Here is a 144,179-nt window from a genome sequence, read left to right as displayed (position 1 = left end):
AACTTTGCTCGCCTCCTGCTACCTGGGAGTTGGTTAATGGTTAGTTTCTAATTGCCCCACCTCATGCCGCCTGGTGCGAGGTTGGTTCTCTGTGACTCAGAGATTCCAGAAGTTCACAGAGAGACACTCCCCACATCCCAACATGACCCAAGACATGCAGGCCAGCAAGCAAGGGGAAAGAGAGCCTCCCTCTCTCCCTGCCAATCAATATTTTGGGGGAAATGAACCAGAGTCCTATTGCTAAAATAGAAGACTAGGAAAAGGGAAAAATGAACTCTGTCACGCTGAATATTTAAAAACAGATGTCATTTTCCAAGATGGATGGATACACCCCATGACTGTACATACATACATAAATAAATAAATAAATAAATAAATATGTTGCAGTCCTTCTAAATTTCTAATATTTTGAAATGCAAATGTCATCCTGCATGCATTCACAACAGTAAAACATTAAGATAGAATTACTTTTTAAAAAGAAGGCAGTTCAGAATGTTAAATACAGCCTAAGGATGTAGCTGAGCTGGTAGAACACCTGCCTACTATGCTCCAGCCCTGGGTTTGATCCCCAGCACTGCATAACACAGGATAAAGGTGTGCTCAGCATCTGGGAGGTGGCAGCAGGAAGATTAGAAGTTCAAGGTCATCTTTGCTCTACAGTGAGTCAGTCTGAGGCCAGCCTAGGTTACGTAAGACATGTCTCAAAAAAAAATTTAAAAAGAGAAAGAAAAAATGAAACAGAAAGGGTAGCTGTTCGCATATATAAACACAAAATTTATGTGCACAGTTATATAGGCTTTACAGTGGTGTAGGGGCTGGGGAGATGACTTGGTGGTAAAGTGATTGCTGCACAGAATGAGGAGCTCAGATTCCCAACACACATCAAAACCCAGTGTGAGCAGGGCATTGGTGGCGCACACCTTTAATCCCAGCACTCGGGAGGCAGAGGCAGGCGGCTCTCTGTGAGTTTGAGGCCACACTGGTCTATAGAGCTTGTTCCAGGACAAGTTCCAAAACAATACAGAGAAACCCTGTCTCAGAAACAAAACAACAAAAAAACAGTATGTCAATGCACTTCTGTAACCCCAGCCTTGGAGGTCAGGGGAGATGGGTCCCTTGGATCCCTTGGGGTTCTGGCAATCCAGTCTAGATCCAGGTTCAGTGAGAGATCCTACCCCCCCACAAAAAAAAAAAACATCAGATGGAGGACAAGTGAAGAAGATACCTGATGTCAGCCTGAGGCATACACAAGCGCATGAACCCACACAGCCATGTGCACCCACATGTACACAAATAGCAAATAAGTAAATTTTTAAAAAAGTTATTAGCTACCCTATTATTATTGTCATATTGGGGAGACTGGTGATCTACTAATAGCAATAGCAACAGAATTAATTACTAAATGGTAATGGTAGACTGCTCTGGGGGGCTCTACATACTGCCTCCTTTAACTCAAATGCACAGCCCTGGAAGGGGAGTTTCATTACTCACTTCATTTGACAGATGAGGAACTTTCCAGAACAGGCCTGTCTTGAACATTCCAGGAAGGAGCACATAAAGTCAGGCCTCAGGTTCTAGTATGACTGATTTTAGCTATAGCACCGTACCATCTCCTGGAATGGGGCTTATGTGTCCACTCATTCAAACCTCTCCTCCGTGTCTTTGTGAAAACTCTATGCTATCCACTTAAGGGACAAAATGCTCTCTGCCCTCAGCAAACCTTTGGTCTGCAGCTCAATAACAACATTATCTTTTAAATTGCCATGCAGATAACAATTTTATTCATAATTAGCCTCAAGCTGGAGTCTACCCAAATGTCCCACAAAGGATGTGATTAAAAACAAACTGACTGGCACATACTTAGGGAATGCAGCCCACTCGTTAGCTGAAAAAACAAACTACAAATACATGCAGCAGCTTGGATGGGTCTCAAAAGGAAGGATGCTCTCACTTTGTCCTCATAAGGTACCATACTGAGTGATGCCATTTGGGACAACATTGTAGAGCTGGGGAGCAAAGTGTTGGCTGTCAGGGCTAGGGAGAAGAGGACCAGTGGCTGGAAGAGTCGCTGGTGAGTCTAGAAGGGATATAGAAGATCTGGGCTTTGGTTTAAAAGTTGCTGCGAAAGTCTATAGTAAAGTTGCATAGAACTACACATGCGTACACATGGAACATACAGAAAGCACATATAAAACAAGTCATCAACTAAAGTCAGTCTCCTAGTTGCAGCGGATCTGTCGCCTTTTTGGGCCTCTGTGGGCACTGAATGTATGTAGTGCACATACAAACAAGCAGGCACACATGCAACAGATAATTAAAATTCAGCAGACTGAAATTATATTTAAAATTAATCATAATTATACTAGCATTCTTATTTATGAGAGGCTGTTTAGCCCTGCCAATTGCTGCAACTTCTCAGCTAAGGCTGTTGCTCTGAAAAAGCCAAGATTTCATCACTGTTTGGCAGAAGTTGATTGAGATTACCACAGCTGATGTGTGAGTTAATTTGTTACTGTCCTACTAGACTGTCAAGTAGTAGTCCTTCAATAATGAGTAATGAAATCTAAATCCTGAACAAACAACGCTAGGAAAGCATTCTATCACACAGCTACATTTCCAGCCTTTGGGGTTTTGGTTGTATGGTACTGGTTAGCTTAAACTCTTTGTAGACCAGCCTGGTCTTGAACTCTGAGACCCTGCCTTTGCCTCTGAAGAGCTAGTACTAAAGGGATACACCATCATACCTGGCCATCCCTTGGTTTTTTGAGACAAGTCTTACTACCTTGTCTCAGACTGGGCTTGAACTTGGCATGTAGCCCATCCAGGCTGGCCTCCAAAAATGATCTACTTACCTCTGCCTCAGGAGTGCTGGATTAGAGGTGTGCACCATTATGTCCAGATAGAGTTTGTCTTTTGTTTGTCCATTTGCTGCTTAAAGTGTAGCATTTTTTATTAATTATACCTTCTCTAAATTATGCCTTACCTATACTTCTGACCCATGCATTCAAATAAACAGCAGCCCCTTCTATTCCTGTTCTATTTCTTCCTGAATAATCATCCATTTATTTTTTGTTTGTCTTACTATGCAGCCCTGGTTGTCCTGGAACTTGCTGGTGGAACAAGCTGGCCTTGAACTCACAGAGATCTGCCTACTTCTGCCTCCCAAGAGCTGGGATTATAAACACACCATCACATTGGTTCGGACTTTTAAATAACATACCACCCACAATCCTGATTCAAAGGCCAAAACTGCAGAAAACAAAGGTAGCACTGGCTGGTGAAGTTCACTAAAAGTAACCAAAGATTTTTCTTGCTTTGACCCTGTTCTTACTAAATACTGCGGTTGCCTTGGTCTCTCTTGTTTTGGGGGGATTTCTTTTCCATTTTGCGTTGTTTTGCATTTCTTGGGGGGAGGGTGTTGGGGAACAGTTCAGGGATAGAACCCAGGCCCCCACACATGCTGGGAAGCACTCTAGCCCCAGGCAACCCCAGCCCCACAGCTTCCTTCTTCCTGTACCTCATCTTGTGAAATACAAGATGCCAGGGATTTCAAAACACTTTATTTAAGAGATTCTGAGACATGAGGAGGGGAGAAAGCATGCTCTATACCCTCTGGGTTGAGAAACTGTAACTTCATTTCTTAAAAGGACAGCGTCCTCGCATATGCCATAAAAAAACAAATATTTCCCTGGATGATGATATAATCCCACCATTCAAAACACAGGATCCAAACAAAGGCTTCTCCCCCCATGCAAAGGCACTGTAGGAGCTGCATGGGGGAATGAAGAGACTGTGTGCCTGCTGCATTCAAAGATGAGCTCATGGGAAAATTCCCAGTGACCAGCACTTGGGTGACCCTGTGCAGGCAGAGCGCAGCGATCTGAGTCACTGGTGGATGATCCATCACAAGGCATAGGATGGGGTTCCTGTGAGGGACCATCAGCCACTTCCTGTCTGTAACCAATCCAGGAAGGCTTGGCTGAGTCATGCACTTGGCAGAATCAACTGCTTCTCACCGCCCTTTCAGTCTTCCTTAGCTGAGTCACAGGCAAGCTATGTGGAGAAATCAGGAGCAGCAGAATGCTCTGGGCCACAGGATACTGAGAGGCAGAACTTCCGAGATCCAGATAGGTCCTGTTGCTGTGACAACAGATAATGCAGAGAAGAGAGTGGTGACAGTGAGTCCCAGACTTAGTAATGAGGTTCCTAAAGCCCCAGATGAAAGGTTTGGGGCCCCAGGCAAGAAATAACAGGCATCAGCCTCATGGGGAAATCAACCCATGACTAATAACAGATGTCAAAAGGCTCTTAGACATCATGCAGTCCAGAATGGGACAGAATTCTGTTTGCTTTCATGAATCTATGACCTGTACTTTGCATTCTTGTCTTAGTTAGGGTTTACTGTTGCTGTGAAGAGACACCATGACCACAGAAACTCTTACAAAGAAAACATTTAACTGAGGTGGTGGTGGCTTACACTTTCAGAGGTTCAGTCCATTATCATCACGGCGGGAACATGGAAGTAGATTGGGTGGCTGACAAATCACAGCCATCCTTCCATCTCCCCTCCACCCCCCATGCTGGGGTTACTCTCATACATGCATGCATCCATGCTCATTGTTATGCTCGTGTTGTTTTAAAGACATAAGCCTTATTGGATTAAGGCCCAACTTAACGACCTCATTTTAATTTAATTACCTTTGTAAAGACTCCATCTCCAAATAAGGTCACCTTTGGGGTTAATTCCAAAGTATGCCCCACAGGCTCATCTTTTGAATCCTTGTTCTCCAGTGGGTTGCAGTGTTTTGTAAGAACATGCAACCTTTAGGAGATGGGGACTGGCTGGTGGATGTAGATCACAAGAGCAGGCCTTTGAGGGTTCTAATCCCCTAATTATGATTTTGCTCTCCTCTGATTGTCAGAGAGTGCACTACTTGAGTGGGATTAGGAGGTGTGGCCTTGTTAGAGGAAGAGTGTCACGGGGGAGGGGGGAGTAGGGGGGGTTGGGGTTTCAAAATCCCAAGCCAGACCTAATGTCTCTCTTGTCCTGGTGCCTGTGGATCCAGATGTAGAACTCTCAGCTACTTCGCCAGCACCATCTCTGCCTCCATGCCTCCATACTTCCTGCCATGATGATAATTCGCTAAACCTCTGAACTGTAAGCAAGCCCCAATTAAATGCTTTCTTGTATTAGTGTTGCTGTAGTGTCTCTTCACAGCAGTGGAACACTAAGACAGTGTCATTCCTCAGGAACTGTCCAACTTGTTTCTTGACATGGAGTGTCTCACTGGCCTGGAACTCACCCACAAGGCAAGGCTGGCTGGCCAGAAAGCCTCAGAGGTCTTCCTGTGTCCACCTCCCGAGCACTGGGATTGCAAGTATGTGCCACCTTTGTAAATGGGCACTGGAGAAGAAGCTCTGGTTCCCCAACTTGTGCTGCAAGCACTTCCTAACCCTCATATTTACAGCAATTATGGTCATCTATATCCTCCGTATAAAGTGGAAGGTACAGGGACACCATAAATCCAACATTGGTCACCAAGAAAACACCTTGCAATCTTTTCTTCCCTTATACATTGAAGACATAGTCATACACTAAGAAGATGAAGACATTTTCTTATTCTGTATTTTACTGAGAATCTGTCTGATCAAACTTAACCTCAGGCCTAGTCTCCAGATCTGAAATCCTGTCTGCTCCATACGACCTGCTGCTCACTGAAGAGCTGATATGAAGTCTTTTCCACATATCCTCCAGCATTCATGGGACAAGAAACAAGTCAGGTGGAAACCAGCTCAAGCACAGATCTCTGGAGCCTAAGCAGACCTATTTCAGTGTACTGGCTGCAATCCATAAATGTGATGTGTTCTTCAGGGTTCAATTAACCTTGGTGTTCTAATATAATAATGAGCCAACCAGGGTGACAGCCTCCACCAGAGAGCCAAAGGAAGGGACAGGGAGACTCACTTCTGCAGGATTCAATGTGACATGAAGAATATTCATCATCTCAGCACCTGCCTCCACTGGCCAGCTGCCAAATCAGGTCAGCTGTAGCTGCCTGTTCCACAAATTGAGGGCTCTTTGTGCCTCTTCACAACACACTTACCTGTGGTGCTCATGGCTTCACATCTGTCTCCTCTGCTGTTCACACTTATCTGAGGCCAGGGCTCTTGTCTATGCTGCATTCTCAGTTCTCCAGATTCATGCCTGTCATCTCGACTCGTACAGAAGTCTACCTAAGTCCTGAATAAATAAATAAATAAATAAATAAATAAATAAATAAATAAATCCCTCTCCCACTTTCACACCCACCCCTGTGATCTCTTCCTTTTTGTAATTCTTCTTCCCCCTTGAGCTTGCTATAGTTCACTTGAACTTAACTTTAAATATATACATGCATGTCTAAAGTGTGGGACAGAGAGCACACAACAATTGCCTTATAAACACCCATAGGTGACACCAACAAGCCACTTCCCACTAGCTAGAGAAGGCCCCTGGGGCTATTTGGAGTATTAGTATTCCAGTGACCTTTAATTTGAAAAACCCCAGCAGACCCCAAGAGTTTGGAGCCTGTCGGGGGGAAGGCCCTTGCCCCCAAGAGACGAGACCAGACCACTGGATGCAAGTGCAAGAGGTTATTTATTGTTTACACACAGGTACCTATGGATGCCTCAGTCTTTCAGGAGACTGAGAGAGCGTGCCTGGTTAAAGCATATGCAGTTTATATAAGGTTGGTGTGGCAAGAAGGCTTACAGAAGCAGAAGCATGGTTACAGGGATTTCATTGTTTCATCTAAATGTAGCAGTTGTAGTTAACCAAGGACAGTTGGTTATTTGGGTTGGGCACAAAGAATACAAAGAATTCAGTTATGACTATCTCAGCATCCTGGATACTGTCCTGCTGACCTTGCTTTAGTCCAAGCTGCAGACCACAGATATCTGGTTGGCGTCAGATGAGAGCAGCACCTGGTTCCCTCCTGTACTTTTCTCACAACTTGACCTTGGCAATTAATGAGAGCAGCTCAAGCAGGCAATAAGCATAGTGGGGGTCTTTCAAATTGAACATTCTTATTTTTTAACTAAAGGTTTTATATTCACTGATTCATTTAGTGTGAACAATAACTTTATTTAGAGACTCTGGGCTTAGAATGTTGAACATCTTGTTCAAGGTCACACAGTTAGAGGGGACTGAACCAGGAGTGGAGTTCAAATATATCTGAATGGGAGCCTGTGTTTAAACAGCTTTGTGCTACCTGCTTGGAAGAGGCTTTGAGAGAACTCTTGGCTTCCAAGTCCTTCTCCAAGCACTGCTTCCATGCTGCTCACCCTGCTATTCAGCAGCCACCTCTGAAGCCTGACTTGTTGCCTCTTGGCTCCCATGCTCCCAGATAGCTGCCTTTAGAGTCCTTCAGCTAACTATGGATCACCCAAAGCACCAGGAAATAAATTAACATGCAAATGGCTTTTTCCGCCCACCATCCTGGCTTTATCTGAGATGTGAGAAATGAAGCTAACCTTTAGTTTGGTGGCTCAGAAATTTCACTGGCCCTGATGTTTGTAGAAAAACTCAAATGCATTTTCTCTTGGCACTTGAAACTAGGTTGCAGATGGTAGAAGTGGATGAATACTAATTACTTTTAGTCAAGGACATTTCAAGGTCATCTTTTCTTTTCCCCACATTCTCAGTCTTCTGTTTCTGAATTCAACTTTCTCTGAGCCTACAAAACAGCTAATAGATGAGCAAAATATACAGTCAGGGACAGTTGATAAGATTTTTCTTTTCTCCTCTTATTTATTTGACAATTATTTACTAGATGCTTGCTACCCCAGGCTAGATGCTGAAGGAGTGATAAATCTCGCTTCTCCCCTCAAGGTGTTCAAGTCTAGTGAGAGAATTGGAAAGAATCAAATGCTGTTACCAATGATGGCACAATCACAACACTGAAACTCCTATTAGATATAGGAGCAAAGGGTCCAGCGAATGCACTCATAGGGTCTAATGAAGATGTGGATTAGAAAGTTCTTGCTGGTACCATGACAGTGAATGTATCAGGGTACTACCTGGGTAAAGAGGAAATGGGGATCTTGTCAGACATGGGTAGCACCATGTACATAGATGTTACAAGTGATGATAAGAACAGGAACATCCACACAGGCCAGAAATGGCAACACATGCCTGCAATCCCAGCGCTAGGGAAGCAAAGGCAGAAGCAGACACATAAATTTGAAGCCAGCTGGGTCTATATAGTGAGACCCACTTTAAAGAAAAAAGAAGGGGGGGAGGAGGAAGGGGATGGAGGGAAGAAAGGAGGGAGAGAAAGAGAGAAAAAAGCCCTATCCCTAAAGCAGTGTTCTGTGCTTTGAGGTTGGGAGGCAGGTGAGGGCCAGAGTCCCTCCTCCCAGGACATGGGGAGCTGAGCTTAGGGGGATTACCAAGAAACCCAAGAAACATAGGAAGCCACTAAGGGCTTTAAACATTGAGATGACACAATCAGCTATCTCAAAAACCACACTCCAGGTTCATCAAGTATTTAAGTACCTAACTCCACTTTTAATATGAAATAGAAAGTAGGTAGTAATCTCTCTACCTACTGAGAAGCAACTTGTCACAGGTCATAACATCAGAGAGATAACACAGGATTCTTGCTCCATATTTTTACATCTTTTAACATCTATATATCTTTAAGAATTTTTACCCAAAGGCCAAAACAGAAGGATGTGAAACAGAGAACTGAATCTTGAACACCTAAGGAAGCATCTCTCTTCATTTCAGGGCCTTAGCCAGTTTCTCTTATCTGAAACCATAACTTAGGCTTTTGGAAATAAATCTATCACTACATATACTGTGATCTCATCACACCTTCCTGTTGTTTCCCCATCCAGATGTGCACTGAAAGGTCTCAAGATTCCAAGCCAGGTGTGCGCTAAAAAAAAAAAAATCTCAAGTTCCCAAGCCAGATGTGCACTGAAAAGTTGCGGGATCCCAAGAATTCAGCAAGCTATGATAAAAGAGAACCCGCAAAGCCCTCACCAGATTCTCATGACAAAGATGGCACTATTCTGCCCAGGTAGTGGAACCACTCTCCATCGTGTTGGATATGTAATTTAGAAGATGTGGATAGGACAGCCAAGGCGACACAGAGAAACCCGGTCTCAAAGAAACAAAACAAACAAAAAGATGGAGATGGGAGTAGAATGAAACCTATCTTCTATTGAAAGATTTACCCTATCAGTAACTATCACTGTCACGGCTACCAGAATAAAGATTTGTTTTAAACCCAGCTTGTTGTGTAAATGTTCTACTCATTAAAATAATTCATAAACAAATAAAATGTGCTAGATGGTGGTGGGACACACCTTTAGTCCCAGCACTCAGGAGGCAGAGGCAGGCAGATCTTTGAGTTTGAGGCCAGCCTGGTCTATAGAGAGAGATCCAGGACAGCCAGGGCTCCACAGAGAAGCCCTGTGCCCCTTCTCAAAGAATTAAAAATAAATAATGAAGTAAAAGTATATATAAAAAAAAAAGTCAGGACATTGGAGATGTCCCAGTCAGTAAAGACCTTGACTGCAAGCACAAGGACCTGACTTCAAACCATAGAACCCACTTTTAAAAAGCCAGGCAAGATGGCACATGCATATAATCAGGGCTGGCAAAAAAAAAAAAAATCTCTTGGTGTCTACTACCCCCCAACCAACCTGCCTACTATGTAAGCTCCAGGAAATGAGAGACCCTGACTCAAAAAATACAAGGTGGACAGCTCCTAAGTGTGGTGACACTTTGTGCACTAACAAATAAAGCTTCCCTGGAGATCAGAGTGCAGAGCTAACCACTAGTTAACCATAAAGGCCAGGCAGTGGTGGTGCACACCTTCAATCCCAGCACTTGGGATCTCATGCCTTTCATCTCAGTACTTGGAAAGCACACAGCTTTAATCCCAGCACCAGAGAGGAGGAAACTGGAAGTGATATGGCTGGGTGGAGAGAGGAATATAAGGCACAAAGAGACAGGAGCTCATCGCCTTTCAGGCTGATGAGTTGTCAAGGTAAGAAATGGCTGTGGTTTTCTCCTTGTCTCCCTGATCTTTCAGCCTTTTCCCCTATATCTGACTCTGGGTTTTTATTATTAAGACCAATTAAATTTACTCTACACCTGAAGAACAACCCCAAGGTTGTCCTCTGGCTTCCATATATATGTAAACACAAACCTATGTGCATGCACACACACACACACACACACACACACTCACACACACACTGTAAGAGTCACTTTAGATTTTAGACATTCTGACCTGCATCTGATGTCCAGGTATAATAGCTCAGTGAGTGGCTGGACACACAGTTCACTTAACATCTGCCCCTAATGGATGGTGAGTCTTCCCATCTCCTATTTATCCTCCCATTTCTTAACATTCAAGCCCTTTGCAGCTTCTACATGTAAGGGCTTTCCTATGGCTAAGGGAATGGTCACTGTACTGTTAGCAGGACCTTACCACACAGAAAATAGTCAAATGGACCAGAAATCTAAAAGGAAGAATGGCTGATTTTTGGTTTGGAAGGTTTGTCTTTTGTCTTTGTTTTTATTTTTGTTTTCAAATACAAAAGGCATTGACCGCACTGGCTTTGAAAACAAAATCCTTCTGACTCCAGTTTTGAAGTGCTGGGATTACAGGCCTGTACCACCATGCCCAACTACAATTTAGTAGAACTTCTGACACTTTTCCCCACAAAGAGTAAATGGTTCTACAGTTTGTTTTTATATATGTTCCAGAAAATACATGTAAGAGACAATACATCCATGCTGCAAATAAGTAAGGAGAATCTCGCTGCAAAGATGAGCACTTTAGATCCAGGGAAGATGACACAGTAGGAAAATACTAGCTGCATAAGCATGGTGACTGTGTTCTGATCTCTAGCTCCCATGGAAAACACTGGGAAGCAAAGACATGCACATACTAGGGGCTCTTGGACCAGCCAGTCTATCCAACCAATGAGCACAAGTTTCAGTGAAAAATCTGCTTCAAAAAAATAAAATGGACAGCAATAAAGAAATAGACCTAGATCTTTAACTTTATATGAGTCACACACACCTTTACACACACAGTATATACCATATACATACATACAGAAAGATAGATGATAGATAGATATAGATACATAGATTAGATGCTAGAAAATGAATAGAATATATTTGTATATCTCAGGTGATTGATAGATAGATAGATGAATGGATAGAACATATTTGCATATATCTATGTTTTTCCAAAGAGGGCTGTCCTAATTCACTTTTCTGGGCTGAGATAAAACATGATAACCAAAAGCAAATTGAGGAAAAAAGCATTTATTTTATCTAACACACTCCATCTCTGACAAAAGTCAGAGCAGGAACTCAACATAGGAATAGAAGCAGAACCCATGGATAAATGCTGTTTACTGGGTCGTCCCCCTTGGCTTGTTCAACATGCTCTCTTATATAACTCAGGACTCCTTGCTCAGAAGTGGACTGCCCACAGTAGGCTGGACCCTTCCACATCAATCAAGAAAAAGCCCACAGACTTGCCTCCTGACCAATTTAGTGGAAGCATTTTCTCAACCGAGGTTCCCTCTTGCCTGATGGCCCTAGCTTGTATCACGTTGACTCAAAAACTAGCCACCACAGGGCTAATTAGACTCTATTGTGGTTTAATAAGGATCGGGAAAGACAGATAGGCTGAATAGATGTTTATTCAGGGAGAAATAACTTACAACATAGACAGATGAACACCAGCAGGTTCCTGGTCCCAAGGATGCCTCCGGATGCTCTCTGTCCCAGTCCAGCAAGCAAGAGAGCGCTCTGGGGTCCCTTCCCCAGACTTAGTTCCCCCAGACCTAGTTCCACCCCTGTCCTCACCCCCAATGGGCGTGGTCAGTGCCACAGGTTCAGACAAAGTGAATACCTCACTACAAGACTCAAGAAGGCATAGCGTAAATATGTGCAATGGGGAAACAAAACCTTGAGCAGGCTATCAGAATTATCACCAATGAAAGGCAGATAGGCACCATGCACCTTCAGATGTGAGTCCCTCAGAGACATATTACTTATATAATACTCAACCTAGGACGCTTAAACAAAGCCTAATCATGAGACAGATAAGACCAAGCTCAAACTGGTAAACATTTAGAAAAATAACCAGCCTGTGCTCTTCAAAATTGTCCATATTTTTAAAAGCAAAGAAATCCTAAGGCACTGTGCTAAATTGATAATAAATATTAACACAAAATAAGAGCACAATATGTATCCTGAACCTATACTACCAGGGAGTGAAATAAGAGTTTCTCTAATGTAAATCTTCCAGTTGTACTGTCATAGACATACCTACCATTTATTTGATTTTCTTTGCCCAGAATTTAACATGGCTTCATTTCCACCCTCATATTAGAAAGAAAATTGGAGACCATTTTTTGCAAACTTCCCCATGTTCTTTCCTAGCTGATCATAGACTAGGAAAAAACATATTGTTTCCAATATATAGATAGTCCCAAGTAGAAGGAAGGAGAGACTTTATTTACCTCCAAATGTAATATTTTGCCATGTTTGCCAATTCTGACTTTAGACAAAACACGAGAGTCCTTTTCCCCCCAGACAGTCCCCTGCAGAGAACAGAGGACAGACTAACAAACATCTAACAGTTACTCATGCAGGAAGAGGACGCACTAGGCTAAGAACATGTTTTCCCAAAGCAGCCTAAAATGACAGCCAGCCATCCGGAATGGAGACTGGTGAAGCCACAGTTTCCAGTCCAGTATTATATTTAATTGCAGACTTCAGCATTTTGTTCATTCCAGGGAAACATCATTAAGCTCACCAAGCAGTTCCCATGGTCCACTCAGTATGGCCTGTCTGGTTTTTAGGACCAGTGGCAAAGAAGTTCACCAGCTGCCCCGGTACATTGTCCCATCACGAGGCAGGGCCTGCATGCATTGCCTTACTTTTCTTTCCAGTTATAAAATGAAATCTAGATCTCTTTACACTTTCACTCTTATTCCCCCAACCTTTACCCCTCCTGTGATAACAGAATTAGTATTGGGGTCTGTTTCCTTTCAGACTTTTACATGCACATAATCACATAACACATTTCTCATTCCCCTGGGCTAAGGAAGGGGAAGTGTTTGCTGTGTAAGCATGAGGACCTCATAATGGGTGACTACATAAAAAGCCAGAAGAAAACTATATAAAAAGGCAGTTCAGGCTGTAACCTGAGCTGGGTCAGGCAGAAACAAATGGATTCATTGAGATCACTGGCCAGCCAGTCTAGCTGAAATGACAAACTCCAGGTTCACTGAGAGACCCTGTCTAAAGAAAAGGTAAAGACATCCTGACATCCACATCGGGTGTCCATATGTACACACACACACTTTCTATGATCGTTTTCAGAGCCCTCGTTCATATTTTTCCATACTTTCACAGTAAGAGACTCTGCCCTGTCCCACCCACCCTTCTATCATTTCAATGGTCCCTCTCAGACTCATGTTTGTTTGTTTTGTTTTTCTTTCTTTCTTTGTTTGTTTTGTTTTTTGTTGTTGTTTGTTTGTTTTTAGCTGTGTCTACCTCCAGCTCTGTCAAGACCTGCCCTTGGACTTCTAGAATCAGTTTTCTGAATGCACCAAGACCTAAGAGTGCTGGAAAGATTAGGAACCCAGCTCCTGCTCTCCAGTTGATTCAGTACTACTCAAGCCCCCAAAGGGATCAGACAGCTGTCAAGGCTTTATCTGAACACACACCCTGACTTGCCTCTTCTGCCATCATGTTCTGCGTCCCTTTGCTTTCCTAGGTTGTCTCAGGAAGTCTTCCATAATAACCACAGAAATTCTCACAGAAGGTGTGTCTGGGGAGATGACCCAAGATGTGTAATATTCCTTGGTACAGAACATACAGGGCATGCTGTGATTTACAGAACAGGTATCCTATAAATTGTTTGCTTGTTTCTGACTCTGCCCACCCTAGAGCATGCTGGGCACACATCTGCACACAGTCCTCTATAAAAGAGTCCTTAATTGCACCCCCATCTTGGCCACTATAATGAGTTGTATGGTCAAGTCATGTCTGGCTTTCTGCTGTCATAGTTTCAAAATAAGAATGTAAACACTGTTGTAAGGAACCCACTACCTTTATTAGCTACGGTGACGATAAATGACTCAGTGCACTCTGTTTATTTTTCCTGGAGTTAAGATCAAAAAGTCCAACCCACACAACTTCCCAAACCACCCAGGTCTCAGATTCCTGGGTAATCAATGGTTATCACGAACTCTAGACTCAACAGACGAGATTCTGCAAGGGTGGGTTGGAATATATGTTCTGGTATACAAGTGCATGTTTGTGGGTATGTGTGAAAGCCAGAGGACAACTCCTAGGGCATCATCCATTGTGTTCCTTTTTTGTAATTTATGACAGGATTTCTTGCTGACATAGGGCTCACCAGCTAAGCTAGGCTGGCTAGCCCATGAGTCCCAGAGATGGGCTGTCTCCTCCCCAATACTAGGATTATGAGCACACACCGCCATACCTAGTTTTAAAAGGGGGCAGGGCTGGGGTCCTAGAGAAGAAAATCAGGCCTCATGCTTGTAGGGCAGTCACCAATTTAGCCATCTCCCAGGCCCTATAAATGTTCAATATTTATTTTTGAAGTGAGGAGTGGAGATATGTAGAAACTGGGAAACCTCTGACAACGATGGTTTCTTTGTCTGTCTATCTGCTTCTGTCTTACCACCAGATTTCCTGCCCACGGGTCTCTTGACACAGGATCTAATGCAGTTATTGACTTTGTACTTCCCTCCCTGTGGGTAGATAAATGTGAGACGCCTTCTCTGACTATAGATTTCCACTCACTGAATAGTTTCTAAATGAAGTTTCAGGATTACGACAGCTTTGCCTGCATTAAATGTACCTGGGAGGAGCAGCGCCTCACTGCTGGAGCTTTCCTTTCCAGGGCAATGAATGCAGCCTCCCACTTACAACACACAGAGTCACATGAGAAGAGGTGTGACTATTGCCGTCCCTGACTCACATGGCAACATATCTGAGAGACACATTGTGAGAAGGCCTTACAAATCTGATGGCAATGCTATAACCCTGGGCCCAGCTGGGGACAGATAGAGACAGAATTCCCTCTGGGAATTATGCACAACTTTTTTCCTTTTCCGATCAGAGATGATAAAGACTGAAATAGGTTGACTGACCTGCATGTCTCATGGTCTCCTCGGGTTCATCCCTTCCTATCATAGACAAAAAAGGTTCAATTAGTCCCTGAGACTGCATATATATCCTCTGGTTTAAGAGAAATTGGATCAAGCCATCCAGGAAAAGAAGAATTAAATTCTCTCCAGAAAAGTATTATAGGTGTGAGTGTATGTGGTGTTCATGTGTGCATGTTCATGTGTGTGTTAATGTGTGTGTTTCTGTGTGTATGTTCATGTGTGTGTTATGTGTATGTCCAGGTATGTATGTTCATGTGTATGTGTTCATGTATGTGTTTGTGTGTATGTTTGTGTATGTGTTCGCATGTGCATGTGTTTATGGTGTTTGTTTATGTGTATGTCCGTGTGTGTATGTTCATGTCTGTGTGTTTATTTGTATGTTCATGTGTTCATGCTTGTGTGTTCATGTGTGTGTGTGTGTATATATTCATGTGTGCATGTTCATGTATATGTTCATGTGTGTATGTTTATGTGTATGTTCACATGCATGTGTTCATGCTCATGTGTTCATGAATGTGTGTGTTTATGTGTGTACACACAGAAGCCAGAGGACAACCCTGAGTACCATCGATATAATAAGGCCTCCACCACCTTTGACCTGAAGCTCACCAGTTGGGCTACACTGGATGACAGTAATCCCCCGATCCTCTTTTCTCTGCCTCCTTAGTCCTGAGTTATAAGCACTTGCAACCCATGCCCAGCACTTTCATATTGGTTCTGGAGATCACACTCAGGCCTTTGTACTTACCAGAGAAGCGCTTTACAGACTGAGCGTCCTTCCCCAGCCCCAGCCCCAGCCTCCAGCATCGAAGCCTTGGTACTGATAATAGGAAACAAACTGAGTTCAAAGGTCACCCATAGACTTGAGCTCTTGAATTCAGAAAATAGTCTGAGATTGAGTCATGATGAGGGGTAGTAAAAGACCAGCAATTTTTCTAAGTTTACATGGCTCACTCCAAACCAGCTCATTACTAGCAAGTCAGAGGCTACAGCCTGCTTCCCTTAATCCTGTCCTGGGGCTCTTTCCACTAAAACACCACAGCCAATGTTATTAGAAACACAGAGAGCACAGGAAGACAACAGAATAAATGTCAAGGCCGCCCTGCCATCCTTGACAACACCTTCTTTAATTATGCTGCTGCTGCTGATTGACTACTGTGGTCAGATTTTTAAACCTGGAGACCCTGCAGAAGCAGGGACACTGTCACACTGTGTTAGCATCAGGAACATCATTAGCATGGCTGATGTAAAGAACACAGTGTTCTCTACTCCAAATGTACATCCCAATGGCTCAGGGCAAGGCCTGTCCCATCAGCACCACTGGAACAGACTTGGCAGGAACTAGGACACACATGTGCCTCTGCCTTCAGGTGTCAGACTGCGGAAACAATGGAGAACTTTACGTTTCTCCATGAGTCTCATGCTACAACAAGGAACAGCCCAGGACCTGGTGCCAGCCAGAGCGGTAGAGTGTCACCCAGAAAGAGATTTCACAGTCCTGCCAACTTCTCAGAACACCTTGCAAGAAAATAGGAACCATGATCATGATGGGTCCATATAGACAGAACCACACTTGACCTCTAGACCTCTGTTGAGGCCTACATCTCATATCAGAACTCCAGGTTGATATGGACATCAAGGGTCATTTTATTCGCTCTTCTTCCCAGCATTGTCATAGTGAATAAGTTTATTCTCTCTGCCTTATCGTTTGAAGATGAATGGCTGAGCCCAGGCTGGCGGGCCTAACAACTGTTAGACAGTAACAGTTCTGGTAGCTATTATATGTTTGACTTGGCCAAGTTCTGGATGCTAAACAACTTAAGAATTACTCTTTGGAGGCTGGGGGGGTGGTTTAGTAGGTAAAATGTTCACTGTACAAGCCTGAGGGGCTGAGTTCAATCTTGCCTCACACCTAAAAGGCAGGGATGAGGTACATGCCTGCAATCCCAGTTGCTGGGGAAACAAAAATAGGACAACACAGCTGTACCACAAACTTCCTTCACCACCCCCCGTCTCCCCTCACCAGGCTGGGCAACACTTCATTTCCTTTCTCTTCTCTACACCAATAGTCAAGATGGAAGAATGCAGAGAACTCCCACTCACACGACAAAGCATCCCTCACCAGCTGGCTAACACTACCACTTAGGGTACCATATCCTGCTGTCCATGGTGGCAAGACTACTGACCTTAACAAAATGTGTACCTCACTGGATAACTAGCACTTCCAACAGCAACTGCCTAATGTTGCTTTCTAAGACCACCTTGGTCTTCTTTAAGAGACAGTAAATTTCTTTTCTGGCTTTCAATAGTGGCCCCAGTTTCAAACCTAAAGTTTGAAACTCTTTCAAAAGACGAAAGAGTCTACTGTTTTTAAGTACCTAACAGATGTAAATGTTCATACTATAAAAGATCCTGAGAAACTTCCTGAGAAGGACCTCTAGCTGAGGAGCTCTGGTAGTTAGTGGCTGCTGGGGGGGATGAGGAGTCGATTTCTTCAGGAGTAAGCTGTTCATGATTCTGTAAATAACCCCACACCCTGAACATACAAACAACTCTAACTAAACTCAGTGGATTATAAAACAAACAAACAAAGACATGAAGTTAGGAAGAGAAGAAACCTTTTGAGTAGAAGAAGAGTCAAATCCCCAAGGGAGTGGGACAGAGATAAAAGGGGAATAGTCAAGAATGTCATCAAAATATATTAGATACATGTATGAAAATAATACACAAAATTATTTTACAATACCAATGGCTGATGTTAAAATGGCCAACTTCTGCAAAATTAAATTACCTTCGTTGATAGTATACAGGAAGTTCTGTGTTTCATCATCAACACTATATAAACCAGGGGTAGTGGGGCATGCAGAATCAGGTTCAAGGTCATCCAACATAGTGACTTGTAAGGCAGCCAAGGGTGCATGGGACCCTACCTCTACAACAACAACAGTAATCAATAAATAAGCCAAAACAAAAGGACATTTTCTTCATCTCAGTAGAGTCTTCTCTTCAAGGATTGCTTTTCTGAAAACTTTTGGACTAATCAAATCAGATTCAGAAAAGCAAGGAAGACATTGGCTTCATCTCCCCTGGTAGCTATAGTCACACGGTTTGTTTACTGATATACCTGTGATAATCTATATGATCAGAAGCAACATTTTTTTAAGCCCCTGAGCCTAAGTTTTGTCATATCCTAGATACAACAGGCTTGAGCAAGGGAGACAATTGGCTCATAAAGTTACAGGGAAGGTGGTACATGGTGTTCTGAGACCGAAATATCTAGAGAGCAGCCAAATATTTATTATTATTATTTTTAATTCCTTAGAATCACTCCTTCCAACTCAGGAAAGTCAAGGCAAGGTCATGTGAGATACCCAGAGTAAGAAGGGGACCTTGGGATTCGTCTAGAAAGTGACACATAACAGTAGTGAGTTGGAAGGCCTGGATAGGAGGAGAGGGAAGTGACCAGAAACCAATCTTTTACTGCATGGAGAGCTGAACTCTTGAACCAACTGGTTGTGTTTGCCTTTGTTTTGCCTTGGCCTGGGCTAGCCAAAAAGCTGTGGGCTGATGGATGTCCCTGCCTATTTCCTCCCTATTGTTTTTATACAGCTACATTTTAGAGAGCTAATTGTTGGAGTCCTTGTCTCTCTTCCCTACAAGAAGAGGGCTTTGTTATGTAGTTAAAATCAGCCTGCCTGAGAGATGAAGTCTTCTCATTTGGGGTCATGATCGGGCTCAAAAAAGAAAGAAAAGAAAAGAAATACTGCTTCTTTGTAAATTCACTGACAATGTTTCCTCCTGGGAGCTGAACTGAAGTTGTCCACCCAACACAAATGTTGGTCACCATGATGTGTGCCAGCATACAAACACCATGTCCCAAGGTCTTCTCTAGAAACGCACAGAAGGAGATCTTAGGATGGAGAAGGGGAGAAGAGAAAGGAGAGACAGAGGGAGGAGTTGGGGGTTGCTCTGAAAGAGATTGTCCTTGGGGGGGGGCTTATTAAGATATCTGATGCCACAGGTAGACAGAGAGCACCATGCTTTAACAAACACAGCAGTTTTGACAACTTCCATTACATGAGTAAAGCCAATGTTCCCCATGGTGTGTCTCTACGATTGCCCCAGCTTCCTATCTACTGTGGGACCTGTTTCCAAGTCTGTGCAACCAGATGGGCATCAGCCTTTGGGTGTTATCTGCAAACTGTTCCCTTCCCAGGAGTTGGCACTCAGCTCACAAAACTGACATGTTTCTCTGATCTGCTGTTGAAACTGATTGTTCTAGGATTAAAGGATTGTGTTCTGTGGTTTTCATTTGAACACAATCTGCTTCAGACTTTCCTTTGAGAAAAACTGCCACGGTTTCTTCATTAAAGTACCATGGCAAGCTATTTATTTTTTTAAGTCCCCCTGAGATGGTGCAATGTTCTGGGAAGTAGTCCAATATCAGGTCAATGTGTGGAATGGATACAGCAAGCTCCTTGTCCCATTTCCCTGTCCAAAATCATTTGGTATGGACTGAAGATGTTGCTCAGTAAGTAGACTCCTTGATTAGCATCCATGAAGGCCTGAGTTCGAGTCTCTACACAACATGAGTCTAGTGTGATTGGCTCATGCCTGTAACTCTTGCACTTGGAGGTGCAAACAGGAGGCTCAGAAGCTCAAGGTCATCTTCAATTAGTGAGTTGAAGGCCAGTGTGTGCTACCTGAGACACAGTCTGGAAAAAAAAAGTAACATATTATCCTTGGACAACCGGCAGATCTGACTGATACTAAACTAATGAGAATACTATGGGCTTAGGGTTACTAGTGCTGTAGGGAAACACCATAACCAAAGCAACTTGAGGAGGAAAGGGTTTATTTGGCTTACACTTCCACATTGCTGTTCATCATTGAAGGAAGTCAGGACAGGAACTCAAGCAGAGCTGGAACTGAGGGCAAGTATTGAGAAGAGGCCGTGGATGGGTGCTGCTTACTGGCTTGCTTCACACGGCTTGTACAGTCTGCTATCTTATAGAACCCAGGACCACCACCCAGGGGTGGCAGCACTCAAAATGGGCAGAACCCTCCCCCATCAATCACTAATTATGAAAATGTCCTACAGCCAGATAATATGGAAGCATTTTCTCAATTAAGGTTCCTTTCTTCCAGATAACTCTAGCTTGTGTTAAGATGACAAAAAATAAAAGAAAACAGAAAAAGAAAAAAAGAAAAGAAAACCAGACAGCACAGGTATTAGAGTTGACCCTAGTCAAAAGGTGGGAAGCAATTGCATATTTACTCTTAAAAAAAAAAAAGAAAGAAAGATTTTGAGCAACCTTGGGTCTAGCCTGGTAGACAAACACTATGGAAAAGCAACCCTCTGGAGCCAAAGAGGAGGCTGAAGGGATTGCACCAGGAATCTATGATAAACAGTCGTGGAGTTTGGAGCAGTCTCCTCATTAGCCAATACCAGTTGTTGTTCATAGCAGAGTACAGCTTCTAACTTATGGTGGGATAGGATACTGTTTCCAGGAAAGTTGTTCAACAAAAAGGGAGAGATCCAGAGCTGTCATTCAGTGACAGCTACATACATCTAGCCTTAGTTTCTCATCAGCAAAGTGGGGGAGTTGCATTAACAAATCTTGATGGTTTCATTTCCAGCCATCTGGATGGACTAAGGAACTCCTATTCTGAATGTGTACACCTTGTTACAAGTTGTACTTTTCTTCAAGCACTCTTTGTGATGATAAGCACAACACTAAACTCCTGTGGATGTCTCTAATTCTATTCTTCAAAGTCACATAGAAAAAGTACCACCTCTTTGTATGTAAAATTAAGTAAGAGATTACAAAATAAATAACTTCTCCATGTTAAATTGCCCTAAGTAGCTAAATCTTATATGCATATTTGAGAGAAGTTCACCATCTTGTCTTTCTTGAAGTACAAGCATCAATTTTAAAGACTTGTTTTAACTATAATATACAAACCAAGTAAATGTATCAGGCACCCCCAAAACAGAGTGGATTCTTGTTTCTACTCTCATCCATTTGGGGGGAGGGTCATGTAGTCCAGGATGACCTTAAATTTCTGATCCTCTGGTTTCTGCCTTCTAGGTGCTAGGGAGGGCTATAGGAACAAGTCACCATGTCTGGTTTTATGAGGTTCTAGGGATCAAACCCATTCCAGACAAACACTCTACCAAATGACCATATCCCCAAGCCCTCTCTGGCCTCTTGCAAAAGTCCCTACTACTTAGCACAATCGTGGACAATAGAGGATCTTCACAAACCCTGAATAAGTGACTAAACCAATATTCCTATGGCCTGTGATGGGCAGACACCTTGGTCTTCACTGAAGTTTCTTCCCCTGTGTCTGCCATGCAGAGTTTACTCACAGTCCTCCAGTGTGAATGACTATCTGCTCTGCTTTCCATACCTGGGACCTGGAACGGCACAAGCAGCTGAAAGAGACCCCCTTTCCCCTTCACAGCTGAGGACCAGTGGAGGAGGAAGAGTCAGAAAGGTCCCAGCAGAAGCCTTGGTCTTACCAGGAACCTCAAAGAACACAACTGTGGCCAGTTGATAGAATTCATAAGACAGCACTCGCAGACCAGCTTGCATAGAGTGACTGTGTCTCTGTCTCAGAGCTAGCATGTCTTTCAAGCTATATCACTTTCTGTTTCTCTCTATATACTTGTCAATCTTGAGTAATTTCATCCAGTGATACATTATGGGATTTAATAACATAATGAGGAAAGTCTTGGATTCCCTTATCCCAAATCTTGGAGCTATACCAAAGATGCTAAATTTGTTGTCTGAAGAACCAGCTGCAAAGAACTGACCAACCAAGTCAGCTTCCTTTCTAATCATCCAGAAGTTTTGTACAAAGTATCAACATGTGTCAGACAAAAGGCCTTTGGTTTTTTGTGTTTTTATTTTCTATTTGTAGAGCTGCTAGGCAGTGAACCCTAACGCTTCACAGAGTAGACAAGCTCTGAGCTATGTTCCCCCACCATTGATGATGTGCCTTTTTAAAGAGACCTACTTTTTATTCTCCTTTAATGAGACTGAAGTTTTGCTTTCTTCACACAACTGTCTTGGTTGTTGACTTGACCTTTTGCAGTGAATCAGCTAGATACCTGCTTTTGACAAGGATTTGCCAAATCTCTGCACATTTTCTACCTCTCATTCTTGGCACAATAATTTGCATGTTGCAGGTGTCTGGGGACACCTCCAGAATCCCGCTAGAATAGCTAACATTCACTCTTCTAGGCTGGGTAGTAACTGATTCTGCTAGGTGTGTGTGTGGGGGGGGGTGCTTTTGTTTTTGTTTGAGACAATGTCTCACTATGTGACCCAGGCTACCTTAGGTCTATCTAACTAGCCAGCCTCAGCCTCTCTTGTGATGACATTTCAGAGGTTTTCACCACACTTTAATGTTCTGTTGTTGTTGTTGTTTTTAAGATTTACTGTGTGTGTCTGTGTGTGTGTGTGTGTGTGTGTGTGTGTGTGTTATCTACATGTATATATGTGCACCACCTGTATATAGTGACCTTTGAGTTCAGAAAAAAGTGTCAGAGCCCCTGGAACTAGAATTATAGGTGGCAAAGAACCACCCTGTGAGAACTAGGAATTAAACCATGTGTCCTCTAGAAGAGCAGCAAGTTCTTAGCAGCTTAGCCATTTCTCCAGCTTATTGTTGTTGCTCTAAACAACTGTTTTAAGGGCATTTTGGTGAGACTATTTTTATACCATCAGGCCACCTCAACATCCAAGAGTGTCATAACAGTTAAGCACAGAAGGAAAATAAGAGAGGATCAAAACAAAACTGAAGCAGCTGTTTTCTCTCCGAGATGTGACCATGTGCCCCAGCCAGGCCTGTTGAAGTCAAGAATACACCTTAAAAACTCTGATGGTGGAAGCAGAAATTTGGGGAATCAGAGAGTCACAGAGCTGATTTGGGTGCCACTTTAGCAAGGAACAAATACAAGTCCACAGTGACATGATTAATTTCTAACAAATAGAAAGATGAGAAGACTTCCTTTAAGAAGAACTTCAAGCAATAAATGTAAAAAAAGGAAAAGGAAACAGAAATCACTCAAAATGCTACAATCAGAAGGTCCCTCCTTCCGACTGCAGGAGTTTAGCTAACAGACACTAAAATTAGAGGGTGAGACTTCAAGGAGGATAGGATACTTGGGTATTCTTAAAGAAGTCTCCTCTAAAATACTGATGCATAACTATAGTGGTTTTAAAATATGTCTACAGAGACAGGGTGGTGGACATCCTTAATCCCAGCACTGAGAAAGTGAAGGCCACAGCATTTGGAGTTTCAAGGCCAGCTTTAACTACATAGTAAGTGTGAAGCTAGCCTGAGCTACAAGAAACCCAGTCTCAAAAAAAAAAAAAAAAAAAAAAAAAGGTGAATAAAATACATGCAGAAATTTCTTTGCTACTGCCGTTTCAGCCTTCGGAAGGTAGAATTGTTTTCTCCTTGACAATAAGCTGAACTACTTAAGACTCATTTGTTAAAAAAATTGAAGATCGGAGGGAAAATATGTTCTTTACAATAGCAGAAAGAAAGAAAGAAAGAAAGAAAGAAAGAAAGAAAGAAAGAAAGAAAGGGTAAAAAATAATCATAGTTCACATCAACCGTGAGGAGTTTGTCCCCCCCAAAAGGTGAGGATACTCTTATACAGATGAACCCTTGAAATACATCCTAGAAAACCCAAGCTCTGCCTGGAGGTGTCAGAGAGGAGAAAACACAGGAAATGGAAGGCAAACCTGAGCAAACCCTTTAACTTTGCTTGCTCGTAGTGTCTTCTCTATCACTAGGTTGAGCAGTCAAGTGGCTAAGCTTACATGAGCCTGCTTCCACAGATAGCACTCTGGTGAGCCAGTCAGACCACAATTGCTTAAGGTGTTTTTCTGGAACATAGAAGCTATTTCTGTCTACCTCATGCTGTTGAAATCATCTGTCCTTTGTTTAATTCTGTAAAAGTGTCCCATGGATGACCTTCTGCTGATAGCAAACCAAAACTGCATCCACGTTGTACACTAATGCTGACAGTTTCTGGACAGCCATCTCTTGAAGCTTGATTCCATGGGCCACCAACTACCTGACTTCCCTGCCTGCAGTCACCTCTCCTCATGCCTCAGAAAACTATTTATTCACCCCATCAATGCTCCTCCAAGCAGATAGGGTGGCTGCTTTCCATCGCCACATTCTTTCCCACCTCAAGAAGAGATTCTTTCTCCTTTGCAAGGCTCATTGTATCAATGGTTGGCATATTGTGAGGGGTCAAACATACTTGGGTTTGTAACACACTAGAACACTGAGAACAGGGTACCTGATCTCTGAGGTTACATGAGTGTGATGAATTATACCTCCTTTATGAAAATGTCTTGGTCACTCGATGCTGACAGACGTCTCCACAGCACCCACAACAGAAAGCCTGTTGCTAATGAATAAGCAGCTCAGCTCCCACTCCTGTGGTCTGGTGACTCGTCAAGCTGGCTAGCTGGCTGTGATCTGCCTAGAAATATACCAGCCAGTCAGACCTGGAATTTACCACCAGATATGGCCAGGCCAAATAAAGCAGGATCACAAATTCCACGTAGTTTCAACTGACATCTATCAGGGGATGATTGTCTACCAAAAGCAGTTGGCACATATGATTAAGTTCTTAATTATCATTACAGTACCACCCTCTGCAGAGAGATACCCAAGAGCCTTTCATTCATAAGACTCAGTCCTCTCTATAAGTCCAAAAACTAACTTTTATATTCCTTCTGCCTTGGTCTCTGTCTCTGTCTGTCTCTGTCTCTGTCTCTCTCACTAGGGGAGTGGGGGGCTTGTACTTTGAATCAGAGGTGTCTCTGATTCAGCGACATTTCAGTGGAGATTAAAATGAAGCATTGAAGGAGGTCCTTGGATATCCAGGGAGAAGTTCAGGGCAGAAGGAATTGGAGTACAAAGACCCTGAACTCTGGTTAAGGCAGAGTTGGCAAGAGCAGAGCAGTAAAGAAGGGTGAGAGGAATGAGATACACGGCCACAAGAAATAAATTCACACAGAGGTATAGTGGATAAATAAGAATCTGGGAAAACAAATAGACTGATGGATGTTTATTCCATTAGTGGACTCAGGAAGGCCAGGTAAATTAGCCTGTGGCCTCTATGCTGAGCAAGAAACTGAGCAAGGCTCTTCATCAAGCAATATCAGATTCTAGATAATTCTGGCTATTATGTTAATCACAATATATACAACAATGAAAAAACTACTTGGACACAGGTTTAAACCAATAGAAAGTCCTTACTAGCCAGCCAGCAACGACATTGGGTGTTCAGTATCCTAGTATAGCCCTGGGCCTTACTTGTGAGCTTTTAAGCATGTCCTGGGTTGACATACTTCAGTTAACAAGAACAGGTAACCAAAGGTGGAACTATAGAAGCCAAAAAGCAAGGTCAGTACATTGGGACTTTCCAGAACTATGAATTTTATAGATCAGGTCTTTGTTTTTGTTTAGGTGCTGCCTACATGCTAAGTTTCAGAACCCGAATAGTATTTCCATCGTGGAGTCAGTTGTGCTAAGGTCTGGTGGTCCATTAAGGTCTGAGGGCCTGTTGACACAGAGGGAGAAGGAGTAGACAGGAGATTAAGGTGTGGTGACACATAGCCTAGAATCCCAGCACTCAAGAGGACTGTCATGAGTTTGACTTTAGCCTTGGTTACATAGTCAGTTTTAGGCCAGCCTAGGTTACAATGTGAGATCCTATCTAAAAATAAAATTAAAATAAAAGTCTATATATAGAAATATGTCTGGTCCAGGGAGCAGATGGTAAGGTCTTAGATCTGTGGTTTTTCAATCTGTGTTTGTGACTCCTTTGGAGGGGGTCAAATGACCTAGTCACAGAGGGCACCTAAGACCATTGGACAATGCAGACATTTACATTACAATTCATAACAGTAGCAAAAGCACAGTTATAAAGTACTAATGCAAATAATTTATGGCTGATGGCCACACAGCATGATTAGAGAGTCACAGCATTAGGAAAGTTGAGAATTACCGTCTTAGATGAAGGCAATAACCTTGGAATTAGGGAAGTGGTTACACATAGGCCATATTTTTGTTTGTTCGTTCGATTTGGTTTTTTTTGAAAAGGTTTTGTGAATCCTAGGCTGGTCTCAAACTTGGTGTGTAATTGAAGATGACCTTGAATTCTTCCTACCTCTATACCCTGGTTGCTGGGACTCCAGGCCGGTATCATAAATCCTGACCTAATTTAGGTAACTGTAAAGATTAATTGTCAACCAGACAGAATCTAGTGTAACCTGAGAGCTGAGCCTCCAGGACATGCCTGTAGTGGTTATATTGATTACATGCATTAATTGCTATGGGCACAGCCATTCTTTGAACAGGAGATCCTGGACTATATATAAAGAAGAAAATGTGAATGGAGCGGTAAGCATGCATTCATTTCTTCCTTCTCTGCTTTCTGAACATTGATATGGTGTGCCCAGTCTGCTTCAAGCTCCTATGGCCCTTTACTTTCCTTGAGCAATGAGCTGGAATAAACCCTTCCCCCTTAAGTTGCTTTTGTCAGGGTATTTGATCACAGCCACAGGAAAAGCAATGAAGACAACAACCTTGATGAACTTGGAGCAGAACTTAAAACTGAGACATTGAAGAATATTTCCAAATTCCTGGCCACTGACTGAAGCAGAGTTGATGGATTCTCAGTGGAGGTTGATTATTTATGCAGAAGACTCACATTTCAGTAAAAAGAAATATATAAATTACTATGTTAATATAACAATATAATATGATGTAATAAAATGTCTAGTATTTCATTTTCTTCAAGTCCCCTGAATTTTCAACCTTTTCAGTCATGATTATGCTTTTGTGAAACCCAGGGGATATCTCCCCAGGAAACTGAAAACTATTCAAAAAATAATTTTTAAAGACAGATTAAAGAAAAAGACTAGAACTGAGATTCCATCTTACACCTGTCAGAATGGCTAAGGTCAAAAATACAAGCTCATGCTGGAGAGGCTGTGGAGCAAGCAGGACACTCCTCCTTTGCTGATGGGAGTGTGAACTTATACAGCCACTTTGGAAATCAATAAGGCTGTTTCTCAGAAAACTGGGAATCAATCTACCTCAAGACCCAACTATACCAATCTTGGGCATATACCCAAAGGATGCTCAATCATACCACAAGGACACTTCCTCAACTATGTTCATAACAGCTTTATTTGTAATAGTCAGAAACTGCAAACAACCTAGATGTCCGTCATCTGGAGAATAGACAAAGGAAATATGGTATATTTATATAATGGAGTATTACTCATTTGTTAAAAACAATGACATCATGGAATTTGCTCACAAATGCATGAAATTAGAAAAGGTCATCCTGAGTGAGGTGACCCAAACCCAGAAAGACTAACATTGTATGTGATTACTTATAGGTGGATATTAGCCACGTAAGAAAGGATAACCATGCTACAATCTATACCAGGCTTTTCCTTCTGGGCCATCAACCAGCTCCCAAATCATGACTTGGAGACTTCTTAGTAGTTATGAATGCTCAGCTAGAGTTTCGGTTTTGTTGTTGTTGTGTTTTGTTGTGCTTTTTTGTTTGTTTTTTGCTAGTTCTTTTAACTTAAATTAACCTGTTTCTCTTTTTCTCCATTTTGCCTCAGGGGTTTTTGCCTGCTTTCAGTATACCATACTTCCACTGTTGTTGTATCTGCTGGCTATGGCTGCCTGGCCCTGCATATTCCTCATTCACTCCTCCTCTTCTCTCAATACTCTCTATTTTGCCTCAATTTCTCTCTGCCTGCCAGCCTCACCTATTCCTCTGCCTAGCTATAGGCTATTCAGCTCTTTATTAGACCAATAAGGTACCTAGGCAGGCAAGATGAAACAGATGTAACACATCTTTTCATAATTACACATACTTGTGGTGGGGAGGGGACACAACACAACACATGAATCTCACTATGAAGGGCAAATAGAATAGACATCACAGTTGGACTGAGGGAGAGGTCTGGGGGGGGCATGGAAACAGAAGGGATCATGTGGGGGAGGATGAAGGAAGAGAGTACTGAGAAAGACAACTGGAATCGGGTATCTCTGGGATGAGCTAGAAACCTAGTGCAATGGAAACTGCCAGGAATCTATGAGGGTGACTCTAGCTAAGACTCTTAGCAATGGGGGATGCAGAGTCTGAACCAGCCACTTCCTCAGTGTAGAGATTGGGACTCCAACCCAGCCAATAAACTGACCTACAATTTGTCCTACCTAAAAAATATACTGGGACAAAGATGGTAGAGAAATTATGGGAGTGGCCAATCAATAACTGGTCCAGCTTGAGACTCATATGATGAGAGGGAGCCCACTCCTGACAATGCCTGGAGGGCCAGGGCCCAGAGTCTGAACAGCCCAGAGACCTAGGACAGAACCAAATATGACTGGCAAAAGAGAAAAAAAGAGTTAGCGAAATGATTGCTAAAAAATATTGTGCTATACTCATAGATGGTTGCCTAGCCCAACTGTCATCGGAGATTCTTCACCCAATAACTGATGGAAACAGATGCAGATACGGATGGTCAAACATTTGGCAGACCTTGGGAAATTCCATGGAAGAGAGTTGGGGCAGGGGGAGTATTATGGGATCCAGAGGGTCAAGGACACCAGGGGAAAACATACAGAACCACTAACCTGGGCTCATGGGGTTCACAGAGACTGAACTGCCACCCAGAGAACTTGCATGGGACTGACCTGGGCCCTCTGCACAGGTGTTGCAGTTGTGTGGCTTGGTCTTCTTGTGGGGATCCTGGCAGAGGAACTGGGGTTTGTCTCTGATTCTACTGCTTGCTCTTGGAACACTTTCCTCCTGCTGAATTGCCTTGCCCAGCCTTGATAGAAGAGGAGGTGCCTGGTCTTGCTGCAACTTGATATCCCATGGCTGGTTGATATACAAGGAAGGCCTGCCCTTTTCTGAAGGGAAGGGAAAGGGAATGGATTGGGGAGAGGGAAATGTGTGGAGAGGAGGGAGGGAGGAGAAACTGTGATGGGGCTGGGAAAAGTAAATTAATTAATTAATATTTTTTAAAAAATATAAAAAGACTAGAAGAATAATAGCATGTGCCTATTGTCTTAAAATGCCTAGGTATGGGGATTCCTCAAGAGTTCAGGAAGAACTTAAACCTAGAGAGACTGTCCTGAGGGACTGGAAGATGATTTTATGCTTTGGGTTATTACAGCTTTCTCTCTTCCAGAAAAGCATCTCTGACCACTTGACTTCAAGATGCTCATGATAAGGAAACAGACTCTGGAGGAGAGGGATGAGGTCAGGCGGTGTGGAAAGAAGAGGAACATTGACTGACCTTGCAAGAAGCTGTGTCCACACAGTGATGACCTCCTCTCATGGAAGGCTGTGCCCTTGTGGGCAAGAAGGTCATCTTTCACATTAGATCCTACCTCTACCCCGGCTGCACACAACACCTTACATTCATTTATTCATTTACAAGAGAATCTGATGGGTGTTTAGCAAGTGTGTGTGTGTGTGTGTGTGTGAGAGAGAGAGAGAGAGAGAGAGAGAGAGAGAGAGAGAGAGAGAGAGAGATGTGTGTGCATACTTGTGTTGTGAGGAAGGGAACAGAGATTGGCATCAGGTGTCCTCCCTAGGCTTCACCTTATTTTTTAGTATGGGATCTGTCATTAAACCTGGAGCTTACTGGTTGGCTAGACTGACTGGCTGTTGGATTCTGGGGATCCATCTGTCTCTGCCTGCAGGTGTTGGGGATATAGACTGCTACTGCTGTCCAGGCTCTGATATGGACACTGGAGGTCCAAACTCCAGTTCTCATGCTTGCACAACAAGCATGTTAGCAAATAAGTTATCTCTCCAACCCAGAGTTTGTTTCTGTTGTTTTGTTTTTTAACTTTATGTATGTCTTAGGAAAAAAAGAAAGAAAGAAAACTGAAGAAAAGAAAAAAGAAAGAAAAGAAAAATTTACTGAAAAAATTTGTCTGGGTATTGTTGTGTATTCCTACAATCCCAACACTTGGGTGGAGGTAGGAGGATCACAAGTTTGAGACCAGCCAAGGCCACATAAGGAAACAGTCCCCCTGCCAAAAGGTTTGCATACAGTCCTGGTACCATTGCCCTTCTTAAGGTGCTTAGTACACCCATCTCCTCTCAAACTTCCTTATGCTCTTGTGGGGAGCTTTGCAAGATGTTCTGTTTGTTAGGGTTTTCATAATGTGTTAAGAAGTTCACTTTAAATCCATCTTGTTAACATATTTTAAAGTGCACAATATGGGGCTGGAGAGATGGCTCAGTGGTTAAGCACACTGACTGCTCTTACAGAGAACCCAGGTTCTATTCCAAACATCCACATGGTAGTTAACAACCAACTCCAACCCCAGTTCCTGGAAATCCAAAATGTCTTCTGATCTTTTCAGGTTCCGGTACACATGTGGTACACAGACATACACTCAGACATGCACACACACACACACACACACACACACACACACACACACACACACACACAGTACACAATACTGTACCATTGACTTCAGAGATATCTTACACAGCAGATCTCTAGAACTTTTTGTCTTCTATAATAGAAACTTCATTCAATTTCCATAGCTCCCTCCCCCCCCCCCAGCTCCTAGCTATCACCATTCTGTTATATGAACCAATATTCTATGACTGTCTAGATACCTTATATAGGTGAATACACTCCACTCTCCCTTACCTATAATGCTCATTCTGGACCAGTGATTCTCTACCAGTCTCTCTCAGAATCACACAGGACATTGCAAGCCTCTCTCCAACACAGAATGCTTTGGATCTTCACATTATAAATCTCGATAGGGAGGTGACTCAGTGGGTAAGGGTGCTTGCTACACAAGCCTGAAGACCTGAGTTCAAATCCCCAGCCCCACATTTTAAAAAGGCAGAGAGCTTGGCCACATGCACCCTGTAATCCCAACACTGTACAGAGCAAAGACAGGAGGCTCACTGAGGCTTGGCAGTTGCTACCCTACCGCCAGGTTCAATAAGAGGCCCTGGCTCAAGGAAATAAGGCAGATCCTCTGACCTCTGTGCACATGGCCCTAATACCACACAAACTCACACACATAAATAAATACACAAATATATAAATAAATAAATCTCCTGGAGTGAGATCTTGCTAGGCAACTGTGTTGTGCAACTCTGATGACAAGTGACTGAATTCAAACCGATGAGTTGTGGCATCTAACCACTCAGACATAATCCAATTTGGCTGGGATCCCAGCAGAGAGGTCAAAAGGGCTGACAAGTGGGGATTGGCATAGTCAGGGTTGTCCCCAAGCAAGGCCCCATTAGCTATGGGGTAAAGCACATTGTTCAAAGGACAAGGCACACACAACACCAGGGCCAAATGAACAATGAATATTCTCACTCCCAAAGGCAGAAACAAGTGTCCATGTCCAGTAGCTTTGGCTGACAGAATAAGATGTGAAGGCTTCAGTGAGTGAGTCAGATGGAGTAAGAGTGTGGAGTAAGCATGTGGCTGCCTAGAAACGTTCATTGCAAGGGAAGTGATGTCAGATCTGTCTGTCTTTACTGAGAACTGAGTCTAGATGGCTCAGACCAAGTGCTTCCTGCCCCAAGCTTAGGAGAAACATCAGGCAAGATTAGTGCCTCACTGGGCTTCAGCCTCCCTTTCGGCTCCTCACCAAACACAGCTAAGACTGTCTTTACTTGGAGTTGTTTAGTGAACCGTACTGGAAAACTAGGTCAGCTAATTAAGGTAACAGGGAGCATTGACTAGATCAATGTGTGTTCGTGGGGTTTTTAATCATATCAGACTATTGTTTGCCCTTTAATATTTTAATTGGCATGTATTCATAGTATATGGTCCTGGGTTGCACAAGGACATTTGCATCTAAATATATATATATATATATACACACACACACACACACACACACACACACACACACACACACACTTTGAGCATATTTCTCCCCTTACCCCACTTGCCCTCCCATTTTAAAGCTGTCACCTTCCCATTAGTTTGCTGTGTTTCCATAGACAGTGTAGTGGCTAGTGTTGTCAAATTGTTGGAATCTAGACTCACTTAGGATGTGATAGTCTGGGCATGTCTATTAAGGAGTATCTTTGTTATATGGGAAGATTCATTTTAATTGTGGGAGGGACCATTCCCTGGGCAAGGGATGCTAGATTAAATAAAATGGAGAAAGCAAAGTGAGCAAGCATCTGACTCTGGCTCTTGACTACAGATACAATGTGACTAGCTCCTCCAGGTCTGATGGACTGTGTCCTGGTTTGCTTTCTATTGCTATGAGAAAACACCATGATCAAAAACAAGGGAGGAAAGGGTTTATTTCAGATTAAGCGAGTTTAAAGGGAATCAGAACTCAAAACAGGAAGCAGGTGGGGGGGGCAGTTGATGCAGAGACCATAGAGGATTGTTGCTTACTGACTTGTCCCTCAAGGCTCCCTCAGCTGGCTTTCTACATAATCCAGAATCACCAGCCCAGAGGTGACACTACCACCATTAGGCTGGACCTTCCCACATCAATCATTAAAAAAATATGCCACACACTTGCCTGCCTAGGATCCACAAGCTGGAGAAAACATTCAATGTCTGGGGTTGACTTGATTACTTAAAATGATTTTATTCAGCTGCATCTATTTTTATGCAAATAACAAACTTTGGTCTTTATGGCTGAAAAAAAATCCATTGTGTCTTATAAGCCATATCTTCTTTATCCATAGCTCTGGAGGTTATTATTTATTTATTTTTATTTTTGCCAGACTCTCACTATGTAGTCCAGGCTGGCCTCAGATTCATGATCCTCCTTCCTCAGACTCCTAAGTGCTGTGATTACAGGTATATCCACCACATTTAGCTTTTTAAAATTTATGTTAACCGTCATCCAATCAGGGAAAGAAGCATGCTAGAGATAAAACTTAGGGCCTTGCAGAAACAAAGCAAATGCTCTATCCATAGCCCTAGTAGTCTTATCCCAGAAGATAATCTGCAAAGCTCTATCTATCCCCTATACCCAACAACCAATGAGCAGCTTGGGAGTCAGATAGACTGGAAGTCTACAGCTCTCTGTCCCATTGCAGTTTCTAATTGCTCCAGGAGCCACTTCAGCATGGAGATTCCCCTGGGCTGTTTGTTCTCTTTGCTAGGGTTATTAGAGTGGAAAGGATTTGGGCATCAGGGCAACTTCTGTGTATGTAAGGTTTAAACTGGATATGCATTCTCATCCAGCCTTCAACTTTCTTCAATCTGTAGAGATGAAGATCTTGACTCTTGGGAGTTAAACAAACAAAAACAAGCTCTTAACTTTTGGCTGTCAATAAGGACAGAGAAGTGGTTGAAGTTTGAAAGTAATTTGAGGAAAGAGGGGCACAGGCATGCTGACAGAGCATGTGTAGGAGCCAGAGGATAACTTGGTAGGAGATGGTTTTCTTTCACCGTGTAGGTCATCAAGCTTGTTGGGAAATATCAGTAGTACAGCTCTTACCCAACACCTGTGAATTCCTAAATTCAACCTCTAGCTCTAGGACAGGGAGTGGAGGGGCTGAGATGACTAGAGTAAAGTACTTGCTGTACTCTGTTACCAACCTGAGTTCAGATTCCCAGCACCCACTGAAGCTGAGTCTCAGTGCTCCTGTGGTGAGATGGGGGAAGGGGATGGCGGAGAACCAGGAATCCTCTGGTCCTGGGCTAGCTAACCTAGCATAGTCAGCAGCAATCAAGGAACTTTGTCTCTGGCAAGGTGGAAGGCAAGGATCAGCACCTGGAGTTATCAGCTGACCCCTCCAGGTGGGCACACACACCTGCACACACAGAAACATGGGCTTTTTTGTTTAATGGAGTCTAGCCTAGGTGTGGTACTGTACGCCTATAATCCCAACACTCAGGAGACTGAGGCAGGAAGATCAGAAGTTTGATGCCAGCCTAGGCTATGTATATATTATATTATTATTCTGTCAAAAAGGGAAAAAAAACCACCAACAAAAGTCTATTAATTTAAAATTAACATATTTTATTAGTTCTGAAATGTACAAACTTGACAATCTGTTGTGTCCTGTTTAAAGGAAGGTGACACATGGTTCTTCGAGGAGCTGGCAAGTGCACTGGCCATAAATATCAATAAAAGACACTTTGTGGCCTGGCAAGATGACTGACTCATCAAGTAAAGGCACTGACAAGTCTGACGACCTGGATTCAACCTCTGGAGGCTGAAGAGATGACTCCTGCCAAGTCTTCCTCTACACCTGTGCACTCCTGCACACTCACACATGCACTCACTCACACTAATTGTTAAAAAAAAAAAATACTGACACTTGTGCCCACAAAAGGCCCAGAAATGAGTTTCGTCGGTATATCTCAACCAGGTTTTTATTGTTCTAGCAACTGCAAAATATACAAATTTCTGAAAGGCATATCCTGTTTAAAAGCTTGCATAGCTTCTTTTCCAGGTCCTTGAGAGAGACAATTACACGGAACATGAAGAAGTCATCAATCACACATTGAAAGGCTCCAAACCAATGAACAATTAAACCCAATCTGTACAGCTTTCTATTTTTAGGCTCCCTTATACATATTAAATAAATAAATAGCACATCTGCTATCAAAATAATAAAAAAATAAATTTCAAGTATTACAAATGAAAATATCATTGGTGTGGTTCCAACAGTTTTTCTTCTCCCCCATAAATGAAGGGTGTTGGCCATGGTTGAAGGGAATGGGAGACATTCACCCCCAAAACAAATATGCAAAGTTAAAAATATTGGTCCCTATTTTATTTTGTTGTTTTGGATGGGAGTGTGTAAGTTCTGTGAGTGACTGCCACCCCATCCATCCAGTCGCTGTGTTTCAGGTCAAGCTGTGTTCCGCCCCTTTCGTGATCTCCTTCACAAGATGTGAAGCTTTCGGTTGATGTGCTGACTTAAGTTAGACACAGGTGACCACGCCTACCTGTCTCAGCCTTGAGAGTCTCTACGTTCTAAGAGTTGGTTCTGTAACTAGAGTGTAGATGTGCTCCAAGGGGACACCTAAAAAACTTGTGCAAAGCCACACTACCAGATATGGTGGCTCAAGCTTATAACCCCAATGCTGGGTTTGGGAAGCTGAGACAGGAGGACCGCAATAAGTTTGAGGCTAGCTTGGGTCCTGTTAAGGTCCTATCCACCCCCCCCCCAACTTGCAGGTGCCCTGCATATACCCTTGTCAAGACTCAAGTCACTAAGAGGGAACAGTCCCAGTCTTATGTACATAGTCCTCTCTCTGGTGACCATAGATTTAAGGGGGAGTGGGCCGGACTGAGAATGTGAGTGGTTAGCTGTGAAAATCAGAGTGACTTTAAAGCATCCAAAACTCATCCTTGTGTCACCCCAGGACCTGTCTCCTGAGCCGGGGAGCATAGGAGATGGCAGAAAGGAAAGTGACCTTCAGTGCCAGCTGCGGGGCATCCTTTTAAGGGCTCATAGGATGTCCTCTCCTCCCCCAGAACTTGAGTGGATAAACGGGGAGAAACAGGCAGACAAAAACAATAGGTAGTTATGTCAGCACTGCTTTCAGGCCATGCCAAAAAAAAAAAAAAAAAAAAAAAAGTCACAGACATCATGAAACCAACAAGGACAGTTTTCTACTCTTGGGAACTCCTTGGGATGCCCAGAAAGGTAGTATCAGGCATATAGCAGATACTAGGCCAAAACGGAGACAGCTCTAGGAGCAAGCAGCCTGGAACAAGCTTACTTGGGCTTCTTGGGAAATGTGAGTCAAGTGTGAAGAAGGGTGAAGTGTGAAGTTGAAGGCTCTGAGCCTCCCCATCTCACAAACACTCCAGCTCCTCTCATTCAGCAGCTCTGCGCTTCCAAGGGCCAACACCCTGCCATCTAAGTTCCTGAAATGGGGTGTGACTTTTGGTCACACTTCTGCCCAAAAAAGAAGATGAAAAAGGTGAAGAAAGGAAGTGGGAGGGGAGGGGGAAAGAGGAAGAAAGGAAGGAAAGTGCAAATCAGCCAGCCACAGGATTAGCTCGGGTGCCTCCAGGCCCAGGTTGGAGAACAGAAGACCTAAGGGCCCCTGGGATGAGGAGGCCCCAGTTATTTATCAGCAAAATGCTTCCTTCCACTGAGGCAAACAGTGTGTCCCCTAACTTGAGACCTAGAAGGGATGTGGACAGGTGGAGGAGCCAGGGCATGCCATTGCTCAGCTGACCAGTGGGCCTCAGCTCAGGAACTCCTCAAAAGGAGAGAACCACCACACCCAACGCAGCAAGCATCCAAGTCCCCTATCTGTAAGGCCTCTTCCCAAGCCAAGATGTAAAAGCCACAAGAGTATTTGAGCATCCCTGAGCCTCTGGCAACTGGGGTCTAACTCACTCTGAATTCCAAGATTATCTGCCAATCTTGTCTTCCAGCTATCAACATGCCAGGCCAGGATCCAAAGAAACAAAACAGAACAGCATGGTGGCATCCAGTACCCCCAGTTAGGGGCCTGATCTCATCTCCTATAGAACTACAGTCCTCCCCATGCTTCAGAAGGGTCTGTGAGGTCAGACACCCTGGAAGTCCCAGGAGAACAAAGGGTGGGGAGATCTGCAGCTTTGCCACGGGAAGCTGGAGTCTGTAGAACTTCCTAGTTGTCTCTGCCACCCCAACATCTCAGTGGGTGCTACTACTCTTCAACCAGCAGACCTCCACTGTCCCCCAGTCCAGAAGTACTTAGGATCACTTGGCCTCAGGTAGATGAGTGGGCACGAGGCAGGCTGTAGGAATGGAATGGAACCCATATTTCAGCTTCAGTGCTTCTGGGAAGACTCGGCGCCACTCCGTGGGCTCTTCATGTTCTGTTTCCAAAAGAGAGGAAGGGGGAGTCAGGACCCGAAGCCGGCTACTTCTCAGGCTGGAGGCTCAAGACCATGCCACAAGACACTTCCTCCCGCCATTCCCCCAAAGAACAAACCCCTGGCAGAAGATGATCACAGAACATGGGGAAGAGCTCAAGTATGTCTGAGAACATGACAGAAAACACCCTGGGTTACAGCTTAGATTCCAGCCAGAAGGGCATGGACAGCGGCAGGCACGTGACTGCTGCTCCAAGCTCAGACAATGCTACTTAGAGAGGACAAAGGCCTTGAGGCACAGATAGGAAAGTCATGCACCCTCTCCTTTAGCAACTGAAGACCACTCTCTGTGTCACACAGCCCTCTCACGTTGGCCACAGCCAGGTCAAGATCAGCTGGGACTGTCTGAGACAGCAGAGCACCTCTCTGGAATCAGCTAACAGAGCCTTGCACTCAGCTACAGGGGATCCCAATCTGGCCACATTGTCCCAAAGAATGCAAGAGACAAGTGGGATGCTTGGCCATACAATGGAGGCCCAGTAGTGGCTGTGCCATTAAAGTCTGCCACATCTTGACCCATGTACCCCTTAGGAATAAGTCTCACAAAGCATTAGCTGATATCAAGGTCCCTTTTAAATAAAATGCTAAGTCACTTGACTTGAATACTGGCCCGCAGGCATCTCTCCCTAAAACCCCCCCACATCTAAGCCTTCAAAATAAGAAATACCCAATAAAAGTATTCTGTGTGGGCCCTCAAACTCCAGGGACAGGATCATGGAGAGATGGATTTCAGGCAGACAGGAGCCTAACTGTGGATGTTTAGAGAAGCGACACTTAGTTCTGGGCTGCGCTGCAGTCACCACTCACATCTACCTGAGACTTGGGAATCCAGGCAGCAGCGCCCGTGTGAAATAGGGTCCCTTCTGGTAGTGCCCCAGCCACGTAGTGGGATCAAAGAGGGGAGCGTGTGTACTCCTGCCACATGCCAGGCCCAAGGCCTCCAGCATTCATACATGAAGACAAAGTAACAGTGACAGTGGCAAGCCACATGGTGAACAGTGTCCACATTATGCCCTCAGGGGGCCTGGCTCAGAACACACAGATGGATGGAACAGGACGCCACATCAATGACACTGCTTGAAAGACCACCCAGCACTGACACGTGAGCGACAGACTCCACAATGGCCAACCTGTCCACAAGCCACAGTGCCCTGTGGCTGAAAGCCATGATTCAGACGCAGGAGGAAACAGAGGGACATGCACCAGCTCAATTACCTTTCCCAGGTTAGTAAGGAGAAAACTTTGAAAAAATGTGACAGACAGTTCGTCTTTCAAGCATAGTGGGGGAGGAAAAAAAAAAAAAAAAAAAGAAGACAGGTTGGAAAAGGAGAAAGCAAAGCCGATCTTAGTATTTTCTGTTTGGTTTTGAGATAAGGTCTCATTTAGCCCAGGTTGGCCTCAAACACTCTATGTAGAGTAGACAACCTTGATTTTCTGGTTGGTCCTGCCTCCTCCTGAGTGTTGGGATTACAGATGCATTACACCATGCCTGCTTTTTGCAGTGCTGGGGAATCAAACTCAGGGCCTCTTGCATGCTAGGCAAACCCTCTACCAACTGAGCTACACTGCCAGCCTGAGTGGTATCTTCATCTTAGTGTGCATCTGTAACTTCAAAATGAAAGATGCAGTGAGAATGGCCGGTGGTCCCTGGATCCCAAGCATAGCAACAGCACCCAGGACAGAGAGCAGCGTCTGGGTATCATTCAGTTTTACCAGAAGACCAGGAACAGGCCTCTGAGCGCTCCAGCTGCTCTGAGAAGTTAAAATCCAATGGCATAGAGCAGAGGGAACAAAGGACCACCTAAATGCACTTAAAGCTGGAGACACCAGAAGTGGTGGCACACTACTCATCACCCATCAGGCCCCTCCTAGGTGCTAGATATTTGTCATGAGTTATATACATATTTTCATTATCTAAGCAATCTCCCATTTAGAGATGCGGAAGTCCAAGTCTCATAACTGGTTTAACTTCCCTAATGTCCCTAACACTGTGGCAGAGTTGGTTTGGTCTGGATTTTAAAATAAATTCTGGAAGCCAGGTAAGTTAGTACATGCATACCTCTAATCCAAACACTCAGAGGGTGGGTGAGATAGGAGGACTGCTTTGAGTTTGAGGTCTCTGGTACACAGTAAGTTCCAGACTAGATAAGATGACTAAGATGATACTATTTCAGTAAAACAATAATTGACTAATAGTTTTGGTCACAGGATCGGGTTGGGCTAGATTCTGGGTCTCTGGAATAGAATCTGCCCATAGCAGGAATGATGAGTCTATAGTATACATTTTTGCTTAACTAAAGGAATTCCAGACAAAAGTACTATTAGATTCACATCGGGAATAGACAAGCTGAGCCACAAGTTCCAACCCAAAGGTTCTACAAGGAGAACCCTTGGTCCTCAAGCAGTCTACAATAGACACTGGATGGTGAGCATACTATCCCTTTCTGGAGAGGGGAAATTAACAGCCAGGCCTGCCCTGTGCCTCAGGTAGCAGCTGCAAGGGAAACTGTGGGAATTAACCCACAGACCAGCAGCTACTTGTGTACCCTCAGGCTCCAAGAATCAGAGACAGAAAAACAGTACCTGGACTTTTCCAAGCAGCTAGCAGGGAGGAAGACACTAGCTGTCTGGGGCATATGAGAAGTCTGTCTGAGGCTGGCCCCCACTGCCTACCAGTTGGTGGGTGGGCGGGTCACTTGACCTTATTTGTTAAACAGGATGAGGATTGCTCTGTGCATCTCTTATTTAAGGGCCACAAACACAAAGGATAGGCCATTCCATTCACAACTCTCCTATTTCTCAAGCTTGGGTCTGTGGATACAGTGGAGTGAGATCCCCATGTACAGTCTCTATATGGATGTCTCTAGAGACTGTCCCTTGTTGGGACTGACAGGCACACCTCCAGGCCATCAAGATAGACCCCCATGTTTTGTTATTAGGCTCTGGATAAATATTGCTTTCAAAATGAAAGTATGCTCCTCTGGGAGTGCAAAGCAAGCACCAGTTTCAGTCACCATCAAAATCTGACTCCCAACAGGGAAACCTGACATTATGAGAAGCCCCAGTCTATGACCATTATTAAAGACATAACCTAGAGCCCTAAGAGGGAGTGGAGAGTAATACTCTATGAATGATGGTGTTGAAGTGTGCTGAACATCGTTAGTTTTTTCACAACACATCCCCTTTCTCTTCTCTATAAAGTTTGGAAATTTTCTCCTCCCCTCTCTTTCTCTTCTATGGACAGCCTCACACTCTACCCAAACAAACTGTTCTCATCCTAAATACTTCATCAGGCAGGAGACAAACTGGCAAACAAGCAAGAGTGAATGCGAGCAGTAGCATTATCAAGGAGGAAATACTTACAGACAGGCTTTCCCTAGCAAAGGCTGCAGGGAGACAAGGTAAGGAGAGAAAAAAGTCAGTCAGGAGGCCAGATGGCAGCTGGTGAAATGAGCCCCACACACCTCCCATGTCTGACCCAGCCTGTCCTAGTAAATTCGGAGGCATCTGTGAAGTGGGGAATAAGGCTGGGCTATTGCCAGTGCCCTCCATGACCTAGCTTAATCTCCTCAGGCCTCTGCAACAGAGGACTCCCACTATGCACCAGGATAGAGTGGCATGGTGATGCAATTTTAGTTCTGCTTGGCTGTAACAGAAAACTCTCAGACCTGAAGGAGTGTCTACTGTCTTCTCACCCAGTCCTGTGCCCATTCCTAATCTTACACCTGCCAAGCCGGGCAGTGCACTTGGGAGGTGGGAGGAGGAAGATCGGGAGTTCCAAGTCTTCCTCAACTACATAGTGAGTTTGAGGTGAGCTCTAAGCATCATGAGACCTTGTCCTCACTCCACAAAACAGCAAAATCCTGCACTGGGGAGGCAGAGATAGGACACAACCATAAGTTGGAGTCTACATAAAAAGACAGCATGAACTATATACTAAGAATCTGTGGAGAAAGGGGGGGGGGAGATCTACACTCAGATTAGTGGCAGGGCTACAATCAGTGTCAGGTCTCCTGGCTCTCAGCAAATCTGTCATCTTACTGGGCCCAACCCTCACTTTGTGCCAGAACCCAAGTTACATGTACTGCACAAATCACCTTGTAGGAGCCACTCTTGGCAGGGTATACTCTCCAATTCCACAGATTAGGAAACGGAGGCATGGGCTGGTTAAATGAGCTTTGGAGGCCTCAACCTCTCCATATCACATTCCAGGCCTCAGAAAGCTAAAGGGAAGCTGGGGGGGGGGGGAGGGGTTTCCCACAGAAGCACTAGTAGGCAGCAGACACAGCCAGAGTTGGTCTAGCACAGAGATGAAATTCAGCCAGGCATCAGGGTAAGGCCTATTATTTCATGTTTACAGAGGTTCTTAGCTATCTTTGAAGAACTGGTTTTCTGAAAACAAATTGGAATGCTCAATAGCCTAATTCTTCCAGCCTTTGATCTTTCAAGCTAGAGAAGTAGCGAATCTTGCTGGGTGCTGTTCATTTTTACTCTGCTAATATAACTGCTACGTGAAAAAGTGGCTATTCTGGCTGCCTGGTCCTGTGCATGTATGTATACTTGTACGTGCACACACACACACACACACATCCATGTATAGGGATGCAGATGAATACAGCATCACATGCAAGGACGTTAAAGGACAGTCTAGGGTGTCAATCTCTGGGAGCCTTCCACCTTACATTTAAAGGAGGTCTCTTACTGTCCTGGAATTTCACCACAAAGGCCAGGCTAGTTGGCCTGTCAGGCTCTAGGGATCTACCTATTTCTGCTTCCCACAACACCATCAGTGAGTGATTTTACAGACATGCCCCTCCATACTCGGCTTTCTGCATGGGTCCTGGAGATCTGAACTTGGGTCTCCACAGTTGATGGAAAGAGCTGCCTCTCCAGCTCTGACTGATTCTAAGGGGAAGGGCTATGCTGGTTCTGGACAGGGGACAGGCTCTTCTGTGAGAAGACCTCAGCTCTTTTCTGTCACAGAGGTGATAACAAAGGAGTTAGCGATGGAGTAGGGAGATATGGGTCCCCAGGTAGGTACAGACTCCTGAACTGGGAATTGCTAGAGTACAGACTAGTCTAGAGGTACTATTCACCAATGTGCACAAGGACTGGGACATTTTACCATTTCTCCTGTTCTGCCTGATTCTGCTCAATAAAGAACAAACACCATAACCTGAGAAAGGACAGAGTCACTGTTGACAATGAAAGATCTTCAGAGAGGGCATCTCATGTTCTGCCCAATGCGCATACACACTATACACCCACGAATACTGTCTACTGCACATCACACATTCGGCCCTCCCTAAACACAGGCACACATCCTCACTTGCAAATACAAATGCAGCCCCAGATCTGGGGATATCTCCCCAGTGCACTCTTCCCTGTAGGAGGTAATTAAGGCAGAATCACTGACTTGTCCAGGCAGCTGTGTGGGCACTTCCGGGGGCAGGCAGCTGGGCAGGGCAGCAGAAGTGGAAGCCACATGCTCCTCAAAGCTGTTGATGCGAGGCTTTTTGGTGGGCTCAGGGCTGGCTAGTGGGGTGACACTATTGCGTCTCATGAGTGGGTTAGGTCCCTTCTTTGCATCCTAAGCAGACAAAGACAAAAGAGAAAAGGCGACAGTTACAAGGAGGGAGGTAGAAAAGCCACACACACACTCCTCTTGTGATTTGTAAGGGACACCCACGTGAGTGGCCTTGACCCTGAGCTGTTGCTGGCACAGAGCTTCTCGCTATGTGCAAAACAGGGGAGGGAAAAAATAATTACGACCACAGTAGAGAGGAGGGTCAGAGAACAGAACCTTTCTCCCAGCCACCCCACCCACAGAGGGCCCAGGAGAGATGGTTGGCTCTAAGATCACAGATGAGGGAGGGGAAGGTGTCAGGGCCAACTCCCTTCCATCTGGGTCTGCAGCACTCACAAGCACCCATGAAATACACTCACTGTGCTCCCCCAAACACTTCCCAGCCTCAATCTAGGAATAAGAGCATGAGACCAAAGGTGCAGGAAACAGACAGTGGTCTGTCAGCCTGGATGTCAACCTTGCCTATAAAAAAAATGACAAGACAGGAGAGTAGGCTCCTGGGGTTCAGTGCATGACCCAGCATCTCAACATCCAGGGCAGCTTCAGCCCCAACACTCAACAAGGAAGTATTCTGAGGCCCTTGGAGCCCATCTCACATTGGGACTATCCTCATCCAGCTAAATAAGCACATCGTCCAGATGCTCTGTTTCAGAGGGGTGGGGCCAGGAGACAGGGCGAGGCAGCCCAGGGACACAGTCCTCTTCCATTGTAGTCCACAGTGCAAGCTGGGCAGTAAACTGGCTGACACCCCTTGGACCCTTCCTACCAAAGTCTGACGGCCAAGCTTCTTGGGAATGGGGAAGTCACCTGTTTTGCGGACTCCACAGACAGAAAGTCAAGTTCGGTGTAAGAGGAAGGTCTGACTACACTGGCAATGTGTTGTATTTTGACAGCCTGCATAAAGCAAATTTAAACCCACTTTCACAACATAGACCTGGACAGATATGCAATCTGCCCAGTAAGGGATTCAACATGACCATACACCCCCTCCCAGGCAAAATCTCAGACCTCCCTGATGTGGAGTACTGTAACAGCTAGGTGCTGAGTCTCCTGAAGACCATTCCTCGAGGCCCTTGGGATTCCATGCTCTAGCCCTGCTTCCTATCTCAAACCTTTGCTAACTACAAGCTTAAGTGCATGGCGATGGTACTGCTGACTGGCCAATTCTGAGCCAGCCTCCTGGTGCTTTTGAGAAGGCATAGCTTTGTTCCTGAAGTGGAAACAGCTACTGTGCTAGGGCAGTGTTTGAGAGAAGTAACTCCATTTAATTCGCTCTTCCCAGTCAAGTAGAAATGGGGTGGGGGGGAGGCCATGGGCAGAAAGAAAAGAAACAAATCCCATGAAGCCACAGGAAAAACAGGCTAGGAACAGAGGTGTGGAGCATGGTAGCTGGCCAGTGGGCACCAAAGAAACTCAGTGAGAACCCTCCAGAAGAAAACCAGACATGGGAGTTCCCAAGGGTCCCATGCATCTGAGCCTAACTCACCTCTGATCTCTCCCGGTGTGTGCTCACTGATTCTACATTCAAGTAGATGGACTCCATGCGGCACCCTGGAGGTGAAAGATGAAGAAAATGGTTTCCATTAGTTAAAGAAATCGACCTCATCGGCAGCCCCATAGCCACCAGGAAACCTCAGGGGCTGCTACTCACCATACGCCACAGGTGTTAGTTTCAGGACGGTGTGAAGGGGACATTTCAGGTATGGCATCTCCTCTGAAATGAGACATAAGTTAAATAAGAGACTTGAAGTGAAGGATGACGCTCGGGGGCATCCCTAGGCTCACTGTGAGAACCTCAAGCCTAACTCATGGTCACATGGAGAAAGGCCCTTGGTCAGATGGAGGCTTGAGTATTCTCAGGCTGGTTTATGAAGTGATGGAGCCCACTGAGCAAGTTCAATGGGGAGCAGTAGAGACACCTCAGCTGGCTGTGAGGCAGATCCATATACAGATACAAAGCAGAGTATGGGAAGATGGGTCCTCTGCCACTTGCACTCATGGGCCCATTTCCTTCTTCCTTCATTCATTCCTGTGCATGACTTGCCCTCAATACCTGCACTCTTGTCCAGGAAGTAGGCCAGTAGGCAACGTAGGACAGCCTGATGACAAATGACCAACACATTCTCTTGGCGCTCTAATTCCATGATCACAGGCTCCAGGCGCTGGACAAGGTCCTGGTAGGACTTGAGAACAAAGGGATGGGATAGCACATTAGGAGAGGATAGGCAGGGACGAGTCCTGCGATCATTTGCAGCCTTCATCATTGACCAGCTCACAACCCCACCCCCACCCCACCCCACATGCACACATCCCTCCTTCTAAGTGTTCAGCTCTGCATTTAATGAAATACTACTCCTAGGAAACATGGGAAGCCTGCAATCCTGTCTGTCCGAATTCCTTCCTCTTGAGCACTGGAGAAAGATCAGACTCTATCATGGACTATTACTCAGGCAACCATTAAAAGAAAATAAGTCAGGCACATGCCACCACATGGGAAAATCTCAAACACTTGTATGTCAAGTGGAGGCCATTAAGCATCACCATCTACATACACTGAATGATTCCTTCTATGCACCATTCAGAATGGGCAACTCTAGAGGCAACAAGTGTGTGGCCACCAGAGCTAGAAGCTAGACTAACTGTTAACACATCTGCAATCTCCTTTTGGAATATGGGTGGTGCACATCTGTTGTAATCCTTAGCACTCACTTGGCTGAAGCCAGAGGATTCATACGAACCCATGGCAGCCTGGAAGATCCAGTTTCAAACAACAAAAATGTCACCAGGTATGGTGTCACACATCTGTAATGCCAGCACTGGGGAAGCTTGCAAGCAAGGCAGGTCTGAAATATACAATGAGTACAAGGCTGCAATGTAAAGAACTAGCAAAGATCCTTCTTACAATGACTCTTCAATGCTTTTTCTAACCAGAGTTATAGGGAGTGCAGACCAGAGTGAGACCAGAAGACAGCACGTGGCCCACCAGGACCGGGAACTATGACAATGCTCAGGAGGACACCCACTAGGTGTCAACACAGCAGCCTGGATCAACTCCCAGAGTACAAATGGCTCAGCACACTTCATTCCAACTCAAGAAAAGCTGCCTGCTCAGCTATTCCCTCTACCAACATCGGCCTAGACCTGGCACAAGCCATCTAACCTTAACATGACATCCTTGCCACCAGCCTGTCTACCACGTGTCCTACCATCCAGGAAAAGCTATGGTCTGGAGTGAATCACCAGGTATTCTCTTTGCTTTTTGTCACACATCACACACATTAGAGACAGATAGATATACAGACTTCTCACTGTTCCATGTGGGAAATACAATGCGCTTTCCTTGGGGATTTTACAGGGTTCCCTTTAGTGAGATTTAGGACCAAAGTCACAGCAGAGATGAGCTTGCAGAACTGGTGAGAGATGGAGTGAGTTGTAGAGGCCTTGTGGGGCCTCACCTGGTCCCGCTGGGCCCCCCAAGGCCTTCTCTCAGCCACCTCCGTACACCACCCATGCCATAGCTCCTGACCATTATAAAGAAGGGCCAGTAGACAAGAGAATGGACTCTCTCTTGCTCACCTCGCCCGTGGGATATCGGTAGTAGTATTTGTCCTGCTCACGCAATGCATACTCCTCAGGGTAGGTGTCTCTGATCTCCTCGTAGGTTAGTTCCTCACACACACCCTGTCAGGGAGAACAACATTCACGCCAGGAAACTCACCCATAGCGCCACCTCAAATAAATGGGGTCTCAGGAAGCCACCAGGGTTCCAGAATCCCCTGGAGAGAAGAACTCCCCTTCCAGCCATGCCTCCCCACAGCCTGGGCCTGGGACTCACAGCATCAATCTCGTTGAGCGCCTTCCACTGCTCATAGGGGAGCCGCAGAGCCTCTGCGGTCTGGATGGTGCTTTTCAGTTGGCTTGTCCACACACGGAGGTCCTTCAGATTCTGCTCCTCCACGAACTTGCTCAAGGCATTGGCAAACTGAGGGAAGAAACACAGGAGACAGAGGTCATCCCCCAACTCCAGTTCCTCCCATAGGTTTTGTTTTGTTGGCAGCCACCAAGACCATCCAAACCTCCAGTGTCACTCAAACCTTAACAGAGTACAAGAGACCTGACTCTACCTTCCCCTTGCACGTTCACATGTACACATATAGACACACAGTACAATAAGGCAAAAACAGCAAAAAAAAAAAAAAAAAAAAAAAACCCACAACACCCCACCCTCCCAAGGACCCTCTACTCTACACAACAAGGTGGAAGCTATCACCTTCCTGCCTCCAGTTAGTCCCTAGCCCATATTTTCTTTTTCTCTCCCCTACCTTTTTGCCTCTGCTGGACAGGCCTGAGTCGCCCCCAATCTTGCCCTGCAGGTTGTATTCATTCTCGCCATGCCGACACAGGTAGATGGTACGGGGCTGCACGTGGATGTTCATTAGGTAGTACACAATCCGACTCTGGATGTGGTCCTGAACTCTGTTCACCAAGAACCTCCGGCCAACGTCAATCACTTTGATGAGTGACAAGTCCCTGCAAAGAAACTTCAGTGAAGACCACCACTCAAGCCTCACACTAGGCCCAGCCTGCTTCTAGAATATTGGCTTCCTGGAGGCCTATAACAGTGACTGATTGTGAGTCTCCCCTAGAAGTGAGAGAGTAAAGGAGAGCAACAATCCCCACAGCCAGGCTGTTCCAGCCAGGTAATATAGCTGGAGAGATGGCTCCCTCAGGACTGTACAAGCGCAGGCCCTGTGTGTAAGTCAAGTTCAGATAGAAGCACCTTCTGAAAAAAGCAAGGCACAGCATGGTCTGTAATCCCAGAGCTGGAGAGGCAGACACAGGTGGGTCAGTCCACCTAGCCAAATCAGTGAGCCCCAAGTTCAGGGAGACTGTTCAAAGATCGAGGTGGAGGGGCTAGTGACATGGCCCAGAGTAAAGTAAGCTGCTTTGTCACCAAGCCTGACGACCTGGGTTTGATCCCCTGAGCTCACAAGGTAGAAGGAGAGAGAAAGACCTCCCAAAAGTTGTTCCCTGGCCTTCAGATGTCTGCTATGGTGCCTATCTATGTATGCACACACAGAGACACAAAGCACAAACACAAGCAAATAAATAACTGTATATTTGTTTGGGGAAAAGAAAAGGAAACCTAGCTGGGCATGGCGGCACACACCTTTAATCCCAGCACTGGGTTTGTAGAGGCAGGCAGATCTATGACTAGTTCTAGCCCAGCCAGGGCTATCTATAGTGAGACCCAGTCAAAACAAGCAAACAAATAAAAAACCCTGTAAATATCTTTTCTTAGGTAGAGAACAGCTGAAGAAGACAGGTTCATACCTTTATACTTTTTTTATGTGGGTGGGGGTTTCTCTATGTAACCCTGGCTGTCCTGGAACTTGCTCTGTCGACCAGACTGGCCTCAAACTCACAGAGACCTACTTGCCTCTGCCTCCCGAGTGCTAGGATTAAAGGTATGCGCCACCACCGGGCCTATACATTTATACTTTTTAAAAAACTTTTTTAATTGGGGGAATAAGGGGCATATGTGCATATAAAAGCAGGAACCTATGGAGGCCAGAGGCATCTGATTTCCCTGCAGCTGGAATTACAATTGGCTGTGAGCTGCCTGATGTAGCTATTGGGAACTAAACTCTAGTCATGGGGAAAAGCAGTATGTGTTAACTGCTGAGCTACCCCTCATTTTGAACCTACTTATCCACCACTATCTCCCTCTAAATGTCCCCATCTCATATGTCTTATTATTAGTGCAGCCCTTTATGCATGGCGGTGAGGACATCCCCTGGGGCATGGGCATCCCAACCTAGCAGCAATCATGTCCCAAAAGAGAGGAACCCTTCCTCCCTCAACAGCCAACAATTGCTAATAGCTCCTCCACCAAAGGGCAGGGCCTCAGAGACCCTCAAAAAGCCATTTTTAGAGTTTACAGACATATTTTATGGAGACAGCTGTCAAGGAGACAAACATTTCAAGCCCCTGTGTGGATAATTGAGGATGGTAACCTCTGTGAATCACCTGTCACATTTATCAGGGTCAAGAGGCTGGTAGCTGGCTTCATAGCAATTGATTCTCTTCATGAAGTCGTCCATGGCTTCTGCCGAGTTGCAGTCTTTGTAATCCGGGCTGGAGATTTTAACTTCCTGTAACATCACAAAGAGCAGCTGATGAATCACACTGAAAGGCTTTCTGCTTAGATTAAACAGGATTTGGGCTTTCAAATGGGGAAAGCCCAGAAATGCTCAGAATAAAAATTATCCGACCCAGCATCTAAGAGGGAAAAAAACAATGAGGGTCAGGAGGTTTGTCTCACGGACTTCTGGTTACACAGGGAGGGTGCCCATGAAGGACAGACACAGGAAACCCACGGAGACCCCATGAGGAACACATCTGGACTATACACTAAGATGGGTCAGTCCAATAACGGAGTCAGCCTGGCCTTCGACTCAGCAAAGCTACACAGCAGCACACCAGGAGCATACCTTCAGTTACAAAAGGCAATGTTCCCTCCTCATCTGTTCCAATGGAAGCATGGTCCACCTATGCTGGTCTGTGTGATGACCAGACCCAGTACACCTCCACCTTTCAGAGCTGCCCCTCTGGGACAAGGAGTCCCCCATAATTGGACAATTATATGGAGAAACCCAGGTAGATGTGAGTGAAACTCAGACTGACTTTTGCTCTTTTGAGGTCTTATTATCTAGACTTGACTGGGCTAGAACTTGCTATATAAAGCAGAACAGCCTCAAATCTTCTAAAACCTGCCCACTATGTGCTGGAATTATTAGGCTGGCACCATCATGCCTGCTGTCAGGATTGCTCTATCTTATGCTTCCACAACTATGAGGCAGACAGGAAGATGGGAAGGCCTGGAGATGGTTGGCAGGTGGTTCCAACTTTTTTGCTTTTATGTTTATTTTGTTTGCCTGCTTTGAGACAGGCTCCCATGTACCTCAAGTTTCCCCTAAACCCACTACATAGCCAAGGATGACCTTGAACTTCTGATCCTCCTGTCTCCATCTCACAAATTCCAAGTATTTACTACCACACCCAATTTACATATTGCAGAGGACTGAACCCACGGCTTCCTACGAGGTAGACAGGCACTCTACCAACAAAGCCACATCACAAACATGGTTGCCTAAGAATTTGAATGTACTTAGTGCTGCTGAACAGCACACTAAAAATAGCTATAAAGGTCAGTTGCATATTGTGTGAATTGTACAACAGAAACATAAATATGGGTCACAAATCCTGGACCTAATCTGCAAAACTGCTTTTAGGTTTAATCAGAGAAAGATTTCTGAACACAGAGGATCAAGGCCAATAGCTAACTATGTAAATGAACAAAAGCTACTACTAGACAACCCTCATCTAAGCACAGCAGCAACTACTCAATGGGGAAATGATTTCACAGCTGCACCATACTTCACTATCAAGTGGAGCAGGGAAAATAAAACCAAAGAGACACCGCGAAGCCCTCTGTGAGCACACACTTCCCCTTCCTCGAACTTGAAGAAAAAGACCGATAAAAGAAGCTACAAATGTTTAGTGTCCCTTTAAAGGTAATATGTATTTTGGGCAGGGTATAGTGGTACACACCGTAATTCCAGCACTCAGGGGGAGAGGGAACAAGATACCTTGAGTTCAAGGCCAGCCTGGGTTACACAGTGAAACCTTGTCCCCATATAATAAATAAATAAGGAAATGAATGGATGGATGGATGGATGGATGGATGGAGAAAGGAAGGAAGGAAGGAAGGAAGGAAGGAAGGAAGGAAGGAAGGAAGAAAGCATGTGTGCACGCAGTCACATCACCTACATCCCTTACCTATGAAACACTGGTTTTCTTTATAAATATGTCCTATTCCAATATGAACAAACTGGAAATCAGAAGTGATGCTCACATCCATAATCCCAGCACTGGAGGACCAGGGCAGGAGCCTTGCCTCAAAATCAAGATCAGCCTGGGCTACATAGTGTTCCAGGACAGGCTGGGCTAGTGTGAGACTCTTGCCCCAAAGACACAATAACAAAACTGAAAAGAAAATGATCTAAAACCGTAAGAAATTCTGAGTTGGTGAGACAGCTCAGATCTCTACATTCTTACTGTGACCCATGTGCCCACTCTCATCACACGTATACACATACATACACATAACAAAACTGGCCTGTGAAAAAGTTTGTAATACTCATTTCTGTTTGTGATCTATTGTTATCAAGTAAGAAAACAAAGGCTAAATCAAATGATGTTGCCAACGACCTTGATTATCTGGACAATCAACCCTTGGCACAGCAGAGTTGACAGGGACGGGGCACATCACTACACCCTTTCTTCCCAAACTTGGGAACTTTGTCTTTGGGACAAAGCCTTGGAGGCTTTGGTTTACATAAAAGCATCCTTCCCTACCAGGGACCTGGAAAGCAAGAAGTGAACATCTGGATGGCCTCTCTGTATGTCAGGATGAGTTGTTCATCACCCCTGGCTACTCCATCATCACTCAGCCTTTGACACCAGGTGAAGCCATTCCCTGACAATCTACCATATCTCAACAGAGATGGCAAATGACCTCACAGTACAAACGGCCATATACAAACAGGACTCCCTAATTGTCTTACCATGATGTTGGAGGCCACAACAGTAGGGTCGTCGCACACGGACTCAATGAAAAATGCCTGGAGGAAGTAAACAAGACAAAAAAGGTAAAAACAACCCACAAAAGGCCAACTATGATACGAAACCAGCAGGAAAATGATGGGGCTGGGGAGATGCAAAGTAAGCTGGACTCAAACTCATGCTTCCTTTTATATGCAAAATCTAGATTTAAACGTGTGGGGGAGGAGGCAGGTCTCATGACAACAGCAGGGCTGGGGAACAACAGGTTAATGGGATGGACAGGTGACTTTTGGGGAGTGAACAAGGACCAGTAATCAGAGAAAAGGGAGCCAAGGACAAAGTATAAAGAACAAAATATAAAGATGCTCATTATGTCTCGGTAAAACCTGTGTGTGTGTGTGTGTGTGTGTGTGTGTGTGTGTGTGTGTGTGTGTGTGTGTGCGTGCTTTAGCACAAGAAGCAATTGTTCCTTTGTGGGGGGGGGAGCATATTGGGAAAGTTCTCCATAAACCTCCCAACTTTTCATGGCCATGGCCTTTACCTTCCCCCAGGGAGGGAGGGCTCCATCCTGCCACAGGGAAGCTCTTGTTTTAAGGCAGCAAAATGTGGGCAACTAGCCATGAGTGATGGCTCACATCTGCAAATCCCAACACTTAGCAGACTGAGGCAGAAGGATTGCCGCAAGTTTGAAGCCAGCCTGTGTGTTCCAACAACCCTGCCTCACCAACAACTTGACAGAAAGAGGCTGAAGCCAGAGTCAGGCAATCAGCTCTTCCCAAGGAGTCTTCCTCTCTGAACTTGCTGGGGAGGCAGGTTTGGCTCACCTTGAAGTCATTTTCTTTGGCAAAATGAAGGATCATGTGTCTCCTCTCTCTTGTAGTGTTGGTGGCATCAAAAACCTGACAGAGAGGAAGAAGGCTCAGAAAAACTAGTAATAACACTTAACCAACCCACAAAGAATTCAATGAGTTGTTTCCAGAAATAAGCCCAAAATTCCTCCTTCTAGACAGAGTGTGTGCCCTGTTCCCTAACCTCTCCATGGTGCTCCCAGGCTCCCTCCTCACCCTCTGCCCACAGGCTCAGGCCCAGCAGCGGGCAGAGGAACTAGCAAGCAGTAACATACAATGGAGACCAAGAAATGACCCCTGGCTGCTGTGGCTGGCAGCAATAGAGTAGAGGTGGTACCCAGACGTCAATTAAACAGGTGAGTGACAGAGCTATGTCCCAACATCCATCCCAAGATATAGTCCTGAGTATTAGCTGCTTTGGGCCACTTCTTCCAACCCCTATAGCCATTTGTCCTTGGTTTTACTCTATAGTAGCTCTCCACACTGCTTGTGCCAATGAGGACAGAGGTGTCCCCAAACTTACTGCAATCTGTCCTCCTTCCTTTGTCAGGTAACTTTTGACATCTCTCAGAGCAGCTAAGGCACACTGTCTGCAAACACACAAGAGGGAAAGCACCGGTCAGAGCAGGCCCAGCCAAGCAGCCGTTATCCCTTGTGACCCACACGGAAGTTAAGTTTCAGTTCCAAGCTGCTCATTGCTAGCCAGGGCCTCTTTAGGTCAGGGGCCTCTGACCTGAGGACCAGCACAGACACCCACCTCTACACTGCTGAGGGAAGCAGCCATCATGACTGGCTACATGATGGGATCAATTTCCCTGAGGAACATCTGTACTTGGTTTTGTGGGTTGTTTTGTTTTGTTCAAAGAAGGTCTTAGCTATGCTGCTCAGGTTGACATACAACTCTGTAGTTCAAGCTGGCCTCAAACTCCCAACAATCCTCTCACCTTAGCTCTCCAGTGTAGACACCAGTTACCATGCATGGGCCTCTTTAATTTTTTTTTTTTAAATCTTTCATTATTGGTCTTTCTTTTGTGGTACTGGGAACCAAAATCAAAGCTAAGTGAGTGTTCTACGACGAAACTGCAACTCCAGCCTTTTTTTCCTTTTAGTTTGAGGCAGGGCCTCACTGAGTTATCCAGTCTGGCTTTGAACCTGCTCTGTAGCTGAGGTGGGCCTAGAACTTGTGTTCTCCCTGCCTTAACCTCCAGAATGCTGGGACTATAGAAACAGTGCATCACGCTCAGTTTAGAAATTAAATCTAGGGAGCTTTGTAAGAACTGGTGCCAAAAGCAAGAGATATAGCTCACTTGGTAGAGTGCCTGTCTAACATGCATAAATAAAGCCATGGGTTCAGTCCCCAGCACTGTATAAAACCAGGTTTGGTGGCACAGTCTATCATCCTCTTACTGAAGAGTGGAAGCCGGAGGATCAGAGGCTCAACCTCAGCTACATAAAAAGCGCAAGGCAAGCCTCAGCTACATAAGACCCTATCTCAAAAATTAAAAATAAAAACCAGTGCTGGGCAGAGAGGGTGGCAAAAATACTCGCATAATAGATGTACTCTGGAGGCTAAGGCAGGAACACAGATCTGAGCCAATCTGAACTATATAAGGCCAAGCTAGTCAGGGTTATATAACAAGAACCTAACTTAAAACAAAACAAAATAACAGTACTAATAAAATAAAAAGTGGATGCCAGAGCACACACAGAGAGTCTCACTGGGCATGCCTGGGGCTGTGCCTGGCATCAGAGATCGGGAACTCTTCCCACACCCAGCTCATTCTAGCACCAAACAGAAGGGAAAAACACCACCCTATCACCTGCAGCTTAAGAACTCTTTTGCAAATGCAAACTGATGATTTCCAATGAAAGGGACTTTGTTTGCTCCTGAGCTCTGGTGTGTGGCTGCTATTGAACTGTCTCAGGAGGCTCAGATCAAAGCAGCCAGTCATAGAGAGGCCAAGAATCTTGTCCTACTACTAGCTAGGTATAATGGCCACCAGCAAAGAGCAGCATGCATGCACACTGGCCTTTTCTTCCTCTTACAGAATCCAGCTTCAAAACAAAGGAAGCCTCAAGGTGGGAAGATAGCTCAGCTCATAGTAAAGTGTTTGCCTTGCAAACACAACAGCCTGAGTTGGACTCGCAGAACCTACATGAAGGAGGAGAAGGAGGAGGAGGAAACAGCAGCTGCTGGATTTGGTGCTGTACACCTCCCAATGTCAGGGAGGTGGCTCCTGGGGTTCACTGGCAACAAGCCAGTCTAGCCTACTTGCTAAATTCCACAGTAACAGACCCTGCCTCTAAAAAGAGGCCTGTGGAGTTGGTTGCCTGCCACACATGCATGAGGACATGAGTTTGCATTTTCAGCACTCACCTAAATGCCAGGCATGGTGCCACTTTCTGTAACCCTAGTATTAGGGGTGTAGAGACAGGCAAGTCTACAGAGCTCACTGGCCCCCTCAAGCTACTTCCAGGTTCATCAACAGACCCTGTCTAAGGGCTGGAGAGACACCTGAGCAGTTAAGAGCACTTGCTGATCTTCCAGGACCTGGGTCTGATTCCCAGCACCCACTTGGAAGACCACAACCTCCTCTAACTCCAGTACCAGAGGATCCAATGCCCTCTTCTGGCCTCCCCAGGCACCAGGCACTAACATATATGCAGGAAAAAAACCATACACATAAAATAATTTTTAAAAGAGACCCTGTCCCCCAAAATAGAGAAACAATAAAGGAATACACCTGACATCCTCAGGCATCCACAGTTAGGGATACACATACCCACTCACACTCACCTACATGTATAGATACATTTAATTGTGAAGTGGACAGTGCCCAAGGAACATACATGATCATCCTCAGGCCTCCACCTGAGTGTACACACACACAGAAGGAAAGCCACTGCAGCTCAGGCTTACTTTCGGACTCTCATGGCTTCCTCGTTGTCGGGGCGGAAGAAGTTGTAAGAGCTGTACTGCTTCACAGCCTCTCGGCGATACTCTCCCACATTGAACACTGGACAAGAAAGACAAGGGCAGTCCTGGATGAGCCATCAGGAACAAAAGGCTGCTCAACCAAAGAGAAAACCAACCAATACCTATCTGAATAAGGAATCTCATACAGAGAATGTGAATTTCCCAGTCCAGGCTGTCATCCCCAGGTCACAGCCTGAGAAACAGAGACCAGACCAAAGGCCAGCACTCTTGCTGTACCTGAAGTTGTCTCCTAGGGACTAGATCTCAATCCTAGTTTCCCAGTGTCATAAACCAGAAACAGACTTTGAGAACAGCCAAAATCCAGAAGTTAAAAAAAAAAAAAGTTACAATGTAAGAAGAAGTAAGGATGTCCCTCAGTTGTACCTGTTTAGGTGGATCCCAGCACCAACCAAAACCATTGGGCATGGTGATAGATGCCTGTAATTCTAGCACAATGGCTATACAGTCCATTGAACACCATTGAGCTATGAAGCACTGTCTCAAAATGATAGATCGATAGAGATGGATAGATATAGAGGCTGGAGAGTTAGCTCAGCAGTTAAGAGTACATGTTACTCTTTACAAAGGACCAGGGTTCAGTTCCCAGCACCCACATGAAGGTTCACAGCCATCTATAACTCTAGTACCAAAGGATCTGACTCCCTCTTTTGGCTGTCTAGGGCATGAAGCATACATGTAATACACATACATATATGCAGGCAAAATACCCATACCCCATACATATAAAATAATGAAATAAATAAATGTTAAAATCAATAAGGATAGTTTTTGCTTATAGTCTTCAAATATAAGTGGGTCTCTCTGACAAGCAAGGCTAGCCAACTTGTTGAGTTATTAATTCTAAATTACCCCTGCCATGTCTAAATTAGCCATGTTCCTGTTGGCACACCTATGCTGATGAGGTCACATTTAATAGTTACTGCTTAGCACACACAGACCTAGAGTCAAGCGCCCATATTTAAAAAAAAAAAAAAAAAAATCTCAGCACAGTGAAGAATACTAATCTTCATCCTTAAGATACTTCCCATTAAGTTGAGACAGGGATGTATAACTATATCATCAGTAGTATATAGCATGAAGCTGCTGAAGATAGTCATTAATGGAAGGCTACAGTTACATATGATAAGACTTTCAAAGAAATGACACACAGTGAATGAGGTCACCACAGGGAGCTTGATGGAGGTGAAGCTGAGTTTCGTTAACCAGACTGGGAAACAGGATCAGACACCATAACCCAGGACATTTGTGCCTGTGAGTGGCCACCCTGAGGATGCCAGCTGTTAGCCTGGTGTCCTGGCTTACCTTTCGTTGGAACACCTATCCAGTTGAGGTAGCGAGTCAGCTTCTTGGAGATGTAAGTCTTACCCCGGGCAGGGAGGCCCACCATCACAATCACCGTTGGGGAGTTGGTCAGCTTCGGCCCACAAGCTAGAAAGACCAAGCAAGGACTCATCAAACAAAAAGCAAAAGTTAATGGCCAGAGGCCTACACCCAAAGACAGATTTTGAAGAATGGCACCAGAGTTGGGTATGGTGGGACATGTCAATAATCCCAGTCCTTGGGACAGAGGAAGGAGAATTGAGTGTTCAAGGTGATCCTGAACACAGTTGAGTTCTAAGCCAGCTCGGGCTACACAGTGAGTTCATTCCAGGCCAGCCCAGGCAACAATGTGAAACTATCTCAAAACAACAAAAAAGAATAGTGCTAAAGTTATGATGTCATTCCACAACCCAAAGCCCCTGCCATTTGATGACCCAATGGGACTACACACCCCACCCCCACCTAGTGACAACACCCCTTGGCCTTGTAGTTCAGTCTCACTTTTCCGGCAGTATTTGCCAATGGCAGTTCCAAACATAAATCAGATACGGAAGAACTAAGCCCCAGACAGGGATTCCAATTCCTAACAAAATAGTATAAGAGCATTTCTTGGGGGTATAAGGAGGGTAAAATGATTTCCTAATTCAGTATGTAAATTGAGCAAACATGTGGGAAGCAAAGAGAGGTGAGCCTCAGAAACCAACCCATTTTTTAAACTTCACTTTTTGAAGAAAAAAAAAATTAAACAGTATGAGTTTATCAAGTAAAAGTAGGTCAGGGACCCAGAATGCTGGGCCCCTCGGCCGGGCACTACGCCTGTGCCTCTCACATCCTCCCTGACCATCCCCCTGCATCCCTCCATTCTGCTGCCAGGTTCGGATGGATGCCAAGTTCAGAGGGATGCCTGAGTCTGCCAAGGTTATAGCCAGTCAGAGGGTCCTAAGAAAGCTAGTCACTAAGTCCCAGGCAGGCTCCCCAAAGATACTCTTGCCTGTGATGATGAATAAGTGCCCCATATATCCTTAGAATTTCAATAAGACAGAACACCAGGGACAGAGGTTTTCAGAAAGCAGCCAAAAGAATCCTGCTAGACAAACTAAAGTTCCAGTATTTCCTTGGCTGTCTCCTTGCCACTGAGACTCTTGGGCGACTCTTGCATCCTGGCGACAAGTGAGTTTACAAGCCAAAGAGGGCTGCCTGCCAACTTTGGCCCAGCTGGCTTTCTCCCATCCCAGACACAGGCTGCACAGCCTGCAGGAAAGGAGGTGAGAGTCATGCCACCAACCTAGACAGATGTCAGATTTAGATAGAGGTTCATGGGAAGTCTAAGCGTAAGTGGGACACCAACATGGATCTTTTGCTTCTAGAGTAGCAAGATACAGTCTGAGTAGAAGCAAGCATGACAAGCAGGGGTGAATGATCTCTTCAATAATGAGGACGTGGCTGAAGAGTGTGAGGCTATCTAAACAAGAGAATTCTGAAGCCAAAGACAGCCCTTAGGAACATTCTCATGAATGCATTCCAGAGGCCCTGGACAGAACACATACCTAGAAGACAGAAGCTCCTGTCCCTCCGCCAGTGGTGGCTTCTCCCACCCTTAATGACCCCACTGAGCCATCTCTGAAAGCATCCAGAGATGCCTGGAAACAGGCACCCACACATGCATGTGTACATGGGTGGTTTCTGTTGGAACTGTGTTGGGGATGCAGAGGCCGGCTGAGTTATCAGATCAGGGATTATGTCTATCTACTAATCACAGGAACAAATCTCATCTGGCAGTAGACACATCAGAAGGGAAAAAGCAATACCATAGACTCGGCAGAGTACTGCTGGATTTCAAGTGTAAATAAACCTAGATCACTCTCTTAGTTGACAAAGCAAAAGCCATTCTTCCTGTCTGTCAAAACTTAGGAGCTCCGAGGAGCTGCCAAACCAAGTGCAGCTTCATCACCCAAACATCTGAGCATGGGAAGATGCATAAATCCTCCCAGATGAATCTAGTGTCCCCCTCACAGACCTTTTAAAGCTCATAACCTAGCTCAAGAGTCTCCCTAAACATATAACGTCCTGCCCCTTGCCCCAGGTTCTTTTTTTCAAAGACATTTTTACCACTGAAAAAGAAATCAACCATGACCCCTCATCCACCATCTCACAAACACCCCCTTCCATATTTCTTCCCCCAACCAATGCAGTATATTGAGTTCAACATAAGATTTCCTAAGACAAACACAATGCCTTCTTTCCTTTTATATAAATGTTCAATGTTTTGTTTTAGTTGGTTGGTTGGTTTTTCTAGACATGGTCTCTCTGTGTAGCTGACTGTCCTGGAACTTGCTCTGTATACCAGGCTGGCCTTGAACTCAGAGATCCACCTACCTCTGCTGCCCAAGTGCTGGGACTGAAGGTGTATGTCACCCAGGCCCACTGAATGTTCAATGTTTTTTACCAGGTTTTTTTGGGGGGAGGCAACAAATCCAGATATTAACTTAAATAAGATAAAGGGGTACACAGATGTTCTGTTAAAGTGTGTTGGTTAATCTCCATTTATCAACTTGACTAAATTTGGAATCACCATGGAAACACACCCTTGGGCTATCTATGAGAATGTCTCCAGCCCAGGTTAACTGAGGTGGGAAGACCCACTCTAGCTGTGGGTGGCACCATTCCATGGCTGTGAGTAGGCCTGAATAAAGAGGGAGATGAACACCAACTTTCAGATCTCTCTGCTTCCAGCCTGCAGATGCAAAGACTCAACTGTCGCACAAACCTATGACCACCATTTTCCATCCACGATGGACTGGACCCTCAAACTAGTCAAAATAAACATTTCCTTCCAGAGGGTGCCTTTGTTACAGCAATGAGAAGAATAACCAATATTGGGGGGGGGCATTGTCCAAAGAGAGCTAGGCCCGGTGGCACTTTGGGACGATTCACACTAAAAGTATTGCCTATAGTTAAGACCATGGCTCCTTAAGTAAGAGTCACGGAAAGTCACCAAGTCCCAAGGGCTGAGCCAGCACTCTATAATGCCATCAGGCTTGTTTGCTCACATACCCATGAGACCAGTGCTCTGGATGCTGGATGGGAAAAATGACTCGTGGATAAACGGAGGTCAGCATTCCTGAGCAGTACCTTGGAGCTCAGACCTGACTGCCCATACTAGGTCCACCATTGTTAGTTCTTAACACAGTCTTGCTACTTATGCCAGCTTCCTGCGGCACACAAAGCAGAAAAGCAGCTGGGGAGCTACAGGATAGGGAGCCTGAAGAACGAATTATGGGAAGGAAAAGCCTGACAGGTGGTTAAACCCCCAACTTGAACGGTGCTTGTCTAGCTCAAGTAAGAGGCACACCTGAGTCCTCTCTTCAACACTTCTTCCTAGATTAAGTGACTAATATCTTCGATAATGTGTGACCAGGTGGAGGCATGACTTCAATCATCCCACCATCTGATGTCCACAACTTGTTTTCTGAAAATATACTTGGGAAGACCCTTGGTTGTGGCCCCCACACTTCACCTATACTTGGCTCTACCCACGCACTTTGCAAAATGTTAGCATTAGAAGAGAATGCTAAGTCCTCTTCATCCTTTTGTGCAAACATGTATGTTATGCTTCTACTACAAGCTCAAGGGAAAAACACAGAAGGACTTGTCTAGCACAGACAGCTGTGAACCCTGCCAAAGGGACCCCTCTTCCCAACTGTCTTAAGAGAATTGAGGTTAGGCCTTTCCACAGAAACTACCTCAATCTACTTCCATCAAAAAAGGCAAAACTGAGGTGTACAGGAGACCTACTTTGACCGTATAGGTATACTACCACACCTAAGATCTCACTGAAATGGGTTTAATCTGCCTGGCTCTCAAAACATAAAAAAGCCAGCAACAGAAGGCAATGTACACCACAGGGTTGTTCACCAGATGATAGCGTATCTCCTGTCATCATCAGATTGGCCTACAGCATCCTCCAAGTCTGATGGGGTAATAGGAAGAGAGCTTGCCTCAGCAGAGTGTACCTGGAGATACGAGATACGTAAGAAGGGAGAATACAGGTAATAGACACTTCTTTTAGAAGCTCTCCTTCATAGTTACAGTGTACATGCACTGCTTACCATGGACCCCTTGTCTCCTAATAGCTAATTAATCTAATGCCCAGTGAGTGGCCTCGAACTTCACAACCCTATATCTCCGCCGTATATTGCAATGGGGTATCTAAGTGACTCAGTGTTAACTTTGGGAGGTAAGACAACATAAAATAGCAGTGCTAGTGCCAAAAGCCCAGTATACAGAGCTAAAGACCAAGACTCATAACCACGTTGGATCTTGCACTTTCATCTCTTGGTGTCTTCCTTTCCTTTTCTGTACAATAGTGGCATGCTTCAGATACTGTGACAGTGAACTGCCACATAACTCACCTGAAATGACTGCTATAAATATGCCTGGCTGGGCAACAACAAGATAGAATTCTATAAGGTACCCACCTTCCTTCAATGCAGTCTAAATCCTAACCAAAGAGGAATTGGTATCTTCTGCCATGTATTTAGGAAAACTAAAAAGTTGAGGACTGGCAAGATGGCTTTGTGGGCAAAGGAGCTTGCCTCACAAGCCAGAGGACTTAAATTCAATCTCTAGAACCCACTTAAGGATAGGAGCATACCAACTCCACAAAGCTGTCCTCTGACCCCCACAACATGTGTTACCCTCTTCATCATAGTAAGTAAGTAAATACTTTTAAAGAAGAAGCTTTTGGGGCTGGACGATGGTGACACAAACCTTTAATCCCAGCACTTGGGAGGCAGAGGCAGGTGGACCTCAGTCAGTTCAAAGCATCCTAGTCTACAGAGCTAGTTCCACGACAGCCAGAGCTCTTACACAGAGAAACCCTGTCTCAAAAAGGAGAGAGATTTTTGTAGCTGCTGTTTAAGGTCACTCTGTGCAGTCAGTTTTAATGTCCTTTTGCTCCATTAAGGATGGGATCTTTGTACCTATCCTACATCTACTATATCCCAAGCCACCCATCACACTGCCCAAGGCTGGGATAGCTCACAACCCAGATACATTAAATATACAAAAACATAACCTTCTTGGAACTAAGGAAACTTGGCTTCCAAGCAGGTAACTGCACCCAACTATGTAGCAGGCTATAGATTTTCCAGTGCAGGTAACAGGAAAGGCAGTTCTTTCTTGTTAGAAGAGAACTGAAGACCTCTTAAGCTAATTTGCAAATATAGTAAAGTCTCCCTGTATTGTGGCTTAAACTGACAGAAGCTTCCACTTTTGCAAGAAGCTTTTATCATAATGTTAGTAAAGAACCTTGGCATTGAATTACTGTGCTTCACAAACATATCATAGGGAGTTTGTTGTTGTGGTGGTGGTGGTTGTTTTTTGTTTTCTTAATTTCAAGACAAGCTATGGAGACCAGACTAGCCTTGAACTCATAGATCTTGCCTGCCCCTCACTCTTGAGTGCTAGGATTAAAAGTGTGCACCACCACATCTGGCATTTAGGATTTGTTTGCTCTCTGATTATTCTTTTAGTTTTATCTGGACAATTTTCTCCATGCCCTCTAGCAATAAGCCTCAGGCATTGACTGACAACTTCTGATGTGGAGACCACATCAGACTTGAGCTATAGCACAGTTAGGAGGGTCCCTGCCCAGCATTCACAAAGTTCTGGGTTCAATCCCCAGCACCAAATAATCTAGACATGGGGAATAAGACAGGAGGATCGGATGTTCAAGGTCATCTCCACACCACAATCAAGTCCGATCGTGTCTGGGAAAAAAAAAAAAAAAAGGTTTAGGTGATAGAAATCCACAAAATAGGCTGGGTGTGGCAGCACATACTTCAACTCCCATCTGAGGGGTTGCCAACCCAGTCTACATAGTTCTAGGCCAGTTATCCCAGAGACATTGTCTCCAAAAAGGAAAGTCTACAAGATTTCCAATGTCAGTACAGAAGAAGTAATTTCTTTTCTCCATTGCAGTCAGAAAGGCAACACTAAAAAATATGAATATGCACTAAACACCCTGGCTGCAGATATTTGTATGTGAAGGAATGTGGCCGAGGCTACACCCCAGTATCACATACAACAATTCCACAACTGGGTGAGCTGCTCACCTTAATCAGGCAGCTTCAGATGCACACCTCCAGTTCTGAATGGCTCTGACAGCAAATCTCTCAACTCTGTGACAGATGTGCAAGCTCATGGAATACAGTGACCAGGCTCTGAAGCCTGGTGGAGGGAGGGAGGGGCAGCAGATGCACCGTGATGTCCCTCAGTGTCACTACTCAGCCAACCCCACTGAACTTAGGGATCCTTACAAAAATTGCCATGGTTCCTGAAGACCCAAACAAGGGAAGAACACACACACATGAAACCCAGCCCTTATTATGTGTGGCCAATTTCAGTCCAAAAATAAGCTGTAATTTGCCTTATTAAGAAGTTCAGAAGGGACAGGGGTTTAGATTTGGTCCTGACCGACTTTCCCTGTTTTTGCTGTTTGTTTGTTTATTGGGCAGAATTTCCCTCTGTAGTCCAGGTTCACGAGTCTCTTAACCTCAGCCTTCCTTCTCAGTTACCACGCTACAGTTCAGTGAGATTATAGGTGTGCCACCCGGTTTGTCTCTTCCCTGGGGCATTTTTATAAAGGCAGCTCCAGTGTATAAACATGTCACCAGGGCTGGGGGAAAAGAAGACCTGCCAAGTCCAAAAGAGAAAAGGAGAAGCGTCTTGGGTAGGGTTTCCACCAACGCCCTCAGGTCCAGCAGAGAAGACCTGCTGGAGGTGTCTCAAACTGCACCACAGGGAAGCTGGTGACTCAGGCATGCACTGCTCCAAAAGAGCTGCCATGTCCTATGGTGGTCATCCTGTAAAACGTGGCAGTGAAAACGCCTACCCTGCAGCACCCTGCTCAAGTATCCCCAAGGTGACAGGAAACCACCTCCGGCTTTGTCGTTGGATTCCATGGTTACATCTCAAGCTACAAACGTGGTCTGAGCAACATGCCCATTAGACAGCTCACCTCTATCCACCCCCATGGGCTCCTGGGCGCGCTGCCTAGAGAGGAGACATCTCCTTAGAGCAATTCCATCCGTCCGTTCCAGAGGCACCCTTCCCCAGCTAGAGATAGAACTGAACGAAACCTTCCCAAATCATTTACCGACAGCAACAGGTGGGGCTCGAAGGCAAACCGTCAGCACATTCTGTGCTCCGGGTAAATGAGTGCGCCTGTGTAACACCACCAGTGTGCAGTCGCCAAACTCATAGACCATCCCCAAAACCTAAGAGCCTGCAATCGAGGAAATGAGGGTGAACATGGAAATATTCAGAGGTGCAGAAAGATACGAGGGAGGAAGAGAGGGAGAGAAGGAACCTGAGAAGACTCAAAGAAAAGGGGCGGTGGCGACAACGGCCGCGCCCAGCAGCAGTCGGGCGCCGGGTCCTCTCAGCCTCTGGGAGGCGCTGGCTCCGTGATCTCAAGCCAGGCCGGGCACACTGGAGCCACAGCGCCCCTGCAGCCGAGTCCGGGAGACGCAGCCCGCCGCCACCCCCGCCTCGCCCCGCCGGCCGGCATGAGTGCGCTTCCCGCAGAGGGGAAACGGCACAAAGCCGCTGCGCACACAATGGCCGGGCTCTGCACGCGGCTCAGTCTGCAGTCTAGCCCCCCGCGCAGCTGCACTCACTTCTGGGCAACGAGGGTCGGTGATCGACAGGCACCCATATCTTCTGCACCCGGCTCTGGGTCAGTTCCAAAGGCATTTTCGTAGCTGCACTCGGCGACCCACCACCCCGGGAGAAGAGTCTCCGACTTGGGGAGAAGAGCAGTTGCAGATCCCCCCGGAACAAAGGACAGGAAGGGTGCGTCCGCCTGCACGCGGCTGGGCGCTCCCTTGCGCTGCTTTGGAAAACGTGCTTTGTGCGAAGTCTTGGAAGATCGCCTGAGCGGAGACACGAGACGGATGAGATCGGCGCGGGCTTGAGGCTGTGCGCACCGCTGGCTGGCTGATCCGCTCTGTTCAGAAGCTCAGGGATGCTCCAGCGCAGTGACAGCCGCGCTCCCGCCACCCAGCACTGCCACTAGCTCCTCTCTTGCTCTATCGAGATGCCACACGCACTGCCCGGCCTTTTAAGATCTGACCGGTAATGCGGCGCGTCAGCCTCGGGGCGGGCCGCATTCTTTGCGTCCCAGCCCCCTTTCACGTGGAGGGAAGGGTGGGCAAGGCCAAGAAACAGCCTACTGCCGCCCCCTGCGGGCGGGCGAAGGCAGCACGCTCTGTTCCTACAACCCAGACTGGCTCTTTTCGTCCTCTTACTCCCCCAAGCCTATCCCCTAAAGGCACCAAGCACCGAGTCCCTAAATAATTGTAGCCACTTCCCTCAGCTGGGCTTTTAAGGGAGCAGGGACCTGGTAATGACCGATGTGGTCTGTCGTCAGCATCCCCCCCCAACCTCTCACACACACAGCTGGTGCTAGGTGAAAGCATCTCGAGATGCTATGTTTAAAAACTATCTATCTACCCAATTGGCCTTTCAAGCAGTGGGGCCCCAACAACGAGCAGCACAGTCACAAGCTTTAGGGGTCGGGACAGTCCATGAGAAGACCCAGGTCAGAACTGCCTCCTGTTAACACCTGTGCGTCATTGCCCACTATGTCCCCTGACAATGCTGTCACTGCCATCTCCGCGCACAGGCACTCCCCCCCCCCAATCCCCTAGAAACCTGTTTGGGCTGTGCTGCCACCCTCTCACGCAGTCCCGCTTTGCTGGGCACTTGGAGGGGACAAAAAGGTAAAGGAAATTCGAAAGAAAAGGAACTTGGTGGTAGAGTGGAGCAGTTGATATCTTCATTTTTCCCTTTCAACTATATTCCAGAGATCTTTCTCCCTGCACGTAATGAATAAAAAGTAGAGCCCATTCCCACTTTCGTTACCGGACAACAAACCGAGGCTTATAATCGAGGGGTAGCCAGATCCTAAATTCATATCGGTTCCTCCCGCACACCCTGCCACTTTTAGTTGGATGTGAACATGTTCTCTCTTCCTTTCCCGATATTCGCTCTTTGCATAGGCTGGTGATACATGACAGGCCTGCAGTGAACTGCCAGAAGCCATTCATTCAGTGACAATCGGGGGGTCTTTTGGCAGGGAGTCGTGACACTTTAAATGTGCCTTTAGCGAGCGAAGCCTCGGCACAGAAGCGCGCCCTGCCCTGCCTAGCGGCGAGCTGCACACGTCGCGATGAAGCTGGGTTGTGATTGGAGGCGCTCGCGGAACCCCACACTGCAGTGGAAAAGTCTGCGCAGAGGCTGCCACACGTCGCGCACGTCCTGCATGCTCTGCTGGGAGGGCGCCGGCTCCCAGGCGGCGGGCGCAGCTGCTCTGCTCCCAACCCAGCCTGCCCCGCCCGGGACCTCCGCCTTCTCCAGCAGCCTGGAGAGCCCAGGAGACCTGGATGGAGCGCAGTCTCCCACCTGGCTAATAGGCCTTAGAGACCTCCAGGCTCTGACCCCCATTCCTGCACCCCACCCTCCCAAACCACCACCACCCCCCAGAGCCTGCCCCCGGCCCCAAGACAGCTTTGCTGACCGACTGGTGTCTGTGTTCAGGCAGTTGTTCAGAAACCCGGTGCATTGCACTTGAACTTGTTTTTCTGCAGTGAGAGCAAATGCCAGAGGTGACACCCTAGAATGCCCAAGGGAGAGTCCTGCTCCCCTCCTGAAATATGAGTGGACTGGCTGACAAGGAAAAACATCGAGTGTACGTGTCTCCGGGAAGGATCCCCCTCACTGAGTTTGCAGGGTGCAGAGCTGGAAGCAGGGGATGGGTGAAGGTGCATCCTTGCCAGGAGATATTCCTGATCCCCAGCAATTACAGTGCACCTGGACACATGTTAAAATTTCCACTGGTTTTGTTTGTTTTCTTTGTTTGAGACAGGGTTTTCCTATGTAGTTCAGGCGGGCCCAGAGCTTGCTTCTTTATGACCTGGTACTACAGGACTGTGCCATGTCCTTGGCTGCCCACTTGAGACTTTGCAGACAGACCTACAAGCCAGTCAGTCCAGTGGCATTCCTTCACCTCAAAGTTCAGGAACAGACTGCTGGGAGTTCATGGAAAATAAAGTGGGAATGGCACCAGTAGAGACCAATCTTCTATTTTTTTTTTAGCTTTCAACATGTTTAAATCTCTTCTTCTTTTATTATTATTTTTGTTAGTTTACTTATTTTACATCCCGACCACCATCCTCCCCTCTTCCCACTCCCCCTCCTCCCATTCGCCCCCCACCACCTACCACTCTCAAAATGGGGCAGGTCTCTTGTGGCCTTTAGCAAAGCATGGCATATCAAGCAGCCATAAGACCAAGCACCCCCTCCTGCCCTGTATTCAGGTTGGGCATGGCAATCCAGCATAAGGAAGAGGTTCCCGTTCCCGAGAGCCAGTCAAAGCACCAGGGACAGCCCTTGCTCCCATAGCTGGGAGTCCCACATATAGGCCATCTACACAACTGTCACATATATACAGAGGGCCTAGGTGGGTCCCATGCAGGCTTCCTGGTTGTTAGTTCAGACTCTGAGTTCCCAAGAGCCAGATTATTGGTTTCTGTGGGCTTCTTGCCATGTTCTTAACCCTACTGTTTACTACAATCCTTCCCCCCTCTCCTCAAGACTCCCCAGCACAGCCCAAGGTCTGGCCATAGGTCTCTGAATCTGTCTCCATCAGTCAATGGATGAAGGCTCTCCAATGACAACCAAGATCATCACCAGCTCCACATCTGACAGAAGGCTAGCCTCTAAAATATATAAAGAACTCAAGAAACTAGATGTCAAAAAACCAAGTAATCCAATTTTTAAAATGGGGTACTGGCCTAAACAGAGAATTCTCAACAGAAGAATCTCAAATGGCAGAGAAACACTTAAAGAAATGTTCATTGTCCTTAGTCATCAGGGGAAATGCAAATCAAAACCAATGAGATTTGACCTGTCAGAATGGCTAAGATCAAAAATACAAATGACAGCTCATACTAGAGAGGATGTGGAGCAAGGAGAATACTCCTCCATTGCTGCTGGGAGTGCAAACTTGTACAGCCACTTTGGAAATAATATGGCTGTTTCTCAGAAAACTGGGAATCAATCCAACTCAAGACCCAACTATACCAATCTTGGGCATATACCCAAAGGATGCTCAATCATAGCACAAGGACACTTGCTCAACTATGTTTATAGCAGCTTTATTTGCAATAGCCAGAACCTGGAAGCAACCTAGATGTCCGTCAACTGAAGAATGGATAAAGAAAATGTGGTACATTCACACAATGGAGTACTACTCTGCTGTTTAAAAAACATGACATCATGAAATTTGCAGGCAAGTTGATGGAACTAGAAAAAAACAAAAAACAAAAAACAAAACATCCTGAGTGAGGTAACCCAGACACAGAAAAACAAATATGGTATGTACCCACTCGTAAGTGGATATTAGCTGCAAAATAAAGGATAACTAGGCTATAATCCCTAGGCCCAGAGAAGCTAGATAACAAGGGAGTTCATGGGGGAACACCCAGATCTCCCTCAGAAGGGGAAATAGAGGAGATCTGGTTTGACCAGGGGCCTGTGGGCATGGGATGGGAGTGGACAGAGGGGGAAAGTGCTGAGAGAGATGACTGGAAAGGGGAGGGAGCTTTACAGAGTCAGGTAGAAGCCTGACACAAGGGAAACTTCCAGGAGTCTACAAAAATGTCCCCAGCTAAAGACTCCAGACAGCAATGGATGTATATCCTGAAGTGGTCATCTCCTGTGATCTGATTGGTAACTAAGGAGATGTTTAAATCCCTTGATTTAAGGTCAGCCCTCAGGCAGGTGGCAGCTAAGCAGTCTCAAATGAACACTTTCCCTGCCCAGGTGCTAACAATGTAGTGAGTGTCCAGAACAAAGACTAAGTTCTCCAGTCACCTTTGCTACCAGATAGGCAAGAGGAAGTTGACTTAATCCCCCTAGGGTTCCCTGATTCCTAGGTGTAGATGGAATGGGAAGGACACAGCCAAACTCATTCTTGTTTCTTGAGTCTTTTGAAGTGGTCAGCTTGCAACCATAGGTAAATGAGCATAAGGTAAAACTGCTTCAATATGATACTCCTTGGAAACAACCTGGCTGCAACTGCATCCAAAAATCACCTCTCGATTGCTGTTTAGCCATCCTCCTGACTCCTTTTGTTCTACAAATACACCCTTATCTTTAGCTCAGAGTGGCCCCCCTAAGGCTCCACAAACTCAAATCTCCAAGGTGGATATCATGAACTCAGCCCTTTAGAAGAAGCTGCCAAGAATTTGAACATTCTTTAAGGTGGCATTCTTATTGCCAGTCAACTCCAATTGGTAGGGCTGACTGACAATTTCCCTTAAACTCTTGGGTTACAATCTAGACCCCCGTGAAGGCCAAAAGAAACTACTGAACAATCTAGTCCATATTCCACAGCCCTCCACCCCTTGTTTATGGGAAGGAATAAAGGGGAGATTGGAGATTAGAAAGGTCAAGGAATCAAGCCAAAGACCAAGGAAGGAAGCAGTTAGGAAGATAGTTTGCTTGTGGATGGTTTGTTCTGTTTTAGAAGGAGAGTCTCATGTAACCTGGGCTGGACTTGAACTCCATATTTAGCCAAGAAATTGCAAGCATGAGCCATCATGTTTGGTTTATTTGGTACCAAGGACAAAAACCAGGATTTCAGGCATACTGGATTAGCACTCCATGTACTGAGCTACATCCCCAACACTGCGTGCGTGGGTGCATGTATTGATGACATATTTGGCAAAGATAGCTGCCCTCTCCCAGGTGGTCACATTATAGACCTACTCCAACCCAGGGTGCTGAGTGCAACCCTAAGCAAATGAAGACTGTTCTGTCATTCAGTCCTTTCACCTGGGACAGTTAAGAACAGAGAAAGGCTTCATCGTGTAAATGAGACACTAGCATGGCAATTACCTAAAATGTTACCCTCACACTCATAACCCACCAAACACCTGCTGGATTACTCTGTGTAAATTCAGTGAGCTGGGTCTAGCCTTAGCCAAACAAGAAAGAAGTACTTTTCCTCCATAGCCTTTGTTCCCCTTCTCTGGCCAGTGTCACCTAACCCTCACCAGTGCTGCCAAGATGTGGCTATCAACAACAGCAACGAGCAACTCCATTTCCTTGCTCTTGTACCAGCTACTTAGAGTTAAATGCCTAAACAACACTGGTGCCTACACCTCCTCCCCAGGGAAGGAGGGATGGAGGTAACAAGCTCTGGCAGGCTGTGAGCAATCTCATGCCACTAATTAGACCCAAAGTGTCACTGTTTGCTTGCTTGACAGATCCCAACTATGAGAGAGTGAAGCAAGACATCAAATAAACAGCAAAACCAAACCTTTATGTCCCCACCCATGGTCCAACGATGAGGGAAGGTGACTTTTTGTGTGTTTTATTTTTGCAGACAGGGTTTTTCTATGTTAACAACCCTGGCTGTCCTGAACTCCCTTTGTAGACCAGGCTGGCCTCAAACTTCCAGAGCTCTTCCTGCCAGGTGACTTTTATTAATGAAATATTTGTAACTTGCATATGAATGGAAATAGAGATTGGAGGATAGCTGCATAGATGCCATAGGAGGTTTCAAAATCCAGTTCATAGGTTATATGTTTAGGTATCTATTTTCAAAACCTGGAAGTTGCCAGGCATGAGGGACCACTATCGTCACCCCCACATTCAAAGAGGTGGGGACTAGGAGATCAGAAAGTTTCCCTACATGCTTGGTGGCACATGCCTGTAATCTTAGCACTTGGGAAGAAGAGGAAAGCAGATCACTGTGAGTTCAAGGTCAGCCTGGTCTATGTAGTGAGATTCTGAAAAAGAAAAGAAAGAAAATGAACATCTCCTTAGACTGTATGGAAGTCAAAGGCCAGAATGGGCTATGTGAGACCCTGTTTCAAAGTGTGTGTGGGGTGGGGAAGCACACACTGAGCTTTGAACCACAGTTAGAGGAGAAATGCAAACAGAGACATAGATAAGAGATGGATGGGCGACGAGAATCTGTTTTCCATGAACCTACATTGAGAGGAAAATCCATTTTTAAAAAGGAATTCCTTGTTTTGTAAATGTCTTTACTTTTTTCTTCCATCTGAGTTAAATGTCTCACTATTAGAGAGTGAAGAAGGTCCACTGTGGTCACATCCTGGCTCCAGATGAATCAACTCAGATTGTGCAATTTACACTAGTCCTACCAGGGTTAGGGATCACCTCAGTGGGTGAGCACTTGCCTAACCTGTGGGGGTGGGTGGGCCCATCAAACCCATCAATGTTTCCTTGTTTTTATTATTGAGGGGGTGATTTTTGTTTTGTTTTTGAGTGTTTTGTTTTGTTGCTGTTTTTGACTGTTTCTTACTCTGTAGTCCAGGCCAGGCTGATCATACTACCTCAGCTTCCCAAGTGCTGGGATTAAAAGAGCCCCTATATCTGCCTTTTGTTGTTTATATTTGTTTTATTTTAGTGGTGGTTTTTAATTTTTTGTTATTGTTCTTTTAAAGTTTTTAGATTTATTTATTATTTTATGTATATGAGTTCCATGTGTGTATGTAAGTACGTATGTATGCATGTATATGTACCATATGTGCTCCTGGTGCCCTTGGAAGTTAGAGGAGGGCTCTGGATCCCCTATGACAGAGGGTTGTGAGCCACCCTGTGGATTCTGAAAATTGAACCCAGGTCCTCTGCAAGAACAAAAGTGTTCTTAACTGTTGAGCCAACTCTCTGGTTTTGAGAGACTATATCTCACTATGTAAGTGAAGCAAGCATGAATCTCTCTCTCTCTGTTCTGCCTTGGCTTCCTGAATGCTGGGTTACAGGTCTACACTGCCTCATGCCACTCTGCTATACTGTTATTCATTTACTTATCTGGAGTTCTTAGAGAAGGTTCCTACAGGCCAGGTGGCCTTGAACTGTCTATATATCCGAGGATGACACTGAACAATCTCTCTCTTCCCTATCTCTCTCTCTCTCTCTCTCTCTCTCTCTCTCACACACACACACACACACACACACACACACTTTTATGTGTGTGGACATGTTGCTTGCATACATGTGTGTGCACTCACCATATGGGCACAATGACCACAGAGTCCAGAACTGGAGTCACAGTTGATTGTTAGTCACACACAGGGGTCCTGGGATCTGAAACATCTGGAAGAGCAGCCAGTGCTCTTAACCACTGAGCCATCTGTCCAGCCTGACAGGGCAGTCCTGATTCTACTGCCACTACCTCCTAAGTACAAGGATTACAGACACATGCCTGCACGTCTGGTTTATGTGGTGCTGGAGACTGAACCCAAGAAAACTTTACTCACAAAAAACAAATGCTCTACCAAGTGACCTACATCCCTGTGGCCTGGGTTTTGTTCTAGATTTTGAAATTTGCTCATGAGGTACAGCACAGACTGGCCTTAAATTCAAGAGCCTGCCTCAGCCCCCTGAATTGTAAAATCAGGCCTCATCTTTTTTAATGACACTCTTCTTGGATCCATGCTAGTAAAGCTTTCTGTGGGTGTTTTGTGTGCTGCTTCACACATCTGTGTTCAAGGCCAGCCTGGTCTACAGACGAGTTCCAGGACAGCCAGGGTTATATAGAGAAACTCTGTTTTGAACCGTTCTCCCCTTGGGGCGGGGGTGAGGAGGAAGGTGTTATACATTCAGAATAGTCATGCTTCTCCAAAATGCAATGTTTTTTTTATTATTATTTCATTCAGTACTTTAGTTTACTTTTATGTGCATTGGTGTTTTGCCTGCATGTATGTCTGTGTAAGGGTATAAGGTCCCCTAGAACTGGTGCTACAGACAGGTGTAAGCCACCATGTGGCTGAGAATTGAATCCAGGTCCTCTGAAAGAACAGTCAGTGTTCTTAACCACTGAGTCTCCCAAAATGCAATGTTCTATAGTTCAATAGCAGTACTAGACCAATGCTAATCTCATTTTGATATTTTACTAGAGCTACATAAGATGTCTCAATCAGAGGAAGCTGAGCAAAAAGGTCATGGTACTCTGTGTGCTATTCTGCAAACTCTTGTGCATCTATAGTTATTGCAAAACAAAGAGATATGTTTTTGGTGTTTTGCTTTGTTTAGGTTTTGTTTTTGTTTTTGAAAGGGTCTCACTATGTAGGCTCAGCTGGCCTCCAGCTCAGCCTACCTCTGCCTCCTGCGTGCTGGGATCAAAGGCATGCACTACCATGCCTGGCTAATAGCTAATTTTTTTTTAATGTTTGTAATGAGTGATAACTTATTCTGTTCAAATCCCAGGAAGAAAGCACATATTTGTGTGGATTCTGACACCGAGAGGCTGGACTTGACAGAATGTTAGTGAAGAACTCTGTGGTCCCAGGGGTAGTGGCACACATCTGGAATGTCAGCACTTTAGAGTGAAATCATGAGGACCAGGAGCTCAAGCCTGGTCTCAAACAAACAAACAAACACAAAATTCATGTGGCTGTGTGATGGCAATTCCATGTGTTGACCACAGCACGGCTTTTTGCAAATGACATATATGTATGTGGATGGGTGAACAGAATTTGAATCAATGTTGGTGCCACCCCTGGGGAAATCCAGGTGTTGTGTAAGTCTCCCCCAAGATTAAAACATTCAATTCTAGCCCGGGGTGGTGGAACATGCCTTTAATCCCAGCTCTCTGGAGGCAGAGGAAGGCGGATGTCTGTGAGTTTGAGGCCAGCCTGGTTAACAAAGCTACACAGAGAAACTCTATCTCAAAAAATAAAATAAAATAAAATACCATTCAATCCTGCAGGGAAGCTCTTAAACATTATATATATATATATATATATATATATATATATATGTGTGTGTGTGTGTGTGTGTGTGTGTGTGTGTGTGTGTGTGTATGTATACATATATACATATATATATACATACATACATACATACATACATACATACATACATCTTCAGGAACTCCCTGAAACAGTCAAAGGCACTGTTCCCACTGCACAGAAGGTTCTCAGACAGACAAGCTGTGATCGGGGGTTGGGGGAGAACTCTGAAAGGAGAAAAGCTCCAAAGAAGAAACCAGACCAGCTGCCTGGAAGAAGCAGAAACTGAAAAAGAGATTTAGACCATCTGCAGCACCTGGAAAGGACACTCTCCAGCCTGTCAGCTGCCTGCAGGCTAGCAGCATGCTCCAGGTTCCCAGCTCTGTGAACTGTCAGCCAAGCTGGGCTGGGCCTTGGTGATGCAGCTATCTTTGAGTTGCTTCTGTTCCTGTAAGTGGCCCCTCCCCCATACTCCTGTAAGTAACTTTAATATAACTCACCAAGTTGGACTTTGATGGTGTCAGTACGGTTTGTCATGGGGAAGTTCCCTACCTGGGCTAAGTTAGACGTATGTGTTGTGTCTACCGGGGAAAAGTTTTATCTTTTTTTTTTGGGGGGGGGGAGTTTCGAGACAGAGTTTCTCTGTTCTCCTTTGGAGGGTGTCCTAGAACTCGCTCTGTAAACCAGGCTGGCCTCGAACTCACAGAGATTCGCCTGTCTCTGCTGGGATTAAAGGTGTGGACCACAGACGCTTGGCTCCGGGAAAAGTTTTATCATCCAACACTGGGGCAGAGTGGATAGTGGATGTTGGTGGGGTAGAGTCCATCTCTCAAGTTTGAGGTAGATCTCTGGAGACAATCAGTAGTTCTGTAGTCTTCCCTTCTAAGAGCAAGCTTTAAAAAGAAACAGTTGCAGAGGACTCCAAGAGACATATGTGGAACATGGCACATAAATCGGGCAACCCAGGTTGGGGTGTGCTTCAGCTGGCAGAGTGCTTATCTACAATGCACAAAGCCCTGGTTGCAACCCCCAGCACCATATAAAACAGCCGGTAATCTCAGCACTGTGGAGGTGAGGACGGGGATCGGGGTCCAAGGCCATCCTTAGCTACACAGTAAGCTTGAAGCTAGTGTAGGCTACAGGAGACACTGCAAAAAAAAAAAAAAAAAAAAAAAAAAACAATGATATAAGGGTCTGTAATCCTAGGGCTTGGGAAGCTGAGGCAGAAGAATAATGAATTCAACGACACCTGGCTGAGCTATGTAGCCAGGCTCTGGTTAGGAAAAAAAAAAAAAACAAACAAACAAACAAACAAAAAGTTCTGGCAGCAGGCGCAGGCCAGTACTTGGAAAGTTCAGGATCAGGAGATTAAGGACTAGTGGTTTGAACAAGAACGGCCCCCATAGGCTCATACATTTGATTGCTTAATCATCAAGGAGTGACACTACTTGGGAAGTGTGCTGATACTTTGTGCTTTAATAAGGCTTGCCTGAAGATCAGAGTGCAGAGCTAAGCCAATAGGTAACTACAGAGGCCCAGCAATGGTGGCACACGCCTTTAATCCCGGCACTAGGGAGTTGGAGACAGGAGTGATATGGCTGGGCAGAGAGAGAAATAGAAGGCCAGAAGAGACAGGAGCTCATTGCATTCAGTCTGAGGATTCCTAGAAACAGGATTACCCATTTGGTCTGAGGATTGGGGAGAGGTAATAAGTCTCTCTAGTGGCTGACTCCTTTACTTCTCTGATCTTCAGGCAAATGTTACTTGTTAAAGAGCAAACAAGATATCACCACAGGGAAGGATTAGGAGGTATGACCTTATTGGAGGAAGTGTGTCACTGGAGGTGGGCTTTGAGGTTCTAAAAGCTCATGCCAGGCCCAGTGTGTCTCTCTTCCTGCTGCCTGTGGATCTGGCTATAGAATTCTTGGTGACCCCTCCAGCACCATGTCTGATGTGTGTTGCCAAGCTTTCACCATGATGATAATGGGCTGAAACTGAAAGCCAGCCCCAATGAAATACTTTCTCTTATAAGAGTTGCTGTGGTCATGGTGACTCTTCGGTTATAGAACATTGACCAAGACTCTAGTGGATTTGAGACCAGGTTGGGCTACATGAGACCCTTTCTCAAAACAATAACAACAATAATTCTGCTGCAATGAAAGGCAATTTTAGGCATGGTGGTAGCTTAGGCTTGTAACCCCAGAATTTGAAAAGCTAAGGCAAGACTGTCACTGAGTTTCTGGCCTGTCTGGGCTACAATGGGACTTTGCCTTCAAAAAGAGGAGGAAATGAAGGGAAGGAGGAGGAAGGAGATTACAATGAGAAGGGGGAGACAATTCCAGGGACTCTAAGTCTTGCAGGCTGAGATACTTTACTATTATGATCCAGCCTCAGCCCATCCGCAAAGCTTGCCCAGCAGGAATGGAAAAGTGGAGGAGAAACTATGCATGATACCAGGCTGGTGAGATGGCTCGGCCAGGAGGTGAAAGCACTGGCTCTTTGCTCCTGGTCCTAAATCTGTGTTGGAAGAAGAGAACCAACTCCAGAAGTTGTCTTCTGACCTCCACACCCACACACACACACACACACACACACACACACACACACACACACACACACACACACACATTCTCTCTCTCTCTCTCTCTCTCGATGTATGAGTGCAGACTGGGGGTGGGAGAAGTCACAGTCAAGTCAACTGAAGTTGTCAACCCAGGCCTAGGAAAACACCAGCTGAAAAACAGCCCACCTTCTGCTGAGTATGGAGAAGTGAGTTCCAGCACTGCTCAGAGGGATTGGCACTGAGAAAGTAGGGGAGGGCACTGTGTCGCAAGGCCTGCCTGCTTGTGCCTGTGGTGCAAACACATGCTGTGGAGCAACTCCCAGCTGACAAACAGGGCTGGCATCCTTCCCCTGATCTTCGCCTTGTATGATTCTTACTTCTCCCAGTGGAAAACAGCCTAAAAATAGAGCTGGATCAGGAAAAAAAAAATGCAGGTTTTGGAAAGCAACACTCATTAGATGTTGGAAAACGTACTCCAGCTGGACTGTATAAATGTGTAATGTTTAGAGTAGAGAACGGGACAGTCTGGAACAGCCAGAGATAAGAAAGAGCCTGATCGATTCTGCATGGTGACTTTTAAAGAGAGTGTAAAGAAATCAATATATCTCCAGAGAAGAGCTATCGGGTTATGCCCTGTGAGAAGCAGATCAAAATCTAGATGTAAAATACAGAACACGTGGCTCAGTAGGTAGAGTGCTTGCTGGGAATGCACCAAGCCCTGGTGGTCTACCTCAGCACTGTAGATGCCGGCCACGGTGACACGTGCTTGTGATCTTAGGTAGAGGCAAGAGATTCAGAAGCTGGATGTCATCCTTAGCTACACAGCAAGCTTGGTAACTCATGCCTGTGATCTTATCACTTAGATCTCCATGAGTTTGGGACCAGTATGGGCTACATAGTGAGTTCCAGGTTAGCCTGGGCTACAGAGAGCCTATCTCAACACAACACTTCCCCAAAACAATAGCACTGTAGCTAAAGGAGCAGCTACTTAGAAAGACTCGAGATCTTATCTTCTGCATGTGGAGGTCAGAGAGCAACATTTGGGAGTGGGCTCTTGCCTTCCACCACCAATTCCTGGGGCTGATCTGAGGCCAGCAGACCTGTGTAGCATGTGCTTTGACCTGCTGACCCACATCACCAGCCCCAGGGAGTTGTGTCCATTGTGCTGTGCCGTGACCAGACATTAACTGCCAGTTAGACAGTACAAAGAGAGGTGCATTTGGGGGAAGAGCAGCAGTGGGCTGGAGAGATGACAAGCATCTACCCTGTCACCATCCCCATGTCATCCAGGTCACAAAAACAGCTGGACGTCAAAGCAGCTAGTCTTCAACCAGCCCTGAAAATGAGGGAATCTATGATTTCTTGGGCGGCCCCTTCCCACCTCAACCTCAGACCAGTTCTATGGCCTGAATAAGACAAACTTCTGCTCTCAAGGATTCTTTTGTCTTTGAGTCCATGAGTACAATCCAGAGTGAGTCCGGGCATAAAACTGCTGACTGAGCATGCAGTGTCCATCACTTTGCATCTCTGTGACGAATATCCAGACATGAACACAACAAAAGGGGAAGGGCTTATTTTAGCTCCTGGTTCCAGAGGCTTTAGACTCTGATCAGCTAGATCCATTGCCTAATATGGGTCAGCTTGGTCCTAATGAGATAGTGTCATGAGTGAAAGCCTATGGTGGAGCAGGACTGCTCACCCCATGACAGACAGAAAGGAATCAGAGGGACAGACAGAGACATAGAGAGATCAGAGAAACAGAAATATTGTGGGGGTTGGGGACACAACACACCCTTCCAGGACATTCCCTGGTGATCTCCCTCCTCCTACCAGGCCTCACCTCCAAATATCCCATTAATGGATTGTTAATCTATTAGTGGATTATTCTGTTGGTAATGTCAAAGCCCTCGGGTCCAAACATCTGGAAATAGCCTTTAACACAGGAGCCTTAGAGGGGACCTGAAGATTCAGAAAAAACAGTAACACAATTGACTACCTCAGTAGTCAGGGTATAGAAGTCACTGGGTGAAACCTTCCTTTGACAAGCCCTTTGAAAAGCAATGACTCTGAAGCCGTCCTTGCTGGTAGGTGGGAATTCACAGAGGGAAATATGGGGTTCATACACAAGTAGAATTAATACAGTTTCCATTTCTAATTTTTAAAAATTTATTTTAGTTTTCTGAGACAAGATCTTATGTTGCCTAGGTTGGCCTTGAAGTCCAGACAGTCTTTTTTCTACCTTCCCAGTAGGAGAGGGAGTGGGGAGGAAGTATGGAGGGAGGGTGAAAGAGGCATTTGCTATTTGCACATTAGTTTTCAATGCACCATTACACAGCTCTTACATATGAATAGCAAGGAGGCACAGACGGCTAGTATTCATAGAAAGATAAATAAACAAACAGGTTGTGATATATGGAGTTCATAGACCATTACTCAGCCCACAAAAGGATAGAGCTTAGATAAGCCTCCAGGACATTAGGCTAAGCTAAATAAGCTAATCACAAGTGTGAGTGATTCACCTTATCTGAGATACTAAAGTAGACTGATTTGTTAAGGCAAAGGATAGAAAAAATGGTAAATGCCAGGATCTGAGAGAGGAGGGAGGATGAGGGGAGAGTTTCGGTTTTGCCACACAAAAAAATGTTCTAGAGCTCTGTTATACAATGAGGTAAATATACGTAAGCCCACTGACATGAACACTTGAAAATTTTAAAGGGAACAATTCTGCATCTCATGTTTTCACCACACTATAAAACTTTTAAAATTACTTTTTAAAACATATATCAATACGTCATTTAATATGATGAAAGGTGTAAGACACACAAGAGAGGAAAGACAGTTCTACAAGAAGACAGGAGTTCCCCAAAACTATGATCCTGAATAAAAGTCTCCTATCTGCTAAAATGTGTTTGCCTTCTATAAGTACAGAACAATGGTGGGAAACTGGAAACTTCAGCAGTCAGCCTGTGAGATAAGGTTCTAAATCAAACTCATTTTCCTGGTTTTTATCTGAACACTTTGTTTTTGTTTGGTCTCACTTTTGGTTTTGGTTTTTGGTTTTGGTTTTGGTTTTGATTTTGATTTTATGAGACTGGATCTTACTTTGTAGCCTTGGCTAGCCTAGAACTCAGTGCATACATCAGGCTGGCATTGAACACTCAGCAATATTTCCTGTCTTCAAACTCCAAAATGATAGGATTTCAGGTGTGAGCTCTAGTGTTTAAGCCTCTCCTTGTTCTGAGGAAATATGCTCTGAAGTGTTTAGAAGCAGAGAGATAGGTAGGTGGATAGACATATGGATAGACAAAAAGACAGACAACATTAAAAATTAAGAGTAGCATGCTAACATTTGAGGAATCTGGGTAAAGGCTACCAGAAATACTTCGCAACATTTCAGTAAATCTGAAGTTATTACAAAATGGAAAGTTAAAACTTGAAAATGTTAAAGTTCATGTGGAGTACAAGATGTCAGACTCTTCCTCCACTTGGGATACCTTCAGTCTCATTAGAATTCCTATGGCTCATGAATGAACAATAAACAGAGATATCTTTGATGTTCAATAACCAATCTTGAAGCCTGTAATCTCAGTACTTGGTAGGCTGGGGCAGGAGGATTACTATGATTTTGTGCTGGTTAGTTTAAACTGTCAAATTGACATAACCTAGAATCACTGAGAAGAGAGTCTTGGTAATTATCTAGATCATGTTTGCCCATGGGTATGACTGGGGGGGACTGTCTGATTGTTAATTGATAGAGGAAGATGCAGCCCCTTGTGGGCAGCACCAATGCCCTATACAGAGGGTCCAGAACAATGTAAGACAGGGGCAATCCAGCTGAGAGCAAGCAAGGATCCATTCATTTATTCTCTCTCTACTCTTGACTATGGATATGATGCTTTAATTCTTGCCTTAACTTCCCTACAATAATTAGCTGTAACCATAAACCAAATAAGCCCTTCTTTAAATTGCATTTTTTGTCAAGATATTTTATTGCAAGAACATAAATGCAAGTAGAACAGAGTTTAAGTTCATCCTAGGCTAAACAGTAAGTTCCAAGCTAGCCATGTCTAGATCAAAACCAGAAAAGGCTAGAGATTTATTTCAGCTGGTTGAGTGCTTGAATGCATACACAAAGTCCCAGGGTCCTGGTATAAGAACTACATAGAAAGTGGCAAATGTCTGTAATTCCAGCACTCAGAAGCTGAGGCTTAAGAATCAGGAGGCCAAGGCTAGCCTGGCCTATATGAACTTGTTCACACACACACACACACACACACACACACACACACACACACACACACACACAAAAAAAAAAAAAAAAAAAACAACTGAGTCTATAGCTTAATGGTAGAACAGCTAGTTATCATGTGCAAGGCCCTGAAGTGTGGCTAATATACCCAGCAAGAGTTCATAGGAAGAAATGGATTTTGTCTTTGTCAGTGGGTATCAGTTGCATATAGTTCCTTGGTTAGGCGTGGCCCCTTGTCCCCTTTCCCCTTTCAGTACTGGGACCCTGCCTGTCTTGAACCTGTGCAGACTCATGAAAGCTGCCACAGTCTCTGAGAGTTCATATGTGCATCTGTCCTGTTGTGTCTGGGAGATACTGCTTCTTTGGAGTGGAGTCATCCATAACCACTTACAATCTTTCTATATCTTCTACATAGATCCATGGTCTCTAAGGGGAGGGCTCTGATGAAGACATCTCATTTAGTGTTCTAAAATCTCCCAGTTTCTTCCCATTTTCCAATCATTGGTCTCTGTGTTAGTTCCCATCTACTGTAAGGAGACACTTCGCAGATGAGAGCAGAGTGAGGCAGTGATCTTTAGTTATAGGAATTATTAGGAGTCTATATTGCTGTGTTTCTTTAGCAGAGTAATAGTATTAGGTTTTCCCCTTAAGCCCATGACCTATCTAGTCATAGGTTCTTGGCCACGTTAGCAGCATCATGTGTGGGTTCCATCTCATGGAATGGGCCTTAAAAGGACTTTCTTTTGGTGCTGGTTAAACACTTTCTTATAGGAAAAGGATACTGAAAGAGACTGGGCATTCACTCACCATCCATTCTCCTCCTCTTCCGTACTAGAAGAATTCTGGGCAGTGGGCCAGCTAGGAGGCAACTTTTGTCCCCTTATTTGCAGATAGGTGTGGGTTGTGACTCAGTCTGGCCAGGAAGTTGAATGTGGAAGTGTCACATGGATTTGGGGAGAATTGTCTTCAAATGAAGAAGCAAGTGCCCCTCTGTCTTTTTCTGCTTCCTCTGATCGCCCAAAGCACTCTTGTACATGCTACCCAGCTTATATGGTGTAGTGTAATAGTCAGTGAACGGGAAGATGGGACAAGCTCCCTGCCACTGTGATGGAAGTAGACACCACCGGTTCCACCCATCAAAGGTCTTTTATAAATTGCTGCCAGCAAAATGCCAAGTCCAATGAAATGTTTTGTTTCTCCTTTTCCCTTTTTGGTTTTTCAAGGCAGGGTTTCTCCATGCTTTGCAGACCAGGCTGGCCTTGAACTCACAGACATCGGACTGCCTCTGCCTCCCGAGTGCTGAAATTATAGACATGCAACCCCAGCACCCATCACCAGAGCTGAGCTCTGAATCCCACCATAGGTCTAGTGACAACAGCAGACAATAGGGAAGACCACAGGAGGCACAGAAGCCACTGTCTTACCTCTGGGATGGCTTCTACTTCTATATTTCATTCTCCCCAGATTTTTGAGTTGTTCTGTGTGCATGTGAGGGATTTTTGTTTGTTGTTTACTTTAAAATGCAAAAGACTATTGAACTGACAATTTCTTTTGTTGTTGTTGTTTTGTTTCTTTTCAGGGTGGTTTTATCTATGCAGTCCCTGGCTGGTCTGGAGCTCACTGGCTGGTCTGGCCTCAAACTACAGATCTTTCTGCCTCAACCTCCCAATTTAATGACAAATATGGGAACTAGGGAGATAGTGCAGTGGATAACAGCAGTTGCTGAGTGAGCATGAGGATGAGTTCAAATCCCAGCATCCACATGGCCGAAACAGTGAGATGGAGACAAGGAGGATCACTCGCCAACTGCCAGCCTACCTCCAGGTTCAGTGAGAGACCCTGTCTCAAGGGAATAAAGTAGAGTGATAGCACCCCTAAAGACTTGAACAGAGGTACCCACCAACACATACAACACACATGCCAACACCACATGTACCTCTCTCTCTCTCTCTCTCTCTCTCACACACACACACACACACACACACACACAATGAATTACAAGTATATGTTATCATGGTCATTTTTAACATATTTTGGCCTGAATTTTTTTGTTGTTGTTTTGTTTGTCAATGTTGGAGTTCAAATTCAAGGCCTTGCACCTGCTAGGCAAAGAGTTTTACCACTGAGCCACACCTTTGCTCTCCAATCTTGGTCAAAGTATGTTTCCAGAACACAATCTGAGCCCCCACTTCTGTTAAATCACCTGTAACTGATAAACATCTTGGGAGAAAGACCCACATAACACTTAAGAAAACACACATGGCAGCTGCCTGCTGGAGCAGCCCACCTGGATGCCTCCGGAGTGGATCATTAAAAGGGCTAGCAGTTGTCTCTGTAATCCTCACCCAAGACCTTGTAAGCTGTTGACAGTGCTGTGTCCACAGATCACCAGGAAAGCCACAGGCTGTACTCCAGTCATCTGAGTTCTCACAAGAGACCTGCTAGGAAGCAAGACTTTGGCCTCCTGGCTATTTAATCACTATTTGTTGTTGTTGTTGCTCTGGCCTCAGTATGTTGAGATCAATCCACGCATGGTGGCGCACATCTGTTATCCAAGTAACCAGCAGGCTGAGCCAGGAAGATTGCTGTGAGTTGAAGGCCAACCTGGGCTACATAACAAGACCCTGTTTCAAAAATCCAAATGAAGTGGGCAGGGGGCGTGTAAATCAGTTTGTGGAGTGCTCACCTGACATAGACAAAGCCCTGAGTATAATCCCCATCATATAAATCAGGCATGGGGGGGGCAGACCTGCCGTAAAGTCACCCTCAGCTGTACTCAGCTCAAGGCCACCCTAGGCTACAAGAGCTCCTGTCTGAAAGATAAAAATGGCTGCTTGGTTTGTTGGTTTTGACAACTAAAACTGAGTCAACCTGTGAGAAGACTGGACACATTCTTAGGGCACCAAGTTCCTTGGGACTTTCCAGAGAAATCACCGGCTATAGACCCACTGGAAGTCCCCAAGAGGAAGAGTAGGCATGGCTGGGAAGGACACAATCTCCTTCCTAAGCAAGGAGTTGTCTGAGCATGTCTGCTCTATGGATGTGTGTGCTAGCAGAGTCTCTGCAATTCTATACCCAGAACCTGAGACCATAGAGTGTGTCCATGAGAGTCCACAGTGCACTGGCTGCACCTGCTACAAAGCAAGTAGGCTCCCTGGAGAGTTGGAAAGTGCAAGGCACCAGCTCCACCCTCTGCCCTCCTATCCAGGCCTTAACAAGACTCCTGACCTGGCGGCAAACTTCACCCCGATTTGGGCAAGACCCAGTTGAGTCAGAATGACATCTCTCCCCAAAACCAAGGCTCTCACTTTTGGCCAGCAGCAGCAGAAACAGGAAGAACAAGGCCAGGATGGGCTACATCTTGCATCATAGAACCAAGGCTGAATTTCTGAGCTCCAGACTAGCAATTGCTGCTCTGCCTGCCCATTGTGCTTCCAAGTGGAACACAGAGCCATGGCATAGAATCCCAGCCTGTGAAAAACTGGGGAGCCAAAGGTCCAACCTTTGAGACTCCTAGTTACCTCTGCTGTAGAACTAACATAAGGAGCTGCACCAGCCCAATCCACCCTGCTCCTGTCCAGCACTGGATAAAAAGCAACTTGCTTCTGCCCATTGGCTGCTCTTCCTTTCTTCACCATGAACCTCAGGCCCTGTCCTACTCGCCACTATGCTACAGATGTTGGGAGTCTTATGCCTTTCTATATACAGGCTTTCAGCCTGAGTATATGGGAAATTTGGAATATACATATGTATGTGTGCGGGGAATGGGGACATGTAGAGGCGAGGGAGAAAGGAGTGAAGACTGGTAGGTCTCTGGCCAGAGAGACAACCCTTGAAGGAAGAAGATGGAGCCAAAAGCAAGAAATGAGGAAGCCAGAAGCTAGGGACCAAGACTGGTTTTGCTCATTTGTTTGGTTTGTTTGTTCTTTTGTTTAAGACAGGGTCTCTCTATCAAGCCCTGGCTGGCCTGGAATGAACTGTATAGACCAGGATTCCCTAGAATTTGTGGAAATCCTCCTGACTCTTCTTCTCTAGTGCTGGGATTATAGGCACACAAGCATACTTAGCTAGGACTCCAAATTCATCTTCCATTTTGCTGTAATTCTTGTACTGGTGTTTGTGAATACACAGGCATAACATTTATTGTTAAAATCATCTTTAAGCATACAGTCAAGTGGCATTGAGTATATTCACATCTTTCTGCAACAACACATCTCCACCATCCATCTCTGGGACTTTTCCTATTCCCCAGCTGACACTGTGTCCCCAATCCAACTCTACACCCCTGCCCCTTCCAGTCCTTGTGGGTTGATTAGGCTTCATTATCAATTTGGCTCTGAATTACCATGGAGACACTGTGAGGCTGTTTCCCAAAACAGTTAACAGAGGAGGGAGACTGTCCTGAGTGTGGCTGGTCCCATCTCCATGGACTGGGGTCCTAAACTGAATTTTAAAAAGGAAATTAAGCCAATAGCCAGCATCCCTCTCTCTCTGCTTTCCGACTACAGATGAAATACAACCATCTCACACACCTTCAGCCATGGCCTTCAATCCTCAAACTGAGTGAGAATAAACCCTTCCCTGCTTGTTTGGTTTTTGTCAACAGTGAGAAAAGAACTAGTAAAACTTACTTATTCAAGTCTGACCATGCCACCACCATGCCAATGCAATTGTTTTTAAAAAGCTGAGTAACTAGAATGATTTGAATGTCAAGAGGCTGATTTTTGCTCCCAGTTCTAGGGACAGAGCCCAGGGCCTCCAGAGTACTCAGAATTCCTTGCAGCTGAATTACATATCCTGTTTGGGAGATGGTCACATGCCTGGCTGTCACTCCAGTGACTTAGCAGTTATCTCAAGACATATAAATCTAGAACAAACACTGGATTTGAGCACTCTGCCCCTGAAGCTGGCACCTTTGATTGGCCCTGCTGGGCTTCTTTGTAGAGGATTCTGAGCCTCTGTCTTCTGGCAGCCTGCAGAGTGTGTGTGTGTGTGTGTGTGTGTGTATGTATACACCTACATAGCTGACTTTCTGATCTCCCTACCTTCAGCTCCTGAGTACTGAGATGACTAGTGTGTCATTATGCCGCTCTTGGGATTTAACAGGAAACTTCATGTATGCTAGGCAAGCACTCTACCAACTGAGCCACATTACCAGCCCTGCCAGCTGGCCTGTTCTCTACTAGCTCAGACAACAGTATCTCTGCTTGTCTCTCTCCATGGCCTTTGCTCCTTCATCTGCTTCCAGAGTGTACAGACTGAAGGTCTATAGGGATGGATTTTGCTGGTCTTCACAGCAGCCCCTTAATTGTGCCCACAGATGGTAGGTAACATTCCTCCTACTTGTTCTCTAGGTACTTACTGGGAATTTCCCAGAACCCTCTTGCCCTTAGCTTCTTCTCTTACAGGCATGAATCTTTCCGCACTGATGGGAACAAGTCTGGTGAACATCAGAGAGGTAGATTTTGTTTCTTTCAAAAAAAGGGGAAAGGGATCAGACTAGCCTTTACCTCCTATAGGTCCTGCTGTCAACACCTTCCAATTGCTAAATTATTAGGTATTTTTACATCTTAAAATAAGATGACGCCAACAACATTATAATTCCATATACTTGAGTGAGTTCCTGAACTAAATACTTAGTCCTCTCTCCATTGCAATAATTCCAGGTACTTCCTAGGCAAATGGGATGTTGGTACACCATATGGGAGTTGTGGGTGTCCATAAAGATGGCAGCACTCCATCTTAGCACAGGGACAGAGAGTTCAAAGCCAAATCTGAGATGTGGATACTCCTGACTGTCAAGGCTAAGGAAGGAGAAGTTGAATCTGAGGTATGGCTACTTCTGACCTCAAGGCTAGGGAACAAGAAGTTGGAGCAAAGGGGTGGTTACTGAATCCTTGGAATGATTGAGGAAGAAAAGTCTGCTTGTTCCATATACCTGTTTGTTCCCCTTTTTGGTTATGGTATATAAGAGTGGTGAAAAATAAACTGATGGCATTTCAGTATTGACTGATCTGGCCTCCTGACCTTTATTCTGTCTCTCTGTCTTTCTTTATTATCTATAGCTAGCCTTTCCCTCATCCACACTCCCTCACTCACATATGGACTTGGGGCCGCTCCCATTGCAGCCTGCAAAAACTGCTGCCGACAGGGAGTGGCTGAGATTGTAGTGATAGAGAGGGGGTTGGCATGGCATGTAGATGCAGCATGGCTGAAAGATAAAGTCAGGCACAGTGGCTCCCAAATATAAACCTTCCCTCGAGAGGCTGAGGCAGAAGGTCTGCCGTGAGTTCAAGACCGGCCTGAGCCATAGAACTGGACCCTGTCTAGACCTGATGTACAACATAAAACCTATCTGGCATTGGTGTTGGGTCAGATAACCAGGTTATAGACCCTAGGGGAGAACTACTATTATTCTGGTAAATGGGCACAGTATTAAACTGACTCCTATACTCATACAATAGTGCATTTCTCAATTCTCATAAGAGAGGACATGTTTTGTAGTAGATCCCACAATGTGTCAAAGTGCAGAGAACAAGAGACTATAAGCACTCACCCCTAAAACTTAGGACATGTATATCACCTACCTCCTCCCAAGGTTGGGGAATCAATCATTGCAGAAGAGGGATGAGAAAGGACCTGTGAGGCGGGGGCAGCAGATGACTACAGAGAAACAGTGTTCTGGGACACAACAGGGCAACTGCATGTATGAATTCACAGCAATAGGTGGCATGTACAAGACCTTCACAAGCTCAAGCCAAACCAAATCCCAGCATGGAGAAGGAATGTGAGCATGAAATCCCACCCTACATAAAGAGCAACTGGGAGCTGCCAGAAGAGGAAAAGTCCATTTTCCTTAAGGGCAAGGCTCCTTGTAAGTCCACCATGTTCCAGTGGAAGGCTACACATCTGAGAGGACATGGGCTCCAGCTGTACTACATGCGTTTAAAAATAATAATAACAACAACAACAAACAAGAGGACGCACACAAACTTGGGTAAGTAGGGAGGTAAAGGTGGATTCAAGAGGAATGAGAGGGCAAATATGATCCAAATACATTGCATGTATGAAATTCTCAAAGAACTAATAAAGAATGAGAAAAAAGAAACATTAGGCAGAAAGAAAGGAGAGGGGGAGGTGGGCTGGGGAGTGAAATGCCTCCATCTCCTAGGAATTATCACCATATGAAGAGCAGCTTGTATTTCTCCTCTCTGGAAAGACACATTTACCTTATGTCTGAGAACCAAGAGACACAGCTGCTGTGTGCACAGAACACACAGAGAACCTGAGCCAGGGTTAGCCTTACATTCCTAATCCTTCTGCCTCCATCTCCCAAGCATCTACCACAATGCCTTGCTCGGTTTCTTTCTACTCTTTTTTTTTGTTGTTGTTGTTGCTGCTGTTTGTTGTTGTCATTGATTTATTTTTGTTTGCTTGCTTATTTTGGAGGGAACTATGACAGAATCTCACTTTGTAGCCCTGACTGGTCTTCAAGTCACAGCAATCCTCCTGCCTGAGTCTCCAAGTGTTGGGACTACAGGCCTGAGCCACCATACCCAGCTTCAGGCTTCTGCTCTCCACCAAATCTGCAGGGAACCCAAGATCATGGGTTGGAAAACAAGCCCAACTAGGCTAGAGCCTTGGCTGGCAAGCTACAGATAGCTCTGGGTCAAAGGACCTGGGAGATGAGCCCAGGATACGGAATCCCTCACCCTGCAGAAATTGAGCTGGATGCAGGTTGTCCCCTGCCACCTGGTGTGACATCCTAGCCAAGTGCACCCAGGTTTCTGAGGCAGAGGGAAATGGAACTTGTTTATTGTTTACGGATGATGGCTTTTCTAAGAACCCTGAGGCTGGATTAAGAAACAAGTTAAGGGTAGACAGGGCAGGTCAGCCAAGTGTCAGTTTCCTTTTGTAAACAGGCCTCGGAGAGTAAAACAACCTGTCTAGAGATATGGTGGGCCAGAATGAAGAGCACCAACCCTCTCCTTTGATATGAGAATGTTAAGATCAGAGGGATCACTGGGGAAACAAAAGGCCCTTTGGAGAAAAGTCGACCTGGTCAAGCCTGGGGGTGAACTTTTTCTGGAATGTTCTTAAAGTCACCAGATCTTAGCTCATAAGTTTCTTTCATAAATTATCTGTATTCTATTGTCTCTACGCTGATTTGTTTGTTTGTTTGCTTGCTTTTTGGTTTTTTGAGACAGGGTTTCTTTGTGTAGGCTTTGCTATACTGGAACTCCAGTTCCCAACACCTTTATTTATTTATTTGCAGCATGGACTCTCTATCCCAGGCTGTGCTCACACAGGCTGTGATGACTGTGGTGGTTTGAATAAGAATGACCCCCACAGGCTTACATATTTGAATGCTTAGACACCAAGGGCTGGCATTATCTGGGAAAGATCTGAAGGTGTGGCCTTATGGGAAAAAGTGTTTCACTGGGGGTGAGCTTCAAAGTTTCAAGAGCCCAAGCCAGGTCAGGTGTCTGTCTGGTCCATTTTGTCCATCTGTCTGTCTCTCTGTGTCTGCTTATGAATCTCAATGTAACTCTCAGCTACTGCTCCAGCTCCATGTGTGTCGCCATGATCCCTCCATGATAATGGACTAAACCTCTGAAACTAAGCAAGGCTTTGACTAAAAGTTTGTAAAAGTAAGAATTGCCTTGGTCACGGTGTCTCCTCGCAGCAATAGGACAGTGACTAAGACAGTGCCCTTAAGCTTTGATCCTCTTGCCTCCACTTTGCAAGTGCTGAGATCATGTGTGTGTTCATTCAGTGCTGGGCATGGAACTCACAGCTCCGTGGTAGACAGATATCAAGGGGACTTACATCTCCTCCAGCCCCAAGCTCAACCTTCTAGATGAGTGAATGTCTTCATCCTGTTTCCCCACAGACCACAAGGAGACTTTAAGGGAACTGCTGACGGTTTAATATCTCTACAGGTGACTCATGGTGTAATGTCTCTGATTCCCGTACTCTTGCTCTAATACAGCGTGCTGGAAACTGGGCTTCTCGGGCTTGACCACAAAGGAGTCCATTCCCATTGACCCCTAGGTCTCTGGAGGGAGCCAGGAAACTGCTGGTAGAGGAACCGTCAGGTCTGCCTAGTGGCAGGGCATGTCACCAGGGCATTCAGGTGTTTACCTGGGGAATGTCTTATCTGGACAATGTAAACACAGAAGGGAAGAGTCACATTTCCCAAATCCAGGATGTGTCAAACTAGGTAAGCTGGGGATGGGTGAAAGATGAAAGTAAAGCGCCGAGATTTTCTTGGTGCTTTGTCAGGCCTGCCAGCATTCTTCCAGCCTTGTTCGGAAGCCACACTGAGATAAGACAGTTTATCAGTAAATCCTTGGAACTTCACAAGTTTCTCATTATCTTAAGGGGTCATCAAGATGTCAGTGTGCTTTTCCAGGACAGAAAGAAAATAGAGGAGAAAGGCCTAAAGCCCTGTGGTTAGGTCAGGGGTATGAATGCAGGGCAGGCCTTCTCAAGGCTAACTTGAACTACACATACTTTTTTTTTTTAATGAGAGAACAGTATCTCATATAGCCAGACTGGCCTCAAACTCATAATGTAGATGAAGATGACCTTGAACTTCTGACCTTACCACCTCCACATCCTGACCCTGGGATACAGTCCTCAGCCACGTTGCCCAGTTTATGTGCTAGGAATGAAAGCCAGAGCTTCATAGTAGCTTTGTAAAACAACTGAGCTATATCCCCAGCCCTGGGCTTATTTGGAGTTTTGGGGTTTTGTTCATTTGTGAAACAGGGTCTCACTATGTAGCTCTGGTTGGTCTGGAACTTGCTATGTAGACCAGGCTGGCCTTCCAGAGCTCCATCTGCCTCTACCTCCCAAGTGCTAAGAATAAAGACAGGCCCAAAATGGCTTTGCATTCAATGTAAAACCAAGCCTGTCCTTGAACTTCTCCTAAGTGTTGGGCATCCAGTCCCAGAGCGGTGGGTGTTCTGCTTTGTCCCTCCATACCTTATTGCTGTGAAATGGGTTGCATCGGAAACCTCATCGACCCTGTCTCCACCCCACAGCACTGAAGTTACAGGTACAATGGAGGATCACCTGGCTCTTTTTGTGCATTCCAGGGCTTTGAACTCAGGTCCTCATGCTTGTTCCCACTAAGATGTCTCTCCAGCCACACGAGCCCCCTAAAAAGTACAGATTTGGGGAAACCAGCGCCCCAGATCTGAAGATTCCTCTTCACAAGTGCCCATCACCAAGGAACTCCTCGGGGAGCAAACCATATAGCTAAACCCCAGATTTAGCTCAGGACAGACTGAAGGCTGCCATTCCTCTGATACATTTCACTTTGGGAAAGATTAGGATAGTCAGAGCTTATGTGTATGTAAAGGTAGTTAATAATTGCATCAACAAACATCTAAATACTTTAATTAAAAGACATAAATTTGACCAAGACATGGTGACAAGAAGCCAGTAATCCTAGGAGTCAGAGCCTAAGGCAGAAGGAATTGTGCTTTCCAGGCCAGCCTGTGCCACATGCTGAGTTCCAGGCCATCAGCCATCAGCCTAATTATATAGTTAAAAAAAAAAAAAAACCTCAAAACAAACCCCCCAAAATACAGTTTTAATGTAACAAGTCTAACTGTATAAAACATACTTCAGGTATGAAGAGAGCTTTTGAAAGTAAAATAGATGGGGAAATAACGTATAATAAGTTACTGTATGAATAGCAAAGAAATCTTCAGAAGAATATCTGACAATTAAAAGAGGGATACTTTGTGGTAAGAGGCTGCCTGGAGCTTCATCTCTAATACTGTAATAAAACACTCAGACCAAAAGCAGCCTAGGGGGAGAAAATGATTTCTTTGATTTATACTTCCTGGTGAGTCTATCACTGAGAGGAATTAGGGCAGGAAATTGAAGCAGAAACCATGGAAGAACACTGCTTGATAGCTTGCTCACAAGTTCATGCCACAGCCCGGGATCACTGGCCTAGGGGATAGTGCTACCCATAGTGGGCTAGACCCTCCTTTATCAGTTAACAAGAATCAAGACAACCCCCCCCCACAGACATCCCTACCAGCTGGTCTAATCAGTCTCTCAGTTGGGAGCCTCTTTTCAAATAACTCTAGGCTGTGCCAAGTTAGAGCATCAGAAGGCCTAGTGTAAGTAATTGAAATTACCTTCACTCAATTTCAGATGTATTACCATCTCTGTTTTCATTTTGTTGAGCTAATTCTGATGTTTCTACATTGACTTTTAACTAGTAGCACCTCCCTGTCTTTGTCATTTCACATAATAGGGCTCAGCCTGGGCACACCATTCTTAAGCCTCTGTTGAGGGTGATGAAATCCTAAGAATCCCCGAGCTTTCCCCACCACAACACCCAACAGTCTAGTGAGTTTACTCATCTCTTTCCCTCCAAAGATCGTGAGTTCCTTACAGCCAAGGTCTATGTCACACTCATCAGTGAATTATTTTTCTTTTTCTGACAAGGGCTTCCTATGTAATCCAGGTTGGCTTTGAACTCTTAAACCACTTGCCTCAACCTTCTGAGTGTTGTGCCAATTCTTGTCTCAAAATTCTCTTCTTATTTGTGTTTTTTTTTAATTTTTGTTTTCTCTCTGTGTGTGTGTGTGTGTGTGTGTGTGTCCGTCCCCATGGTGTACATGTTGAAGTCAACACTCAAGTCCTTGCCTTCCATCTTGATTATTTTGTTTGTTTGGTTTTGGTTTTTTTGGGTCAGGTTCCCATCCTATAACTTAAGCTAGCCTTGAACTCATGAAAATCCTCCTTATTCTACCTCCACCTTGCCCCTGGACTGGACATACTGTATGTTACTGATGAGTGTAAAACTCATCCTAGCAGAGACAGAGGCAAACAGATCTCTGAGTGAGTTCAAAGCCAGCCTGGTCTATACAGAGAGTTCTAATCAGCCATGGCTACATTGTGAGACCCTGGTTTTGGGGGGGGGGTTGTTTTGTTTTCTTTTGTTTTTGTAGTTGTTGCTTTTTGTTTGTTTTGTTTTTCCATGGGGAGGAAATTTTATTAGGGAAGCGGAGGGAGTGGAAGAAGGGAGAGTGAGGAGGGAGAGAGACAGAGATAAAGAGATAGAGCAACAGACAGAGATCTGTCTGACTCCGCAGAGAAATGGCAGAAAGAGAGCATGAGATTCTGTTTTAAAAGGAAAGGGAAGGGGAAACAGAGCTGTAGGGTATGGGCTCCTGACACCCTGAATCCCATCTCAAGAATCCACTTAGTGAAAGAAAAGAACTAACTCCCCAAACTGTCCTCTGATTATCACACAAACACCTTGGTTTGTACATGCCTGCATACACACACACACACACACACACACACACACACACACACACACACAGACACACATACATGCGCATACATGTACACAACACACAGACACAGAAACACACATGTACACATGCACATACACGTACACACACAGGGCACAGACACATAGAGACACACACTTGCATGCACCCCAGACAACACCCACACAGAGGCATGCTCACAATTAATTAATCACCAAGCAGTGGTCAAATGATCTGTGCCTATTTGCTGTGTTAACAGTGTCTTCTGAGTTTGAAACATGGAGCTCCTGAAGTAGGATGGTAAACAACTACAAAACTCTCTGACACTGACCAGATTCACTAGATCCTACCATGGCAGAGTAAGCAGGGCCCAGCTGCAAAGGAGACTGTCAGACCAGACCTGCTGCCTGGAAGAAGCAGAAAGCAGCCAGCCAGGAAATTAGACCACACTGGGGCACCTGGGAAGGACACCATCCAACCTGTTGAGCTGCCTGTAGACTGTGCAGTATGCTTCAGGCTTGTCTGCCTTTATGAGCTGTCACCCATGATGGTGGGCTCTGATGAAACAGTTGTTTTGGAGTCATTTCTGCTCTTCTAAGTCACCCCTCAGCCACAGTCCTGTAAGTAACCCAATAAACTCTTGGTTCACCAAGTTTGACTATGGCGGTATGAGCACTTTGGTCTGTCATGGGTTTCCTTTCTGGGGTGAGTAGTTGAGTGCTTTTTGTCTCCCCAGGAAAAGTCACATCACACAACTCTGTTGTGTCACTTAACAGTTAGGTAAGTCACTTAAGCATCCAGTATCTAAGTATCATTTGAAGAACAGTAACAAGGAGGCCTTGCCTCCAGGATGCAAAGAAACAGTGCTTGTATATACTCCCAGTGCCGTGCCATAGGAGGCTGTGGGCTCCTACTGTCTCCTCACATTCTCTTGCTGATTCAGTGGCTGAGAGGGAGAAAAAGGCTTCCAAGATGACCCAACACACACAGACCAGGGGGAGACCATTTTGTTCCTGACTTCTTTGCTTTGACTCCAAGGATATAGCCCATGCCCACTTCCTTCCCCTCCCTGCAGCATTCAGTTCTCTTTCACTGCACCAGCCCCTTCCCCTCTACTACAGCGGGCTACAGAAACCATTTGGACCATGACACAAAGCAACATTGGGAAACACATGATACATCCTTGATGGGAACAATCCCAGCAAATGTGCTGATGGTTTCACAGAGTGAGCAAGCAGGGGCTTTCTTGCAGTATCAAATACAGGACCACAGTGTTCCAGCAACATCACAGCGCCTGTCCCTGACACACATTGGTTTTTTGATTTCCCTCAATGACTCAGATGTGGCAGAAGAGGCAAAGGCACCCAATTCACACCTTATGAGTCAGCCTTCTAACTTTTGGAACTCTGTGCTCCAGCCAGATCTGTAGAACACTTGCAGTTGAAATGATAGACAAGAGATTTCCATGCATTCCAGCTCAGGAAGTGCTGGCTTGTCTCTTCTATCTCATTACTGCTTTGATTAGGGCTATCTGATCTTTGCTGGTAACAAATTGCTACCTCCATCCACTAAGATGTGGGGTACCGCTCTGAGTGACTGTGTACAAGATAAACCTCACATCTGAAAAAGAACAAACTTTAAAAGTTGAGTTAAGAGTAATGCTAGCACATTCTCATAATGTCAGAACTCAGAGGCTGCAGCAGATGAATTGAGAGTTCAAGGACAGCCAGGGCTACATAAAGAGACCCTGTCTCAAAACAAAACATCAACAAGAACCATATTGATGGTGTTGGTACCTTCCTTTGATCTCAGCACACAGGAGGCAAAGGCAGGCAAATCCCTGAGTTGGAGGCCACCCTGGTCTACAGAGAGTTCCAGGACAGCCAAGGCTACACAGAAGAAACTCTGCCTCAAAAAACCAAAAAACATAAATAAACAACAACAACAAAAAATGAGGTCTTGTGACAGTCTAGGCTCTGGGAGAGCTGGTGCCCTCTTCCAGCCTCTAAAGGCACCATATCCATATAGACACAGAGACACACATTCCCAGAGCTCACATGTAGACAAGGCTGACCTTAAACTGGAGATATCTGCCTTCCTCTGCATCCAAGTCATATGGATGTGCTATAATGCCCAGATAAAAATGTTTAAAAAGAAAGAAAATAAACATACAAGGAAAAAAAATAAGCTAAGACAGGAGCATTGTTATGATATGATTTGAGGACAACTAAGAAAATAGTTCCAGTCCAGTCCGGAGACCTGTCTCAAAAAACATTGACCCCATCAAACAAACAAAATACAACAGGGGAACAGGAAGGTGGCTTAGAAGGTGGCTAGCTCTGGCTGCTTTCTAATTTCGAGACCATCAAGCAATCTGCTAAATTGCTCACAATAAAGTGACAGCAGAGCCACAGCACCTGATTGCTTTTGGGAATGATGTTACATCCTGTCTGTCTTGAGACTGAGTATTTTATCATCTCAACATTCTAGGACTGGACTTGACAGAGACTGGGAAAGCCTTAAGAAAACACACATGCAAGGAAAAAAAAAACCACATAAAATATACACTTAGGAGGCAGACAGGGACAGTTCCTCCTCTGGTCTCTGACCCTCCTACTCAGCATCTGGGGTTTTTCCTAAGCACGAACATTGAGAGGTGCCAAATATTTGGGTGACTGTGGCAGTTTGAGTATAATTGGCCCCCATAATCTCACAGGGAATGGCACTATTAGGTGTAGCTTTGCTGGAGTGAATATGGCCTTGTTGGAGGAAGTGTGTCACTCTGGAGGCAGGCTTTGAGGTTTCCCATGCTCAGGATACCCTACCACCCAGTGCCTCAGTCCACATGCCTTCCCGTTGCCTGCAAGATGTAGAACTCTCAGCTACTCTGCCCGCATGCCACCATGCTCCACACCATGATGACAAGAGCCTGAACCTCTGAAACTGTAATGGAGCCCTCTCAATTAAATGTTGTCCTTTATAAGAGTTGCTATGGTCGCGGTGTCTCTTCACAGCAATAGAGACACTAACTAAGACAGGGACCTTTTTGTTTCTGAGCTCACTGTGTAGCTCTGGCTGGCCTGGAACTAATTATGTAGACTAACCTGGCCTTAAACTCACAGAGTGCACCTGTACCTACCTCCCTGGTGCTGGGATTAAAGGTGTGTGTCATCACACCTAGCTGTTTGTTTCTCAAACAGGGTGGAATTCTCTGGCTGGCCTCAAACTCTGGATAGTTGAGGATGACTTGAACACCTTACCCTCCAGAGTACTGAGATTATAGACGTGACAACCACTTCAAGGTGTCCTAGTGCTAGGAGTGCAGCCCAAGGCTTCATGAAAACAAGTACTCTAGTGACCGAGCTCCATCCCCAGTAAGAGTCCATGTTATCTATAAGCCTTTCTACAGACCTCAGTAGTTCCCTCCTCTCTCCTCACCACAATGCCAAGCCACCAGTCAGAAGGCTCACTCACCTCACTCTCAGTAAAATCAAGTCTCTCAAGGAGAGGGCTACTCTCTTTGATGATGAAACCAGCCTCCTAGACTCCCAGTGATGTCATGGTGTCTTAGTGTTGAGCTGCCTATACCCCTCCACTCACTAAAATCTTGTTCTATTTGTAACCCTGGAGACCTATTAACTTTCCCTGGCCCAAGAGTAAGAATGGAAAACATGTTCTCCCAAAAACCCATCTAATGCCCACAGGTCAACACTACTTCCAGGGCCCTACAAAAACCAAACCAAGCAAAAAAAAAAAAAAAAAAAAAAAAAAAAAAAAAACAAAACAGTACTCAGCAGGGCCAGTGTCACACTCCTTTAATCCCAGCAGAAGCAGGCAGATCTCTGCAAATTTAAGGCCAGCCTGACCTACTGAGAGTTCCAGGACAGCCAGGACTGTTATATAGAGAAACCTTGTCTCAAAAAAACAAACAGCCAGGCATTGGGGGCACATGTTTTTAATCCCAACACTCGGGAGGCATAAGCAGGTGGATCTCTTGAGTTGGAGGCCAGCCTGGTCTACAGAGCAAGTTCCAGGACAGGCTCCAAAGCAATACAGAGAAATCCTGTCTCCAAAAACAAAACAAAACAAAACAAAAAGACAAGGTTTCGTGTATCCCAGACTGGTCTCTAACTTGCTATGAAGCCAAGACTGGCCTTGAACTCCTGATAATCCTGACTACCTGCTAGGATTATACATGCACACCATCATAATAGATGGTCTGAAATATCCCAACCTAGGGACCACAGAGGTGAATCAGACCAACACATCTCTCCTGACTTTTTAGGGCACTAGATTTTGTGTTGCCTTCCAGGTAACATAATCTCAGGTCCAAGTCACTCCATGAGTCCCAGCTCTTCCAGATCTCATCAACTGTGTGGAGGGGAAGGGTTAGAAAACTAAAGCTAACAGGCAGTGGAAACAGTGACCAGCTGTGGATATCATGATCCTGTCGTATTTTTAAACCCATACTCTGGATAGTTCTTTAAGTAAGTGTAAGGGTAACAACCTGAGAAACCACCACAGAAGAGACTGTCACTGGTGAGGTAGAGATGAACCATTCCTTCTTGGCACTGGGCAGTCCCTTTTCACACATAAATAAACCAACAACATAGCTCAAGAGGGCTGGACAAACCTTCCAGCCCAAAGCGATAAATCAATGTAGAAACCCTCCTGGTAATATTGCTTTTGGCAAGGTCATTTATTCTATAAAGATAGATGCATTGTGAAGACACACAGGCTTGGGGAAGATGAAAAGTGAGTCTTAAGTCACCCACCCCTCACAAATGAACAGGAACATCGAGCTGAACCTGGTTCCTGGACATAAATACGCCTATTCTTTTTCTGTAACTGACCTCAAATTTGCCTCCTATAAATTTACATCCAAGACCCCTGAAACCTTCTGTTTACACAGGCTTCCAAATACTAACAGACAGACATCATGTGCCTCTCCATCCTGCCCTGAGTAAAGCATCCTTAGTGATTACAAGGGAGCCTCACATGACATTTCCACCACCAGCTCAGCAACTCTTCCTGTCCTCTTAGCTGAGTGTTTTGTGTAATCAAAGTCACAATGCATTCTAGGTCCTATGGACCTAAAGGGTAAGGTAAGGGGCATTCACGGGGTTCCTAGAGCTTATGTCCTACCCTGAGATAACTTTGGCCTTGTTAACAGACCAAAGCGAACCCCGATAGTAGAAGGCCGTCTTCCTACAACGGTTTCCGTGGGTTATTTACAAAAATGTCCTGTAGGACATCGTGTCCATGATCAGGGGGGTTGGCACACCCTGCTGCCAAGCAATTGTACTACTGTCTAAGATTAAAAACACTCTGTGCTCTTAGGCAATCGCCCAAGTTCAAGATTTAAAAAAAGAAAGAAAAGAAAGGGAACATAGGTTTAAAAAAAATTCTCTCCCGATAACTGTTTTCCTCTTAGGGGGTTTGCACGCCCACCCCGGCCGCACCCAGCTCTGGGATTCCTCTAGTTATTTACAAAGCGCTGCCGCTCCCCGAGCTTCTCGGAAAACTCGCTTTGCCAGGAAAGCAACCCAGCCTGCCAGTGGCGCAGGGAAGCCCAGGGGCTACCAGCCCTCCATCCACCGCAGCGCACAGACACGTGCATGGGACGCTGAGAGCCCCGAGGGGCACGTGAACTCGGCGTGCGGTTCGGCCCCGGAGGGGAGGGGCGTGCGCTGACCAGCTCGTGGGCCGAGGGCCGTGCGCCGCAGCCAATCCTCGCGGCCCTGCCTCTAGGCCACGCCTTCCTCGCCCGCTGCTTGGAGTCCCTGGCTGACCTCTCTTGGATGCTGGGGCCAGCTAAGCTCTCTGCCTAAGCTATGCAATGGTACCCAGCGCTTTTCTGGGTACGAGTACGGTAAAGGAAGAAGTCCTTGTCTCCCTGAATGGGGTCTCTAACACTGGTTCCTTCCCCAGGCTGGAGCGTCTGGTCCTTCCGGGTCATCTTCCCTGGTAACCACTTCAGGACATAAGCCTGCCTTCTTCATCGCCCCCACTCTGATACCTACTCTCAGAAAACATAGGCAGAATAAATATATTCCAAGTGTTGACATTCAGTCTGCGGAGGTGTTTGTTTGTTTTTTTGCCATCTGAATTACTTTTTGACCAAGACAGGCTTTTAACCCCCGACACTCCAGAGGCAGGTGGATTTCTAGGAGTTCGAAGTCAGCCTGGTCCACATTGGGAGCTCCAGAGAAGCCAGAGTTAGGTGGTGAGACTCTGCCTATAAACAAACAAACAAACAAATAAAATTGACTTTTGGAAGCCAGGTGTAGTGGTGGTTCACAACTGTAAGCCCAACAAACACTTGGGAGATGGAGGCAGGAAGATATGAAGTTCAGGGTCATATTATAATGAGTTAGAAGCTAGTCTGGGCTATATGTTACTCCTAAAAAACTAATTTTAAAAAAAAATCGAGGTTTTTTATTTTAATTTTTAGTGAACATACAAAATAATGGGTTTTGCTGCAACATTTTTTACACCTATACTGTCATTGTACCTTGCTATTATTATTATGGGGGGCGCAGCAGGGACAGAATCTTGTTATGTAGCTCAGGCTGGCCTCCAGACCAAGGTTTTCCTGCTTTAGCCTCCTTGGTAATGGATTGTAGGTGTAGAACTCCATGCCAAGATACAAAAATTACCTTCTGTTTTTAAAAGTAGTATATGCTCATTGGGCAATGGTTGAAAGAACATCAAATATTGTGGTGGTATTTCCTTCTAAACTTGCCTATCTGTGCAGATACTTTATGAGGCCACAGGAGCTCTGGTATTTGACCTCACTGGTTGCCCTTTACAAAATGCCATTGCTCGTGGGGGTCATCAGATGTTATCATTAAGAATTTTATTTTCCTAATTAAAATAGCCAGAATCGGGTCCTGGTGGCTGGGCTGGCTTTGAATATACAAGTAATCCTCCTGACTCACACTCATAAATTCTGGTGTATCAGCCACCATTAGATAGGCACGTTTAGAAGGAAACAACACCAGGAATATTTGATATTGTTTCAACCCCTGCATATCTAAAAACTGTTGTTTGGAAGACAATGTCCTCCATCTATATCAGAAGCCTAATGCAATCTCATAGACTCTAACCTATAGCTGACCCTGAAACCCAGCAATTCCACAGAATTAAGTGCCATTATCCAACAAAAGTCAGATTAGCCCAGGCAGGCTTTGAATTTAAAGAAATGCTCCTGCCTCATCTTGAGTGCTGAGATTACAGGCATGGGCCACCATACCCAGTTCACACAGGATGATTTTTAATTTCTTGAGCGTTTCACATAATGGTCATTCTGATCATATTCACTCTCAACTGCCTTCTCAGCGTATCCTACTGGCACACACCACCAACACTGGGGAAGTATGTTTTGTTTTGAACTTTTACTTATGTGTGGGGGCAGGGGGAATGTGCCTACAAGCACCCAAGTTGGTCAGAGGACAACTTTCTGGAGTCCATTCTCTTCCTTTACTATGTGGGTGTCAGGGGTCCAACTCAGGTCATTGGACTTAGCAGCGAGTGCCTTAACCCACAGAGCCACCTCCTCAGACTACAGCCTGGTTTTTAAAAGGTCTTATTGGCCATTCAGTTCTGACAGAAGCCAGGAAGACATGCACAGCCACGGAATTTTAAAAAGGGTTGTGTCCTTGCTCAGTTTCCTAATACCATGCATGCAACCCCAATATTCCCATGTTGTTACTTATGGGGATTCATTCAGAACTGGGTGTTTGAAGTTTTTGTAAGAGTAGAGAATACATTAATAGAGGCCATGTGACCTTTTGCTCAGTCTAACAGGTTATTTAAAAAAAACCTTTTATATAAACCAGCATCTAACAAAATCGTGATCTCAGCTAAAAATGGCCTCCCTCTGGCCCTTTCCAGTGACACCCAATCAACAGGAAGTGACAACGGCAAGTCAGACTCCTGGCAGAGGGCACATTATTTTGTTACTGTTGTTTGAAAGTCTCATTATGTATCTCTGGCTGTCCTGGAACTCTCTATGTAGACCAGGCTGGTCTTGAACTCCTAGAGATCTGCCTGTAAAGACATGTCACACCATACCCAGCCACTATTGTGAGGTGATTATGAGGCAACAAGTTGATAAGGGGGAAAAAAACCCTCTTGTTTTGATTTTGTTATTATTAATTTTTAATCTATTTATGTGTTTGGACACATGTGTCAAGGCCAAAGAAGGACATCAGGTACTCCGCTTTGTCACTCTCCACCGTATTCCCTTGAGACAGGGTTGATTCTGAGCATCTGAACATGGAGGTCTGCTGGCAGATGGTCTCTCCCGTCCCTGCCCTCCACAGCACTGGGGTCATAGGGGCCCATGGTGACAGCTAGCTCTTTATGTAGGTGCTGGAGATGTTGGGAAAGTTCTCTATGCTTTTGCAGCCAGTGCGCTCATTCACCAAGCCATCTTCTCAGTCATTGCTTTGATTTTCTTCTATTAAGTCTATCTAGGAAGAAAGAGGCATTTTTTCCCTCTTCTGTCATTTTGATCCTACAACTCAAAGCTATGAAGCTCATTTGAATTCTTCCTTTGGTTATTCAAACATGGAGTTTTTCAAAGCCGTTTCTTCAGGATGGGGCCATCTAGGTGTATCTCCTGGATAGCTGGACATACATTGTACTTGCATGCTTCTAGTTTGCCTGGGAATGGAGGTTGGATGGAACTTATGGCTTCTGATAGGAGGAAAACCCAGCACAAATTTGAATGAGTTAGTCACTCAGTTTGGAGGTGAACTTGGGAGGCTGGAGGCTAGGCTGAGCTGGCGCTGAACTCCTGGCTTGGGTTTCACCCTTCTCTTCACAATGGAGCCCTTCACACTTTAGGCAAACGCAGGGAAGGACTGGCACTTGGCCATTGACTACTGCACAGTCAGAAATGTCCAGAAAATGGGAACACTAGTAAATGCTTTACTCCTCTCTTGCAAGGTGGCATTTGTAGTGCGTGGAAGTACACCACACAAAGACTTTTCTAGAACTCTTAATCTGCAGCAGCAGTTCTTAGCCCCTGGTTTGGAGAGTAGGTTCTTCTCTTTTCCTTTTTCTTCAGCACCTGAGGGCATGTCTAACCCGAAGTGCTGGACCCCGGTGGGGTGGGTGGTTGTGTTTCCTTAAAGATCTCATTATGTTTTGTTTGGGAACCAGGGCCTCATACATACCAGACAACCATTGAGTTACATCCCCAGCACTCCTGCTAGTGTTTTCTTTCAAGACAAAGTCTCACCCTGTGGTCCTATACAACCTGATCCTTCTGCCTCAACTTCCCAAGTGATGAATGCTAAGACCTTCTAAGTTCTGGGCTTAGAATTCAGTTTCTTCTATGCTAAGATAGGGTCAAAAATTGTAGTCTTGGTGGCCTGAAAACTCACTGTCTTGTCCAAGCAGGACTCAAACTCATAGAAGACCTCCTGCCTCAGCCTCTTGAGTGCTAGGGTTACAGGCCTGAGCTACCATGCTTTTGTTGTTATTACTTGTTTTTGTTCTTGAGAGAGGGTCTCTAGTACCCCAATCCACTGTGGTTGAAAATGACCTAGAACTCATTTCCCTGCCTCTGCCTTCCAAGTGCTGGGCTTACAGGCATTCACCACTATATCCAGCTAGTTTCTTCTTTAAAAGAGGGCTAGGGACTTAGTGTGGTAGTCAGTGCTTAAAGTGCTTACCCCACACACAGGATGGTGAGAGTTCAGACATGCAGCACCCACGTAAATAGCTGGTGTGCATGGTAGCATATCTATAATTCCAGTCTCAGAAGGCATAGACAGAGGGTCCCCAAAACAAACTGGATATCGAGGCCAGCCTTACCAGAGAGCTCTGGGTTTGACTCAGCAATGTAGTGCTGGAGGAAGATTCCTGACATAATCCTTGGGCCCCACATGCATGCTTGCAGACAAGCGTACATACCTGCACACATGTACACCAACACATATGTAAACATACACATACCCCACACATAAATACACGAAAAGAATAAAAAGATGTCAACAAAAGAAGTCTGAAGGGTAATTGACTCAAAGCACAATAGTTCTCTCTGAAAGGCTATTTGCTGAATTTTGGTCCTTTTGAACCACAAGCTGAAGCTGAATTGCTGCCCAGGCAGGTTATACTGACCTCATGTGGGCTATTCAAAGCATCTATTAAACACAGGACCTCAGAGGCACAGCCACTCAGAGGAGTCATGGTGAGCTCACACAAGTAACTGAAGACAACACCAAAGATGGCCTGAAGACAGCAGGTGGCTCCCTGGTAATGAAGGGTTCACTTGGCACACTGCAGTCTGCCACCTTGACTCCAGTACAGCTGCTAAAGAAGGAATCAGTGGCCCCAACATCTCTAAAGTCCGTAGGAGGCAACTGTGGGAGGAATCGGTGATTCAGTCCCTCTCACCCACTTCAGATCCATCAACAAGTACTGCCTCCTCTGGCCTAAGTCACCATCTGCCTGCCTGCTTTGTGCCTGAAACTCCTTCCTACCTGCTTGAACTGCCCCACCCCGCTGACTCTATGGTTCCTCCTCAGGAAGGTGGTTACTGACCAAATGTATAGTTACAACATCAAGTGAATCCTGCTGTCTTAGTTACTGCTCTATTGTTATGAAGAAACACCATGACCAACTCTCACAAAAGAAAGCATTTACTGGCGGCTTGCTTTCAATTTCAGAGGATTAGTCTATTATCGTCATGCTGGGAAGGAAAGACAAATGGATGGAGCAGGAGCTGAGAACTTTACATCCTAAACCACAGGGTGGTAGGCGGAGAGAAAAAGAGACACCGGGCCTGAGGTGTGCTTTTGAAACCTCAAAGCCCACCCCCAGCAACACACTTCCTCAAACAGGCCACACCTACCAACCCTTCCCAAACAGTTTATCAACTGGGGGGGACAAAGCATGCAAGTATGTGAGCCTCTGGGAGCCATTTTCACTTAAACCGCCACACCTGCCTTTATTAAAACCATCCAAGGCCTTCACATCTCCCTGTACACAAAAGGTGAAGGTTTTACTGTGGCTGTGGAGAACCTATGTAAGCTGCCTACTGCCTTCTGAGAACGCCCTGCTCTGTTCTATAGCCACTCTGCAGCAACGTAGCTCCTCATTGCTCAGCTGCCCACTCCAGCCACAAGGCCTCTGCCTGCTGCTTCCCTGCTTGCAACATCCCCTGGACTTTATAATGACCTCTCCATTTCTCTGTCCACTTGTCACCCCGCAGCCCTCCTTACATTCCTTCCTTTGCCTGCTTTATTTTTCACTCTAGCACTTAGACCTGTTGGATACACTCAATGTTCTGTTCATATCTGTGGGTTTTTTTTTGGGGGGGGGGGTCTTGTCCCCAACTCCAACTCTGCCATGATGTCAGCTCCACAGGTATGAGTTTTGTCTGTTATATGTCACTGTTGTATCCTCAACATTTACACTGACACCTGATTTACTAGTCATTTAGTATGTTAGTCAACTTCCCATCTCTGTGACAAAATGCATGGGCCAATCAACTTATAAGTGTATTATAAATTTATTTTTAAAGTGTGTGTGTGTGTGTGTGTGTGTGTGTGCGCGCGCGCGCGCGCACGCACACGTGCTTTCGTGCCTGTGAAGGCCAAAAGAGAGTGATGGATCTCTTGGAGCTGGAGTTACAGGTAGTTTTGAGCTGCCTGAAATGGATGCAGGGAATGGAACTTCAGTCTTTTGGAAGAAGCAGCAGGTGATCTTAACCCATAAGCCTTTCCTCTAACCCACACCCCCACATCCCCACTCTCTCCCATATTATAGATTCACAAGGAGAAAAATGTTTATTTTGGTTTCTGATTATATGTAGATGGTTCTGTTGCTTTCTTGCTTATGATGGAACCCTGTAAATCCTCATGACTCACCTCATGATGACCAGAAAGCAAAGAGAGGAGGCAAAAGAAGATGAGGTTCCAACATCCCCATCAAGGGTGTGCCATCACAGACTTCACTTCCTGCTATTAGACACCTTTGGGGCTGGAGAGATGACTCAGCTGTTTGGAGCACTGACTGCTCTTCCAAAGGACGTGGGTTCAATTCTTAGCACCCACATGACAACTCACAACTATCTGTAACTCCAGTTCCAGGGGATCCAATACCCTCACATAGACATAACACACAGGCCAAATACCAATGTATGTATGATGATGATGATGTAAAAGACCCACACCTTGGGCTGGAGAGATGGCTCAGAGTTTAAGAGCACTGACTGCTCTTCCAGAGGTTCTGAGTTCAATTCCCAGCAACCACATGGTGGCTCACAACCATCTATAATGAAATCTGGTGCCCTCTTCTGGTGTGCAGGCATACATGCAGAACACTGTATACAGAATAAGTACATAAATAAGTATTAAAAAAAAAAAAGACCCACATTTTTGTACCACACTTGAACCACAAGGTAGAGACCAAGCCTCCAAAAAAAGGCATTACGATAACATTTACTTTGGGCCATATAGAACTCTCCATAGTACCTAAGCCATACCCAGAACTTTAGCTACAAGGGAGCTGGGAAGGGGATAGTAATACTCTCAATCTCTGCAGATAAGCTGGCACATGGAAGAGTGACTTTAAAATAATATATAATAGACCACTGTGGCCTTGGAGTCAATTTACTGAAGCAAAACCACAGTCTTTTTCAATTAAATGGAATACACTAGAAAATAGCAGGGTATCCTATATGTATAGCCTAAGGATAAATTGTTGTTTCAGGAAACATCTTCCCAATCAGCAAACAAAACTATTCATCAGAATTCCTGGGGCTGGGGCATCAAACTTTCTTAAAAGTTTTGCAGTGGACTGGAAAGATAGTTCAAGAATACAGAGTGTGTCCCATTCTTCCACAGGATCCATGCTCAATACCCAGCACCCACACCAAGCTGCTTACCACTGCTTGTAACTCTGGCTGCAGGGCTCTGGCGCCCTCTTCTGGCCTTCTGGAATACTTTGTCTTTGCACATAGCCACACACAGGCACGATTTTACAAAAGAAGCCAGGTGGACACCAGTCTAACAGCTGGGGAAACAACATAGGATCGAAACAGGCCACCTGAACATGAATGTCAGTTTGGAGTCCTGGACAGTCTATGGGTCCTCTGGCAGTGGAACCAGGATGTATCCCTAGTGCAGGAACAGACTTCCAGAACCCATACCTCATGGAGAGATACTCCTTTAGCCTAGAGACACAGGGGAGGGCCTAGGGCCTGCCCCAAATGACTTGACAGATTTTGATGATCCCTCATGGAAGGCCTCACCCTCCCTGGGGAGTGGGATGGGGGTAGGTTGGGGCGTGGAAGGGAGGGAGAGGGAACTGGGACTGATATGTACAATAAGACTGTTTCTACTTTAAATAGCATCCAGGTGTGGTGGTCCACTGACTCCATCCTAGCACTTGCAAAGCAGAAGGAGGAGCTCTGTAAGGTTAAGGGCAGCCTGGAGTACATAGCAAATGAGCTCCAGGCCAGCTCCAACTAATTAAAGGTTGGAAAGTCAGCTGATGAGTGAAGAGCACCAGCCCATCTGGAACTCCAGTTCCAGAGATCCAATGCCCTCTACTGACCTCCTCAGGCAATGTACACACATGGCGCACAGACATAAAAACAAAATGTTTAAATGTTTTAAATTTAAATTTAAATTTCAGGGGCTGGAGAGGTGGCTCAGTGGGTAAGGATATTGGCTGCTCTTTCAGAGGGCCCACCCAGGTTTGCTTCCCAGAATCCACACAGCAACTCATGTAACTCCAATTCCAGGGGCATCTGACACACTCTTCTGGTCTCTTTGGACACTCCTTGAATATAGATGTTAAGAAGGAAGGAATGAAGGAAGGAGGGAGGGGAGGAGGGAAGGAGAGAGGAAGTTAAGAAGGAAAGGAGGGAGGGAGGAAGTTAGGAAGGCTTCCCCAGAAAAGGTGGCCGTGATGACACATGCCTTTGACCTCAGCACTTGGGGAGGTGGAAGCAGAAGGGTCTGGAGTTAGGCCAGCCTTAGCTACATATTGAGCTTGTGGTTAACCTGGGCTACATAAAATACTGCCTGAATTAATTCTAAAGTGCAACTGAGCCAGGGGTACAGTTTTGTCCTTCAGTTACCAATGCTTCAGCACCCACTGATCTAAGCTGGCAGCCTTTCCCTGGAGCCGGTATCTTTTGCAAGCCCATGGCCGACCTTCACTTTCTCTCTTCCGGTTTCAAAGTCCACGCTTCCTTTGAGGTATCTTCCCAACTTCCCCTTTGGCTCCCACTGACTGATTAGCCCTTTCTCTATTCCTGCAGTGCAACTGGATGAACCCCGAGGGTGGCTGACTTGGCCCCAGGGAGAGGTTACAGAAAACCCCACACCAAGGCCACCATGGGAAAGAGCTGCTAACTTAAAAGCACTTGGTATTCAGTGTGAGCCTCTGGAAAATCCTCCCTGGGACAGGGGATCAAGACAATCTTCCTTCTGACAAAGTCTCTGCAAAAATAAAGATAGTTCCTTGAGTGGTCAGTGAGGAGGACTTCTGAAGCAAACTGGAGGAGGAGCTTCAGGAAGGGGCAGGATAATCGTAATCCTATCTATTCTATGGCGTATCCTGACTGCCTCCACTAAGGCTTGCGATACCTGGAGCCAAGCCTCCTCGCTTAGACCCTGAGACACAGCCTGAGGGCAACAGGACCTGAGGACAACAGGAAGAGGGACAGTGCTCAGTAGACCTGAGATTTCCTCCACGATTCTTACCTTTGACCCCTCCCCAGAGGGCAGGGAAGAAGGGGTTAGCTTCTTTGGTTTTGAGATAGGGTCTCATGTAGCCCAGGCTAGTCTCAAATTCTCTATGTAGGCTGGGGACATGCTGTGGCACCCTTTTAATACCAGAATTTGGGAAATAGAGGCAGGCAGATCTCAAAGCCAGCCTGATCTACATAGTAAGTTTCTGGACAGCATGGGTTACACAGAAAGACTGTCTCAAATAATAATGACAACGATGATGATGATGATGATAACCCTTGTATATAGCCATGGATGACCTTGAACTCATGACCCTCCTGCCTCCATCTCTGAAGTGCTGGGGTAAATGTACCCCACCGCTCTCAGATATGAGATGCTGGGTATTGGACCCAGGACTTGGTGTACACTAAACAAGCACTCAAATATCTGAGCTACAATCTCAGCCTTCGCCCCTGTCCCAAGCAGGAAACCTAGGTGACTGATTTCTTCTAAGGATAAGAAGGGGTGAGCAATTTTGTTTTCTTTCTTATTTTCTGTAGATTTCAAGTTGCCTACCGTTGGGCATATACAGAAAACATAAAAGACTTCGTGAGATCACTCAAACAGTGCCTGATTGAGGTGACCTCTCAGGATCCAGGTTCCTAGCTCCTGGCCACTCTACTTCCTCCTCCTGCATAAGCAGCTCTGAGAACCATCTCACCGGGGTACAAATGACTGAAGCATATTTATAGACTGACCCTACATGTGGCCACTCACTTCTCAGCCAAGTGTAAAACTGCATAGTCATTTTCTCCCCAGACTGCAGGAAGGACTTGTACAAAGACTTTAGACTGTGGGAAGCCTATCAAAGGGTGCTTTGTCCTGAGGGAAGTAATAACAGAACTGCACACAGGACAGTCTGATCTGAGAAACAAGAGAGTTGCAGGCAGACTCAGTGAAGGGATAAAGTGTAGTCACGATGTAAATTTCAGTTCTCAAAGCCAGAGAAATAGAGACCAGAGGCAGGACCTTTAGCATGACACACTTGCCTGAAAACTTAGCTTCCCACCTACAGATGCTGACAGATATCCAGCACAAAGTCTTTGGAGGACAAAAGTACAAATGGAATCTGTCCACCACCCATGCACTCTTGAGACAGTCTCAAGAGGTCAGCCAGATGCTGAACTCTTCTTGTAGCCAAGAGTGACCTTGAACTCCTGATCCTCTGCTTTCCCCTCCCAAGTGCTGGGATTACAGATGAGTACCAACACATTTCATACTGTGAAGCAAGCCCTGGGCTCTGTGCATGCTATACAAGCACTCTACCAACTGAGCTACATTACCCACTGAGTCGCTCCCTTTTCTCCTGTGTTCAATTAACCAGGATGCTATGGAGGCCAAACACTTGGTTTACACATGTAAGGAACATCCAAGCAACTAGAAAACATTAGCCTCAGAACTGGGGCTGGAAGAACATTAGAGCTCACATCCTTCTCTGATAGATAGGTAAATGGAATCCAGTGATCTTAGTGGCTTTCGTGAGATCACTCAAACAGTGCCTGATTGAGGTGACCTCTCAGGATCCAGGTTCCTAGCTCCTGGCCACTCTACTTCCTCCTCCTGCATAAGCAGCTCTGAGAACCATCTCACTGGGGTACAAATGACTGAAGCATATTTATAGACTGACCATCAGCCTGTGGAATGAGTGGTCCCTACATGTGGTCACTCAGGAACCCTTATGTCAGAGGGCTGGGTTAGTAGACGGTATAACAGACACGAACCTGCAGCATTCCCTCAGACCACACAGCTCCTGCAGAATGTCAGGCAAGAGGAGAGTCTTCACCTGTCTGCTCCTGCTCTTCTTGTGTGACATCTGTTATGATTTGTGGTTTCTTTCCCTGCTGTTAGTTTTTGGGGCAGTGTCTCGTGTATCCCAGGCTGGTCTTGAACTTGCTTTGTAGTCAAGGATAACACTGAACTTCTGATCCTCCTGTTTTCAGTTCCTGAGTGCCCCTGGATTATAGGCACTGGTTTATATGGTCTGAAGATTAATTAAACCCAGGGTTTTCATGCATGTTAGGTGAGTACTATATCAACTGAACTACATCCCCAGTACCATGATACATGTGTGGAGGTCAGAGAACAAATTACAGGAACCAGTTCTTTTCATGCAAATACCAAGGATCAAAATCAAGTTGTCAGATATGGTGGCAAGTACTATACCCACTGAGCCATCTCACCAGCCCCCTATAGACTAGTATACTTTACAGGCTAGTGAGAGACCATCTCAAATATGAAGACAGCCCCTGAGGAAGGACACACTGAGCAAGTTCTTTGGCTTCCACACATACCTGCACACAAGCACGTGCACACACACACACACACACACACACACACACACAGAGAGAGAGAGAGAGAGAGAGAGAGAGAGAGAGAGAGTGTGTGTGTCTAGGGAGCTCAATTCATATGGAGAAGGCACCAAAGAAGAAAAGTTTCCGGAATGCACCCTCCTAAGGAGCCCTGAGTGGAGGACAACACTAGGCATGGCACCAGAGTCTAGGATTGGATGAGAGAAACAATGGCTAACACCTTCCTCCTTAAGGATGTCCTGAGATTTGCTGTTTGTACCATATTGGGAAGACAAAAAAAGGGGTCCTGAATTGGGATGCAGAACTATGAGCACCCCTCACAGATGCAGAGGGACCCAGCATCTGATGCTGTTTCTTCACTTCTCTATATAAAGAACATGATTGTTGATGGAGGCGTGGTGCATCACTTGGTGTCTGCTTGACATAGCACATCACACCATGCCATGGCACACCAGATCAGGCCATGCTAGGTCACACTACACAACATGTGACAGTTCTGGTCCATGCTGGAAAGGCAGAATGCAGAGGTCTCTGTCCCAGCTCTGTTCCTCATATAATTTGCTGTGAGACTTTAGCAAGTTACTTAAACCCTTCTCAGCCTCTTTTCGTTTATCTTTCAATCAGGCTTCTCTGAGGGTGGACATGAGGTTCACAGACTCACACAAAGTGCCGTACCATTAGTTCCCAGCATTTGGAAAGCAGCTGGGACAGTTTGTGGAGGGGGGGGCGAGAAACAGGTTTTGTGTTTGTTTCCATTTGTTTTGTTTGCTTTGTTTTTATTTGTTTTTTTTTGGAGGAGTTTGAACTTGATTATTTTGTGGTTTTTAAAAAATCTACTTATTTGCTTTTTTTAATTTTTGGCTTTAGTTTTGAACTTTGTGAGACAGGTCTTATATGGCTCAGGCTGCAACTGGCTATGCAGCTGAGGACAGTCTTGAACTCCTGATCTCTTACCTCTGCCTCTCAAGTATTGGGCTGCAGGATGAATCATATGCCCAGCCGTTGATTCTGTTTGGGGGAGAGTGGTCACAGTTCCTCCTCCCCCCCTTCTTTTTCTTCTTCTCCTATTGAGACAAGGTCTCTCTGGAGCCCTGGAACCCCGGCTGTCAAAAACCTCACTAGATAGACCAGGCTGGCCTTGAACTCAGAGATTTGCTTCCCTTTGCCTCCCTGCATGCACTTAGCATGCTTGTCTGTGAGTTTATGTGCAGGAACATATAGAGACCAGCAGAGGGCGTCAGATCCCCCTGGAACTGAGTTACAATGTGGGTGCTAAAAACTGAACCTAAGTCCTCAGCAGTCCTCTAGCCTCTGTCTCTTGTGCACTGGACATTACAAGTGTGAGCTGCTGTGCCTTACATTTCTGTCTTGTTTTTGTGGCTCTAACCCCAGCCCCAGGCACACAAACGAGTGTCTTACCAATGAGCTACATCCCTAGCCCATCATTACTATTGGAATTTTCAACTGCCATTTGTTGTCCCTACTGACGATGGTCCCACGCAAGAACACTTGGAATGCTATTGTCTGGAGGACACTGGGCCTGAAAGGAACCTCAGAAATTTAGTCAAGAGCCCAGGCTCTAAACCAGCAGTTCTCAACCTTACTAATGCTGTGACCTCATACTGTGGTGACCCCAATCATACATTTCATTGCTACTTCCTAACTGCAGGGTTGCTGCTGCTAGGAATGGTAATGCAAACATCTGCTACGTGGTCTAAGGGGGTCTCCACCCACAGGCTGAGAACCACTGCTCCAGATTATGCCATACCCTGTCGTCTGTGAGACTCAGCTGTTCTCCCCCTTTTCTTCCTCTCCCTCCATTTCTCCTTCTCTGTGGTGCTGAGGATGGAACCCCAGAACCCAGAATTTTTTGCATGTGAGACCAGCACTCTCCTACTGAGCTACACAACCAACCTCCCCACCCTGAAGATCCAGCCATTGAGGTGCCAAGTTCTTGCAGAAGTGCCACCCTCAACCTCCCTCCACAGAGGTTCCCTGACTTAACCACAACTTTCATGACTTCCTCCCTGTGTCTAGCTGACACGTTTCCTGTCCCCCTTTTTGTTTTCTCACATCTCATGTTTCCTAACTTCTCCTCATTCAAGCCAACCTCAAGCCAGTCTCTACAGCCCTGCTTCTTTGGTCAGCCCTGGGACTGAAAATCTTCCCTCACCACAGCCACAGTCACCCTGGAGACCAGTCAAGAGACAAGATGCCTAGGTGATGCTGGCATCCTGTTTGCCCTGCCTGTCATTTATTGCCTGAGCCTCAGAGATATGAGGAGGCATTCCCCTTCACCACTCACTGCACCCATATCGCAAAGTGCCAAAACAACAAAAATAACAAAAAAAGCAAAGGGCCACACCACTAGAGTCCACTTCAGAAAGGTGGGATGTCCCAGTCTAAGTCCCTTGTGGTGATACATTATTTATGATCTAATAAAGCTTGCCTGAAGATGCAAAGCTAGCCACAGCCATAGCGGCTGGGCAGTGGTGACACACACCTTTAATCTCAGGCCTCAGGAGACAGAGGCAGATGGATCTCGGTGAGTTCAAGGTCACCTGGGGCTACATGAGAGTGTATCAGTCTAAAAGGGAAACAGAGCTCATGCCTTTAATCCCAGCACCAGAGAGGTATATAAAACAGGAGCTCAGCGTCTCATGTTGTATTCTGGCATTCAGTCTCCAGCCACATTGAGGATTCATGGAGACAGGATCACCCTTGCAGTCTGAGGCAGAGGTAAGAGCTAGTGACTGGCTGCTTTTCCTTCTGACCTTCAACTTGAACCCCAATATCTATCTCTGGGTTTTTATTATTCATGCTACAGTCCCTCATTATCAGCATACCAAACCCAGTGAGAAGCTGTCTTCATTCATCACAGCTGGCTGGGCCAGCTGTTATGGGGTAGGGGTGGAGAGCCTTTATCCTTAAAAATCAAAAACTCAGGCCAGGCAGTGGTGGTCTTTAATCCTAGCACTCGGGAGGCGGAGGTAGGTGGATCTCTGTGAGTTCGAGACCAGGCTGATCTATAGAGCAAGTTCCAGGACAGCCTCCAAAGCCACAGAGAAACCCTGTCTTGAAAAGCCAAAACAAAAAACACAAAACAAACAAGAGCAAAAAACAAAGAAAACCTCAGAACTGGTTCTCTGCTCAGGGTTCTTTTTATTTTACTTGTTTATGTGATTCTCTCTCTCTCTCTCTCTCTCTCTCTCTCTCTCTCTCTCTCTCTCTCAGATATTAGAGGTAGTGTTAAAAAGAGTTGAGAAAGGCAGGAGAGTGCTGCTACTTTATTTGTTTAGAGACAGGGCCTCACTTAATCCAGGCTGACCTCAAACTTCCTACCTGCTTCAGTCTCCCAAGGATTAGAATTGCAGAATTGCAGCCCCATGCACACAGGTTTGATTTTTATGAGACAGGGTAGGGTCTTGCCATGTAACCCAACTAGCCTTGAGCTCACAAAGATTTGCCAGCCTCAGCCTCCTGAGTATCGGGGTTACAGGCATTTGTCTCCACACCTCAATTTTTGCTCAGATTTCTCCTCCTCCATCTTCCTTCTATGGGATCTCAGACAGCTCAGGCTAGTCTTGAACCTGCTATTTAGGCAAGGATGGTCTTGTATGAATGATCCTTTACCTCCCCGGTGCTGGCATTACCGGTGTGTACCACCACTCAGTTTTTGTAGTGTTGGCTATCAGACCCAGGGCCTAGTATGTACTCTACACAATTCTACCAACAGAGCCAGAATCATAGCCCTACACCGAACTCTGACCTCTTCTTGGCACTTGCTGGATAACACAGGAGGTGAGCTCCAGAGAGGGAGCCCTATGTCTGTCTGTTTAATTGATACCTGGAAAATGCTGTCGCAAAGCTTCAAGGATGAATGGATGACTTGGCACACAATCGCTCAACTTTGACCTAATGGAATTCAGGTGATGTTACTGAGTGCTTCCTGCAGGTGAGGCATAAAACCAGGACCTAAGATTGATTATCTGTGGTTCCAACAAATCCACTCTCCACCACTGGGCACATCCACCCTGCACTATAGCCAGGCAGGTTGACCTTTATGGAGAGTACCATCAGGTTATTTACTTCATATCTGCCAATGCCATGAGAACAGCGACAGGAAAATGGGATCTTTCCGCATCCAGCCAGATGCCTACATCCTCCACAAGAGGCCAGGACTTCAGACAGCCACTCTGCGCCCTCAATATCTTGGGCCTCAGGTGGACACACAGCATCCTCGACAGCTTCCGGGAGTTTCCTACATTCTACCCAATCTTTCAGAGAAAGTTTTTACTGAACTCTTCTCAGCTTACCTGAGCCCCTACCTACAGTGCTGGCCCCAAGCCTTATGATCGGTGATAGATCAGCAGGTAAAAGTACTTCACCACACAAGCTTAAAGACCGGAGCTAAGTCTCTGAAGCCCACAGGAGGAGAACTGACTCTAAAAGCTGTCCTCCATATGCAATCACACTTGTGCACACACACCATACACAAAGACTCACACTTATGCACATACACCATACACAAACATGCACAATAATAATAAGTAAACATTAAAGACAAATATATCAAAGGATGGGCTTAGCAACTATCCCTTCCTGGTCTCTGGCTCACTGGGAAAGCCTTCTCCATCCTGCCCACAGAAGAAACAACCTCCATCTGATTGCACTTGGTTTTGGGTGGAAAACAACACGGACTTTTTCAAATCTTAATTTTAACTGTACTCTGAAGAGTTAATATGTTCAGATGGCACAAAATTTAAAAATATAGAACCATGTGTACACATGTGTTCTTTCACCTCTGCCCAGGGTGGGAAGCAGTGGTCCCTTTCATAACTGACCATATCATGGTTAATCAGGATGCCAACACAAGCCATACTCAGGTTCCCATTGATTCCTACTTGCTGGGTCACTGCTAAGAGTTTATAACTCAGGACCGGTGAGATGGCTCAATGGGTAATGATGCTTGCAGACAAACTTGACAACCCCCAGGACCCACACAGTAGACAGAGAACCAATTCTGAAATAATTGGAGTATATACATGTGTGCCATGTACATATGTGTGCATGTATATTCTCATACAATAAATAATAAATAAATAAATAAAGCTCACAATTTAACATGCAAGGAAGTACTGCCTCAGACTCTAAGCCCACCAGAGTCAATGCCTTGGCTCAAATTCAAGCATTTGGGAGATCCAGACAGCATGGCCTCCAAGCAGTTTCTCACACACTGGAACAATCAAAAAGTAACCATAGAATAGGAAAGAAGTGATACTTTCCTCGCAGTTCGGCAATGCTTCCTCAGATTAAAGCAAGGAACAAAAGTAGAGCCTAATTTGGTTGGCAGTTTACAAATAGTTTGCCTTTATAATCTAATAATGCACTAAATAAGTTAGTTATTAACTTATAATAAATAAAAAAAAAACAAGTAGCTGGGAATGGCAGCACATGCCTGCAGTTCCAGCACTTGGGAGGTAGGAGGGTTAGTTCAAGGCCAGCTTCGGATGTGTATCCAGTGTGAGGCCAACCTCAGCTACATGCTATCCTGTCTTTAAAAATCTGAACCCCTGGTCATTCTTATCTACCTCCCAAGTGCTAGCTAGGATAATGAGCATGTACCACCATGGCAAGCTATAAAGCAAAATCTTAAGTCACTGAGAGCCAGGTGTGGTAGTTCATACCTTTAATTCCAGCACTTGGAGGCAGGACAAGGTGGATATCTGTGAGTTCAAGGCCAACCCTATGTCCTGTCCCCCAGAAAAACAATTGAACAGCATAATTATTTCAGTTCCTAGGACTATCCCCCAAAGCACTGTGATGGCTAACAGAAATCTTTACCTTCTTTCAATTTGCCCAACACAGACCACAAGGTCATAAATTAGAGATAGAGAAGTGAGTAACTCGGTGATCAGTGACTTTTCACACTGCAGTTAATGAGGTGAAATAAGAACTCTGACACCCTCCAGACAGACAGTCCAGGGACAAAGTGGTCACATTATGCATGGGACAACAGAGACCCTGGGGACAGTGGCTGTGAGCTTAACCATCACCAGCTGACCAGAGGGAACTTATCACCCCTGCTATTTGACCGAGTTCTCTCATTTGCATATCTCCAGCAGCAGAGGCGTGTGGTGTATGTGTGTGTGTGTGTGTGTGTGTGTGTGTGTGTGTGTGTGTGTGTGGTGTGAGCCAGCCCTCTTCACTGCCCTGAGGAGCTGGGAATGGTACCTTAGCACTCAGTGCTTATGAGGGACAAAGGCCACCATAGCCTCCCAGCAACCACAGAAATAACATGCCTATTCATCTGAATTATGAAAGAAGAGGAGCTTGGCTAGAAAGGTGGGTGGAGGCCAAAGGGAGAACCATGCTACATAGTCCCAGGACTTTCAGAGCCAGGCTTTCTTTCTTTACCCACAAGTGCGGCCAGTGGGAGAGCCTTAGGTATTTTGTTTGTTTTGAGCAAGGTCTCAAATAGCCCAGGGGGCCTCCCACTTCTTTGTAGTTTAGGATGGCCTTAAACTTCTGATCTTCTGGCCTCTACTCCTCCCCACCTGCCCAAGCACTGGGATTACAGGCAAGAGCCACCAAGCAGTGCTGAGCCTGAAGCTTTCTTGAGGTTCCTCTCAACACAAACAAAAACGCAGAGGGCAGAGTCCCTGTTTGAAAGTCACCCTGTCACTCTACACTTCTGCAGCTCCCACTTCCATCCCAAGGCTTTGGTTTGAGCATCGTGGCCTGGAGTCCAGCTCAGGTCTAAGCAGCGGCTTAAGTCACTTGGCCTTCATAGCCCTGCCTGTAAAGTGGGACCAAATACTCTGGCGACCCCTGCAGTGAGGGATGGGATCAAATACTCTGGGGACCCCCGCAGTGAGCCATGGGAATCTCCTAGCCCGCAGGGCAGAATGCCAAGGTAAATGAGCTCAGATGCAGCAGTGGCAGTGGGCAGAGGTTGCACAGCTTAGACGGGCACTGCGTGTGTCTGCCAAACAGACCTCAGCGGGCCATTCGTTTGCTTCTTTATACTCGTCTACCGGGTCCTCCCAAAGCCATCTGTCTTCCTGTGCCCATTTTGCCGCGGAGGAAACTGAAAGTGCGGGGTAAAAATGACTTCCCCAGGGTGACAATACGGAGGAGGCAGGGCTAGCATAGGATCTGCCGAGCACACGACGCAGCCTCCTCCCCTCTGCAGTCTCCCTCCTATCCGCCCTGGGCTGCCGAGCTCCGGCCATTAGAACGATCCAAGTTTCTCAGAAATAAACCCTAAAATTCCCGGCTCGGTTTCCTGTCTGCATCCCGGGGCTGGGACTCAGGATCCTGGGGTTCGCTAGAAGTACCTCCACTAGCACTGCGCTCTCCGCCTCCCAGCCCAGTCGGGGTTCCCGCATCCACGTGGTGTAGCCGCGGACACAGCAAGGCTGAAGGGGACAGTGCAGGGTGGAGGGTACAGGGCAGAGCGAAGGGGCGTAACGCGCGGCAGGATGGCCAGTGCAGGATAGGAGGAGGAAAGGCGGAACCTCCGAGGGGACAAGGGTCTCCGCACCTGGGGAAAACCCGGGGACCCCTTACCTTTCCTGAAGGGCATCGCGTCGGGGACGCTGCGCGGGGAGCTGGCCCGCGACACCTGGGCAGGCAGACGTCCAAGTGGCAGCCCCGAGGCTCGGGGCTGCCTGCGGGCGATGGGGCCGGCGAGGGAGGGGAAAGGGACATATTTGGTCACAGCCTGGCACGTCACTGCGCGGAGGAGGCCCCGCCGCGGAGCAGGAAGCGCGGGAGTCGCGTCACCCGTGCGCTCTGGGCGCCTGCGGGTGGTGGCCGGGAGCCCGGAGTGGGCGACCAGGTCCCGCCCTGAGCCTAGAGCCCTGGAGGTGCCCCCTCCCTGTGCAGATGCTAAGCGTGGAGTAAAACCACCTGGAAGAGGATAAAAACTAGCTCATTCGGGCTGTATAGGAAGGGACTTGGAGGAATTTTTTTTTTTTTTATTTTGCATTAATAAAGTTGGGGCGTTCAAATGGCTGCTTGACTTGTATAGTCACTAAATATAGGCTGAAGGAGCAGCCTAGAAAAACCGATTTTTAACAGTATTCGTGCCAAGCTGGTTTTCCACCCTTCCTGCTACAGTGTCCTGCCCCAGCTCCTATGTACTGCACACCTGATAAAAAGTGTTCGTCTTTAAGACTCATAGGAGTGAATGGTTTGTTTCTCCAGAGTCTGAAACAGTTCCTCACCCACAGCTTGATAATCTGTCAAGAGAAAGTGTAGCCTAGGGAACGAGGAGGGGGAGGCAGCTTTCCTCGGTACATTTATTTTGCCTCTGTGAGATCGACAGAAGGAAGAAATACCTTGATAGTTGATTGGTCTAAACGTCCCAAAGAGGGTCCTCTTTTTGGTTAATTAAGGCTTTCCATAACTAACCAAGCCTGGTGTAATGTCATTAGCCTGGTAATTAATCCTAGTACTTGAGGCCTAGAGGCAAGACTACTGTCCCTCCTAGGCCAACCTGGCCTACATAGACAAACCTCATAAAATAAACTAACAAGAAAAAAGGATAGCATATTAATTCTTAGTTTGTAGTCAAAGCACATAGAAAGCTGAGGATTATTTGAGTCCAGGAGTTCAAAGGCAGCCTGTGAGGCACTCCACCTCAGGAAGTTAATTTCTGTCAAAGGAAGGTGTATACTTCCTCTTTCCTTCCCTTCCTTCCTCCCCTGTTTGTTTCCTCTCTTCCTCCCTCCCTCCCTCCCTTCCTTTTTCTGTTTTTGTTTGTTTGGGAAATGTTCTCATGTGTCTTGGCTAGTTTTGACTTCTCTAGTAGACCAGGCTTGGCCTTGAACCCCTGCTCCTCCTGTCTCCTACTCCCAAGAGCATTCCTGGGATAGACAACCACACCTTGCTGGAAAATGTTATTTTATGCTCCACTCTGAAGAAAGTAAGAGTCACCCCGAACTCAGAGTATTTAAGTGGATTTAAGTATTTAAGAGGATGACTCTACTCTCCATGCAATGAACAGACCTGTCTGGGTGAGCTGAAAATTCCAATAGCTGGGAGGCAGGGAAGGTGGGGGGGGTGAGTATGGGAATGGCCTCCTTTATTTTTCTAATTAGAATCAGTGTCTTAGTCTGCTGTAGGTTTACAGGCTCAAATTGACACTCTAGCCTTCATTTTGAAGAAAGATAATGTCACAGAGAAGGAAGTAACTGTCCTGAGGTCTAGCTCACTCACTGCCTTGCTAGGTAATTGAATCAGGGACAAATTCTTATACTAATGTACCTTCAAAGTGTCCTGTGCTATTGTTTCCAACTAAATAGTTTACAATGAAAGCTGTGCATGCCCAAAGACTTTACCGTCAGCCACCTTTATGTCCTCAAAGTGTTGCTGCTTCCATTTTATGCTTTTGAACATTTGCTCTATTACCTTTAATTAAGCATGCAGCCCAAATATGTTCACCATGTTTATTTCTTGAAAAAAAAAAAAAAAAAAAAAAAACTCTAAACTGAGCTTGCTCAAGACTGTAGCCCATAACTGAGAATGCTCAGGAGTGTGACTTCCTATATGAGTTTGTATAGGTGACTCAGCCCCAGCCCTTAGAAGGTTGAGGCAGGAGGATGGTCAGAGCCTCTGTCCCAAGTCCCTGTGATCCCTTTGTTCAAAGAGGGCACTGCTTTGAAAATGACCCCCAAATGTTCTTTATCTGCCACTGGTAAGAAATCTTTCTCATCAGGTGTTGATACATTATTTTAATCCCAGTACTCAGGAAGCAGAGGTAGATCTCTGTGAGTTCAAGTCTACAAGAGTGAGTTCCACATGCTGGGGGCTAATGGGTTCCATTCCTTGTCTGGGTCCCCAATCTAGATTTCCTGTGAAGAGCCTTGGGTCACCTTTGTTATAACTAGGCAGAAATATTGAATTTGGCTGAATATTAGAGCCAAATACTTTTCTTGGTTTTTAAAGACAGGGTTTCTCTGTATAGTCCTGGCTGTCCTATAACTTACCTTGTAGATCAGGCTGGCCTCAAATTCAGAGACCTGCCTGCCTCTGCCTCTCAAGTGCTGGGATTCAAGGTGTGTCTAAGGATTCAGGCATTATGCTGGCCTGCCCCTGTCACCTGGAAGAATGCATTCAGGCAGTGCCCTGGTCAGCCCAGGGTTTCATGGCTAAGTAGTCTGCATGAAGGTGCAAAGGACCCCACTTATGCTCTTTTTCTGTCACTCTTTCCCACTGTCCCCTGGGGCAGAGAGGTCTTTTCCTGTCTCCCTCTTCTCTTCTGTCCTTTGTGTTTCTTTACCTCCTTTCTCTTTCCTTCCTCCTCCCACCCTTTCTAATAAAACTTCCCACTTAAGCCCTGCCTGCCTGGCATGTTTGTCCCCTGCTTCGGTCAATCTCGCCTGCCATGGAATCTGCCACGGTTCCCCAGCATTACAGTGTGTGCCACCATTGCCTGACTCATACTTTTAATTTATAATTAAAATGTAATTACATAATTTCCCTTTCTTCCCTCCAATCCCTTCTATGCAACCCCTGCCCTTAGCCACATACTCTTTTTAAAATGTTTTTGCTTATTTTTTTGAAATGTTATACAGTATATTCTGGTTGTTTTCTTAATCCCCCTCAATGCCTATCAGATTGTTCTCCAACCCACCCACCTAACATCATGTTCTTTCTCTCTTTTAAAGAAAAACAAAACGGGGAAAAAAGCACACACACACCAGACAAACACTGAGTTTAATTTGTGTTGTGGCTTGCCTACAGTATGGTTAATATATCCAATGGCACTCTTTTGAAGAAAACAGATTGCACCTCTCCCAGCAGCTATCCATCAGTTGCAAATAGCTTCTTGGGTAGGGGTGGGGCTCTGTACTTCTTCACCATGCTCTAATTTTATTTAGCTTGAACTTGTGCAGGTCTCGTGTGAACTGTCCATCTCTATGAGTTCATATATACATCAGTCCTGTTGTATATGGAAGACACTGCTTCTTTGAAGTTATCCACTACCTCTTAGTTATCTTTCCAGCTCCTCTTCTGAAGAGATCCCTGAGCCTTGAGGGGACAGGTGTTTTAAAGATATTTATCTTATTTAGGGCTAAGTTCAGAGCCACATACACTCTTCTGTTGCTTGTTTGGTTCTTTGACAGGGTCTCAAAGGTAGCTGTGGCTAGCCTGGAATCACTATGTAGATCAGACTGGTCTAAACTCACAGCAGTATACCACCAAAGTCAGTTTATGCTGAACCCAGGTCTTCATGCACCTGAAATACTGCTATATATTCATAAATGTCTCATTCCTCTCTTACAGATGGATCTACTACTACACTAATGGCAGATAAACTAGACCCCAGGCCAGGTTCCCAATCTTCTGAAGAAAACTGACCATCTAGTAGGTAAACATTCCGATACCAGGCACAGTAACCATCTCACTTTAAGCACATTGCCAGACACTTAATCTGGCCACTCTCTAAACTTGTATGCGTTGGATGACAGTGTCTAACACAGGACTGCTTGGAGCTAATAATTCAGACATACTCAAGCCAAAAGGCCCCTCATGGTGTGTTGACAAGTGCAATTCCACAGCTAATGGTAAATGTCAAACTGGTTGTACATTCATCTGGCAGAATATCTGTTCAGCTGAGTAACAGACCTGACTTTGACACCAGAATTAAGAAAAGAGAGGGCATTAACTATGAAGACAGATGTGGATACACGTTCTTATGATTCTGGAAAGAGGCAGATTTTTCTAATGCCTTCAGAAAGAAACTGAATAAAGACTGGAGGCCCCTGCTGCTCCAGGGGGTAATTAACTGTGGAAGTACCAGCTGAACACTGCAAAGGCATCAGAGGAGAGACTCAAAAATAATAAGAGAAGACCTGCCCCTCACCCCCAGCCATGATTTGGGGAAGAGGCGGTGGTGGAAAGAATGTAAGAACAGAGGATGGGGAAGAGCTCTGTGAACTCTTCAGGACACGACATGGCTATTACACTCATGAACTCCCAGCTGCTGCCGTTATCTGCACAAGACCCACCCAAGTACCAGCCAAAATCCCAGCACAGCTGGGGGAGATGAGATCATACTCAGGCCCCACCTCCTTAATGAGTTACTGGCAGCTGATCATGCTTGGGGAGGGAGATTCATTCTGGCTGGGGGAGTGTCGCTGCTAGATTCCCAGGCTCCAGGGGATAGTCCCACACCTGCACACATGTGGGCAGCACTAACTGGACTTAGTGGGTTATCAGGAAAACAGAAGGCATGGGTGGGGAGGAGGATGTGTAGTGGGGATGAAAAAGGGAGTTGCGGGCTGGAAATGACACTGGAATGATCATATTTCATTGTTCAAGAATAAATAAAAGAGTAAATAATGAGAGACCGTCCCACTAAGCATGCAGCCGCTGGCTGGAGAAATTCCCCAGCTGCCTTTGTGTACACCTCTGCAACATCCTAAGTAGAAAAAGATGTAAGGAAGGCAAAAAGAGCAAGGGAAGCTGGAAAGGTTGGCCTAAGCAATTGTTAAATCTGCTTATAGGTCAACTTATATAGAAAAGACACCCTGAGCAGCCAACTTCTTGGAGTAATGAAGACTTCACATTTAAAATGAGCTCCCAAATCCACAATGCTAGAGCAGTAACATTGGCAAGCTACCTGTACCCATTGGAAAAGGCAATGCAAGTCAACGGCATGCTGCCTGGAAAGAACTAGACACATGGTGTTTATAGTCATGCCAGCTGTCCCAGGAGAATTTAATAATTCTTCATGTTTATGGATTTTTCATTTCATTTCTTCTTTTGAGACAGGATCTCCAGCCTTTAACTCCCTATGTGGTAGAGGATAATCTTGATTCTGACTGCTTGTCTTCACCTCCCAAGTGTTGGAATTACAGGTATATTCTGCCATGGCCTAGTTTATGTGGTGCTGGGAGTCAAGCCCAGGGTCTCCTACATGCTAGTCAAGCACTCTACCAACTGAGCAGCCCTCCAGTATATAAGATTCCTTGTGGATACTTATACAGGATAGATAGAAGTGAAATAGGAAAAAAAAGAGTTAAAAATAGACTTTAAAAGACAATGGACCCCCTTTTATTTCAAAGACTGTGTATTGAATTTCCTAGGTGCCAGGGGTAAAATAGAGGGGACACACAGCATGAAGAACTCAGTCAAGCAGCAAAACTGAAGGGGTCAACTATATACACTTAAGGTTACTGTGTCAAATTCTCATGAAGACTGATTAGAATGTCTACCTCCTGCTCTAGTCTGCCTCCAAGTTGCCCCCACAGAGAAATTCAAGCCCAGGCCCTTTATGATGCTCATTCCCGGGGAATGAGCACTAGGGGGAATGGGCACCAGTGCACTCTGGTGAGGAAGCTGAGCCAGCAATAGAGCACACTCAACTTAGGTCTACAAAGTGAGTTCTAGGATAGCCAGGGCTGTTACAAGAAACCCTGTCTCAAAAAAAAAAAAAAAAAAAAAAAAAAAAAAACAACAACGAAAACAAAGTTGTGATACTAAGTAAATGGTCATCTCTAGTTCTGAGTTATTCTAGTTAGTTGACCACGGAAATGAAAACTGGGTTTAGAGGAGTGGGACATCCTGATTGCATAGTTTGGACAGAAGTGTGGATCGGCTAGGTACCCAACACCTTCTTTTCTTTTTACATTTATCCTACTTGGGTTTGTGTGTGAGGGGGGCACATGCATGCCACAAATATATGGGGGTGAGGACAGCTTGTGGGAGGTGGCTCTCTCCTTTTGACATGTGGGGCCCAGGGATCAATTTCAAATCATCAGGCTAAATAGAAGGTGCTCTACCCACTGCTGCCCCAAATGCTTTAAAGTTCTTTAAATTGTATTACTTTATGCCTGCATGCATGTCTGTGCACTATCTTTGTAAAGTGCCTACATAGGCTAGAAGAGGGACATCAGTTACCCCGGGACAAATGTTACAGATAGATGGTTGTGAGCTGCCATGGGGATTCTGCGGATGGAACTCAGGTCCTCTGGAAGAGCAGCCAGTGCTCTGAATCTCTGAGCCATCTCTCCAGGACCCACATGTCCAGCATCCCCCTTTTCCCCATACCTGCTTCCTCATAGCCTTTCAAATGGTGGCTTCTGATACTAACTCAGAGTATCATCAGAATTGGGCAGGATCATAGAATGACCTTCTGGCATCTGGAGGATTGGACACTAATTTTTTGTAGGGGAAACCCCCACACAATTAGTATCAGAAGGGTTATGAGTGAAAACAGGTCAGACTGGTATGTTCTGATCTCTCTCCTTTGCTTATTTAATTAGGAACAGAAGACAAAGAACATTGTAGCTGGCTTTGTTCCATTCCATGTTCAAATAATGGATAGCACCCTCTGATTTCAGTTGTTTAATAATCCTGGGAACATTTGCTCTTTTGCTACCAATTGGAATCAGCCAATAAAGACTCTTGGCATTGTTTAATAACTCAGAGAGTACTTCTGGTGTGTTCTCAAAGAAAGTATCCAGGCACCTGCTAGGAGGGACTGGCTTGGGAAACACCCAGTGATGGCTGGCTGGGGATAGAACTCTATGGTAGAGTGCTTCTGGGGTTATATCCCTAGATCATTTTAAACAAATAACAAAAACCCAAGCACGATGTCCAATGCCTGCAATCCCAGCACCCCACAGACAGAAACAGGACAGCAGTAGGTTAAGGCCAGTCTTGGCTACACAGTGAGTTCAAGGCTAACCTAGTTATGTGAGACAGAGTCAGAAAAAAGACAGAGAGGAAGAATGAGGAGAGAAGAAAAGAGAAATAGAGGGAAGGAGAGTCAAGAAAGAGGTGAGGGGGAGGAAGGAGGGAAGATGGAGATAGGAGGGAAGAGGGAGGGAGGGAGAGATGGAGGGAGGGAGAAGAGGAAAGAGGGAGGGAGGGGAGGGAAACACTCAGTGATGGGTTGAGCCAATGAGTATATTGGAGTATCCAGAGATTAAGAACAAAGCATGGCCGGTACTGGAGGAAGGTGGCAAAAGTATGGAACATAGCCTCTGGTGGTTTTCAGACATGAAAAATGCATTTGAAGCCATTTTTAATTGAAACTACGTCCCCAGGCCTTGACAATGTAGTATGAGTCAGAGAATGTAATTTCATCATTACTCACTAAACATTCAACTGTGCCTCTGTCGCATTGCCCTGTCTAATGCCTATCGATTAAAAGGCTGCATGGCTCCTCGGGCAATCTTGGCTCATCAAAGCAGTGTTTTAAAAGTATAACCTAACTGCCAGGGATCTTGAGGAGCCACAGCCAGGCTCCAGGCTTTCTCCACCCTTTCTCCTTCTGGCACCGCAGAATTGTCACCTTTGGTAACATAATTTTGTGCCCTGAAGTCTATTATTTTTGTTTAGTTTTGAGACACAGTCCAGGCTTTCTTTAACTTGCTATGTGGCAAGGATGACCTTGAATTTCTGACTCTCCCGCTTTCTCCTCTTGAACACTGGGATTACAGGCAAGTGCCATGACACCCTGCTTATCTGGCGCTGGGATCAAGTTTGCACATACCAGGCAAGCACTCTATCAACTGAGATACACCCTTAATCCTTAGTGCTTTTGTGTTTGTTTTTGCTGTTGTTATTTTGAGACAGGGCTTTACCATGCAAATTGGACCTGCTTCAAACTGGTCCTTCTCTAGCCTCCCAAATGCTGGGAGCACAGGCCACAGTTACCAGGCCCAGCTCCCACGAGGTCCTTAGGAGAGAGAGTCTCAATTTGGGTGGACATTTAAATTAGTTGGATCCCTCTCCAGGAATCTGCATTCCTGGCCTTCCGGTGAGGTTCTAGCTGATGACATGGCTGTTTCTAGGCCACACTAGAACCAGAGGAAACCCATGGGTTCTTGATTACCTCTCTGGAGTATCCCTCACTTGGGTGGACTAATCCACACAACAGATCACAGCCCTGAAATTGACCTGACCAAAACAGAAGAGCACCTCACTTCCCTCACCTTTTTTTCCTGTAGTATTACCCCGACACCACCCCTGAAAGTTGTGTTTCTTGCTATGTAGGATGCTGGTGGCAAGGGTCAGGGGTTGAATCCATCCAGGGTTTTACACTTTGACTTCTAGAGAAAATTTTGCTTTAAGGGATTCAGCAGTCCCCTAAATACCCCAACCCCCACACCTTACACCTTAGGCAGTCTCTAGCCCAGACTGGCCTCCAACTCATTTCTACCTCCTGAACTGAAGTTGACTTTTGATCTGGTCTCTACCTCCCAAGTGCTAAGATGACAGGCATGAGGAAACTACACCAAGTTGATGGGGAGCTGGGGATGGGTGGCTTCATTAATGCTAAGCAAACAATCTACCAACTAACTGAACTATAATCAATCCCCAGTCTACCCTCAGACGTTTTTTTCCCTCTTATCTCTCCAGCCCTTGGCCTCAGATAATCTTAAATTGTTACTTAATTGACTTTAATGACATCCGAAAAACCTTTAGGTTAGTTGATTTGGGTAACTGCATGCAAGGGCTGGGAATGTGGAGTTCCTAATAGAATTTTGCTCCCTTCTCATAGTGATTTATTAAAACAATCAGTTATCAATTGGCAGTTGGTTTACATTGGGAGGGAATGGGCCTTAGGCAGCAATGGCTTGAGGGCTTCTCCATGTCCTCAGTCAGCCTGACCTGACTTCATATTCTTTCTGTCTCAAATAACCCTCCTGTTCAGTTTAAATCCTGAGCCTGCTGTAGTGGCTCATATCTGTAATGCTCAGGAGGCTGATGAATTGGAGAGCAGCCTGAGTTCTGTAACAAGTTCAAGGTCTGTTTGTGATACATTTTGAGACTCTGTTTCAGTAAATCAATTCATTCATATTCTATCCATCCATCCATACCCACTTTGATGTACATCCCTAACTGGAGGAATGTGATTAGTTATCCTTTCTCCTCTCCTCCCCTCTGCTGGTTTGGTCTCTAGAGACAGATTCTTTTTTTTTTTTTTTTTAAGATTCACTTATGTGTATGTGTGTGTGAATGCCATGTGCTTATGTGCAACACATACATGCAAGGAGCCCTTAGAAGCTGGGGGGGAGGTCACCTGAGGTGGGTGCTGGGTATTGACTAAAGATCCTGAAGATATGCTTCTGGGAATACGTGCTCTAGACCAAACCCCTTGTTTCAGAAGGAAAGACACCTACAGAAGGCTCTTGAGAACTCTTGACAGGGCTTACCTGGCATCTCTGAATCTTACCAAACAAAGGGACAGAGCCGCTATAAAGATGGGAGAGTCATGGAGAGGAGTAGAGCACACAAGACTCATGGCTGCACTTTGTCTATTTTCTGGAAACCTTCCTTAGGTCAGAATGCAACCAAGTTTTCTTAACATTTAAATGAGATATAAAAACATAAAAATTGCACATATTGATGAGTCTTCTGATGTTTTGACCCACGCATACTGTGTGTGATGCTCACCTCAGGTTGAACATGAATGGCTCCTTTCCCATTTGCCAGTTCCTTAGGGATTTGTTTTTCTTTTTTTGGAGAGGATGTTTCATTATATAGCCCAGGCTGTCTTGAAATTCCTGGCAATCCTTCTGCCTTGGCCTTCTCAGTATTGAGATTAAAAATACCTACTTCTATGTCTGGCTCTTCCTTTTCCTTCTCCCTTCTCTTTTCTCTCTCCTTCCTTTATTTTAAAACAGTGTCTCACTATGTACCCTTGGCTTCATGGAACTTACTGTGTAGATCAGGCTAGCCTGGAATTCACAAAGATGCACCTGCCTTTGCCTCCTTTCTGGGATTAAAGGCATGGGCTGATGTGCCCAGCCATTTATCATTTCTTTGTGATGAAAACTTTTATGAAAGGTATAGCCATTGTTACTGTACTGTACTGGGCTGTAATCACAGCCCAGAACCTCTTATTTCTAATTATTGTTTTCATGTTGATGACCCTTTCCCCATCTCTTCCCTTATGGCTGGAAAGCATTCAGTTGTGGATATATACCACATTTCAGTGGTATCAGTTGACTAGTTGTTTCCATTTAATGTCTACAGGAAATAGTACTGCAGTGAACACAGGAGAGTAAGTGTGGTTATTTCTCCTACTTATTTACTTTAATGGTGGGAGAGATGGCTCTGTGGTTAAGAGTATTTGCTGTTCTTCCAGAGGACCCAAGTTCTGTTCCCAGCACCCACATGGTGGCTCACAACTGTCTGTAACTCATAGATGCAGGCAACACTCATATGCATAAAATAAAAATAAATAAATTTTAAGAAATTAAAATATATTGATTCCAACTAGCTGTAAAGACATGTGCCTGTGACCCAGCACTGTAGGTACAGGCAGTTGAAGACCATTCTTGGCTACTTATTGAGTCCAAGGCTAGCCTGGGCTTCATGAGACCCTATTCCAAAACCAAAACATTCCAAAACCATTACCAAGAACCAGGAGTGGTGGTACATGCCTTTACTTGGGAAGTAGACACAAATGGATCTTTGTGAGTTCAAGGCCAACCTGGTCTACATGTCTACATAGTGAGTTCCAGGTCAGCCAGAGTGGGATTCTGTCTCAAAAAAAAAAAAAAAATCACTAACAACAGAAAATAACAACAAAAAAATACTGATTTAAACAGGGCATAGTACACCTATAATCCTAACACTCTGGAAGCTGATGCAGGAGGGTTACTAAGAGTTTGAGGCCAGTCTGGACTTCATAGTATAAGTTTATCTCAAAAAACAACTAAAGCCAGGACTATAGCTCAGTTGGTAAGGGGCTTGCCTAGCACGCCTAAAACCCTGGGTTTGACTGCAAATATCACATAAATGGCACATGGTAGCATCTGCCTGCAACCCCGCATTTGGGAGGCAGAGGAAGGAGGATCAGAAGTTCAAAGTCATCTTCAGCTACACAGAAGGAATTTAAGGTCAGTCTGGGCTACATGAGTTCCTATCTAAAACAACAGAAACAACAAACAAACAAAATAACACAGTACATATATACTGTTTTCATTTATATTGGATAAATATATCTAGTAGTGAGAATACTGGATCATAAGATAGGTCTATTCTTAGCTTTCAAGGAACCTCCACACTGTTTCTCATAATGGCTGACTCATTCCCACTAACAGCACAGAAGGGTTTCCCTTTCTCTGTGTCTTCATGGGTACATATAGAACAGCCATTCAGACTGGGGTGAGGTGGCGCCGCCTAGTGGCTTTGAATTTCTCTCTAAGGTGATGTGTCACATCTACTTGTGGGCCATCTATCTATATATTCTTTTGAGAAATGTCTACTTAGCTCTGCTGTCCACCGTTGGTGGTTGACTGCTTGCTTGCTTTTGCTGTTGAGTGTTTTGGAGTTCCTTATCTATTCAGATACCTACTTCCTGATGAGATGTCATTTGCACATACTTCCTCTCATTATATGGCTTGTCTCTTGCTTGTTTTCTTTGCTGTGCAATATTACAGAAAGACTTCATAGGATTACTTTCATAGCATCCTGACAACTTTAAAAATTATTTGTGTGTGTGTGTGTGTGTGTGTGTGTGTGTGTGTGTGTGTGTTCACCATGATAAGGACCTCCAGGGCTCCCCCACTGAGCTGTAGACCCACACTACAACATCTACATATCTACATTCTCTTCCTTTTGAAAATTTGAGGCAGGCACTTTATAAGTCAGTTTGGCAGGCTTTGAACTCCTGATCCTTCTGTAGCAGCTCTCAAGTGCCTAGGATTCCAAGTCTGCCCCATAAAGCCTAGCTCTGACAAATCTGATTCAGAGGCAAGACTTCATCCTATTTTCACTGACAACAGAGCTGGCCTCCACTAGAGGAGTGACTTGACCTGCTATGCCAGACAAGGGCATAGCAGAGTCCCACATCTATGTCAGTTTGCTTGCTGTTACCACAGCATCCTTCTCTGGGGCACTTTGTCCTTTCCTCCAGCCACATGCCAAGGTAAAGACGTCACAGTCCTTTGGGGTTAGTTCCCCTGGGCCCCAGAGCCTCCAATCTTAGCAAATTGAGTCTTAATGACCTATTTACAGCTAAGGAGCCCGGTTGCCTTTTTCCCAGAAATCAGGCTTGCCATCTCTGGGATAGAGTGATCTCTCTCTGCTGCCTGGCTTCCTAGAATGGGATGCTGCTGCATTCTGGGGAGGAAAACAGTTCTGGAGACTTCATGCTTATCACCTCATCACTTCCACAAGGAAAGGACAATTCTTTATTGTGAAGTTTCACCCCATCCCTAATAAGGACACTTCAGCGACCAAACTAACTGACAGATAAAAACTGGACCAACCAGGCATGTGGCTTATGTCTATCATCCCAAGACTCAGCAGGTAGAATCTGGAGGATCAGGAGTTAAAGACCAACCTGGGTTGCATGAAACCATTTCAAAACAAAACAGAAAGAAAGCAAGAGAACCAAGCCAATGGGGGTAAAGATTATGGTCAAGTCTGTTCTGGTGAAAAGAGCAGTATGCCCTAGGGCAGCATTTCTCAATCTGTGGGTCACAACCCCTTTGAGATCAAGTGACCCTTTTACAGGGGTCAACTAAGACCATCAGAAAACATAAATTCACATTACAATTCATATCAGTAGCAAAATTACAGTTATAAAGTAGTAATGAAAATAATTTTATAGCTGGGGTCACCACAACAACATAAGGGGATTGTATTTAAGGGTGGCAGCATTAGGAAGGTTGAGTATCATTGTTCTAGGGGTTATTGCTCTACTGTGGTCACCTCTTCCTAAATTTACCAGTGTTTTTTTCCCTTCTGAAATGCAAAGAATATTTGTCTCTGGTCACATGTCATGAGCAGGTTATTTTTAAAACACCTAAATAGGTTATATTATAATTTTCATTATAATGGAGGTGGTCTTTATATGGACAAGATTGTTCAGGGTTACTATTCCAGTCAGTATTCACTGTATTCAAATTCAATGCAGTGATTATTTTAAGCTTTTAGATTTGACTTAAACTCCATGTTTCTATCTTGATTAAAAAGAACTTGATTAGAAAATGGAAACATTTTAGGGTTAGGGGTATCACTCCAAGGTAGTATACTTAGTAAGCATGTATAAGGCCCTGGGTTCAATCTCTAGGACATTAAAAACAACTGCAAGAGTCACTAGTAAGAGAAACATTGGTGACTGGTCCTATTCAGAAATGTAGTTATTTTGTCCTATGTGGTAGTGCTTGCCTGTGGTCCCAACTTGTGGAAAATGACAGCAGGAGGATCAGGAGTCCAGGGTTATCTTCGGCTACACCACAGGTAGACCAACCTGGGCCACAGGAGATACTATCTCAAAAACAAGAAAAGAAAAAGGAAAGAAAGAGGGAGGGAGTGAGGAAGAGAGAGAGAGAGACAGAGACACAGAGACAGAGAGACGGAGACAGAGAGCAAGCCTCAGGACTCAGGAGCTGGAAGCAGATGGATCAGGAGTTCAAGGTCATCCTTAGCTACAAAATAATTTTATATGAATCTGGGCTAAAAAAAAAAGTCAACAAACTTCCTTTAAAATTTTAAACACTTATAAAATTAATTTTTAAAATTACTTTTTCTCAAAAGTTTACAAGGAATTTTAATCCCTTATTTTTCCATACTGTTGATCTGAGCTTTCCAACTTTATCCACAGTTTACCCCAGTTAGCCAGTTACATATATTTTAAATTATGATCATAAGGCCTTCCATTGCATAATCAAGTTCTTGCTTTCTCTTTCTCAAATAAGGTCTCACTCTGTAGACCAGGCTGCCTCAGACTCAGAGAGATTCCCAGCCTCTGCCTCCCAAGTGCTGGGATTTAAGACATGTGCTATAAGCATCTGGCTACAACTTCTTAAAATGCTAAAGACTCTTGAGCGCATGCGCGCATGCGCACTTATACACATACATACACACACACACACACACACACACACACACACACACACGATCTAAACTTAGCCCTCAAATATCAAAACTATGAGTTTCCTTCCCATTCTTCCATGTTAAAAGAAATGTTTCCAGGGTCAAAAGCAACTTGTGACCCAGTAAAGAAACAAGTATGAAAGTATGAGATGGGGATGCAGGTCAGTGGTAGAGCATGTGTCTAACATGTTAGGTCCAGGGTCCAATCCCTAGTACCGTTAAAAAGAAGAGGAGGGGGAGGGAGAAAAGCAGGCATGGTGGCACACAACAGCATTCTGGAGGTATTGGCAAGTCACCCTGCATGTTGAGAGTTCAAGGCCATCTGACTACCTGAGACTTTACTTCAAGACACCAAAAAAAGAGGAGAATTATATTATGACAAGAAAGCAAGGAGGCCCTATCCCAAGGGATGAGTTTCTTCTATATTAGAAGACTCTGATCAGGCCATTTGAGGAGTTCTTGTTACTCAATGGAAAAACCCCAGCTACTTGCAGAGCCTCCTGACCTTCATTCATATCCAGAGGCTGGCTGACTTCCCCAGGCACTAGGTCAGGTCTTAGCCGGTGTGGGTTGTGCCTAGATCCATGCTACAAGCAATGAGCTGTTGACAGCAACTCTCTGGAGGGCACAGGAGTGTGAGGGCTCACATGGAACCAAGCTTACCTGCCACAGCGCTATTTCAGAGGTGCCCAATCACTTCTCTCCAGTGGCTACAGACCTATAATAAAGTCTGCCATAATTGAGTCATTGACAAAATTCTAGGTAAGCTGAATTCTGTCTAAATATTCTCCTGTTTTGATCTAGAGTTAGGAGAGCACCCTTTTTTCCCTGACTGTACTGGCTAGAGCAAGACCAGTTCAACTTTCCCATCCCAACCCCTTTTAGTCTCAGCAATCCTCTCACAACTCCAGATATACAGGAACAGAAAATACAGATATAAATCAAACACGTACTGATAAATCATAAGAGATTGTAGTAAATCACCTATAAACACTATATGTATACACACACATACACACACACACACACACACACACATATATATATAATTCCATCATTTATTAAAGGTAAGAGTAAATTTGCATACCAATGAGGCCAGTGTGCTAATTTCAATTTAATTTTACAATGAAAAATTAAACACTATCTGAATATTTGATATTGTAGAGAGTAGAGCATCTTCAATGCTTTTCAGAGTTAATCCGTATTTCGATTTGATAATTAGAGATGTTGAGAAAGCTACTTTGCATGAGTGTGTAGTTAAGGGAAGAAGAATGTTTAGGGCCATTTCAGAAATGGTTAGAGGGCTGGGAGAGGAGGCTCAGAGGTCAAGAGCATTGTCTACTCCTACAGAAGACCCAGTTGTGATGCAATGTAATGTAACAATTATGTTCCTGTAAGAGCTGGAATTCTCCCATGTACAGTGAACACTGCAATTCATAGCATACAGCAGTCTCAACTCTAAGCTATGGTGTTGCAGGTAGTACTTTCCTGGTCTGAGGGCAGACTGCACAAACTGATCACACTGTATGGTCAGAATCAAACCTACCATACTGTTGTGTGCTACAACTCCAACAAGCCTGCTAGAAACTCCTCAGATTTGTTACAAGTTGACTTTAAATAAAATTTTTGTTGTTGTATATTCAGTGGCCATTTATCACTGTTATTTATTTATTTATTTGCACTTTGTACATTCAGTTACACAAGCCCGTGTATACCCACAGTTTAAGACAGGGATTAGTCAATGAAATGAGCTGCAGTTGAACATGAAGACCAGAGCTAGGAAGTGTGCCCTACACACCTCTTATAATCTTTTCTGTCCTAAACTTCATGATCAAGGCCAAAACAAAACAAAACAAAACAAAAAATAAACAAAAAAACCCACAAAACAAAACAAAAAAAGAAACATGGTAGGTTTAGCAGGAAAAATAACAAACAAAAGCAGTAAAGAAAAAAGACACCTCCCCACCCTTCTCTGCAGTCTCAGATGCTAGAACATTCTCTTTCTCAGTCAAAGTAGCTCTGTAGTACCCACAAGTTCCTCCAGCAAGATGCAGGGTTCCTGACTCACTCTCACTTACACCATCTTCCTGACCAGCTGCACTTACTACAGCAGTGATCTAAACTCTCAACAGCTAGCAGCTTGGCACTGGGCACACCTTTAGTCCTAGCAATCAGGAGGTAGAGACAGGCAGATCTTTGTGAAGCCAGCCTGGTCTATAGAGCAAGTTCTAGAACAGGCTTCAAAGCTACAGAGAAACACTGTCTTGAAAAATCAAAAATAAATAAAAAGGAAAAATGTACATACATTGTGATTATTTTTTATTTTTGGACAGGGCCTTGCTATATAGCCCAGGCTGGCCTTCAACAGCAATCCTGCATCAGCCTCTTGTGTGCTGGCATCAAGTTGTGCACCACCAAGCTTGCTGCTGGTTTCTGTTCTAGGTTTACAGGTTACTGATATACTTACAAGAGGTGAGAAAAGCCACTTGAAATGTCCTACTTTGGAGTCATTTGGGCAGAGTGGGTGACAGGTCATGATTCTTTATTTGCTGTGATGGGGACAGCCTTTTAGCTGTGACTGGCTGGACCATGAGGGTCCCAAGGAGGAGCTGACACAGCCCCCAGGCAGGTAAGGGTTTGAGTTGAGTGGGATAATGTGCTGAGCCTTTTTTTTTTTTTTTTTGGTATATGGATGCGTGTCTTACCCAAGGAGGCCAGAAGAGGGTCTTAGATCCTCTGGAGCTAGAGTGGTAGAAAGTTATGAGCACCATGTGGGTGCACTTGAACCTGGCTCCTCTGGAAGAGCAGTCAGTGCTCCTAAGAAGCTGAGCCATCTCGCCAGCCCTATGGGTGTTATATTTTGTTTTCCATACCAGGAAAGGTAATGTTCTATACAAAGAGGTTCTATACAAAGGGACAGGGTTGTGAAACGTCCAACTCTATTCCCATTCTCAACTCCTTTACCCAATTTTAGCTTTTCATTTGTCTTTTTTTTTTTTGTTCTTTTGTTTTTGTTTTGTTTATTGGTGTTTCGAGAGTTTCCTATAGCCTAGGCTGACCTCAAACTCATTATGTACCTGAGAATGACCTTGAACTCCTTATTTCATAGACAGGTTGAGAGACGCCTGCCTGTCTATCTGTTTGTGTGGTATATGTACTGTGTGTATTTCTGAGTGTCCTCTCTCTCTCTCTCTCTCTCTCTCTCTCCATATTACTCCCCTGTGACAGGGTCTCTCACTGGACCTATAGCTCAGCTAGCAGGCAGCAAGACCTCATGATCACCTTCACTACCCTCCACCATGCTAAGATTATAGATGCACACACATGGGTGGCCTTGTGAAGCTTTTTAATTGGGTGCTGGAGATTTAAACTCAGGTCTTTAAGATTTTACAAGTACTTTTACTTATTGAGAATAAAAGTTGTGGTTTTCAGTTTCTCTGTTGTTTTGGTATTTTCAAGATAGGGTTTCTTTATGTAGCTTTGGCTGTCCTACAACTAGCTCTACAGACCAGGCTGGTCTTGAACTAAGATACTCCGTCCTCTTTTAGTTTCTTTTTGTTTTTCCTCCCCCATCCTTCCTAGAGTTTTGAAGCCAGGATTATGCATATGCTAGGCAGGAATTCTACTGTGGAAAGATAGCCTCAGTCCTGCATCTTCCAACATTAGATAAAGCAAATCACAAGACTACTCCCTCACCCAATATTTACAAGTTCACTTAAAAACTGATTCAGTCTCTTATGGCAACCGAAGCCCTTTGTGCCCTGAGAAGGTGAAACAGTTCAGTATATACAAGCTTGCTCTGAGCCCTTGAACAGCACAGCATATGTGGTGGTACAGCTCAATTAAAACTGCTATTTCAGTCTTGGGATGCAAGATCTTCAGGGTTGCCCCTGAAGGTTGTCATTAGCAAGAAGGGACTTGCTTGAGAACAAGAGGGTATGTGGGTGGCTGGTGGGAAGCCTGAAAGGACACGAGAGGAAGACTTACTTTGATTTAAAAAGTATGCATTGTTCAAATGCTCGGGGGCAGGGAAGTGACGCCTCTTTCCTGCAGTCATTGGTATAAAACTAGCATGGCTGGTAAACTGCAGCCAAAGTGGGAATCATACATTCCCAAACTGAGCATCACTAGCATCTCTCCATGAGAAGACCCTTTCTATGCAGGAGTTGAGACAGGGTCTCATAACTAGCTCAGGCTGGTCCTGAGCTCAAGGTCCTCCTATCTCTGCCTCAAGTGCTGAGATTAAAAGCATAAAATATCACTTGAGATTCTACAAAAATGAAAATTGTATTTCTACAAGTAAATCCATCATGGTGGTACATACCTATAATCACAGCTAGCAGGGAGACTGGGTCGGAGACAAGTTCAAGGCTAACTTGGGCTATGTATTGAAATTTAAACAGCAGGTGTATTGCTGGGTAGAGGAATGCTCCTGCACTTCTAGCTACTACAGGTGCTGAGTCAGGAGGTTTCAACTGTCATCAGTTACTTCTGAAATGATTTAACATCAACGTGATTTTGTTTCTTGGTTCCTGACTCTGACCCTCAGGATTGTCTTTGCTAGTTTAGTTGTCTTGTGGGGAGGAGGGTACAGGGTATCAGCACTTGATTACATCTGTTTCTTAGTTTTCTCAGAGAAAGTAGCAGTGCACATAGCTTATGGATTACAGTCTTGCAGTTAAGATCAGGGTTTAGCAAGCCAGAGGCCTATGAGGATTTGCCACAAATTTGTCCATAGGTGGGTGTTATTTTAGCTTTTCAGAAACTTTGAAATGGCATGTGTTCTCTGCTTAGAAAAGAAACTTAAGTATCTGAGAAACATACACAGGAAGAGAAAAATAGAACTTACTAAGAGGTGCAAGAATACTGTATGAGGACAGGAAAAAGAGGTGATCACTAAAGAAAAAAGGCCCAACCATTATCAAATCCAGAAGTTCCTGTACTCTAAAAACATATCAAAAGTATCATAGCTCATATAACTTTAAAAAGAACATGAAAGCCGGACACCTTTAATCCCAACACTTGGGAGGCAGAGGCAGGCAGATCTCTGTGAGATCGAGGCACGCCTGGTCTACAGAGCTAGTTCCAGGACAGCCTCCAAAGCTATACAGAAACCCTGCCTCAAAAACACACACACACACACACACACACACACACACACACACACACACACACACAAGTTACAGTCTTTCTGTTATATTGTCTATGAAATCTGAAGCTGTAGGCCCCAGAGGGGGCAGGGAAAGCAGGTAATTTCTTTTACCCTGCAGGAAATTTCTCTTCCCATTAACCATAAAGAAAAGGGAGGTTGGAGGTTGGGAGCCCACCCTGACTGGTAACAAACCCAACCAACCAGCAGCTGTTTGTGCTCATGCACCAAGGGGACTGTATTGGCAACTAAACAGCGCAAGTGTAGAGAAACAGGGAAGCATCCTCACTCCAGAGAGAGTCAGGACACCTTGGGACCAATAGGTCATCAGGAGTGGGAACTCAAACCCAAGAAAACTCAAACTCCCCATTAAAATCAGTGGATTCCAAGACTGGGCCCTCCTTGCTCAAAGAGTCTGTATCCCTTGCTAATAAACATAACTGCTGCTTACTTAGTCTTCCTCTGTCTTTCAGTTCTTTAATTAATAGAGAAAAAGAACTTGACTACAACAGACCCATGGCATCCTACACACCAAATATTTCTCATCATCCTCTGTTGCCAAATAAAACAAGTTTTACTTTATGTTACTTGCAAGGGTCACAGCTCCATGGCACACATTCAGTTGCCTAAGTTGCTTTTTCTGGTTTTGCTTTGTTTTTGAAACAGGGTCTCACTATGTAGCCTTGGCTGGCAGGGAACTCACTATGTAGACCAAGCTGGCCTACAACTCACAGAGATCCTCCTGCCTCCTGAGTGCTGGAATTAAATGCCACCATGCTTGGCATGAGGTGCAATTTTCAGAGGCCTCCATCCAGGCAAGACTTAGGTTTGTGGGTCTGACAAAGACCTAAATTTCAGAAAGAATCAAGTTAGGTTTACTGAAAATACAAAGGTGTTCTGAGAGAGAGTAAAGCCACCTGACAGGACAAGGGAGTCATAGTTCTGTAAGCTGTGTATATATGGGATGTTGGGGGCTCTCAACATCTCATATATAAAAATCACCTTCCTTCTTTCTAACTTCGTCCAAAGAATGATTTCGTTTATTTGTTTTTGTGAGACAAGATCTCTCAACACAACCTGGCTAGCCTGGAACTATGTAGACTAGATGACTTAAATTCACAGAGATCCGCCTGACTCCGCCTGATAAGTAATTTATTTATTTATTTATTTATTTATTTATTTATTTTCTGTATTGTTTGGGAGTCTGTCCTGGAACTAGCTCTGTAGGCTTGAACTCACAGAGATCCACCTGCCTCTGACTCCCAAGTGCTGGGATTAAAGGTGTGAGCCACCGACGCCTGGCCTGATAAGTTTTTTTTTAATAGATTTATTTATGTGTATTAATTTTTTTGTTTACATGCATATATGTGCACCACATGCATGCTCATTGCCTGCAGAGGTCAAAATATGTGACCCTGCCTGTTGGATCACATAGAACTGGAGTTACAGACAGTTGAAAGTCACTGTGTGGATGTCTCTGGGAACTGAACTGTAGGACCTCTGTAAAAGCAGTATTCCTAACCTCTGAACTATCTCTCCAGCTCAAGAATGTAATTTGCAACAATGTTAAAAAAAGAGAAAGGTTTTGGATGCCAGGAAGGGAGTGTGCTCAAAATAACAGGAGGCAGAGAGTAGAGGAGTACTATTGTTGGAGATAAAGAGTTAATTAAAGAGTTACTAATTGACTGGCATGGTGGCACATGCCTTTAATCAAGATACTGGGGAAGCAGAGACACTTGAAACTTTGAGTTCCAGCCCAGCTAGAGCTATAAAGTGTGATCCATCTCCAAACAAAAAGTTATCAATGTCACGGACAGACAGACTAGATCATGGGGGGCCCTCTGAGGATAGGAGTCAGGCCCCAAGAAGGAGTTATAGGACAAACCTGCAGCCAGGCACAGATTCTCTGCAGGAACCAAAGAAGGGATGGGGAGGGTGTTTGACCACCAATGCACACTTAAGTGTAAACTCACTTGCCAGGTAAGAAACCTTGGCACAGGGAAGTTTTACCTAGGGTCTCAGGAGGGTGTGCCTGTGGGTATCTGAGGAAGGGGAAAGGCTGCTGCAGATATGGCCTAAGTAGCAGCCAGAGTTAACAATACATTCTTGGTGTTTTTTTTTGTTTGTTTGTTTTTGTTTTGTTTTTTTTCCCCAGTGAAAAATTAGTGAGATGGATTATCACATAACTCTAGGAGAGGGGAGTGGTACGAACGTACATTTAGATATCATTTTTCTCCCAGATAAACACAATTTACTGTCCTTGACATCCTAGATGGAGGTATCTTGGGGACTCCAAAGGAGCACAACTTAATGTCTTTCACAAGACTTTTTGGAAAACACTGTCTCTGTTGTGGTTCTTATCAATGGGGTCTGAAGTCTCCCGCCTTTCTCTGCCTACAACTCTATTTGGACTTTCTGCCCAATGTTTTGAGTTCCCAATTTGATGGTTGTTTATAATTTATTATATTATACACATATCTGTGTGAGGGTGTCAGATCTTGGAGTTGCAGTTATAAGCTGCCATGTAAGTGCTGGGAGTTGAATCCCAGGCTTCTAGAGGAACTGTCAATGCTCTTGCCACTGAGCTCAGCCCCCAATTTGGTGTTTTGCTGTCATCTATTTCCTACTTGTCACATTTATTTTTTATTATTATGAGACAGGGTTTCTCTTGGTATCACTGGTTGTCCTGGAACTCAGTATGTAGACCAGGCTGACCTCAAAGTCACAGGAATCTACCTACCTGTCTCCTGGGTGTTGGGATTAAAGGCCTGGTATACACTCAACAAATTCATTCATTCAAAACTAAAGATCAGTTCTTGTAGATCATTTTCTGGACTGAACAAATTAACTTGGTCATGACTAAGTCAATGTCTCTTTCTGGATTTATTCTTTGGGTTATAGTGGGTTGAAGCATGAATGGAAATGAAAAACTGAGTACAGACTGACATTAGACATCTGCTTAGAAAGAGGCAGAAGCCTCATAATGATGAATTTAGAAACACAGAGGCAGATAGATGTCTGAAGCAACCCAGCAAAAAGTTAAAAGTGGTTAGTTACCATGGGGGAAGTATAGGGTGGGGAACTTCATTATGAGGCTTGTGCTGCCAAAACCCTTGAGTAGCGTCTTATTAGGTACAGGGTGGATGACCAAAAATAGCCAGTGTTTTTCCTTGCCAAACTGAAGGTGAGGTGTCACAGGACAGAAATAAGTAAGCCAAGGGTAGTGAGAACCACTCCACTTATATTGTATGTACACCTAGTGCTGGCCATGGAGAATGAGAGATCCTTATATAGTGGTTTCAACAGCAGACTGCACGAGTGCAATATTAGAATAGGGAGAGCAGCAGAGCCTCTGGGACAATGCCTGGCCAAAGACCAGAGATGAGAAGGGTCTGCAATAAAAACACTCCACTGGGTTAACATGGAAGATGGAAAAGGAAATCAATGTATCTCAACTGCTTTTGGACTGGAATAAAAAGGAGGATTCTAAGAAGATTCTTCAGTTTCTCAGATTAAAAGATGCTTTTCTCTAAATTAGAGTTCATCAGAAAGCTTAAAAAAAAAAAATTAGCCAGGTGTGGGGCAAGATGGAGAGTTAATAAGGGGCTAAGGTCTACTATGCAGTGAGACCTTTTGTAAGGAGGACTGGATGAATCTGAAGTTCAGGAGAGTTAAGAACTGGAAAGGAGTAAATGGTAACAGACACAGAAATAGAGGCCACACCTCCAGGAGGAAGTGGCCCAGAGTATCAGGGCCATAATGATAAAGAGAATGGGCTCCATTAGACATGGGTCATACTAATCTTTAACAGAAATTTAGGGGGCCTAGGGAAGACATTTGCAATCAAATACAACAGAGGAGGCAATCAAAAACAAAGAGAAAGAGGCAGGGAACAGATGATTCTGAGAAGCCAAGGTAGGAAGACACTTTGAGCTAAAAATTCAAGAATTTCCCCCTAAATGTGTTGTGCTAAAAATAGGAAGACTTATGTTTGTTTATATACCCAAAGTGAAAACAGATAAAGAGAAACAGTCTTAATCACACTGCCTGACAATCACAGTACTAAAAAACAAGGGTTTTTGGGGTTTTTTTTTCTTTTGTAACTGCCAAGAACTAGAAGTAATCATGATGTCCTTCCAAGGTGAGTGGCTACATAAAGGAACACTGCTCATGATAACTTAGTGTAGGGTTTGGTAACAACTCCTGTTAGTGTAGCATTCCAGGCAGGGACAGGGGATCTGGAGGTCAAGGCCAGCTGGGCTATATTATACATAGTCACAAACAAACAGTAAACAAAAAAGGAATAAGCTAACAAGTCACAACAAAGAGATAAAGATGAATTTTTAAAAACAGAATCTTACTACATTGTCCAGGCAGTTCCCAAATTAAATGACGGGATTACCAACTAGTGCCATGCTCTTACAATGCTAATAGAAGCTAGTATGAGAAAAGGCATATGCTATATACAATTCCAATTATATGACACCCCAGAAAGGGCAAAATGATAAACACATCAATAATTACCTGGATGGAGGTGGGGCTGGGTTTGAAAATGTAGGTGATGCAGAATTTTTCTTTTTTTAAGGCAGAGAGATGATTCTGTATACCATGAATACATAGTAACATTTTGTCAGAACCCATTAAAAGTCACAGGATGTTCAGTGCACTTAAATGTGTGTAAATAAGGCTGAGGAATCCCAGAATGGAATGGAGAATGATATGCAAATGTTAGTATTTGACCATGTGGAAAGAAGACAGCCACCAATGAACAAGAGCCCACACCAGATTATAAACTGGCCTTGACTCTATATTCCCACCGCCAGAACCATGAGGAAAGCAAAACTTTACAAACTATTTAAACAGACTATGATAGTACATCATTTATTGAATCTTCCTAATAATTTCAAGCAGACATGACTATCATTTCCTTCCATTTTTAGATAAAGCAACTAGTCAGTGAGCAGACTTTACCTGGCAGTCTGAGTTCAACACATGCCAATTCTCATTTCCCCAACATCACTCTGTTCTGAACTTGAGTAAAGTTAAGTCTGGCTAAATGTTTTACCAAGTAATGGTGGTCACCAGATTCTCAGGCTAGGGAAGTTGAGTCTTTGCTAACTTTACCTGCATCTTTCAGGACTTGTCATTTGGAATTCTAGTTGTCAATCCCTTCTTACAAGTCAAAGCAAGGGTAGAACCATAAGAGCAGTGGTTCTCAATTTTCCTAATGCTGCAGCCCTTTAAAACAGTTCCTCACACTATGGTAACCCCCAACCATAAAATTATTTTGTTGCTACTTCATAACTATATTTTACTGTAAATATCTGTATGTAATCCCACAAAGGGGTCAATACCCACAGGTTGAGAACCACTGCCTTAGAGCTTTTTCCAGCTTAAGTTCCAAGCTAATGAGAAGATCCCAAATTCTCTCCTTGATATAATGTGCAGGCTAGCTGGAGGGCCAGTGTCTCTCTTACGAAGGGAGAGTGAAAGAAAATGCCCTGAACTCAGGAAGGGTTTCAAAAGATTACAAATAGGAGATCCAGAATGACAAATGTCAGGGCTAGTAAGATGGCTTGCTAGGTAAGGGCATGTACTCTTGAGCCTGCTTGATTCTCATTACCGTCAAGGTAGAAGGGAGAAAAACTGTAAATTGTCCTCTCATCTCCATTCATGCTGTGGCATGTGAATGCCCATCCCCACCCAAAATGCAAATGAAAGAATGACAAATGTGCATCACACTGAACCTTACTGGTTATACTGTCCCGCCTTTAGTTGACTAGTAATTTTCAAATCATTCTGCTACCAGACATTCACCACTACCCTCTGCTGAACACAGTGGTACCTTACTGCAATCCTGACACTTGGGAGCTGAAGGACTAGGAGTGCAAGGTCGTTTTCTAATACAAAGTGAGTTCAAGACTAGCCAGGACTCATGTACCTAAGAACTTGTCTTAAAAACAGTAAAACCAACTACCCAGTCAAACAAAAATCCCCACCAAAAAAAAAAAAAAAAAAAAAACCCACAAAGAATGTACTCAGGGATGATTTATCCAGTTTCAAAGAGACTGGGGGAAAGATCATGATGTCCTACTAATAAAAGAACCTCTTGCATCATTAGCACCCCCTAGTTGTTGATGATTATAATGCCAGGAAAAGTCACTTAACACAAAGGACCAATAGTGTAAGGCATAACAAAGCAAGCACTCAAGACTGGAGCATGCACCTTCCGTGCATTAGAGATGACACAGAACTAGCCACCACTCAACAATTGGGTACTTCAAAGCTCAAAGGGCTATTTACATTAATATACATATGCTTGATATCACAGATAAGGCTGGCATAAACTTCACAGCTGCTTTTTGACTGAATGTCTTAAAAAATGTCCCCAAATCAGAATTCTTCACTTTTATTTAATCCAAACTTACACAATGTGTACTTGGATCACAAAACTCATCTTAATTTAGTTGTTTGTATAGATTCTTGCATTATTGTGTGAGCAATAATGTGCACTTGGTGCAGAAGCCAGAGGGTTGATTCAGTGTCTTCATTTGCTCTCCATCTTATGCCTGAGATCAGGGTTTCTCAAGGAACCTGAGTGCATTAATTTGGCCATACTGGCTGGCCAGTGAGCTCCACAGATCGTCATGTCTCCACTTCCCAGGGCTGGGATTAGAGTCCAGTATAAATGCATCTAAGCGTTGTATGTGTATTTTATGGATTAGATTCAGGTCTTCATGCTTGCCAGTAAGCACTGTACTAGCTAAACCATCTCCCCAGACCTTAATTCAAACTGTATTTAATGAAGTACATAAAACCCTATTCAAGGAAACAAGAAAAGCTTTTTGAAAGATCCTTATGTCTCCAAACCAAGTCCATGGATATAAAGAAATGGACTCCTCACCCTCCAGGTCATAACCTGAATCAGAACATAAGTTCATGTCCTTTAGGTATCACTCTATAACAACATAGGAATATGTACTTTCCTGAAGTACCTCTTTCCCTGGTAATTAACTCAGCACTAAACATTTCTTTTTTTTCTGTAGTTCAGCTGGTGTTTTTTAAGCAACTTGTACCACTGTAATATAGTTTAAATGGCTAACATGACTGATTTTTTTTTTTTTTTTTTTTTTTTTGTGAATTTGAAGACTACATATACCAGAACTAACAGTTTCAGATTGTGCCAGTCTACACAACTCCAAGGAGCAGCCACTCCCCTAAAAGCAAGTTCTAGGTTTTGTTTTTTGAGACAGGGTTTCTCTGTGTATCAGCTGTAGCTGTCTTGGCACTCACTCTGTAGACCACACTGGCCTCGAACTCAAGAGATGTGCTTGCCTTTGTCCCCTGAGTACTGGGATTGAAGTCATGCAGCACCATCTCTGCCCAGCTAGGTTCTAGGTTCTGAATTAACCTGATGTTCTCTAATCCATCCTAAAATGATTTCTATACTCATATACTCCACCTGGCTTAGCTTAAACAGCAAATAACTCAACCCAGCAGGTGTTTACATGAGCTTTGGATTTCACAATCTTATTTCAGGCTAAGGGTTTTTTCCAACTAGAGTCATTGAATTTCTCTATTAGAGAAAGCAAGATTTTCACCTC

The 144,179-nt window shown here is 45.0% G+C and overlaps 1 protein-coding gene across 6 annotated transcripts; it reads right to left on the bottom strand.

Moving 5' to 3' along the window:
* Positions 1 to 34,637: 34,637 nt before the first annotated feature.
* Pfkfb3 (6-phosphofructo-2-kinase/fructose-2,6-biphosphatase 3) lies at positions 34,638 to 117,408 on the bottom strand. Of its 6 annotated transcripts, none has more exons than XM_051194825.1 (18): positions 117,141 to 117,408; positions 56,531 to 56,656; positions 55,151 to 55,247; positions 52,754 to 52,820; positions 52,207 to 52,281; positions 51,385 to 51,441; positions 48,785 to 48,909; positions 47,077 to 47,284; positions 46,590 to 46,736; positions 46,331 to 46,435; positions 44,808 to 44,937; positions 44,406 to 44,468; positions 44,241 to 44,305; positions 43,562 to 43,648; positions 42,584 to 42,757; positions 40,531 to 40,553; positions 38,383 to 38,435; positions 34,638 to 37,110 (listed from the first exon to the last, which is right to left on the bottom strand). In XM_051194825.1, the coding sequence occupies exons 1-17, from the start codon at positions 117,154 to 117,156 to the stop codon at positions 38,393 to 38,395; spliced, it is 1,608 nt and encodes a 535-aa protein (XP_051050782.1). In that variant the 5' UTR covers positions 117,157 to 117,408; the 3' UTR covers positions 34,638 to 37,110; positions 38,383 to 38,392. The 6 variants fall into 6 exon arrangements, with proteins under 6 accessions (XP_051050782.1, XP_051050778.1, XP_051050781.1 ...); XM_051194821.1 differs by lacking the exon at positions 117,141 to 117,408 and adding an exon at positions 64,231 to 64,559; XM_051194824.1 differs by lacking the exons at positions 38,383 to 38,435; positions 117,141 to 117,408 and adding an exon at positions 64,231 to 64,558.
* Positions 117,409 to 144,179: the final 26,771 nt, after the last annotated feature.

This window comes from Phodopus roborovskii, unplaced genomic scaffold, assembly GCF_943737965.1.
Source record: "Phodopus roborovskii unplaced genomic scaffold, PHOROB, whole genome shotgun sequence".
In the NCBI taxonomy this organism is placed as follows: Eukaryota; Metazoa; Chordata; class Mammalia; order Rodentia; family Cricetidae; genus Phodopus; species Phodopus roborovskii.
This window is presented reverse-complemented; position numbering and strand designations above follow the sequence as displayed.

Bases quoted from the DNA above. Each gene is read 5' to 3' on its own strand.
- Pfkfb3 (XM_051194821.1), bottom strand. From the start codon at position 64,306: ATGCCTTTGGAACTGACCCAGAGCCGGGTGCAGAAGATATGGGTGCCT. The intron at 52,821-55,150 runs GTAAGCCTGAGC...GTGTGTTTGCAG, and splicing joins GAAGCCATGAGAGTCCGAAA to ACAGTGTGCCTTAGCTGCTC. The intron at 42,758-43,561 runs GTGACTTCCCCA...TTGTCTGCTTAG, and splicing joins CTGTGGAGTCCGCAAAACAG to GATGCAAAGAAGGGACCTAA.